General features: G+C 46.7%; 7 protein-coding genes, 1 long non-coding RNA gene and 1 pseudogene across 18 annotated transcripts; 5 read left to right on the top strand and 4 right to left on the bottom strand.

Moving 5' to 3' along the window:
• Window positions 1-19383: 19383 nt before the first annotated feature.
• On the bottom strand, window positions 19384-22182 carry LOC120670711. Its single transcript, XR_005673336.1, has 3 exons — window positions 21977-22182; window positions 20786-20856; window positions 19384-19690 (listed from the first exon to the last, which is right to left on the bottom strand). It is a non-coding gene; the product is annotated as an uncharacterized LOC120670711 (long non-coding RNA).
• Window positions 22183-28379: 6197 nt separating this feature from the next.
• On the bottom strand, window positions 28380-30100 carry LOC120668552 (protein IRX15-LIKE-like). The gene is made up of 2 exons (XM_039948293.1): window positions 29030-30100; window positions 28380-28855 (listed from the first exon to the last, which is right to left on the bottom strand). Exons 1-2 carry the CDS (start codon window positions 29749-29751, stop codon window positions 28579-28581), a joined length of 999 nt encoding a protein of 332 aa, XP_039804227.1. The 5' UTR covers window positions 29752-30100; the 3' UTR covers window positions 28380-28578.
• A 4163-nt stretch (window positions 30101-34263) lies between these two features.
• Window positions 34264-95299, bottom strand: LOC120668549 (U2 small nuclear ribonucleoprotein B''-like). Of its 3 annotated transcripts, none has more exons than XM_039948292.1 (10): window positions 94846-95299; window positions 94640-94702; window positions 94357-94441; window positions 94215-94277; window positions 92084-92159; window positions 91883-91919; window positions 91020-91126; window positions 90873-90942; window positions 89779-89861; window positions 34264-34594 (listed from the first exon to the last, which is right to left on the bottom strand). In XM_039948292.1, the coding sequence occupies exons 1-10, from the start codon at window positions 95137-95139 to the stop codon at window positions 34546-34548; spliced, it is 927 nt and encodes a 308-aa protein (XP_039804226.1). In that variant the 5' UTR covers window positions 95140-95299; the 3' UTR covers window positions 34264-34545. The 3 variants fall into 3 exon arrangements, with proteins under 3 accessions (XP_039804226.1, XP_039804224.1, XP_039804225.1); XM_039948290.1 differs by lacking the exon at window positions 34264-34594 and adding an exon at window positions 34699-35007 and having other exon boundaries at window positions 89677-89861; XM_039948291.1 differs by lacking the exon at window positions 34264-34594 and adding an exon at window positions 88888-89337 and having other exon boundaries at window positions 94846-95297.
• LOC120668548 (ricin B-like lectin R40G2) lies at window positions 37556-39592 on the top strand. 3 transcript variants are annotated; one of them, XM_039948289.1, is made up of 3 exons: window positions 37556-37986; window positions 38081-38825; window positions 39276-39592. In XM_039948289.1, coding segments are annotated over exons 1-3 (1029 nt in total). In that variant the 5' UTR covers window positions 37556-37704; the 3' UTR covers window positions 39278-39592. The 3 variants fall into 3 exon arrangements, with proteins under 3 accessions (XP_039804223.1, XP_039804221.1, XP_039804222.1); XM_039948287.1 differs by having other exon boundaries at window positions 37590-37986; window positions 38081-38878; XM_039948288.1 differs by lacking the exon at window positions 39276-39592 and adding an exon at window positions 38973-39018 and having other exon boundaries at window positions 37590-37986; window positions 38081-38878.
• On the top strand, window positions 84033-84686 carry LOC120668550 (annotated as a pseudogene).
• Window positions 95300-105067: 9768 nt separating the features above from the next.
• On the top strand, window positions 105068-108981 carry LOC120668547 (probable methyltransferase PMT9). The gene is made up of 7 exons (XM_039948286.1): window positions 105068-105356; window positions 105456-105620; window positions 105706-105888; window positions 105989-106583; window positions 107411-107523; window positions 107607-107827; window positions 108468-108981. The coding sequence occupies exons 1-7, from the start codon at window positions 105108-105110 to the stop codon at window positions 108781-108783; spliced, it is 1842 nt and encodes a 613-aa protein (XP_039804220.1). The 5' UTR covers window positions 105068-105107; the 3' UTR covers window positions 108784-108981.
• An 899-nt stretch (window positions 108982-109880) lies between these two features.
• LOC120668545 lies at window positions 109881-113350 on the top strand. 4 transcript variants are annotated; one of them, XM_039948281.1, is made up of 4 exons: window positions 109920-109980; window positions 110090-110986; window positions 111070-112892; window positions 112966-113350. In XM_039948281.1, exons 3-4 carry the CDS (start codon window positions 112016-112018, stop codon window positions 113010-113012), a joined length of 924 nt encoding a protein of 307 aa, XP_039804215.1. In that variant the 5' UTR covers window positions 109920-109980; window positions 110090-110986; window positions 111070-112015; the 3' UTR covers window positions 113013-113350. The 4 variants fall into 3 exon arrangements, with proteins under 4 accessions (XP_039804217.1, XP_039804215.1, XP_039804218.1 ...); XM_039948283.1 differs by lacking the exon at window positions 110090-110986 and having other exon boundaries at window positions 109881-109980; XM_039948282.1 differs by lacking the exon at window positions 109920-109980 and having other exon boundaries at window positions 110010-110986.
• A 1583-nt stretch (window positions 113351-114933) lies between these two features.
• Window positions 114934-119361, top strand: LOC120668544 (protein PECTIC ARABINOGALACTAN SYNTHESIS-RELATED-like). Of its 2 annotated transcripts, none has more exons than XM_039948279.1 (11): window positions 114934-115376; window positions 115469-115519; window positions 115626-115716; window positions 116660-116736; window positions 117024-117112; window positions 117191-117310; window positions 117710-117826; window positions 117927-118070; window positions 118155-118278; window positions 118407-118598; window positions 118792-119361. In XM_039948279.1, the coding sequence occupies exons 1-11, from the start codon at window positions 115071-115073 to the stop codon at window positions 119158-119160; spliced, it is 1680 nt and encodes a 559-aa protein (XP_039804213.1). In that variant the 5' UTR covers window positions 114934-115070; the 3' UTR covers window positions 119161-119361. The 2 variants fall into 2 exon arrangements, with proteins under 2 accessions (XP_039804213.1, XP_039804214.1); XM_039948280.1 differs by having other exon boundaries at window positions 115071-115376; window positions 118798-119260.
• Window positions 119362-131096: 11735 nt separating this feature from the next.
• LOC120670284 (nucleolar protein 58-like) lies at window positions 131097-134956 on the bottom strand. 3 transcript variants are annotated; one of them, XM_039950374.1, is made up of 7 exons: window positions 134811-134956; window positions 133589-133698; window positions 133351-133392; window positions 132454-132618; window positions 132176-132352; window positions 131741-131950; window positions 131097-131649 (listed from the first exon to the last, which is right to left on the bottom strand). In XM_039950374.1, the coding sequence occupies exons 1-7, from the start codon at window positions 134884-134886 to the stop codon at window positions 131374-131376; spliced, it is 1056 nt and encodes a 351-aa protein (XP_039806308.1). In that variant the 5' UTR covers window positions 134887-134956; the 3' UTR covers window positions 131097-131373. The 3 variants fall into 3 exon arrangements, with proteins under 3 accessions (XP_039806308.1, XP_039806309.1, XP_039806310.1); XM_039950376.1 differs by having other exon boundaries at window positions 131482-131649; window positions 131863-131950; XM_039950375.1 differs by lacking the exon at window positions 133351-133392.
• Between the last annotated feature and the right edge of the window lie 125 nt (window positions 134957-135081).

The raw sequence follows: 135081 nt of genomic DNA, 5'->3' as shown, positions 1-135081 counted from the left end.
CATGATCACTCACTCAAGAGCTAACATAGCACTAACACTCCCAAAACTTGTGCTAAGGACTAAGAATTTGATCTTTATGCTCTTGGATGGCTTGGAGGTGTTCTTGGGTGTGAGTGGGATGTCCAGCAACTCCAGTAAACTTCAAATGGCCGGGGAGCTCATATATATAGGCCTCCAAGTCGAACTAGCCGTTTGTAGCCGTTAGCAGCTTTCTGCATAGGCATCGGAACATCCGGTGCATAGTGCATCGGTTCTTCCGGTCACTCTGTGTTCTGAACTAGCCGTTGGCTTCTCTGACACGGCCGCAGCACCTTCAGGGACCATCGGTTGAACCGATGCTTAGGCGTCAGTTCTTCCGGTGACACTTGATCCGCAGACAGCCGTTGCTTCTTGCTGACGTCATTACACTGACGCTTGCTCCGATGGGGCATCGGTTCATCTGGTGCTGAAGGCTTAGTTGCTGTACGCTTGACAACGTCTCTGGAACATGGTACGTTGAATGCACCGATGCATATCTTGAAGCCGTCGGTTCAACCGGTGCTTCACTTCTTTCTTCACTTGATCTCCAGAGGTGTTCAGTCCTGCACCAATGACAGGGCGTCGGATCTTCCGACAACCATCGGATGCACCGATGCTATGGGCATCGGTTCTTCCGGTGCTACTGATTTCAGTAGAACTCGTCCAATTCAGCGTTTTTTAGTTCTTTCTTCGTGTTTTGTTTTGTATGGTCTTTTTACTCCATCCCTGGGATCTAGAAATGTTCACTTAACAAAATCATTAGTCTCGTTGATTGCGTTGTCATACGATCACCAAAATCACTCGAAAATGGCATAAATGGTGCCATGTTCGTTACAATCTCTCCCTTTTTGGTGATTGATGACAACACAATTAAAGCAAGTATAAAATTTGCAAGAATTGACAAATTGAACCACTTACACTTGGTTGGATGCTTACCATCATCCAATGACGGTTTGGCCTCCCCTAAAACCATGATCCCCCTTTGTTCCTCCCCCTATTTGCTACTCTTCTCTCATATGTTGACTTGATCCAGTCGGCATTTTCCCCCTTTGGAATATATTTTCCCTTCTTGGAAACATCTCTCCCCCTTTGTTGGGAACATGCCTTACTTTGATCCACATTCTCCCACTTTGAAATCAAATCACCTAAAAGGTCTTGCACCTAAAAGGTCTTGCAAAACAATATAGCTCAAGAGAAGATTAGTAGCCTAGGGAGTTAGTTTCATGACTTATGATCCAATTGTATGATATCAATGAAGATACCAATTGAAAATTTACTATAATGGATCACAAAATCACGAAACTAGCATGACATGAGCTAAGCTTTCCAAAAGTATGTGCACAAAATGATAATGTGAAAATCAAGTGCACAACTAGATGTTATAACTAGAAAGCTTAGATCATATCATGCACGGAGGTAGCTTTAAAATAATAAGGAATTGACAAAGATACTAATTGAATGAGTTTAGAACCTTGCATACCTCCAGGGGTTACTTTGTTTACCTTGCATGTACCAATTGAAAGTGACTTGCAACCAATTGAAAGTCTTTAAATAAAGAGCACTTGGTACACCAAGGTTAAGCAAATATATGAGCATATAGTCTATGAACTTAGATATGAACATTTAAGTTCAATATAGCATGGCTCAATATGTATGAAAGCACAATTTATCTTATCACTCTTATAGAGTTATTTATTCACATTGATCGTGAGAAATATTCTCTTAGAGTGTTAACTCTACGTGAGACTACAAAAGATAAATTTGGAAACATATTAGTCTCAAAATCAGATAAACTTGGAAACATGTTAGTCTCAAAATCACAAACCATAGAGAGAACTCCCCCTAGATATGTGCATTTAGTGTTTGAATCACCAAGCAAATATATGCACATTGATTTTGACACAATTGGGAAGTTTACCCTATAGCTTGTGTTTATGGTACACATATGAAATACATACCTCATGAGGTCTATATACCATGAAGGGTAACCTTGTGTAGTTTTCTACACACTTATCAAACCATGTAGGTTGCTCATGGGTTAGAATCATGATACAAGCAACCCATCATATATAACACTAGGAGATGCAATATGCAAACATCCTAACAAAAGCAATTGAGCTACATGATGCTTGAATTGAAATCTAGCTACCATTACCTTATGGGAGACTTGGGCAACAAATGTCCAAGTTGTGAGCTTAGCTTGTCCTGACTTGAACCTTCACTTCAATTTGTAAACTAAGCCTCCAAATCCCCCGTAGCCGTTCTTGGCATTAAGTCTCCTTTGGAACCCACACCATTTGAGACCCCTTCAAATTGGTGATGATGTCCTAGGGCACCCAAATGGAGTGGTTCCAACTCATTTCCTTCTTCCCAACCTTGTGAGCAAATGTAAGGATCACCGGGGTGTCCGACCCTAGAGGGGGAGGGGGTGAATAGGGTCGCTAATCGCTTTCTATCTTAGGGCTCAAACTATTTTCATGAGATAAACCTAATACGTCCTATACATGCTAGTTCTGACTAAGGTTTATCTATGATACTCTCTACTTACCCCTAAAAGACCTGCAACCTATAGCCAAACCTAATCAAACTAACTAGGAAAGTAAAGGCACGCAAGATAGAGTAAATGCAGAAACGTAATACGGTAAGTAAAGAGATAAGGGAGAGAATATGCAAACTCCCATGAAGATACCAAGACACACGATTTAATGTGGTTCGGTTAGGACACCAAGTCCCTCCCTACGTCCACGGCCACTTGTCCAACACGAACAACTGTGATGCCAAGTCTCTTCGCTTGATCACCGTCTTGCGTTCGCCACCAAGGCTCCCGGCAAGCAAAGGCTAAGTGACCCCAAGTCACCAAGACAAGGCCACCGCTACCATCTCTCTCAAAGCGTCACCAACGGCACCGTATTCACTATTGGAGCTTTTCACCAAGAGGGGTCTCCTTCCCCGCACAAAGTGTCGTTGCCGCTCCACACCAAGTCGGAGGGTCACACGATGAGTACACAAGATGCTTGCCGCAGCAAGACTTCTCTCAAGGGAGCTCTCACAAGAACTAATCTCTATTACAAGCACTAAGCACTCTCACAAGTGTGCTTAAGTCTATATGATGTACAATGAAGCTCTATGGTGGTTGGAGAGGTTCTTCAAGTGTAGTATGCTTCCTTGGACTCCAGCACTCACAAATGAGGCGTGGGGTAGCATATATATAGCCCAACCCTCCAAACTAGCCGTTGGGAAAAGGCTGACGAAATCCCTTAACGCCGGTTAAACCGACGCTCAGTTTTTGTCATCACCGGTTCAACCGGTGAGTGTATTTTCCCAGCAACTTAGCCGTTACTGCTCTAACGGCTACTTTGATCAATCGACCGACGCTCTCAAAACTAACATCGGTTCAACCGGTGCATGTAATCTTCAATCGATCGACGCTCTCAAAACTAACGTCGGTTCAACCGGTGCATGTAATCTCAGAAACCCCCAAAAATGGAGTCTCTGGACAACTGCACCGACGCTTCAGAAACCAACGTCGGTTCAATCGGTGTACTCTGCTGATTTTGCCTTCTCTGAGTCTGTTGCACCGGTGAGTACAATTTCCCTATCGTCGGTTCAACCGGTGTACTCTACTGATTTTGCCTTCTCTGAGTCTGTTGCACCGGTGAGTACAATTTCCCTATCATCGGTTCAACCGGTGATAGTAAATTGTCTCTGTTTTGATCTTTTCGACTTGGATACCAATTGAAAATGATCGGGTGCTCTAGCCTAAGTGGGGAGGGGGTGAATTAGGTACTATTAAAACCTTAACCTATGACTCCAACTAGTTTGCACAAAACTTAAACTAGATCAAGCTATCTAGATGTGAAACTATGGTTCACCTTAATGTAAAAACCTCATCCCAAAAGAGTTTAGCAACCTATAGCCAATCCTATCAAGAAACTACTCTATGAAAGTAAAGGCACACAAGTTGCAATATGAAATGCAGAAGCTTAAAGAGAGGAATGAGAGGAAGCAAACTCTCGACACGAGGATTTATCCCGTGGTCCGGATTGCCACAAAGACGCCCCAACGTCCACGTTGTTGAAGCACTCACGAAGAGTATCGCTTCCGGCAATCAAGTCTCTTCCATGAACACAATCACGGTCACCTTGATCCCGATCTTCACTAAGGGAGATTACCCACGAAGGAGGGGTCTCCGTCCCCCGCACAATGTCGTCGATGCCGCTCCACACCAAGCCGGAGGGTCGTTGACTTACCGACGAGCCACCAAAGCTCCAAGGATGGCCGGCGCACCAAGATACAAGGATGGTTCACTCTAGAACCACAGCACAAGGATCTAAACCTTGATTGATCACTCACTCAAGAGCTAACCTAGCTCTAACACTCACAAAGTTTGTGCTAAGGACTAAGGATTTGATCTTTATGCTCTTAGATGGCTTGGAGGTGTGAGTGGGTGTGAGTGGGATGTCCAGCAACTCCAGCAAACTTCAAATGGATGGGGGAGCTCATATATATAGGCCTCCAAGTCGAACTAGCCATTTGTAGCCGTTAGCAGTTTTCTGCGTAGGCATCGGAACATCCGGTGCATAGTGCATCGGTTCTTCCGGTCACTCTGCGTTCTGAACTAGCCGTTGGCTTCTCTGATACGGCCGCAGCACCTTCAGGGACCATCGGTTGAACCGATGCTTAGGCGTCAGTTCTTCCGGTGACACTTGATCCGCAAATAGCTGTTGCTCCTTGTTGACGTCATTACACCGACGCTTGCTCCGATGGGGCATCGGTTCATCCGGTGCTGAAGGCTTAGTTGTTGTACGCTTGACAATGTCTCTGGAACATGGTACGTTGAATGCACCGATGCATATTTTGAAGCCGTCGGTTCAACCGGTGCTTCACTTCTTTCTTCACTTGATCTCCAGAGGTGCTCAGTCCTGCACCAATGCCAAGGCATCGGATCTTCCGACAACCATCGGATGCACCGATGCTATGGGCATCGGTTCTTCCGGTGCTACTGATTTCAGTAGAACTCGTCCAATTCAGCGTTTCTTTGAGTTCTTTCTTCGTGTTCTGTTTTGTATGGCCCTTTTACTTCATCTCTGGGATCTAGAAATGTCCACTTAACAAAACCATTAGTCACATTGATTACGTTGTCATACGATCACCAAAATCACTGGAAATAGCATAAATAGTGTCATGTTCGTTACACAAATGCAAGTCCGTTCGACATGTCTGGGATGCAGTGGGTTTATCGGAGGCTAGAGAATCATTGGCTAAATGGGGGTGTGCAGATGAAGGCAATTGTCTTGCTCTGGTTGTGGGGGAATGAAAGGAATGCTGTGCAAGAGGGCGACAAACCAAGAAGCCCTGAAGATCTGGCTTTCGTGATATCACATACTGCAACAAAATTCCTGGATTTGCACACGAAGGAGACGACAGTCACGGCAGGACCGCCATCGGGTTGGCGCAGACCACCGAGGGATGTACTCAAGATAAACTCGGATGGGTCGTTTACAGCGGAAACTGGTACTGGAGGCTGGGGTTTTTTTATAAGGGCCGCGGCAGGGAAGCTGGGCTACCTGAAAGATGCGCTGACAGCTTAAATACAGGCATGTGCTGAAGGGGCTAAGGCGGCTGCAATAAGAGGAATGGGGAGAATTATCTTTGAAACGGACTCTCTGATCCTAAAGCAGGCCATGTCTGACGACTCGTACCTGCTAGCATCGGCTGGTGGTGCAATCGTGGAACTGAAGCAATTTGTGGAGGAAAACTTCCTGTCGTATGAGTTTGTTCATGCTCCTAGATCCTGTAACAAAGCTGCTAATGTTCTGGCAGCTGTAGGGTGCTCATGTCCACTTGTTAGTGTGCTGTCATGGGATAGTACTCCTTCTTGTATCGTGGACGTGGTGACTAGCGATTTAGCTGAGCCTCTCAGTTAATGGAAAACTCTTTTCCATGCAAAAAAAAAAAGATTGTGACATGGGCTAAGGAGGGTTAACAGAAATGTGAGATACAACTGACCGTAGTGTCAAAAGAGAAATTAAAAAAAATAAAATTAAGGTTATATAAGTTAGCAAAATTTGTTCTAGGTTATGAAAAAATTGAGCATATTTTAATATCAAATATGAAATTTTCTCTTTAATGAGAGCGCCCAACTCTTATCGGCGTACCCTGTGCTGAGCCACTGACAATGCCAACAGTAACTCTCCACATCTAATGTTGTGAGTGATGCCCTGCCCTTTCACCGCTCTAATATGGCTGAACCAATGGCGTTAGTAGTGCCTACATACATGTTCTCTGCTTCGGTGGATACTTTTTGTCATTGCTACCTCCCCATACGGCTCCTCATCTTTACACACCCTTTTATAATATTGGCATACCTCCTCTGCATCCTATGGTAGGCAAATTGCATAATGAAGGGTAGGAAATGATAAGTCTTTCCTTAGCGTGATTACTTATTCATTGGTTCGGTTCGGCATGGGAGGTATTGGGACATGTAAATCAGCAAGCCTGCAAGAGGAAGTGGGTGTCTTAGAAAGATGCCTAACTATGGGAGGTATTGGGACATGTAAAGCAGCAAGCCTGCAAGAGGAAGTGGGTGTCTTAGAAAGATATCTAACTGATAGAAGGTATAATTCAGTTTATTAGTGGTATTACTGGTCTAAGGGAAGTATATTGGTGCCGTTTAATAGATGGTCTCATGCATTGACATGTAATGTTAAGACAACTTGACGGACGACCTTTACAATAAGTTGTCTTTTTGTTGTCTCTTATTAATGCTATATTCCTTAATTTGTGGAATGAAAGAGAAAAGTATTGTGAGTTACTTGACAACAATTACTCATACAGTGGTTAGTCGTGCATGCCTAAACAAGCATTACATCGATCAAGTAGAAGCTTCCAAGTAATATGTCTGGCTGGAGAGAATGCTGGTTTTATATTGATAACCACCCTCCATGATAACCACCTACCAATAGATGAAGCTGGCTTCCGGGAGGCAGAGCCTTGCTACGAAGCCCAGACCCTTTGTGATCCTGGATGGCAGAGCCAGCCTACGATAGATCACAACTTATACACTAAATATTTAGAAACTGGGAGACTAACACTTATAAGGGAACTCAAACCTTTATTCATAACTCAATTTAATACAACATGACATGATACTTACACTCTTTATGTGGCTACCCTATCATGACAACACTACACTATATGACAACCTTGCCATCTCCTACTTGAGACCTCTTATGCCATGGTATGCCAAGGGAGGAGGGGGACACCCGCTTCATGGTTCATATGGTGTTGTCATGTGTCCACCTTCTACACTCTTCTACATTTTCAGAGTTCTCTCCATCTTTATACTATCATACAAATATCTTTTCTCTAGAGAATTCTACACTTCACCATGAAGCATGATAAATATTACTCATAGTTGCTCTCCACTCTTCTAGAACTTTCTTACTTTGGCATGATCTTATCCTCATGCATTGCAAAGTTAGTTTCTTGTGATTTCCACAATCTTCTAGAATGTTCCAAGTATCCATTGCATATTTCAACAGGTCTCGACCACAATCTTCTAGAATGTTCCGAGTATGAATTCTAATGTACCAACAAGTTGTAGCAGCCAGTCTGGCCCTAAATATTGAAGAGCATCCTCGCTAGGGAGATCCCAAATATCATGCATCGCTTCTCAAAAGTTGGCAGCCACGGTCACAACTAATAACAGCATGGAATGCATCCCCCATTTCCTGACCACACACATCACAGGTTCCTGACAGTTCAAGTTGACGTTCCATTTTATTCTTCTTTGTAGCCAGCCCTTTATGGATGAGACGCCATGCAAACACTTTCACCTTCTGAGGAACAGGCAGGGACCAAAGCTTTTTTTTTCAAAATGGACGCGAGCCATCTGGTCTGCTGCTTGGCCCGTCAGACCTTGATTAAGCTCCTTCAAGTTGATGTCCAGCCTATATGCAATTCGGACCGTAAAACATCCTGATTCCCAGTCTAACATATGGTATCTCTCAAGCTATGGGTGGGTACTTTGGGTCAAAGGTGGACAAATGTACACCTAATCTTTTTTTGGTGACAAGTATTTAACTTACTAGGCATAATTTAGGTACATCGTGATAGTTAGGTCAAATTGCACATCTTGGTCCCAAAAGTCAGTAAATAACACATTTTCATATAATCCCTTAAATTGTCACACGGTTACCCGTCCCAAGCCGAAATTTCCCTACAAACTTAGCATTGATCGGCATTGTTAGGTATGGTGAGAAGCTCTAGTGTATTATTTTTTTGCGACGCAAAGTACAGACACAGACGATCACAAACGTACACACACTCACCCTTATGAATACATGCAAACCCTACCCCTATTAGCACCTCCGAGAGACTGAGCCAGCAGATTCTCAAAATTGGTGAAGTCACCACTAGTGCCTCCCTATCGATGGGCACGTCACCTACCACTGAAAGAATATCGTCGATTAAATCCTAGAATAAATCCAAGGAAATAAGAACACCAGTGCCAAGTAAAGGACTCAACCCCTGGTGGGCAGGTTCCACCACATGGAACATTAACACCTAAGCTACGCTCAGTTCACAAGCTCTAGTGTATTCGTTCCACCTACTTGACAACCAATCTTAACTTAATGATGTAATGGAAAACCAAATTTCCTAGAAGAATGTAACATTGGTCATCATAGAATTCCTTCACAAATTGAATCTGCCTATCAATTTTCTCTACTTTCACTAGTTGATGTCATGACTACTACGGACCTGCCCCATGTTAAGATCTTCATTCATTGCATCTTCCTCCATGTCAGCAGTGAGCCAGGAGAAATGGCATTTCAAAGGCCCACAATGAGTGCTGACTTGGCAAATAGCGCCACGTTGGGCGCTGACGTGGTCCAAAACCAAGGTGGTTTTGTCTTGTAGGGTAATTTCCACGGTTTCGTTAGTTCGATTGTTTAGGATGTCTGGTTTTATAGATACAGGTTCAAAATCGGAGGAGTTAGGCTTGAAAAATGGACTTTTCCCAATCATGAAATACTCATAGGAGGAAATGTGCTGCAGTGGTGCGTGGAGGTAATTACGACCTGTTTGACGGTGTAGTTTAGGCACCAAAACATACCCCACAGATTCTGTGATGTCAATTCTGATTCCCAGTGAACAAATCCGTAGCTGAAACTGCTCTACTGCGTTCATCCTTCGTAGTGTCATCAACGATCATATGACATCATCATTCCGTAGATTCGAGTATAAAAATTGTTGATATATGAAACTACAACAAACAATTGAGGGAAATATAAACATACAAACAAACAACATTATTATTGTTTCAGTAACTAATGACCACTCATTAGTTGTGTTATTAGCCATCTGCTAATTGTCAATATCAGGCACGTAATAAGTGACACATTGAAGGATAATCCGTCGCTAATAGAGGAGACGTCATAGAGACCCGTAGCATCTCCAATAGTTTCTTATTTTTTTCTCTCCAATTTTTATTGTTTGTCAACTTATCAAATAGATATGGGAAGGCAAAAAAACAGACCATCTCTAAGAGTATTCTATTTTAACTTTCCAAATATAAAAAATTTGTGGCCGACGAGGTGAATTCCGCGCGAAACATTTTTCTGCTCCCGCGATTCTTCGACGACGCCGCCTCACGGTCGCTCCGTGTTGAGCTTGCTGCTCGTCCTTCACGGTGGTGTGCCCTCCATCGTCAGCTTGAGCACTGCGACGGCCCCAAGATGCAGCCGTCCCGAGGGAGAGGTGGCCTTGGCGGTGGGTCGTCGACGAGCTCCTCGCGGCTGTCGTCGTTGTGGTGCAGCTCCCCACAGTGGTTGCTTGGCTTGAAGGCTGCTTCGTGGGAAAAACAGGGAGGCCCAGCCCAAGGATCCACTGTGGGGAGCTGCACCCGCTGCTTGGCTGCTGGCGATTGCTAGAAGGGAGTAGAAGTAGCGGCGCTAGCACTGGTTGCTTGCTCACCGAGTGAACAGGCAAGAGAGGAGGCGGGCTTGGGCTTGGCGTGAGAGAAGAAATCGAGAGGCTGCTGGTGCTCGATTCTTGTGGAGGAAACGGCCCGTGTGGGAGGTATGTGTTATATTGTGATTTAAATTTATTGCACAAGAAAAGATCGACTTTCGACGGAGCGAAGCGATGGCCCGGTAAAGCTTCTCGATTAATCATCCGCTAGTTATGGATTAATTATGAATTAATTAGTCTCATTAGATTCGTTCGATTTACAACTCATTCCTGTAAAAAGTTTTGCAAATAAATTTTCTTAATACTCCAAATTAACAAGATTCCTTTCAAAAAAATTTGGCAAAAAGATCTAAACACAGTCTAAGTAGTAGTACTAGTTGAGCTTGCACGCAAAACTCTGAAATCATGCGGCTGCTCCACTTCGTCGCGTTGTGGCTTTTCCGGTTTTCCCCGGCGCAGTGGGCGGCGCCGCCGCGAAGGTGGCCAAGGCCAGGATCGCCGGCGAGTCCCTCGAGCCCGACAACACGTCGTCGCTGGCATTCAGCGTGGAGGCGCCCGATTCGGCCTCCTCCATCTCCTCCTCCTCATCTTCGCCCTCGTCGTCGAGTGACGACGGTCACCCAGGTTCTTCACGCCCCGGCAGCAGAGTCCTCCCGCCTCGCCGCTCTGCTTCGGCGCGGGCGGCGGCGGCTGCTCCGCGGCTTCCGTGGCGCTCGCGCGCGCCCGTCCACGAAGCATGACGACGCGGGCCGCGGCTAACAAGGGCGACGTGGCGCGGAGGTATCTGCGGAAGATTTCGAGGCGGCTGCGAAATTCAAGGAACCCCAAGGGGTCGCCACCGTCACCCAGCCAATGCGCCGCACCGGAGCGTGTCCTTGGGACACGCTCCGGCGCGGAGCGGCGTGGCGCCGCCTCCGCCCAGCCTCGACGACTGTTTCCACCACAGGCAGGAGGAGATCATCGCAAGCGCCGCCGCGCACCGCTGCCACAAGCGCACGGGCTCGCAGACCCCACCACCGCGGCCGCCCACACCAAGCCGGGGCAGTTCGGTCACCGCGACCGCCGTCGGGGATGGCGAGGAGTCGCCGCATCACGGCCGCGACGCCATTGACAGTAGGTTCCTCTCTCTACCACCCGGCAGCCGGCAAAAACTTATGATGCACGTCAATGTTTAATGCATTCGCTCACAACACGTCTGTGCAGAGTGTCGTGGCGAGTCGGTGACGACGGCTGAAACTGCGGTGTCGTCGTCCCCAAGTGCTGTCGCGGCCGACGAGTTGGAAAAGCGCGGCAGCTTTGACGAGATGGAGTTTCTAAAATTCTTCGATGGGGACGAGGAAACGATCGGCCGTCACTTCATCACTGGATGGGGACGAGGAAACGATCGGCCGTCACTTCATCACTGTACGGATCTGAAGAATCGGCGTTCTTGATCGTGTTCAGGAAGCCGTGTCGAGAATTTTGCGTCGAGAAGAGACAACTGGGAAGGGCACGAAATCGTAGCTACAGTATTGGTCCTTAGTCAGTTTATGTTCTTTTTTTGTTTTTATAATAATTTTGTAACTAGTATATATTACTACTGGAAGTGTCACTAAAGGGACTGACAACTAGCCTGTTCGGCTGGTGGGAATCAGCTGGGCTGATCAGCCCAGCCATCCAGCGGTCCACCAGCAGCCGAACGGGTGTGAGCCCAATAAGTGCGAGTTGAGAGGGAACGGACTCTCTTGGTGCGTACATGTTCTTGACAGAAGGAAAGAACAGCCGTTCGGCTGGTAGTGGTGCGTGGCTGGGCTGATCGAACCAGCCAGCCCAGCCAATTCCTACCAACCGAACAGGCTGAATGTTACAAGTAGTCAAGCTAGGATTAGAGTTTGTTTATCCTATTTGAGTGGTAGTTTATATGTTTGTCATAATGGTTCATAAGAAATTAATTAATCCTAGAGCTGACTCTAATGCTAGCTAATCGGTGCAAACTGTACCGCAAACTGTACCTATGCTTGCTGCTGCTGGATAAAAGAGAGCTCCTGGCATGGTGGCCCACAAAGTCCAACCGCGACGCGTGAGTCACGGTGACCACGGCCGCTGCTCACGGGGTACTCCCCGATCTCCATGGCCGGGCGGCGGTCGCCGCGCCCCCTCCTCCGCCTCCGCCTCTCCGCTTTACCGGCGGGGAAAGCAAAACCCTACGACGTGGCCGCAGTGAGGAAACAGAGCAGCGTTTTCAAATGGGCTTTTACTTGAGCTGGAGGTAGTGGTGCCCGTGCGGCAGTGCCTCCTCTGGAGTTTGGCTCGAACCCACGCGAGCTTGGCTGCTCTGCTGCTTGCCCAACGCGACGAGCGTTGATGCGGCCGTGCCAGCTCGTGGCACGATCCGTACTGCATTGTACTATCTTCGAATCACTTGAGTGGGTCAAATTTTGGAGTTAGGCTCTTCCTCTTCCTATATCCTTGTTCTTTGCATGCCGTTGTTTGTGAGCTCTATGATTTCCTAGATGTGCTAATTGGAACAGCAAATGGATGGGAAAATATTGCTGTTATGTAACAGCACACGAAGAATTATGGTGTTCAGGAGAGGGAACCTGCAAAGGCTCACACCATTGTCACCTAACTCTGACCTTGTTCACTGGTGGCTCCTCTCACGTAAGCAGTTAAGAAAAGGAATTGAGGAAACCTTTTGACTCGCTGGTAATCCTGGTGGCATGGATACTTTGGAAGGAACGTAACCAACGAATCTTCCAAAAGGTCAAACTCTCGGTGAGAGACACAGACCTATCCACTTTGATTATGGACGAGATAAAAGTTTGGGTACAAGCCGGGATAGTGGATTTTCGATTGCTCTTCCCCACTACACCCCAGGGCAATGCTCTAGGAGAAGCCTACCAAATAGGTCGCACAGGGACTTTGGTGTAATCTTTTTTTCATAATTCTCTCTCTCAGTGATCTCTTCTGAGATCACGACTTGTAACAAACTTCTCTCTTTTCCTCTTAATGAAAAACGTGCTCAGACACGGTCACTAAAAAACACACGAAGAATTATTGTCTCATCTTGCTCGTTTCCTTTTGTAAGATTTAGTTTCCTATTATATTCCTCACAAAAAAAAGAAAGAAACCACTATTATTTATAAATTTGATTTGAATTGATTCGATTTGATATCTATATCATTTGATAACTGATTCTTACAGTAATATCCATGTGAACCAGATTTATATTCTGAGATTGTTCAATATTATTTGTTCATCGTGTGGGTTTCATCTCATCTCAAATTGGTGAGATACTTAGATCACATTCTCTGATTCGGCACACACTTCTGCATTGTTCGTCATTCACAAAATGACTGGTTTGACGGAGAAAAAAAAATTATTATGGCTGAAACCAAAATTGTTGCCTGGAGAGCCATGTATTGCCCAGTTACAAAACTGCAATTAATGGAAAGCCAGTGCGTCAAATGAACCACTAAACTACAGCTTCACTTTAGTACTCAGATATATTCTCCATGTGCTTAGACCACAAAGATCTATAACGATTTATCTGGTGTAAATAGTGAACACGACACATGCAGTGGAGATCCAGAAGAAGCAGCGATCTGCAAACCGCATTATAACGTCACGCCTGCAGTGGAGTAAACTGAATGAATGACATTCAGAATTCGGAAAGAAAATGTTTGGTGAACTGAAAGCAGCATTATACCCTGAGGAATCAGATTCTTCGTCTGCTCCAGGAGGCTTTACGTTCCCCGGGGCACTGGGATCCTTCTTGGATGAACTCATCTGCAGTTAGATATAGCAAGCTCAGACTCTTTCTTATCACTTAGGATTTATTGGGCTTAACAAGAGCTTTGTTCCCGACTAGGCATTTCAGCTGAACAAAGGCAACTCGATTAGTCTTTTCAAGTGAAACATAAAGGTGATTAGACACCTTACACTCTACTAGTTGCTTATTAGAAGGGGTTAAGCTAATCAGCAAGACATCTTCCCAATTGCTTATAAAGAAGACTTTATTCTGTAAGAAAGCATTTGGCTACTATTTTGCTACTAATAGCTTTGATCTTCTTTTTGTCTTTTTTTTTGTATCTTGAACATTTGGCTACTATTTGCTTGTTTCATATACATTTTAATATATAACCAGTAGGGGCATACCCCTCCTGTTTCATCAAAAAAAAAAAAAAGCATGCAAAGAAATACACCAACCTTTAGTATCTGGAAACCACCGTTGTTTAGAAATTTGTTTTGAATCGATTTGATTTGATACCTATGTTGAAACTAATTCATACAAGAATAAACCAACATTGCAAGGAAGAAAAGATGTTCCAACATGTTAAAAATCATAGTGACAAATAACTGTATAGTTAAACAATCAATTATCCGGGAAGAGTTTAATGCCGTTAGAAATATGAGCGGAACACTATACCTGAGTATTTTCAGTGGGAAGGCCTGAACTGAAGTCCCTTCTTCCAAAAATTGAATCAGAACCTGCCTGGGCCTGAATGGGCAAATAACATGCTTAGAATCAAATCAGGAAAACTGGTTCTTCCGTTAAAAGAAGCAAAAAAAAATGATGGTGCTAAAAAAAATTATCCCATGATGAGTAAATCGCAGAGGTTAACTAAATGCTGGTTCTATCGCTTGCAGTAGTTCTTTGTCTTTCTAGAGACTGGTGTGCCCTTTTCTGTTTTTGCAAACATTGTAATAATGGCTGTGTATGCCCCTGGTCATAGAGGACGGATTTGGAATCCTTTTTCTAAAAACTAATGCGTATATCATGTTGAATTAAGCAAAGAATTGTTCATGAAATTTCGTTTCTGAATGAACTCATAACACATAAATATATATTCGAGGAACAAAGAAAGACCCAGGTGTGTGTGTGTACACAACTTTATTAGTACATAATGTGACGAAAATCTTGACTGGAAAAGAAACGACACGCATAAGGGCATGTACAATGGTGCAGACAGCTACCGTCTGTAAGTACATTGAACAGCGTACACAGATAGTAAATAGACAGTTTGTACAATCAATCATCTATTTAACCGTCTACAAACTATTTAATAAATATATGTGACCATGATCTAGTCTAAATAAGATCTTTGTATGCATTTTTGTTGCATCTTTGAAACAATTGAGATCAATAAAAAAAGATGAATAGAAAAAAGTTAAAAACTAATAGAAAATAAAAAAAATAAAAAAGACCCCCTACAGCCCTACACCCACGAGCCAATGATGGCCCAACCTTATCTCCCCTCTGCGACCTTTTTTTTCTACAAAATCCAGTGCCCCAATATTTCCCGTTTGCTGTGTCGTCCCATGAACTCTCTCATCCTCTCTCCGTTGAATCTCTTCTTCCTCTCAAGTGGTGGCCAGAGAGAGCACGCAGCAGGCATGCTGGCTAGGGGGTTGCAGGCGTGGTGGCGAGCGCGTGATGCAGAGGGTGCGGCGGTGGCGCAGCGCGGGCAGGCGTGAGCGGTGGCGCAGTGGCCTTCTCCAGCAGGCACCCGCTAGCGGCGGCGCATCGGCCACCTCCGGTGGGCAGGTGAGAGTGGTGGCGCAGACCACCTCCGGCAAGCCGGTGCGAGCGGCGAGATTAGCTCCTTTGACAGATTCTCCCGTGCCAAAACGCTCGCGCGCACAGCACATTGGAGCACACCGGATCCCTCGCCACCGTAGGTGAGTCGAAGCTGCAGCTACAACGGCTTCCTCAGCGTCGATTTGGCCTCTGAGCACGAGCCAACGCTGTCGTCTCGCGAGACGACGGCACAAGCCGTTTTCACATTTAATCATCTTGATAAACGGGATAAACCGTATATAGACGGCTTCTTAATTGCCGTTGTACATACCCCAAGCTTCTTAACCAAATCCACCTTTGTGGATGAACCGAGGCTATAGGTAGCATTGGCTCTAGGCATCAGTAGATCCTTGGCTCTTGGTGGGCAACCAAAGGCGGAGCTCTCCTGTACCTGAAGAGGAGGATCAGGCAGAACCCACCGAACCTAGGGTTGTTAGGAAAGCGTTCGCGATCAAAGTTGCACCACCTAAACCCAAAGCAGAGACGAATCGCCTACCAACGGAACCGTCTTTGCCACCGGGGGCAGCCCCCTCACGAGATGACGCGGCAGGGCTCGGGGGAGCTTGGATCCGAGAAGGCGCAGCGCCATGGCTGGCTCTCCGCGCGATCGACAAGGAGGAGGAGGAGAGATGAGACGACACGGATCCTCACCGGGCCAACCTTTTTAACCCGCGGCGACGGGACACCACGCATGACGCATCCTTGGGGACACGTACGGGTACGGCACGCGAGGCTAGCCAACAGAGTCGTACACACTGTTGGAGAATGGTACATTGGTACAGCACGTTAGTGCCGGTCAAATAGGAGCCGGCACTAACGTGCATGAACCGTACAAAGCGGGCACGTTAGTGCCGGCTAGAAACTCCAGCCGGCACTAACGTGCCATCCCCCAACGGATGGCGATCTCCGTATAAGCGTCGCCCAAGAAGATCCGACGACGAGGAAGTTGATACGTTACTATAGTTATAGTTGATGTGCTTAATAATTTGTAATATCTCATGTACTTTTGAACTCCTAAGTGTTCCATACATGACAAATATATATATATATATATATATATATATATATATATATATATATATATATATATATATATATTAGTGTAATATGTTGTTCTAATAATACTGTGCAATGCAAATAGTACGACTATGTAGTCACATACGATAGAAATACGCATAGCCATACGTATAAAAACGAAAAGAAAAGAAACATAAAGAAGAAAAAACATTTAGTGCCGGCTAGTTATACCAGCCGGCACTAACCTTGCTGTCAGGACTCGGGCGGGGTCGGGCACATTAGTGCCGGCTGGTATTACGAACCGGCACTAACATACGCACGTTAGTGCCGGTCTGAGTAGCCGGCACTAACGTTTGTCACGTTAGTGCCGGCCATTTAGTGCCGGCCACTAAGCCGTCCTGTGACCGGCACTGATGTGCCTTTCTCCAGCAGTGACAGTGACAGGAACCAGGAAGGACTCCGTACTTATGAGCACACATGCCTAAACTTTTTTCTCGATCGCTATATCTGCCATGACTCTGCGAGCCAGCACCTAGCAAGATTTCAGCAAAAAAAAAATGACAGGTCAGTTTCGGATCCGTCGCTTATGTGATGGTCGTCATCTTCCCCGGTGGTTTAGCCGCCACTTCCCATCCTGACACCCAACCAGCAGTCAGCGCGAAGACCGGGTATGGAAGATAGTCTGAGAAGAAGGCAACTGTAGTGTCATGGCACATGGATATGGAAGGAGCCAGAGGCGCCTTCCATGTATACACACGCGCGGCCCGCCGACGACGAGTCCCAATTTGGCAGGCAAGAACGGCATCTCGGAGCGAACGCCGCCGGCGCCGCCGATGCCGCTCGCGATCACTGCATCTATATAAATTTGCCACCACACGGCATGAATAACTAGTTGATCAAGCACGCACGGGAAACCAAAGCTGCTCGTTAAAACCCTAGGCACTAGCTAGCTGCTAGCGTCAGCCAACCCGGCCAGCAATCATGCAGCTGCTCCACTTCGTCGCGGCGTGGCTGTTCCCCGGCGCCGTCTGCGGCGCCGCCGCGAAGGTGGCCAAGGCCACGATCGCCGAGACCCTCGAGCCCGGCAACGCGTCGTCGCTGGCGTTCAGCGTGGAGGCGCCCGATTCGGCCTCCTCCATCTCCTCCTCCTCATCTTCGCCCTCGTCGTCGAGCGACGGTCACCCCAGGTTTTTCTCGCCCCGGCAGCAGAGCCCCCCCGCCTCGCCGTTGTGCTTCGGCGCGGGCGGCGCCGGGAGGCTGCTCCGCCGCTTCCGCGGCGGCGCCCGCGCGCGCTCAAACACGAAGCATGACGACGCGGCCGCGGCAAACGTGGCGCCGGCCGCCAAGGGCGACGTGGCGGGGAGGTACCTGCGGAAGATTTCGAGGCGGCTGAGGAAGGCGAGGAACCCCAAGGGGTCGCCACCGTCACCCTGGTGCGCCGTTGATGACACCGCCCGTGAGAGAGCCGAGTCCGTGGCGCGCGCCATCGCGTACTGCAAGGACACGCTCCGGCGCGGCGGCGGCGCGGCGCCGGCCCGGCCGCCGCCTCCGCCCAGCCTCGACGACTGGCTCCACAACAGGCAGGAGGATATCATTGCATGCGCCGCCGCGCACTGCCACGAGCACACGGACTCGCAGACCCCACCGCCGCGGCCGCCCTCACCAAGCCGGGGCAGTTCGGTCACCGCGACCGCCGTCGGGAACGGCAAGGAGTCACAACGCGTCCGTGCAGAGTGCCGTGGCGAGTCGGTGACGGCGGCTGAAACTGCGGAGTCGTCGTCCCCAAGTGCTGTCGCGGCCGACGAGTTGGAAAAGCGCGGCAGCTTCGACGAGATGGAGTTTCTGAAATTCTTCGACGGGGACGAGGAAACGATCGGCCGTCACTTCATCACTATACGGATCTGAAGAATCGGCGTTCTTGATCGTGTTCAGGAAGCAGTGTCGAGAATTTTGCATCGAGAAGAGACAACTGGGAAGGGCACGAAATCGTAGCTACAGTATTGGTCGCTTAGTCAGTTTATTTTCTTTTTGAAAAGAGACTGCTCTGCTTAGGCCATGTTTAGTTTCCACCCCCATAAACCCCGTAAACGCAAAAAAACATCACATCGGATGTTTCGACACATGCATGGAGTACTAAATGAAGTCTATTTATAAAACTTTTTGTATGGATGGGCTGTAAATCGCGAGACGAATTTAATGAGCCTACTTAATCTATGATTTGCAACAATGATGCTATAGTAATCATCCGCTAATTATGAATTAAACATGGATTAATTAGCATCATTAGATTCGTCTCGCGATTTACAACTCATCTGTGCAAAAAGTTTTGTAAATGGGCTTGTCTATAGACTGCTTGGGTGATTTGGGGGGCATCTACACTCGAGTGAAAAGACAAAGCAAATCACACGAATCAAAACCAAAAAGAAAACTGAGTGAAACAGAAGACTCTGTCACCCGAGTGAGGAAGCCCATCAAATCACTCGAATATAGCAGACAAACAACAACTGAGTGATTCTTGGTATAGATGACACTCAAAAACAAAATTTTGATAAAAAAATAAATAATACAACAAAATAAGAAATATAGCCTACAACAAAATTGCACCAGAATCCACATTTTGAAAATGTGGGTCTGATCCAATAGAAGGCACAAAAAGAGCTAAAATATTTATATTTTACAGAACGGGAACCATGAAAAATTAATAAGTTTGAATAATCATAAAAGAACAAATTTAGAGTTTTAAGAACTTAATATACTTCAACTTAATATACTTTAGAAGTTGAAATATCAAACTTTATAGGAACAAATAAATAGAACATTGAGATAAGATAATTTAGAGTTTTAACAGGTTAATATCCCTTACAAGTTGTATTAAAAAGAATAACAAACCAATATTAAACAAGGAGTAAAACAAAAGACAAAAGAACTTGATCTGATAACCTAGAACTTGCTCCCAAAAGACTGCACAGCAAAAGGCCTAGCTTCTTTCTTCAAGATATAGCAAAAACTTCATATCATCTTCATAACTCTTGGATGCTGGTTCACATCTTCACGAAAAGGCATGTAGCCGACACAGGAAACAAGATCCCTCCTAAAAGCATTCTGCTTAAGTGCAAATAACTGGAAAAAACACAAAACATAATCAATCAGCTAATCACATTGAACTAGAATGAACAGAGCTGAAACAAAAATATTATGGGGCACCCTGAGTTAAACAAAAAAAGAAATAACGAGAAGACAAAATGTACAAAATTTTCTATATGATTACAAAATTTCAAAAATCAGGGGGCACCCAGTGTAATCCCACAGATGTAAATGCAAAGATGTCAGATTACAAAATTCTCAAAAAAAATCTACGGATTACAAAATTTCAAATATTATGAGGCACCTAGTGTAATCCCACATATGCAAATGCAAAGATGTCAAATTACAAAATTCAAACAGAGCTGAAACAAAAATATTATGGGGCACCTTGACTTAAACAAAAAAAAGAAATAACAAGAAGACAAAATGTACAAAATTTTCTATATGATTACAAAATTTCAAAAATTAGGGGGCACCCAGTGTAATCCCACAGATGTAAATGCAAAGATGTCAGATTACAAAATTCTCAAAAAAATTCTATGGATTACAAAATTCCAAAAATTATGGGGCACCTAGTGTAATCCCACAGATGCAAATGCAAAGATGCCAAATTACAAAATTCTCAAATATTTTTTATGTATTACAAAATTTCAGAAATTAAGTGCACACTGTGTAATCCCACAAATGCAAATGCAAACTGTCGGATTATACAAAGTTCTCAAAATATTTCTATGGAATACATAATTTCAGAAATTATGGGGCACATTGTATAATCCCACAAATGCAAATGCAAACTTCCAGATTATACAAATGTCAGATTCTACAAAATTACACCCACTACATGTGTAACTTACAGTATAATATCCACTGTAATTTTATAAGAAAAGCACTGTCAATATAATTAAAAGTGATGGTAACTTACAGTTCATACAAGACACACGTAAACATTCACAGAAAGCTGTCAATACAAATTGCAACTTACAGTTCAGAGAGGGCACACATAAACATCAATACAGGAATCATCCCAAGAGGAATTTAATTTAATAATACAACATGAATACATATACCTAAACATCAAGCTAACTATTAGGAATATAAGAGAACATGCATGGAAAGGCAAAATCACAATACCTTTTCGAGGCCTCCCATACTTCAAATTTTGCCCTGGTTTGGTCACAGCGAACTCCTTTTGCTTGAATCAACTGATGAAATAAATGAATTAGATTAATACAATATGACTAACAAATTGCTTGAACATGAAAAAGGTATTTCAGATAATTCCATAGTTCTCAAAAGTACAAAAGTAAATCAATGCACCGGAACCAATCAAATTTATATGGTTCTCAAAGGTACAAAAGTAAATATATGCAATAGAATCAGTCAAATCAGGAAGCAGAGGTTACTGCATCTAAAATCAAGTCAACCACTACAATTACAATGACCTAACATTGAAATGACAGTGTAATGAACACTGTAAATAAGACTTAGGAACACTATCAGTAACTTAAAAAATATTTTAGTACCGAAGGAAATTGAATTAGTTAGTGACAGAATGCACATTAAAATGAAATAAACAGAAAAACATGGATGCTTTGAATCAGGTACATATAGTAGCTAAAGAAGATTCAGCAAAGCAACCCACTGATATTAGTGCTATGGTCACATATTAATATAGATTAGATTAGCAACAAACAGGAATACCCGATAGGTACATCAAAAGCGGTCTGGGAATTCACCAAATGGAGAGTTGGCCCACATGTCATAGATACAACCAAATAGAACGGCGGCGATAGAGCCTGACGAAACAGTAACGAGAGGCGCGGGCGCCGACGCGAGCAGCAGCACCACCACCACGCCCCCCGGCACCGCTCCCTCCCAAGCGCCACCTCGTCCTCGGCCTCGGTGGCTGGACGCGCGGCCTCCGACGTGGGCCGCCATGCGCGCTCCAGCGGAGAGAGAGAGAGAGAGAGCAGAGAACACATAACACACGCATGCAGCTTAGACGCCAATGAAATCGATTGAGAGAGGGCGAGATGCAGTCTAGCTATTCAGAGGACAACAGCTAGAGCTGGCCGTGGCCGAGCACAATGGAATCCCAATCCCCAAGCGCAGCAACAGTTGGGGAGGAACCCACGCCCACGCCATGCCTGCAGAGAGAGAGAGAGGTCCAATCCAAGGGGAGAGGCCGGATCAGATGCATGCGCCGGCCGCCTGCTAGGATCTCTCCTATCCCGCAGCAACGCCTCAGCAGATCAAATCAACAACAAAAACCACAAACAAGGGAGCAAATCGAAAAGAAATCAGGGAGGAGACGACAACAACCTGAAAATCGCCTCACCTTGCCGAGCTAGGAAGGGAGCGGAGCTCACAAGGGAGAAGAAAACGAAATGGAACTGAAAAGAAGAATGGGGATAGAGCAGCTAGAAATATCAGGCGGCAGACAAAAGGATCAAAAAAAAATTAAGGCCGAAAACATGGGCCCGCAGATCACTGAGATAAATGGCACCAAAACAAACAAAGGGCGCAGATTGGATTAAAATGAGATCGGACCGCACAGCAAATCGAGTGAGCAAAGTCTTCAAATCACCTGAGTGACAGATAGCTTTTCCTTTTGTAAATAGAACTCATTTAGTACTTCAAACTAGCAAGATTCCATCGCAAAAAAATTTCGCAAAACATCTAAACACGGCCTTATATTGAAAGCCATAAGAGGTTCAGTACGCTTAGTCAGTTTATGTTCTCTTTGTTCTTATAACTTTGTAACTATATATTATTACTAGAGAAGTGTCACTGAAGGGACTGACAATGTTACTAGTAGTCAAGCTAGGATTAGAGTTTATATGTTATCTTTTTTGAGGGGGTAGCTAGCTTATATGTTTATCATTGTCATAATGGTTCATATGGAATTAATTAATCCTAGAGCTGACTCTAATGCTAGCTAATCGGTGCAAACTGTATCTATGCTTGCTTGGTACTGGATAAAAGAGAGCAGAACTGGGCTCCTGGCATGTTGGCCCACAAAGTGAGTCACGGTGACCACGGCCGCGACTGTTGCATCATCCTCCGAGCCTGACTACACGTACGTGTACGTCGTCCTCGGCTTTCAGCGCGGGCGGCGCTAATCAGCAGTCGGTCCGGGGCTTCGGGCTCCCCATCGGCGGCCTCTTCCTCTGTTCCTCATCGAGCTCTGGCCAAAGCAAAGCCCTAGCGCGCGCGTCCAAGAACTCGATAGAGGAGGCTGCGCGCGTGCGGCGAGCATGGGCCATGGCACCCAAGGGCGACCGGCGACGTGGTGGGGAGATACCTGCGGAGGATCTCGAGGCGGTTGAGGAAGTCCAGGGCCGCCGAGGAATAGGATCGCCGCCACCACTTCATCACTGTACGAATCTGAACGACAGGGCTCATGTTCGCGAAACGGCGCCTGCATCGATCTCAGCTCTCAAGTTTCAAGAGAACTTTGAATAAAAAATGCACCCGCAGCCACGCCTGAGATAATCGGCTGTGAGAAAAAAAAAAGCAGCAGATCGATAAGATCAGGTGCCGGAGCCGCTCAACGCCCCGGGCCTGACGTTCCACTGATTACTGAAGTTCTGTCTTCTTCTTTGCCTTGCAGGGTATAGGCCATCGCCTAAAGTGACCCTCTTCAATAGCAGAGATGGCTAGGTCAGAGTTCGAATGGAGAATGACCGGTGTCAGATTTACGATTGGGAATCTTACATGTGAAATTTACGCAGCAAAGCCTGAATACCTCATATAAAGTTCTGTGCTGACGATTGACGATGCTGGCCTTGCAACTTTTTTATTTTTGAGAAGAAACTGGGCTTGCAGCTAGAGTTTGGGCTTGGCAATGGCATGTTCTCTTTCTTAGCTGGGCCTGGCATATTCTGTTTATTAAATATTAAACTGAAAAGAACAGATAGTACACTTGATCTTAGCCAAAAAAGAAAAAGGTATGCTTTGGGGAGGAGCCTGGGTCTCCTTATATAGCGAGTCGATGCCTCCGCGCTGCCTGGCTGGTCGAGGTGGGTCTAAAAAGCTGAACGCGCTGCCGCTGCGTGCTCTGCGTCTGCGTGGCTGCGTCGTGCGAGCGCTCTGACAGATGTAATGGGCCGCGGCCCAACGAGTGTTTCCGCCTTCCTCCTTTCCTTTGGCCCAGTTTACCAGAATTGGATAGGGCGTCCAGCCGTCGAGATCCAACATATCGTGTGCTTTTGCCTTTTCAGTTCTTCTGTCTAATTCTATCGTCCGTCCTTGCCAAAGGATTTTATACACATCGCTTTTTCAGGAAAAAAAGAAAGACTTATACTGATTATCATAAAAATTTTACCCGCAAAAAAAACTTTCAAAAAGTTATATCCAGTGATACTAACATAATACAGGAAATATCGATACAGAGAAGGTGAAGATATATACTCTTCCCAAGTACTGACCGAAGTTTTCAAACATCGCACCGTGGGAACTGGGAAGAGCAAAATCTACAAAGAATCACTGGCAATGAGAACGGAACACTTTATCAGCTATGTTGCTAACCTTGAGCAACGCAGTTGGAACGCTGGATAGTGTTAACACCAATTTTGCCTTAGCCCAAAATATAGAAAATACTAATGCCATATCAAGTAAAATATGTTGATAGGCTAGATTTTATCTAAAATCAAAATACATCTGCACCACCTGCCGTAGGCTTTGTAGCTAGCCACTCTCCAGGACCTGAACACATCTGCACCAACCAACCATCAAAGTGGCACCACAAGCAGAAGCTCCTCCTCCGGTCCTCCCATTCCCATCAGTGTAGTAGAGGTCGGCGGCGGCGCCGCACCGAGGGTGCGTGCCTTTGTCGGCGGAGCGACCGCACGGGATGTCCGCGGCCACAGCCCCCCTGAACCGAGCCACGCGGCGCACCCGCACGCAGATTTTTCGGTTGCGCGGTGCGGTCGTTAGGGAAAAATATATCTCTCGTTGTGCTCAGCCAATGCTTTGGTCCTCTTGATACGGGCCAGGGTTCAAGGAATTTTTCTGGGGCCGAAAGAAGCCAGATTGTTTCCTCTTAATAAAAAATGGTGGGATCGGTTCACCCTGGTCGCATTTTTTTGCAAAACTTTGACTAAATTTTTTCTGAAAAAACTTCGACGAAATTCATGCCACTGATGGAACCGCTACTGCTGCTTGCTGACCCCCAATTGATGTCCCTCCTCTCCCATAAATCTAGCGCACTGTCCAACCCAAAGGACATAATCGGTCAACACTTGTTCTTTATTTATTTTTTGTCTCTTGGTCAACAGTTAACACCTTGTTAGCTACTACTGTCTCTACGTGTCTTGCGGCTAATTTAATTTATGTAAGCAACTCATTCCGTTTTAAATGGTAAGTTATTTTAATTTTTTAGAAGAGTTAAACTTTTTAAATATTTAACTAAAATTATAGAAAAAATTATAGCACCAAATAAATATAGTATAAAAATATATTTAATGAAGAATCAAATACTACTAGTATTTGGTATCGTAAATAAATATTAGTGTTTTATTATATAAAATTTTATCAAACTTGAAATATTTTGATTTTTTAAGAAAATTGGAATAACTTATTAATTTGTAACGGAGGGATACCGTTTAGTGTCCGAGCCTGCACTGCTATCGGGCTGCTACCTGCTAGGACCTGGGAGGAATACAAGTTCTTGTACCGTGGCGACGCCTTGTCGGGGGCACGGCTCGACCGCACAGCCACTTCGCTATGTCTCTCTGGCCGCTCGTGCACGAACAGGATGGGCCGTGCGTCCACGGTGGGGAGGGCACCACCCGCCCACTCGAACAGTGTGGTCACATCCTATCAGACTCGGTTACTTTCCTGCTCGTCTCGCGCGAGCACCATGAGCGTCGCTCGTCGGTTCAGCCGTTCAGGCGCGATCGAGGCACCGACGAACAACGCCGCTGTTCTGCTCGTTGACCCAGCGCTGCCGTCATGCCTCTCGTGCAAACCCTAGCTAGCGTACTCCTGCTGCTGTTCTTCGACTCCACGCCTAAACATGGTCGATTAATCAGTCAACACCATGCTGATCTGATTGCTGTCATAATTAAGTGCCATATGCTGCATCATTATTAAGCTACTCATTCCGTCTCTAAATAACTGTCGCTTTCGTTTCTCGAGAAATAATTTTAACCAAATATATATATATAAATATATTAATATTTATTGTATAAATTAAATATCATTAGATAGATATTTGAATCTAGTTTTTTTATAAAATTTATTTAGAGATTTAAATGTTACACATATTTTCTATAAATCTAGTCAAACTTGTGGCACGAAAACCAAAAACAACTTTTATTTAGGGACAGAGGGAGCAATGCTTAAGTCTCGAAGTCTTTACTATTTGGGGGTGCTGGGGACAAAGACTGGCGTCGACGCGTTCATTCCAAGAGCAAAATAGCAGATCCACAAGCAGGGATAGCATTACACAAGTGGATGAGCGCCATCTCGTCAGCAGAGAAGATGACGCCATGGAGACCCCCCAGGTCTCGACCCAAATCACACGGTGAAAGTGAAACTTGGCGACTCCGACTTCAATTTGTCCAGACGATGCGGAAAAGCAGGCGAGGCCGTCCTCAGATTTCGCTGTTCGTTCGACCACGGCACGGAGTGAAGGGGGGCAGTAGTGATGCGCGAGGTAGTAGTTTACTGGCAGGCAGCGGATCGGCGAGCCGTCTTCTTCCACCGCCGTGCCGCGCACGAGCCCGCAGAAACCTTTGCGTCGCGTCTGCCAGCGTCCGTCCGTGCCTCCATGGGAGAGCAGACAGCAGACGGCGAGCCAACAGTCGCCGGCACGGGCGCGCGAGGCTCCACCAGGGTTAACCATACCGACCGGTCCGGTCAAACCGTTGCCCTCCGGTAGCGGTTTACCGGACCGGTTTAACCGGTAATCGGTGGAAACCGGTTGAATTCAAATCCAAATTCAAATGAATTCAAAAGCTCCCGTGCAACCGGTTCCGACCGGTAAACCGGCCGGTTTGACCGGTTTGAATTCAAATCCAAATTCAAAAGCTCCCGTGCAATCGGTTTACCGGTCGGTTTTACCGGTTTGATCGGTTTACCGGCCGGTTTTACCAGTGGGCCTTAATGGGCCGGCCCATTTTTTTTATTTAACTTTAAATCCCCGCAAACTATACTAAATGAACGAATTTTTGAGAAAATTTGATACCATTATATTCATCGCACCTTGAAGTATTTTTAGAAATTTTTTTATGAATTTTTCATTTTTTAAATTTAAATTTAAATTTTGAATTTTGACTGGTTGTGTACCGGCCAAAACCGGAACCGGTCCGGACCTATTTGACCGGTAACCGGTCAAACCGGACCGGTTCCCACCAGTTTGGTGAACCCTGGCTCCACTGGACCACTTCTCCACCGGCCACCGCCCATCCCGCCCCGGCCGTGCCCCAAACACTCTGTTCGGCAGCTCCAGTAACCTCCAGCTCAACAGTATTTTCCTCTCATACTACTCTAGCACCACCTTCCAGCCACCAACCAGTCAACAGTATTTTTCTCTCACACCACTCCAGCCACCGGCTCCAGCTCCAGTGGAGCGAACATAGTGAAAGTCACGGTCCACGAGAGCACGAACGAGACCCGCCGTCCGGCCAGGGAAACAGTGGTGGTGGACAGGGGCTGGCCGTGGACAAGCAGGCAGGCAGCGAGGCCCAGTCAGCCAGAGCCTAGAGGCCCCGCGTCAATCACTCCGTCGCTTCGTTTCTTTCGGCTTGTTTCCCTCTCACATAAATCAGCCGAAATCAACCGAAACTAGTTGAAATCAGCACAACAAACAGGGTCAATAAAGGATCTGCAGAGAACCAAAAATGGCAGCATGTTAATGCCGCCAATTCGAAGCTCACTTCTTTTTTTTGATGAAACGACGCTCACTCCTTGCTTCTTCATTGCAGTTGCGAGCACTGAACATGATTGATGATTACATATGATGCCATCGCTGTGTGTGATGCTGCGAGACAGTGAGGCCCTGTTTAGTTGTTAAAATTTTGGGAAAATTCGATTCATACCACCACAACTCCGTGAAATTGGGTTTCACGTTGAAAATCATGCCACTCAATGGCATCGATTTCAACATGAAATCAAAAATCGTGAAATTGTAGTGGCATGGATCCAACTGACCCTAAAATTTTTCCTAGTACTCGTCACATAGAATCTTCGGACACATATATGGAACATTAAATGCAAATAAAAAAATAACTAATTACACATTTCAACTATAAATGACGAGACGAATCTTTTAAGACTAATTAATTCATGATTAGATATTAATTGTCAAATAACAACGAAAGTGATATAGTACCTAAATCCAAAATTTCGCGAACTAAACACACCCTGAGAGTGATCGCTTCTGGATTGTGATGGTGTGTTCTGTGCAGATTGTACACTTCTCCCTGCTAAGAATTTAACACAGAAATTCAGAACACTCTCAATTCGGGAATGTTCTGTTCCAAGGTGTTCAGGGAGTAATACTAACAGATTGTGATAGTATGTTCTGTGCAGAGTGTACGCTTCTCCCTAAGAATTTAACAGAGAAATTCAGAACACTCTCCATTGCCAAGCAAACACAGCGAATTTCTTTGCACGTGTCGGATTTTGTTTTTCAAGGAAAGAATTTTTCTGGTTCTGGTTGGTAGTTGCGTCGAGGAAACGCGGAAAATCCGTGGCAAGGGAAAGGAAGAGCAGAGAATGAACCAGCACCATGGATTCGTTAAGGACAGAGACACATTCCTCTGCATTTTCTTTTGTCCCACCAATTTTTACAGGCTTCACCTTTCTCTTTTTTTCACTCACATGACAAACAACATCATCATTGACAACCATCATCGAGAGAGGTCAAAAAAAAAAAGTAGAAGAGGAGGTGAGTAAGAGTAATAGGAGTAAAAAAACTAGTGGGCGGCCGCCACGCCGGCGCCGGCGCCGGAGCAGAAGGAATCCCGGCGGACGGCACTTCCGCCGCGCACGACAAAGTGGGCGAGCGACCGCGTGCTGGTCTCGGCGACGCGGTTCTCCTCGCACAGGAACTCCCTGGAGCACGCCCGCTCCACCTCCCGCTCGTAGTCGTGCACCAGCACGTCCGTCGTCGCGCCCTCCCCGGCCCTCGTCCGCGCCAGCACCCCCGCCGTGAATATCGCCGACATCCTCCCCGGCGACGACGCCGTGTACCTGTTACGCCGAGCACGAGCCACATTGGGGAGGGATTTAGCTGGTTGCGTTCAGCTCGAACTAGAAATGGAGCAGATAAAAAATGGATCTTTTTCTTTCTTTCTTTTCGGGGGTATGTGTGGGGAGAAGAGGATAATGGAAGAAGTTGGATTGGATCTTGGATGGGTTACCCACCCGCGCGGGCCGTCGACGAGGATGACGTCCCAGGAGACGTCGTAGAGCTGGTTGGGGAGGTCGTTGATGGCGAGGCGGCAGTCGGAGAAGAGGAGGTTCTGGACGGGGCGGCACTCGGCGGCGCGGGCCGCGCGGGTGGCGTCGAGGAGGACGGGGAACTCGCGGACGGTGGTGGTGTAGGCGACGTCGTAGGCCTCCAGCCCCGGGTGCCGGCCCTCGAGGTGGGAGACGTAGTACTGGTTCTCGTCGAGGAACACGGTGCGCCCGCCGTGGTTGAGCGCCCGCCACAGCGGCGTCTCCCCGCCGAGCCCGAACACCAGCAGGTTGCACGGCGCGCGCCGCTTCAGCACCGCCGCGATGGCGCGCACGTCGGCGCCCGGCATGCTCGCCGTCGAGTTCCCGCCCGCCGACGAGTACTGCACCAGCGCGTCGAACACGTACCCCGGCAGGCCCTCCCCCGTCCCCGCCGCTGCCGCGCCGCCGCCCCTCGCCGGCACCGCGAACGCCGCCGCCGCCCCCCCGGACGCGCCGGCCGCCCCCGGGTCCCGCGCCGCCGACAGCAGCGTGGTCGCCAGCGACACACACGCGAAGCAGGCCAGGAACACGGCGGCGCACACCCGGCGCCGCGCGCCAAGAACCGCCCCGGGCGACCCCGCGCCGCCGGGCGACTTGTTCGACGACGGGTGCACGACAAGCAGCTTCGCCCCGCTCAGCCCCTTCATCTCCTCCCCCGTCCCCCGGCTGCCGAACCCCAAGGCACGAGCTTGGAGCTAGGCAATGGCGAGATGGAGCCGACGTGCAGGTGGGCGTGACGAATTTAATAGGACTGATCTGCTCCTCCTTCCCCCGAGAGAGAGAGAGAGAGAGAGAGAGAGAGAGAGAGAGAGGGAGTGAGTCGGAGTGGAGAGCGAGATGGAGGAGGTTGTGGTGGTGGCTGCGTGGGATGGGGAATGGATGAAGTGTCAGCTCAAGTGGAGCTGTGGAGGAGCTAGATGAAGAAGATGAGTTCGGTCCGGAGTCCGGAGGGTGGTTGAATTGATGGGGGAAAGGAGTTTAATCCCGCCGGGATTTGCGGTGGGTGGTGCTCTTCGTTTTCGGGAGCAGCGCTGGCGTTCGGCATGGAGGATTAGGCAAGGTTCCTGAAGATTAGGGCGTGTTTAGTTTGCGAAATTTTCTGAGTTCGTCCACGGTAGTAATTTCGTTTTTATTTGATAATTATTATTCAATCATTGGCTAATTAGACTTAAAAAATTCATCTCATCATTTACAGTTAAACTGTGTAATTAATTATTTTTTAAACTACATTTAATACTCCATGCATGTGTCTAAAAATTCGATGTGACAAGAAACCTTGAAATTTTTTGAAAACTAAATATGGCCTTAATCGCGTCCAAAATATGTTGAACCCAAATGGGAGTGTTCCCATGAAGATAGCAAACGAGTTGCTTAATCTGAATTAGCATTTGCTGCTGATACAGTAGCCGTAGCCCCAAAAAACAATTATTTGTGGTAAGCAGAATCTGAATTATAGTCTTAAAGTACTCTGTCCGTTACAAAATATTAGATGCTACAGTATTTATGTTGATAGGAGTATCACTGGAGTTCAATCTGTTTTTTTTTCGAAAAAAAAAGAGGTACGAGTTTATGTCATGTAGGAAATTCACGTTGTTAGGCCGTCGAGGCTCCTTTGAACGGACGAAATGTGGAGAGGCATGAAAAGCCATCGCTGTCTGGCGTTCTGCACGAGATCAAGGGAAAACAGCGGCTGTGTTCATTTCCCACAAAATTTCCAAATTTTCCATCACATCTCCATCACATCGAAATATTAAATATAACAAATAACTCATGCATAGAGTACTAAATGTAGGTAAATAAAAAACTAATTGCATAGTTTTGATGTACATTGCGAGACGAATTTTTTGAGCCTAGTTAGGTCATAGTAGGACAATATTTACCACAAACAAACGAAAAGTGCTACAGTGTGCTACAGTGTTCGATGTGCCATTTTCTCCCAAAATTTTGTGGATCTAAACACACCCAGCATGATGAAGGCCCCGTTTGGCACGGCTCACGCCGGCTCCGGCTTCAGCACTGTAGCGCGGAGCCGGGTGAGCCTCCCAAACTTAGCTTAGGCGGCTTCGGTGAACAGTACGCGTGTCAGTGAGAGAAGGGAGGCCAAACGGGGCCGAAATGAAACCTGCCGACCCTCTCACCTTTTCTCCCCTGCAAATGTCAGTTCCAGGTCGAGGAGCACAATCAATTAGTTGGGAAGATATTTTGCAGAAATTAGTTGAACACATGTGAGGGGATGTGCCATCAGTTTCGAATTGAAAACAAAAAACTTCTAGTTTTCAAAAAAAAAACAAAAAACTTCATCCTGAAAACTCAGCATGAGGAGTCATGAACCGATGCGTAAACATTTACAACCTAATACTTTATATAAAGTCAGCCAGAAAGGTCTTGAGATACACTAAAGTTTGGTGCCAGGAAATGTTGTTTTGGCAACTAAAAAGAAAAAGAAATGGACATCTCCATCCATCTGACACGTAGATGGGGAGATGTTATCAGAATACGCTTGAAATGAGTTAGATGGGGAGATGTTATCAGAATACGCTTGAAATTTAAGTCACGGGGCTGACACGTATACGCCAATCTGCTGCCCATCCATCTGACGTCCGGCCATTTCTGGCTGCTGCAATCGCATCGCCGTTTAACTGAAGCCAAAGAGTAAAGAGACCACACTGACGAGCCCATGCAGTGCTGCTGGCTGCTGCTGTCCTGAACCTGAAGCATTTGCCCCCGCTTTTTTCTAATAAGGATCTCGGAACCACTGGGATTAGTCTATTGTGCAACCGAGAATGAAGCAATTGTAAGCTAATCTCAGAGCAGAGGGTGGTGCTCCGACAATTAGCACCAGAGAGATTTGTCTTACTGGCATAGAACGGGGCAGCATTTTGCATAAGCATAGTACAGCACCCAGCGTATCCTATCTCACAGAATCTTTGTACTGTCGTCCCCAAAATTCCTATAGAAAAAACATACTAAACAGAGAGAAATTTGCAAAAATAGGACTGCAAATCCATGAAAACCATGGAGACTGATGGACTGCTTGCTCTGCCAATATCGGTTGCTTTTCCGAGACCCAAGGAGTATAATATAATAGAAAAACTAAGCAACAAAAGCAAGAAACGATCAGTGCATCTGAAGAAAGGTGACAGCAAGCATGCTGTCTTGGTCTCTTAACATTGACGCCCGTAAACTTTAGGTGGCTTCCCAAGAATGTTTGGCATGCGCCAAATCTCCACGCCATGCCGCCGCTCCCCTTGCAATTGCAAGGTGAAAAGGAGAGCTTGCTCATCTGATGCTCCTCCACCAGACAATAAAATATTATGTCGATACATGGCGTCAAAGAGTTCATGGAATCTCCTCGCAAAAAAAAAGAGTTCATGGAATCATCGAAAGCAATGTCTCGCCTTCTTTTCAGATCTGCAGTGCTCCTGGATGCTGTGATTGCTCTTGTTCCCAGGATCAGAATCTTGCTGAAAGGTTTGAGGGTGGTTTTGTTTAATCCTGATAGTATGCCAGCTCAATGCTCTTTTATTGACTTGTTTTATGCAGTTTAGGGTTCAGAGCATGGATAGGAGAAACTAGAAAGCGTACACCATCCAGCTGGGATGCAGGAGGCAAACCTCTGAGAGCCTTACACTTGACCGATGCTTAAGGACTCGAGTTTAAAAAGGAACAAAGTACATTAATGTGCTCTCAGCTAGCATACAACTAGATTCGAACAAGTTAGGCTCCAATGTGTTTGTTTGACGGCCAAATTGGGGGTACAATGTATTTTGGCCTTGTATTCCAAATATAAGAATGTCAGCGGCCTCTGTGAAGTTTCTGGCCTTGTATTCCAAACAGAAATCCTGGACAGCAACAGTAAACAACTTCAGCTGTCAGTTTCTACAAGAACTAGCAAACAGTGTGGCGAATGCAAGAAGACACCATTTCAATGTACCCATAAACCAGTTTCAATTTTCTGACAGAGCACTAGCAGACTGTTGTTGGCCTGTTGCTGCAACCAGCGGAGCTGTTGGGATCTGGCTGCGCTGGTGTTTTCCAACTCTGCATGAAACGTCGTACTGAAACCGGAGATCTAAGCATTGACTCCCGACGTGTCTCCGATGAACATCACCTGGATTAGTGTCACGACTCGTGAAGAACCAAAAGGTATCTGTACATGTCTCTCCACTTAAACAAACGGTACTGGTATTTTGATTCCTTCTTTTCTGAAGGGCAGGATAGCTCTGCAGTTAAGTGGGACAGGACAATCACATTGATAACCCTTCGTGTTGTTCTAAACGTCAAACTCAACCACTCGCTAGAGGTACAGGAAGTTCAGGCAGCCTAGGCCCTAGGGTTAGGGGTTCTGTTGCAACGGCGAAGGGGTCGGTTGGTGACCTGCAGCTAACAACCTGAAATTCGACCGAGAGTTGAGAGATGATCACCTTTGTCCTATCATATCCAATAACAGGCTCTCTGGTATTGGTAAGACAGGCTTGCAGATGCAGAAGATACTAAGGAGCATGGGTAAAATATATTTTCATAGAAACGATATGCATTTATTCATGGATTATTGAAGCAATCACTCACTTTTTTGTGTGTGTTTACAGTGTGCACCTTTTCAGTGACCACGACGTCTCATGTTAATGGAAGGCGTGCACAATCATTGTTCACAACTTCAGAGATAGGGAAACAAAAGCGCTGGGTACAGTTCATCAGAACTATCGCTATTAGATAGTTTTCAAAAAAAAAAAAAAAACTATCGCTATTAGATATAGTACTTTCGTGCAGAAAGTAGGACAACCGGCAAATATTACGAAGAGCGCCAAACCCACCATGTTCTCATTTCTCACATAACCATTCACAGTGCAGTCATTGAGGTTTCTATAATGCCGTGCCATACGCCCATACCCCACCTGGATCAACCATTCAAAGTACATCATCGATTGTGAACAACAAATGCACAGCATTCACAAAAGTAATCGTCACTCTGTTCGTCTGGCTGTGGCTGGTGCTGATTTGTTGTAAAAAAACACTGTTGATAGGCTGGTCGCTAGTGCCGATTTGGTATGAGAGAAAAACACTGCTGGTTGGTTGGCTGACAAGCCATCCAAACAGAGCGATCGACGCTTCTACATTGCTACGCCAGTTCTTATCCTGTCATCCATCAACAAGTACAATAAATAACGTACTGCAAGATTGATTTCTCATAACCATCTTAAGGAGTAAAAGCGTTCTCAATTCATAACAATACTAATAGCTTAAAATCTGCAGAGGACCGGTGACAGGATCTGGGGAGGGAGGGGGGATGTGCACTGACAATACTAAGTGATACAACCAAAACCAATTACATCATGTCATGCATCTAAAACATGGGCAAGGCATTCCCTGCGCGACTATGTCGTCCGGGTCATGAGTGCACAACGTTGATAGTTGTTCAAATCCCTTATCTTTCAGCTGCACTAGGGGCGCTTATCACGCTTACGAAGGCCCATCCGGGATTTGGCATATCTAAAATATGTTAAGGAACTTGATTAAGAAAGTAAAAGAAATATGAATGGAAAGTAGTGAAAATGCATGGTACTCTTAAACAGCTTAGCATGCATCAGCATTAGGCTACAGACAACTAGTTAAAATAATGAGACAATAATTACTCTCACAGTGATTGTTATTGTTAACTTGCAATGGCAAGCTCTCATGAATTGAGGTGCTGAACAAACATGAACTAAACTCAGACTAGAAACCACAGAAAGTTTTCCACATGATCTGGTGATGTGCTGCTAAAGTTCAGGCTTAACAAATATGTAATGCAACCAGCTCTCGTCAAATGGTAATTAATTAAAGCAATCAAATTAACACTATATATAGATTTGCAACCAAATAAACCCTGAAAAAGAATTTGCAGCTAAATATAATAGTAGAAAAGTTTAATTCCTTATTGTAGGATACTCTAAGCGTATTCCCTCGCCAGGTGATGAGTACAGGATAACTCCTTGGAGATGATTTATGCGGTTCTCAATCTGTGCAGCAAAACGATGCCAAGTATTTTTTTAGCATTCTGAAGCATTTCGCAGATGGTGACCCGACCACTCATGCGGCTAGCAGCTGACCTGCAGGAAGATTCTTATCAGGTAAGAGCCTGTATACTCGGATGGAGAGAGAGAGAGAGATGTGCTCGTCAGAATCGAACCACTCACTGTTTTTCAATTATGAGAGGAATGCTTTCACCCCTTTTTTTTTCAGAAATGCACGAGAAATGCCATTTCTGAACCTTTTTTTTTTGCAAAAAGGGGACTATATTAATCAGATGGAACAGTACATCCATGGAATTTTACAGAAAACACCATGGAAATACTGGAAATTACAGCACTCAACCCCCCGCGTCGAGTCCAACCACCGGCTAGCCTCGCCGAAGCCGAAAAAGCTCCACCATCCACCGCCGCGGACGACTCCAAACCTTGGATTTGCTGCATAAGCCAACGCCTGGCACCACCTCCAGCACATATCATAAACGTTGAAAGGAAATCGGCCGTCGGTCCACACCGGGAAGAAGTGGAGAAGGATTCCGCCGCCGCCAACACCATCGACGGCCACCGGAAAATGAAGTTCAGCGTCGCTGCCCACCGCCGCAACGCAAACAAAGCTAGCACCGCGGGGATGCAAAGGATTTCCACCCTTTCGCAAGGTTGGAAGAAGTACCTCATGCTGTCGTCGACCGTAGAGACAGGGAAGCCGCCGTCGTTGAGCGAGGAGAGCACGCCGCCCTCACCGCCACCATGGCGTTGCTCACCGGAGACGAAGCAACAGAGGAAAACCTAGCATATAGTGCCGCCGACGAAATAGGGGAAGAAGAAGCCGAAGAAATCTATCACGAACCGAAACCTGGATGCATCACCTTCACCTTGACCCCCCAATCCACCGCAGCACAGGAGCAAAAGACGCCGCCATGGGGACAGAAGCGCCGTCACCACCACCACCGACGGCCAGAAGCGACGCCGCCCGCACCACCGGCACACCCTAGCACCTAACTACCTAGATCTACTAACCTAGCTAGGACTAATGTACAGCACGTGGGCAGATCCGGCTTCCCCGCCCTCTCCGGTGCCGACGAGGCCGCCGGAGAGGAGGGGGAAGCGGACGGATCGAAACCAGGCCAAGGAGGTCTTCTTCCGCCGCTCTCGGCTGTAGCAGGGAAAGGGGAAAGAAGAAACCGGGCAAAGCTGTGCAGTGCGGCTTTGCCATTTCTGAACCTTGTGCACGAGAAATTCAGTGGCCAGCATGCTGGGTTCCTGCCATGCCTTTATTTCACTGCCCTTTTCAACATGACGAATTACAGCGTTCCAATATCAATTACCTACGTTAACCCTGCTGGCACATAGATCGATGTGGACATATATACATACGGTAGAGATAAAACATAAAAGGGGCAGAAACAAGTGTCATCCAAGATCAAAGTAAAGTAGCATGTTTCTAGTGTAACAGAAAGAGCAGCAGAAAATTACAAAGCACAACAACCCAACTCGCGGGGGCCGGCAGCGGGAATCATTCGTACGGCGTTGGGTTCACGCTTGCATCCGCGGCCACTGGTGGGTGAAACAAATAAAGAACCTTTCTATTTGCTAATCCAAGGATTTTGAAAAGACAAGCACAACATTTCCTTATATTGAAAAGACGCATATTACATAAAGAATTGTCACTGCTTCTTTGAAATGGTATGAAACCACTGGAGCACAAAACTTCAGAATCTTCGGTGGAAAGCTTGCTGACAAAAAAAAACTCCAAAATTTAGAAATGCACTCCTTACACAGAAATGCTTACTTAGCCTGCAAGGAGGCCATTATTGTAGAAGGAACTACTACTAGTAACCAGACAGTGAGAATGTGACTAGAACGGAGGGTATGCTGACCGTGTCATGAACTGTGCTCCATTAACCTGTCACATTTAGAGGCATGGCACTCCATTTGCGTACAGCTATTGCGCCAAGTAGCAAAAGTGCAGAGTCCTACTGGCACTACCTTCAACTGTGTGATTCACTGATCCTTTGCTTTGCTTTGCTTTCCCAAGAGGCGTGGCATGACGACCCTGGCACCCTCCTTTGCATACAACAAAACAAAATTTGTTGAGTACTGCCTGGACTAATGACACAACCATGAGCTGTGCTCCAGTAATCATCCCTCACATTTAGATCAGATGCATGCATGACCCTCCAGCCAGGCCTCCTCAGCAAAGTTCACCAAAACATGGTAAGTTGCCAGCACACTGATTCCCAGGTGTCAAACGGCTAGAATGCAAAACCTGCCAAAAATTTCTTCACCAAACCATGGTAAATACGCTCATCTCAAGGAATCCAACGCGGAGAGTCAGTTGGGCCTTATTTGGTCCCACTCTCCAGCGATTGCTACTAGCTGCCAATTACAGCTGCAGCGTTTTACTACCGCCGGGGATGACTCATTTCCTGGTCATCCAGGCAGCCGTTAGCGTTGGGTTGTGGGAGCCAGGCCCAGCCAGCCGTGCCGCTCGCCGGAGCTATAAAACGCGGCCGCGGGGCAGCGCCTCTCCTCGCACACAACCATTGCATCACCTACCTCTCGAGCTCATCACAGCCGCAGCGCACTCTCAAGATGTCGTGGTTCGGGCACCACCACCACCAGCCGGCTCCCCCGGCGTCGGGCCCCAACCATGTGTTCAAGATCTTCTGCCGCGCCAACGACAACTACTGCCTCGCCGTCCGCGACGGCGCCGTCGTGCTCGCCCCGGCCAACCCCAAGGACATCCACCAGCACTGGTACAAGGACATGCGCTTCAGCACCAGGGTCAAGGACGAGGAGGGCATGCCGGCCTTCGCGCTCGTCAACAAGGCCACCGGGCTCGCCATCAAGCACTCGCTCGGCCAGTCCCACCCGGTATCTAGTAGTAGTGTTTTGTATTTTGTCAGGTCTTGATTGATTGCCATCAGCATCAGGAGACTGATTGCTGCAATGGCGTTGCATGCTGCAGGTGAAGCTGGTTCCCTTCAACCCCGAGGAGGAGGACGCGTCGGTGCTGTGGACGGAGAGCAAGGACGTCGGCAAGGGCTTCCGCTGCATCCGCATGGTGAACAACACCCGCCTCGGCTTCGACGCCTTCCACGGCGACAAGGACCACGGCGGCGTGCACGACGGCACCACCGTCGTGCTCTGGGAGTGGTGCAAGGGCGAGAACCAGAGCTGGAAGATCCTGCCCTGGGGCCCCGAGGCGGACTCCCCCGCGGCGGGGCCCGGCAACGCGTCCGTCGGCGGCGTCCCCGTGCACACCGTGCGCATCTTCTGCAAGGCCGGCGAGGACTACAGCCTCACGGCGCGCAACGGCACCGCGTGCCTGGCGCCCACCAACCCCAGGGACGAGTACCAGCACTGGATCAAGGACATGCGGCACAGCAACCGGGTCAGGGACGAGGAGGGCTACCCGGCCTTCGCGCTCGTCAACAAGGTCACCGGCGAGGCCATCAAGCACTCCACCGGCCAGGGCCACCCGGTGAAGCTGGTGCCCTACAACCCGGACTACCAGGACGAGTCCGTGCTCTGGACGGAGAGCCGCGACGTCGGCAGCGGCTTCCGCTGCGTGCGCATGGTCAACAACATCTACCTCAACTTCGACGCCTTCCACGGCGACAAGGCCCACGGCGGCGTCCACGACGGCACCGAGATCGTGCTCTGGAAGTGGTGCGAGGGCGACAACCAGCGCTGGAAGATCCTCCCCTGGTGTAAGTGCCCATCGGACCTGCACGAATCTGATGAGAACTGTCTTCGCCCAACTGTACTGTACAACCATGCCATTGAAATCAAGTTTACACAAAAAGACAACATCCGCATGGAGTCCTAAATGAAGTCTATCTGCAAAATTTTTTCAGGGATGAGTGTAACTTTCCGAGACGAATCTAATGACGGTAATTAATCGATGATTTGCTACAGTGATGCTACAGTAACCATCATCGAATCACGCGGTCAAAGGCCTCATTAGATTCGTCTCGCGATTTACACGGGGGGTTGTGGAGGTGGTTTTGTAATTAGACTTCATTTGATACTCTAAATTAGTGGTCAAAGCGTGCTACAGTAATTCGATGAAAAAAACCAAACACGGCCATTGATGGCCTGCCTTGCATCTTTTGATGAAATCTGACCGATGTTTTTTCAATCGTTGCTTGCGTTTGCAGAGATGGTGACGGAGGAACCTTCTGGATTGAAAGGAGCTGCTGCTACCTAATAATAAGAGATTTCTGCAGCGTTCGAATAAAACCGTGGATTTCAGAGTGGTATTTGCGTCAGACCGTCAGTCACAGTGTGAGCCTGGTCTTACCATGTGAGGAGGAGCAGGGCCTCTGAACCTGCATTGCGATGTACTCCTTCTGGCTTTCTTTCGATTTCCGGCGCCTGTACTCTGAACTCTGTATCGCATTTGCTTACCTACTTTAATCCTGTTTTACCAACCTTTGCGCCTTTCTTGTAATGAATGAATTGTGAAACTTTTTCATTTCTTTCGAGCAACGGACGCCTGTGCAAGAAACTCTACTTGATCGACGGCACGACGGCAAGAAGAGAAGGCGAAGAAAAATAAATTTACAAACTCAAATTGCACGGCGCAAGAAGGAAGCTAGGCCGGCACCCGACTGGCCGAAACATCCACGCACCTACCGCACGAACGGTAAAAGGAACACAACAAATGAAAAAAAAATAAAAAAACATATCATATGCAAACCAACTTTCGTACAAACCGTGCAAACTTCTAAGTTGATCTAGTGGATGTTGATCCGATGGCCCATATTGAAGTTTGCACGGTTTGCACGAAGAGATTGGTTTACATCTAATATATCCCCAATAAACAATCAACTGAGAAACATCTAGCGATTTTTTTTACTCCCCCCTCAACGAGTTACGCGCATCAGTGTTGGAACATCTCTCGTGGACAGGGATCGGGCCTTTTTTCTCGAAAAATTCTTGCACTTTGGTTGATGAACCCCTAGTTTCATTCTGAATTTTTTTTTGGTTTGCGCAATGAACAAAGCTGGCTGGATGGGATAGGCCATTTTCTTATGATTGAGACAAGTTTTACCACCTCAATTTGTCATTCTGAGTCTTTGTCTCTTAACATTTTTTTAGTACTGTTGGCCTTGTCTGTTTACCTACTGGTCCTTTTCAAAAAAAAAATGTTTACATACTGGAATCAACACCGAGTAGAGGGAGAACTGGACAAACTGGGCCTTGGCTTTCTTTTGAGGTGAAATTTGGGCCTTCGTGTTGGAATCACCAATGCAGCCGAGTTGTTGGCAATCGAATAGAATCCAGTAGAAAATTTGTCATCGAGTCTTTGTGGACTTTAACACTTTTTTTAATACTCTTGTAGCTTTTGTGGACCGTAATGACAATGTATCGCGCCAGCTACATTTTCTAGATCCATTGCCTGAAAGGCAGTTTGCGGGCCGGTGAGATTAGTTTTGGCCCAATAACATTTTCATTGCTCCACACTGCGGTCTTTTATGTTGAATTTTTCATTGCATTTTTTATTAATCGATCCTGCTACTGCATGTGAACGTTGACACACACCACTTCACATTGCATTTTTCTAGTTTTTTTAATTTGTTTTTATTTCTTTTTTCCTTGAGCTACTCTGTATTTATTATTTATTTATTTATTCTGTTTCTCGCTTTTCATTGTAAATCTCATACACAATCAAATATTCCGTGATGTTGACCTATTTGTTAGATTAAATGTTCCATGGTGTTGATCTATTTATTCATGATGTTTAATATTTTGTTCATTGCACATTATTATTTATTCGTTATTTTTATTTTTTATTCTTCTTGTTAAATTATTTATTCCTAGAATTTGAAATTAATTATTTAGTGGTCACTCATGTAGGTAAATCGGGCCTTCATGTTGAGCTGGGGTAAATCGGACCCAATCGAACCAAGTTGTTGGGAATCGAATATAATGAATCCAGTAAAAAATTTCCTGCCCCGTCATCGTCTGCGGTGGGCCTTGGCGTTCTCTTGAGGGGAAAACTGGGCCTTCATGCTGGACCACTATTTGCTCAAGTGCGTTTAGCAGAACTTGGCCTTCCTTGATGCGAAACAACTCAACTACAAAATGTAGACACGAAAGTGGTTATTTGAGCCTCAGTACATCTTAGTTTGTGAGTTCAACTTTACGTGGAAGCGAATATTCTCGTTGTATTTTCAGTGGGAAGTGATGTTCTGTCAGCGATGATTTCGTCAATCTTGAGGATTTGTCGGTTCAGTCTTCGAAGATACTTACAGGGCAAGAGTTTGCATAAGTGTGTTCATACGAGTGAGGGTGTGTGCGTTATGAGTATACGAATTGCACTGTCTAATTAAAAAAAAAATGCAAAATGTACACAACGCAACATTGTTTGGCGCCGATCCAGAAGGTGCGCAACCAGAACAAAGTCGATAACGATTCGTGTTCATCATCATCAACGAAAAATAAATATTCGAATTCGCTGCTTAATTAATTATATTTGGATTTGGGTTCCCTTTCATTTGTTATTAGCCGTTCGTTCTTCTTTCAGCTAGCATTATTACATACGTTTTCATCTTCTGCTTAATTAGGCACAACGCATTGGTTGAGCAATATGTAAACTTACATCGCTGAACCAAAAGGAGGCCACAGGGAGCCTCTCGGCTGCTTCACCTGTCCTATTGCGCCGCGTGACTCTTATCGTGTAAGGAAAAAAATTACCGTGCCGAGGCATCGAGGGTGTCACCATGAAGCTAACTCTGAGCGCTCGCGTGCGCCTTACGCACATGATTGAGTCAGGTGGCCGCCGCTTGCTCGCTACCTATCCAGGGGTGACGTCATTGCCTCTGCACCAAATCGAGAATAGGAGAATCGATCACTTCTCCTCTTCTCGCTGCTCCGGTCGGACGAGCTTCTCCCAATCCCTCGCCTCCTCCGTCCCTCCCCCCACCCCACCCTCCACATGTGGTCTCGCAGAGTGGCTGGGCGCGGCGATGGCTGGTGGGCTGAAGCATCCTCTCATGAGAGAAGACTTAAATGTGATACAATTATCATTTCCAGGAGGCTGATAACACATTTATTACATCAGATGGTATATCACCGTACAACTCTACGCGGTAATGGGCAGTGAAGCGCCACTATCGCGAGGATAACAACTAAAACCCACACAACGACATTAACTACGAAGAGGTCATCAGAGTCTTGTGCCATACGGAGCTTCCTGCGGGTGACCCTATCCACAGGCAATGTTGGGTGCAGGACGGAAACCTCTACTCAATGTCTTCGGGAACGAAGTCTGGATCTTCCTCTGTAAAAATTAAGGATGGGGTGAGTACAAACATACTCAGCAAGTCCAACCACAACCACGGAGGGGGTATAAACATAATATAATGCATAGAGTAAATCAAGGATAAGGGCTAGGGTTTGCACAACCACGGAGGGGGTATAAACAAAATATAATACAACGGTCGAGTGGTTTGCACGATAGTGGAGTTAGGCAAGATGACACACTAACTCGGTCCTTAATTGTGACGGGATGGATATCTCCTAACCTTGCTCAACCACACAGGTACGAGCACACCATTTGGCAATTCACACAGAAGTGCCATCCATCCCGTCTAAACTCGTCTTTCGAAAATTTCACATTTTCCCTTCCCATACACTCACACATTTCCCTTTTACAAAATAAGTTGTACCATGTTTAAGGTCCTAAGCGTTCTAGCAGCGATTAACGTCCAAACAAATCACATTCAGACATTAATCTAGGTGGTCAAGGAATGGTTATAGCAAATCAAGGGGTGGCTATTCAACCATGTTTTCAGCAGTCAAAACATATGCAGTTTTGTAAAATAGGCCAATAGATTGTGTTTATAAAACTGGGACAAAATATGCATCAAAGGATGAGATTTAACTTGCCGTCCTCAAAGCCTTCCGGGAAGTCCTGATCGAGGTACTGTCCTTTGGGTTCGGGGTCGTGGTACTGGTCCTTGTTCACTTGCTTGCAGTACTACTTGTCGATGGGTTCTCCCTCATTCACACCATGATCTACGACGCACACAAACAAGCACACAATCAAGAAAAAGAAATAAAAGTTTTATCGCTGAGCTCGAACCGGAAACAATTAAGATATGGGGATATGAGTAATATTTTCAGGTGATTCTCTAATGGCATGGCCAAAACTGTATTAGGAATGGCGTGGTAAAGTTTCGGGGCAAACGGAGAATGTTTGGCGCATGAAATGATGGGTTAGAGGAGTGGTTAGGGTTAAATAAGGGTCCAGGGACTTGTTTGTAATTAGCGAAAGGACTTGATTTGAATTTTTGGAAATATTCGGGCTATGATGGAAAAGAGTAGGGATTTATTTGTAAATACATTTATATGGTGGAGGGTTTATTTGTGAATAGGAAATTAGGAAGGGTTTCTTTTGTAAAAGAACTAGAGAGTGGAGGGATTCTTAATGAAAAATGGAAAAGGCAGGGGGGTTTGTGCAAAAGCACCTGTCTCCTTCCTCCCCATTCTCGTGAAATAGGGGAGGGGGCGGTGCAACGCCGGCGGTGCCTGGGCCGGCGGCTCAGGGCGCGATGGCGGCCATGGGGTGGGGGAAAAGAGAGAGGGAGGTTCATGGGGTCGATTCTCGGCCGTAGCTCGGGCGGAGGTGGTCCGAGGAAGCTTGGCCACGGCGGCGGGGGACGGCGGGTGTGGTGGTCCCTCTGCGGAGCTCGGCGGCGGCCTGGAGCTGGGGGAAACGGGGAAGGGAGGTGAGGGGATTCTATTGCGCCCCTTACCTTGGGCAGAGGTGGCGTGAGGCGGCCGGGCGACGACGGCCGGCGGAGGCGGGCGGCAATGGTGGTGGCGGCGGCTCTGCGGGCTAAGGAGGAGGGCTAGGGGCGGCGGGTGAGGTTGTGGGGAGGATGAGCTGCGTGGGGAGCCTATTTATAGGCGGAGCAAGGCGGTGGAACGGGCGGAGTGCGGCGGAGGCCGGCGAGCGGCGCGGCGAGCCTTAATGGCGTTCGGTGTCGCGGCACGACGGCGGCGCGATTCGCGGCGGCGACGCGACGGCTCGGTAGAGCAGGGCGCACAGGGGTGGGGAGACGAGCACATGGAGGGGCCCCGAGTGCTGTGCTTGTTGCCGAGCGAGCTCGAGCGGCGAGGCGGCGGCGCTGTGCGAGCAGTGTGCGCGTGTGCGTGGACAGGGCACAGGAACGGCCGGCGGCGAAGGCGGGCACAGGAAGGCGGTGGTGGTGCTGACTAGTGGGCGGCGCGGCGAGCTTCGGGACCGCGTGCGGCGCGCGCGCGACGCGTGGGCAGCGGCCGTGGCGTGCGCGGCGTGTGTGCACTGCCCAGGGGGAGGGTGCTCGGCGCGTCTGGGTGCACGGGCCAGGGGGCGTGCGTGTGCGGCTGGGCGCACTCGGTGCGCCGTGCGTGCGGGAGAGAAGAGAAGCAGGAAGAAGGAGAAGGAAGGAGGAGGGAAAAGAAAAAAAGAAAAAGGGGAAAAGAAAATGAAGAAAAAGAAAAAGGGAGAGAGAGAGAGCACGCCAGCGGGATTCGCGGTCGGCGGTCACGCGCGGGCGACAGGCAGCCAAGCGGCGTGGGATGGGATGGCAGCGAGGAAAAAGAGGGAGGGGTACGGTCGGCGGGAAAAGGTTTTGCAAATCGACGAGTGGTTTAGAGGGTGACTTGTTATGGATTGAAAAACGCGGGCGTTACAAACCTACCCCACTTAAAAGGAATCTCGTCCTTGAGATTCGACTGGCTCCTAAAGAGATGGGGAAACTCCTTCTTCAGAGCATCTTCACGTTCCCATGTAGCTTCTTCTATTCCGTGTCTGCTCCACTGAACTCTGCTAATCCGTACTTCAGAGTTTCTTGTCCTCCTAGTGACAGTGTCCAAAATCTTGATAGGTACCTCCTGGTATCGAAGGTTTGTTTGTAGATCTATTTCTTCTTCTGGCACATGCTCTTTCTTAGGTACCCTCAAACATCTCCTTAGCTGGGATACATGGAACACCGGGTGTATATTTGACATTCCTTCTGGTAGCTCCAGACGGTATGCTACAACTCTGACTTTTTTCAGAACTCGGTACGGTCCAATGTAACGAGGGGCCAACTTTTCTTGTATCTGAAATCTTCGAGTTCCCCAAATAGGTGAAACCTTAAGGTATACGAACTCTCCCGGGTTGAAGCTTATTTCTCGTCTCTTCTTGTCTGCGTAGCTTTTCTGTCGTGACTGGGCGGCCTTCAGCTTTTCTCTAATCTCGGCCACTCTTTCTTCTGCTTCCTTTATGAGTGCGGGCCCAACTAGAGCACGTTCTCCAACTTCTGACCACATCAGGGGAGTTCTGCATTTTCTCCCATAAAGAGCCTCGAATGGGGACATACCCAGGCTTGCTTGATAACCGTTGTTGTATGAAAATTCCGCATAGCGCAAACTCTGCTTCCAATCCTTGCCATAGGTAAGGACACATGCTCTCAGCATATCCTCCATAATCTGATTCACCCTTTCTGTTTGGCCATCCGTTTGTGGGTGATAAGCGGAGCTGAAATCCAATTTGGTGCCCATGGCTTTATCCAAGTTTTTCCAAAACCTAGAGGTAAATTGGGTCCCTCTATCTGAAACAATTCTGCTAGGCACACCATGTAACTTTACTATATTTTCCATACAAAGCTTAGCTAGTTTTTCTTCACCGTAATTGGTCCGCACGGGTATGAAATGAGCCGCTTTAATGAGTCGGTCCACTATTACCCATATGGAGTCATGTCCTTTCTGTGTTCCGGGCAAACCCACTACAAAGTCCATTCCTATCTCATCCCATTTCTAAACCGGGATGGGTAGTGTGGCAGAACCGCCTAAATTATCCCGGCTCAAGTGCGTAAACCATCACCATAAAGGCAACATTAGCTTAAACGCACTTCAAACGGAACAATTTTTGGTCTGTCGGGTAACGTCCCGATACAACCACCGATTCTCGGATCGAACAAGCATACCTCGCACGAAGGCGAGTCCAGAGATATTACAACCACAAATTCTACAACACAGGCAAGTTCAGTAGTGATTACAAAATAGTTCAAACCATTATTACAAAACCAACTTAAGTAAAACAGTTCTACAAAACATAATTATAAGTTCAGAGTCTAAACAGCGGAAGATGAAACACGATTTCTACAACACGTCGCCAAAAGTATACCAAGCTAGCCCAAGCCGGGTATCACTCGTCATAGTCATTGCCGGCCGAAGACGTATCCCATTCTACGGACCAGCCAGGAGGCAAAGCGCAAGGATAGGTCAAGCTAGCGATCTGATCCTCAAAACTCATACCTGAAAAAGGATTTCAACAGCAAGGCTGAGTATTCTAATACTCAGCAAGACTTAACCGACAACGGGTATAAGTAGCCCACCTTAGCTAGACTATGCAAGGCATTTGTAAGGCTCTGGTTTTCCTTTGCTGAAAAGCAATAAAGAGTAGGTCCTTACTTTCAAGTTTTAGCTTCAAGATTCTAGTTGATTAACCATTCTATGTAAGCATCTACTAACCAAACATGGTGGAACTTCTAAGCAAGCATCAAGATTAATAAGAATATTGTTGCTCTTATTACTCTGTGTGGCAAAGAGATCAAGCAGTCTCATTTCATCGTGAGAGGCGGACGATTCTGAATCGAAATTCAACCTTGCAAGGGTAACCTAGCACACACGTCTGGAATACCGTCGGGTCATTCCCAAACAACCGTTAACCTTTCTTTCCGGCTTGTGGATAGTGCCACTCTCCCCGACTACAGGGCTCCAAGGCCGAACCTTGTCCCTAGAAGTCGTAGTGTTGCGCAACATATAATAAAACCTATCCCTACTGAGAGAGTGGGAGGTATATCCACTCCCCGGTCCAATCGGCTACTAGGCTTGCCGCGTACCATATTTACGGCATGTGACTAGTACTTTCAAAAACTTAACCAGCACTACCACACACCGCGACCTTAGCAAGTTCATCAACACAGACGGGGTCTCACATAGGACATAATATCGAACACAACCCCGTCCGTCGTCCTTATATTGATAACAGAAAGTAAACAAGCAATTCCTATAAAGCTCGCGAGTGACAGGTAATCACTCGACTTTTACCGTTCCTATAAGCTTAGCAGATAGTCGAACTCAGGTCTAGTGTTCAGTACATAGGTTCCTAGGATCATGCATCTAGGGTTTTCAATTCAAATCCTAAGAACTGTAAATGCACAAGTAAGTAACAACAGTAAATGATAATAATTTGAAATATAGGTTATGTCCGGGGCTTGCCTTCTCGGTAATTGCTAACTATTTCAGCGCTAGGCTCTTCCGAACTTTGGTTCGGGGCTTCAGTTAGTTCCGCAGTGTTCACTTGAGTTTCGAGATCACCTCCGTCAGATTCCGGGATCAGCTCGTACGTCCCGTCCGATAAGGCAGTCGTGTCTATATGCAATGCAAGAACAACATTAAAAACAAACATGGGTAATCGTTTATAGAGTAGTTAAATAACAAATTTAACTACACAAGGCATTATGATCAACAGCACAAAAGAAGTTAACTAACTTCACAAAATGAGTGGTGGTGATTTTCCTATACAAGTAAGTCATGGTTTGTAAATAAATTAACAAATCAGAGTACAAATAGTACTAAAATCTACCAAAATTACCCTAAACAGAACGTGAACAAAGTAATCTACCCTGTAAAAATCATGCCAAGACATTTAACCATTTAAACACAAAAAATCATTTACTACGATAACATCTAGAACAAGCAAGAATTACACAGGTCAAACTAAAGAAGATCAGAAGCTCAAAATTTAACATGAGATCTACACAGGGATGATCTAGCTACTGTGAATTTTTCATGATTTTATCTACATAGAATTTATTCTGAGAAAATAAACAAAACAGACATCAGTTTAACAAAAATCAATTTTAACTACTGATCTAGCCATGAACTGAAGCTTAAACTTCCTGGACAAACTAAACTACTCAAAAAGAACATGTCAAAATAAAATCATGATTTATTACAAACAGAAACTATTTACCATAAATAAAGTGTACTAAACAAAGATTAAAACAAATAAATAGCTACACAAGAGAACTGACCATGAAATTTTTATAGAAAAGCTAGTGTTACATAAGTAAACTACCACCAAAATTTCATAGCAATATCAGCTTTCAAGCACCAGATAAGAAAAAGATTAAACATCTAGTATTTCTTTATCTAGTGACACAAAACCATTTATACAGCAAAAACTTGCAACTAAAGCCTAACATATTATGGTTCTACTGCATAGAGCTCTTCAAAAGGATTCCAAAACATCAAGATTTGCTATTTTACGAATTTTCTATGAATTGATCTAGAATTTCAAAGTTCACTGAAAATATTACAAAGCAGCCCCTACTGGCACTATTCATCTGAGTCTAGGCCTATGCAAATAACCCCCTGGGTTTTCTTTCCTTTCAACCCGAGGTCCCTGGGCCGGGTCAGAGAGGGGAGGCGGTGGTTGACCGGCCGTTTCCCGGCGAGGGGCTCACCGGCGGCGAGAGGGGAGGGGTGCGTGAGCTTCACGGGTGCAAGGCGCACCTCTGGGTGGCCTAGGGTTGCGCGGAGGGGCTCGGAAGCGGCGGCTCGGCGGAGCAGGGCGGGTCGGCGGCGGAGGCAAGCGACGGCGAGGGTGCTCCGGTGAGGTTCAGGCGAGGGGAAGTGGCCTGGGAGCTGCGCGAGGTCGAGGCGGTGCTAAAGGTGGGGGCTGTAGGGGTAGAGCGGGTCTGGGGTGGCGGCTCCGCGGCGGGGTGAAGCTCGCCGGCGTTCGGGGTGAGCGGCGGCGGCGTTCTGGGGCGTGGGGTTAGGGAACTGGCTAAAAGAGGAGGGGAATAGAGCGCGGGGCTTCTTGTAGTGCTCAGGCGCGCGAAAGATCGAGAGCTGGGCCTCGGGTTTGGGCTCTCCACGGCGGCTTCGCGGTGGCGGCCGCCGGGGAGGTTCTGGGCTCGGCGGGGGCGCGTGGCGAGGGGTGGGGGCTCCAGCGCGAGGCAACAGGAGGGGGAGGAGCTCGCCGGCGACGCGTGGGAGCCAGCGCACGGCGAATTGATGGCCGGGAAAGCCGGGAAGGCGTCGGCGGGCGGCGCTGTCGGTGGCCGGCGGCGAGAAGCAGAGCAGAGAGGGGGAGATGGTCATAAGGGCGATTTTGCAATTTCCAAAAGTTCCAGGGACCTTTCTGTAAACAAGCAATAACTTTTAAACCAAAGCTCAAATGGAAAAGTGCCCAACATGAAAGTTGTTCAACTTTTCAAGATCTACAACTTTTATGTTGTGCAAAAATTGATTTGACCAAAGATTCAAGAGTTAAAATTAAAATCGTTGAAGGATTTTTGAATTCCAGGAATTTTGTCTTTTTCAAAGCAATTTCACTTCAAATGTAGACCTTTAAGCAAAATTGACTACCATGCATTAAATGCACTGAAATTTTGCACAAACACCCTCCACTAAAACTATAATTACACAACCTATTCAACACAACTGCAGAAAGGACCTTGCATAAAATCATAATTACACATATACCCTTTCATAATTACAAAAAGATCCTTTTTAAGCATTTCAAGCACATGATGCAAAGCAAACCTACACCATTACTGTGCGGACACTTATTTAATTACTGTGCAAACACCCGGGGTGTTACAGCCTTCCCCCCTAAAAAGGAATCTCGTCCCGAGATTTACAGGAAGAAAAGGGTGCAAAGAATTGGTACCTGGATTGGTTCTAAGAAAGTCGGGAAAGTTTCTTTGAAGAAAATTTTCAGTTTCCCAAGTAGCTTCTTCTACCGTATGCTGATTCCACTGGATTTTGTACATTTTAACTTTCTCCCTTCTAGTACTTCTTTCTTTTGTGTCAAGAATCTTGATTGGATACTCCGTATAAGATAGATCGGATTCAATTTCGATATCTTGTGGTTCAAGGATTTCAGTAGGTACCCTGGTGCACTTCCGAAGTTGTGAGACATGGAAGACATCATGAACGGCGGCCAACTGAGATGAAAGACGAAGTCGGTAGGCAACGGGTCCACAAGTTTCGATAATTTCAAATGGTCCAATGTATCGGGGTGCTAATTTTCCTTTTAAGCCAAAGCGTTGAACACCTTTAGTAGGAGATACTCGCAAATATACAAAGTCTCCTACCTCGAATTGTAAAGGATCTCTCCTTTTGTCTGCATAACTTTTCTGTCTTGATTGAGCTGCTTTAAGATTAACCTGGATAATTCTGACTTGCTCCTCTGCCTCCGAAACTAAATCTGGCCCAAAAATTTTGCGTTCTCCAGCTTGTGACCAATTCAAAGGAGTTCGACACCTTCGACCGTATAATGCTTCAAATGGTGCCATTTGCAAGCTGGATTGATAGCTGTTATTGTATGAAAACTCTGCCAGTGCTAGGCACTTAACCCAATTCTTGCCGTATTGAATAACACATGCTCTCAACATGTCTTCAAGGATTTGATTGATTCGTTCAGTTTGCCCATCTGTTTGTGGATGATAAGCCGAACTACGAATCAATTTTGTTCCAAGGGATTCCTGCATTTGCTCCCAGAAACGTGCTATAAACTGAGGCCCACGATCAGAAATAATCATCTTTGGAATGCCATGTAAACGAACAATCTGATCGAGATAAATCTCCGCGTACTTCTTGGCAGAATAAGTGGTGTGTACTGGAATAAAATGAGCGGTCTTGGTGAGTCTATCAACGATTACCCAAACAGAATCATGCCTATGAGGAGTAATGGGTAAACCAATGATAAAATCCATACTGATGTCCTCCCATTTCCAGGATGGAATAGATAAAGGTTGGAGAGTACCAGCTATTTTCAAGTGACTAGCTTTAACTCTTTGACAGACATCACACTCAGAAACATATTTAGCGATATCTCTTTTCATTCGAGTCCACCAGAAATTTTGTTTGAGATCATGGTACATCTTGGTACCACCGGGATGAATCGAGAATTTCGAAAGATGTGCTTCATCAAGGATTTGCTTTCTAAGCTGATGATCCTTAGGTACCACCAGTCGGGATTCAAACCATAGAACTCCCCTATGATCCACTCTGAAACATTTATACTTTGCTTCTCCTTGTGATAACTTTTCCTTGATGACCTTGATACCCTCATCATGTAATTGCCCCATGATGATGCTATCATGAAGTGTAGGCTCAAGGGATATATGGTTCAAACTTCCTTGAGATACCATTTCTAGGTTTAACTTCATCATTTCCTGGCATAGAGTTTCATTGAATGGTTCTACAGATAGACAGTGGCATTGTGACTTGCGGCTGAGTGCATCCGCAACCACATTAGTCTTTCCTGGATGATAGTGCACTTCTAGATCATAATCCTTTATCAACTCTAGCCAGCGTCTCTGCCTCATGTTGAGATCAGCTTGAGTAAAGATATATTTGAGGCTCTTATGGTCAGTGTAAATATTATAGTGAGTTCCCATAAGATGATGTCTCCACATCTTAAGAGCGTGAATAACAGCTGCTAATTCCAGATCATGGGTCGGATAATTCTTCTCATGATCCCGGAGAGCTCTTGATGCAAAAGAAATAACCCGGTTGTCCTGCATAAGCACACAACCAAGTCCCATACCCGATGCATCACAATAGACATCAAAAGGTTTAGTACTGTCCGGTGTAGACAATACTGGAGCGGTAGTTAATCTTGCTTTAAGAGTTTGGAAAGCTTCTTCACACTTATCATTCCAAACGAACTTCACTCCCTTCTTTAATAACTCCGTCATAGGCTTGGCTATTCTGGAGAAATCAGTAATAAACCGACGATAATATCCAGCTAAACCAAGAAAACTGCGAATTTGATGAACTGAAATAGGAGATTCCCAATCCATCACTTCTTGTACTTTAGTTGGATCAACAGATATACCATCACTGGAGATAGTGTGACCTAAGAATTTCACACTGTCCAACCAAAATTCACACTTGGAGAATTTGGCATAAAGATGATGATCTCGTAATCGTTGGAGAACGATACGCAAATGTTCAGCATGATCTTCTTCATTCTTGGAGTAGATCAAGATATCGTCAATGAAAACCACGACGAATTTATCCAGCTCCGGCATGAAGACTGAATTCATCAAGTACATAAAATATGCTGGGGCGTTGGTAAGACCAAAAGACATAACCAAATATTCATATAGTCCATATCTGGTAGAGAAAGCAGTCTTTGGAATATCACAAGGCTTGATCTTTATTTGATGGTAGCCAGAACGAAGATCAATCTTAGAGAAAACCTTAGCTCCAGCTAACTGATCAAACAGAATATCAATGCGGGGAAGAGGATACTTGTTTTTAATAGTGACCGCATTGAGTGGTCGATAATCAACACATAGCCTCAAACTATTGTCTTTCTTCTTCACAAACAGGGCTGGACATCCCCAGGGTGAAGAACTGGGACGTATAAAACCTTTGTCAAGAAGGTCTTGGAGTTGGACTTTCAATTCTGCTAATTCATTTGGAGGCATTCGGTACGACCTCTTAGAAATAGGGGCGGTACCGGGTTGAAGTTCGATAACAAACTCGATGTCTCTATCAGGAGGCATTCCAGGTAAATCATCTGGAAATACATCCGCATACTCCCACACAATAGGGATATCTTCAAGTTTAATTCCTTTTGCGGCATAAGCACAAGAGTTAATATACTCTCGTTGGGGTAGATAGAGTATGGTGGCTCCTTGATGTGGTGAATCTATCTCGACAGCCCGGGAAGAGATATCTAATAGCACTTTATGTGTAGTCATCCAATTCACGCCTAGAATAACATCCATGCCTTCTAAATTTAGCAAGATCAAGTCTGTCTTTATCAATTTGCTACCCAGCTTAATTGGCACACATCTAGTGATTTGATTGGAAGCTATCTTCCCACCAGGGGTTGTTATCATAAAAGATCCCTTAGTATGACAAAAATCCAATCCTAATCTTGCTCCAAATTTGGCACTTATAAAACTATGCGTTGCACCAGAATCAAATAATATGACTGCGGGTTTATTGTGGATAGAGAAAGTACCCGTCATTACTGGTGCTCCTGCTGGAAGGTCTGCAAGAGTAGTGAAATTAACTCGCCCTTGCCGGACTTGCACCATTTGCCTCTTGCCCTTGCCCTTGTTGTTGTTGTTGTTGTTGTTGTTGTTGTTGTTCTGATTAGGGTTTTGCCCTGGATTATTCCTTCTGGGTTGTGGACAATTCTTGGCAAAATGAGAAGCACTGCCGCAGTTGAAACATCGATTATTACTATTCCCACTATTGAACTGTGGGGCATTCGGCCTTGGGCTAAACTGCTGCTGTTGCTGTTGCTGAGGCACTGGAGGTCTGAATCCTCCTTGTTGCTGAGGCGGGCTAAAGACAAACCTACCCACTGGGGCATTTCTTTGTGGAGGCCTAGGTGGAGTATTTTGCACCAGGCGATACCTCGGTGGCTGGGCACTCGAGGGTCCCGTTGGTGCCTTCCGCTTTTTCTCAGCACGATGTGCAGCAATACAATCTTCCTGTGTAATGGCCATATTAACCAGCTCATTATAGGTATTGGGCTGAACCAAGTTTAAACGTTCTTTGAGCTTAGTATTGAGGCCACGACGGAAACGATCACGTTTCTTGGCATCAGTATCAGCATGATGACCCGCATATTGGCACAGATGATTGAAGGTCTGTGCATATTGAAGAACAGTGCGGGTTCCCTGATCTAGAGCCAAGAATTCATTCAACTTTCTTTCCATTAGTCCATCCGGAATATGATGTGATCTGAATGCAGTTCTGAATTCCTCCCAAGATATGATATGTTCAGCAGGCTGCATTTCACAATAATTATCCCACCATATACGTGCAGGACCGCGAAGCTGTTGGGCGGCAAAGGGGGCCTTGTTCGCATCAATACATGGTACCGCTAACAAAGCAAACTTGGAATTGATTGTACGAAGCCATGCATCGGCATCCAATGGGTCATCAGCTTTGCTGAAAAGTGGAGGTTGGGTACCAAAGAATTCCTGGTAACCCGCTGGTTGTGCCTCCCTTCCTCCATACTGTTGGCGTGGCTGATTTTGTTGCCCTTGGACTAGCTGGCGAAGCAGCTCTGTTTGCATGGCCATTAACTCGGCCAGATTCGACGGGGGTGGCGGTGGTTGCTGAGATCCACTGCCAGTTTCACAACCAAAGCCATCAGGCGTTCCGCGTGTATGACCAACCATCTGTAATCATGGAAGACATCCATTAGATACATATTTCTCGCTTCCAAAATCAATGGTACATGCAATGATCATACATTTGGATAAAACAACATCAGCAAAAATGTAACTAGATGCGGTGTAGCACAATGTGCACAACACATAAATGTGCAACCCACAAAAATTAAAACTGGTCAGCTGCTAGATAGCTTCATGCTCCATCGTATAAAGACTCAATGCTGAGAGCAAAGGGTAAAGGAAATAATCTATCAATTCGCTCTTCCTTGCTATGTGCTATGTTGCTAAACAACAGAGATCATAGAAGGGGTTGGACTAAAATTTAGTCTCACAGATTCAACATGATAACATTTGATGAACACATATGCCACAAAAATTTGCAACCTCTTGTATTCATCAAAGGGCGTGAAAAATGCACAAATAAAGAGATTTGCTAAGTAGAAGATTATTATTTCCAAACTGGTAGTCGCTACTTATATTACATCCAAAGCAGCCTTGTTCTTACAACCTAACATCGCTTAACCTTACCACATATAATACAACAAGTGGTACTCCTCCCTAAGGCTATTTTACAATAACATCTTCCCTATATACATATGCTACAACAAGAGAACACAACTATCTAGGACAAGTCTAAGACGCCTAGAAGTCGTCGAGGTTGCCCACAGAAGAGGCACTGCCGGAAGAAGAGTCGTCCGGCTGAGGGTTAGGCTCAGCAAGTGCGTGCTCTGAATCTAAGTCAGATACTCCCTCAATCTCCTCTGGGTCCTCCTCTGCTGCTGCAGGCTCAGCTGGGGCATCTAGTTGCTCCTGGAGCATACCAACATGTGCTAAAGCATCAGCCCAATCTGCTTGCAGCTCATTCACCTGTGCCTGAAGAAATCCGATAACTGTGTTGCGCTGCTCTATCTCAGCACCATACTCCATAGCCTGATGCTCAAACTGTGCAATAGCAGTGTCCCTCCCAGCAACGGCATCCTGAAGTCCCCCAATCTGAATATCCTTCAGACGAAGACCTCGCTGAAAACTCTGGGCCAAGTCTATCACCTGGTCCATGTGTCGCTGCTGAAGTATCTGGTAGTGAGACTGGGCATTCATATATCTGACTACTGCCTCGATAGTCTCATCCGCTACATCTCCAATCAAGTGCCCAAAGTGTGTGACCCTGAACAGCCACTCTGCATCGCCAGTACGGACTGCTGGAAACAAACCAATAGGATATGCTGCTACCTCCTCGGGGTGGTGCTCACAAAAAGTGGTGATAGCGTTGAGAGCTGCTTTCTCAAACGCATCCACAAGACGATTCCCAATCACCTCAATCTCAATCGGTGGCCACTCCAAGGTGGGGTGCTGAGGAATGGTCATCTTAACTCTGTTCTTCTTAATTCCATCCTCCGAAAACTGGCGTCCCGTGTACTGGGGTGGATCTGGGTAGTGGAAGATACGAAGTGAATCCCAAAGAATCCTCGGAAAACCCTCCCAGTACAGACAATCGGTATGAGCATTTCCCTCCTCATCCCAAAAGATCTGGGAACAAGTCGCCATCTGAATCAAAAAAGATTCAAATGTGAGTAATGCAATTATCTCAAGACTTCTCAAATAAAGCTTTAAGAAGACTCCGGTAAAACAAATGTGATTCTAATTCACAAGATGATATGATTCCAACTCAAAGAATAATAAACCACAATTGGTACTGGTTCATCATTTGAGATTCTAAGGAATGAAAAGATCCTTATAACAACAAGATGGGGCTTAGGAGGAAGGCATGACTCGAAACCATATTTTTCATCCAAGGAAACCTATGCATTTTACAAGTATGCTTCTAAAATCAGAGTTTCACTCACTCATGGTTTAAGCACACTAACACTTATCTTATAAGGATTCATACTAGAAATTCCTTACAAAGCTTATGTAACAACTTCACAGACTAGGAACCAAAGTAAACATCAACCAATATGCATGCACGTCCTAACCGTCCTCACAAGATAAACAATTGCCAACTATCGTTGGGCTTACGTGGTTAGCACGGTGGCATACATAAATACGGCTCTCCCTATATAACTAGTCGATACATTCTAACCGTTCTTAACTTATCGAATCGTGGTTAGTGTACCTGCAGAAGATTGACAAAACATATATATATCCAATGAACCTTTCATGCCAGCACTCATGAAAGCGTTCCCAAACATTACCGCTCACTATAGAAGTGGCAGCCATACAATTTCCGCCGTATGGCCAACGTTAACATACGCTACTTAGTGGCGTATTCACGAGTCCCTTTACTCCCAATATAGTCGACCGAGATCGGTATATTGGCAGCAGCTCAAGTAAGTCACTGCTTGAGCGCAGCGTTCGGTTCGCATCACCGACGGGAAGGTCAGACTCCCTCAGCTGACTGAGTACACTTTACTCCCAATATAGTCAACTAATAGTCGGTATATTGGAAGCACCTCAAGTAAGCCACTGCTTGAGGGCAGCGTTCGGCTCGCATCACCGACGGGAAGGTCAGACTCCCTCAGCTGACTGAGGATCCTTACCATCTTACCTCACGTAGGTGCGTCGTTACAAGAATTAAGAGTTGCTTGTGAGTATGGTTTGACAAAATGTAAAGTGCTGGAAGTCAGATAACATAAACCATACAAAAAAATAACCACCTAGTAATTCCCATAAATTCCCTAGGACTTTACGTTCTAAACACAACTCTTAACGAATCCAACGTAGTTTTCCGAAATTCTTTATGGTTCCAATTTTATATGGAAAACGATTTTTAAGGTTCCAACACCTCTGGTATATGCTTGTAGCTCTGATACCAGCTGTGGCAGAACCGCCTAAATTATCCCGGCTCAAGTGCGTAAACCATCACCATAAATGCAACATTAGCTTAAACGCACTTCAAACGGAACAATTTTTGGTCTGTCGGGTAACGTCCCGATACAACCACCGATTCTCGGATCGAACAAGCATACCTCGCACGAAGGCGAGTCCAGAGATATTACAACCACAAATTCTACAACACAGGCAAGTTCAGTAGTGATTACAAAATAGTTCAAACCATTATTACAAAACCAACTTAAGTAAAACAGTTCTACAAAACATAATTATAAGTTCAGAGTCTAAACAGCGGAAGATGAAACACGATTTCTACAACACGTCGCCAAAAGTATACCAAGCTAGCCCAAGCCGGGTATCACTCGTCATAGTCATTGCCGGCCGAAGACGTATCCCATTCTACGGACCAGCCAGGAGGCAAAGCGCAAGGATAGGTCAAGCTAGCGATCTGATCCTCAAAACTCATACCTGAAAAAGGATTTCAACAGCAAGGCTGAGTATTCTAATACTCAGCAAGACTTAACCGACAACGGGTATAAGTAGCCCACCTTAGCTAGACTATGCAAGGCATTTGTAAGGCTCTGGTTTTCCTTTGCTGAAAAGCAATAAAGAGTAGGTCCTTACTTTCAAGTTTTAGCTTCAAGATTCTAGTTGATTAACCATTCTATGTAAGCATCTACTAACCAAACATGGTGGAACTTCTAAGCAAGCATCAAGATTAATAAGAATATTGTTGCTCTTATTACTCTGTGTGGCAAAGAGATCAAGCAGTCTCATTTCATCGTGAGAGGCGGACGATTCTGAATCGAAATTCAACCTTGCAAGGGTAACCTAGCACACACGTCTGGAATACCGTCGGGTCATTCCCAAACAACCGTTAACCTTTCTTTCCGGCTTGTGGATAGTGCCACTCTCCCCGACTACAGGGCTCCAAGGCCGAACCTTGTCCCTAGAAGTCGTAGTGTTGCGCAACATATAATAAAACCTATCCCTACTGAGAGAGTGGGAGGTATATCCACTCCCCGGTCCAATCGGCTACTAGGCTTGCCGCGTACCATATTTACGGCATGTGACTAGTACTTTCAAAAACTTAACCAGCACTACCACACACCGCGACCTTAGCAAGTTCATCAACACAGACGGGGTCTCACATAGGACATAATATCGAACACAACCCCGTCCATCGTCCTTATATTGATAACAGAAAGTAAACAAGCAATTCCTATAAAGCTCGCGAGTGACAGGCAATCACTCGACTTTTACCGTTCCTATAAGCTTAGCAGATAGTCGAACTCAGGTCTAGTGTTCAGTACATAGGTTCCTAGGATCATGCATCTAGGGTTTTCAATTCAAATCCTAAGAACTGTAAATGCACAAGTAAGTAACAACAGTAAATGATAATAATTTGAAATATAGGTTATGTCCGGGGCTTGCCTTCTCGGTAATTGCTAACTATTTCAGCGCTAGGCTCTTCCGAACTTTGGTTCGGGGCTTCAGTTAGTTCCGCAGTGTTCACTTGAGTTTCGAGATCACCTCCGTCAGATTCCGGGATCAGCTCGTACGTCCCGTCCGATAAGGCAGTCGTGTCTATATGCAATGCAAGAACAACATTAAAAACAAACATGGGTAATCGTTTATAGAGTAGTTAAATAACAAATTTAACTACACAAGGCATTATGATCAACAGCACAAAAGAAGTTAACTAACTTCACAAAATGAGTGGTGGTGATTTTCCTATACAAGTAAGTCATGGTTTGTAAATAAATTAACAAATCAGAGTACAAATAGTACTAAAATCTACCAAAATTACCCTAAACAGAACGTGAACAAAGTAATCTACCCTGTAAAAATCATGCCAAGACATTTAACCATTTAAACACAAAAAATCATTTACTACGATAACATCTAGAACAAGCAAGAATTACACAGGTCAAACTAAAGAATATCAGAAGCTCAAAATTTAACATGAGATCTACACAGGGATGATCTAGCTACTGTGAATTTTTCATGATTTTATCTACATATAATTTATTCTGAGAAAATAAACAAAACAGACATCAGTTTAACAAAAATCAATTTTAACTACTGATCTAGCCATGAACTGAAGCTTAAACTTCCTGGACAAACTAAACTACTCAAAAAGAACATGTCAAAATAAAATCATGATTTATTACAAACAGAAACTATTTACCATAAATAAAGTGTACTAAACAAAGATTAAAACAAATAAATAGCTACACAAGAGAACTGACCATGAAATTTTTATAGAAAAGCTAGTGTTACATAAGTAAACTACCACCAAAATTTCATAGCAATATCAGCTTTCAAGCACCAGATAAGAAAAAGATTAAACATCTAGTATTTCTTTATCTAGTGACACAAAACCATTTATACAGCAAAAACTTGCAACTAAAGCCTAACATATTATGGTTCTACTGCATAGAGCTCTTCAAAAGGATTCCAAAACATCAAGATTTGCTATTTTACGAATTTTCTATGAATTGATCTAGAATTTCAAAGTTCACTGAAAATATTACAAAGCAGCCCCTACTGGCACTATTCATCTGAGTCTAGGCCTATGCAAATAACCCCCTGGGTTTTCTTTCCTTTCAACCCGAGGTCCCTGGGCCGGGTCAGAGAGGGGAGGCGGTGGTTGACCGGCCGTTTCCCGGCGAGGGGCTCACCGGCGGCGAGAGGGGAGGGGTGCGTGAGCTTCACGGGTGCAAGGCGCACCTCTGGGTGGCCTAGGGTTGCGCGGAGGGGCTCGGAAGCGGCGGCTCGGCGGAGCAGGGCGGGTCGGCGGCGGAGGCAAGCGACGGCGAGGGTGCTCCGGTGAGGTTCAGGCGAGGGGAAGTGGCCTGGGAGCTGCGCGAGGTCGAGGCGGTGCTAAAGGTGGGGGCTGTAGGGGTAGAGCGGGTCTGGGGTGGCGGCTCCGCGGCGGGGTGAAGCTCGCCGGCGTTCGGGGTGAGCGGCGGCGGCGTTCTGGGGCGTGGGGTTAGGGAACTGGCTAAAAGAGGAGGGGAATAGAGCGCGGGGCTTCTTGTAGTGCTCAGGCGCGCGAAAGATCGAGAGCTGGGCCTCGGGTTTGGGCTCTCCACGGCGGCTTCGCGGTGGCGGCCGCCGGGGAGGTTCTGGGCTCGGCGGGGGCGCGTGGCGAGGGGTGGGGGCTCCAGCGCGAGGCAACAGGAGGGGGAGGAGCTCGCCGGCGACGCGTGGGAGCCAGCGCACGGCGAATTGATGGCCGGGAAAGCCGGGAAGGCGTCGGCGGGCGGCGCTGTCGGTGGCCGGCGGCGAGAAGCAGAGCAGAGAGGGGGAGATGGTCATAAGGGCGATTTTGCAATTTCCAAAAGTTCCAGGGACCTTTCTGTAAACAAGCAATAACTTTTAAACCAAAGCTCAAATGGAAAAGTGCCCAACATGAAAGTTGTTCAACTTTTCAAGATCTACAACTTTTATGTTGTGCAAAAATTGATTTGACCAAAGATTCAAGAGTTAAAATTAAAATCGTTGAAGGATTTTTGAATTCCAGGAATTTTGTCTTTTTCAAAGCAATTTCACTTCAAATGTAGACCTTTAAGCAAAATTGACTACCATGCATTAAATGCACTGAAATTTTGCACAAACACCCTCCACTAAAACTATAATTACACAACCTATTCAACACAACTGCAGAAAGGACCTTGCATAAAATCATAATTACACATATACCCTTTCATAATTACAAAAAGATCCTTTTTAAGCATTTCAAGCACATGATGCAAAGCAAACCTACACCATTACTGTGCGGACACTTATTTAATTACTGTGCAAACACCCGGGGTGTTACAGGTAGGGATTGCAACAATCCTGCTGGCTTCTGATGTTCGGTCTTGATCCTTTGACAAGTATCACAATGGGCGACAAACCGTGCAATATCCGTCTTCATTCCTTTCCACCAATATTTTTGTTTTAAATCCAGATACATCTTGGTGGATCCTGGGTGGATGGAGTAGGCCGAGTTATGGGCTTCACCCATGATTATTTGCCGGAAATCTCCTTCTTGGGGCACACAAATCCTATTTTTATACCATAAAGTTCCCTCACTATCCACTCTAAAATCCGGTGTCTTATTTTCTCCAGTCTGCATTTGGATTTCCATCAAGTCCTTGTCTGAACTTTGGGCCTTTCTGATTTTATCCTCTAGAGTGGGTTGAATGCTCATCTTGCGAATGGAACCTCGAGGGACAATGTGCACATTCAATCGTGCCATTTCTTCCTGCAGATGGGCATCCTTGGGTCCATAAGATTTCCGACTTAAGGCATCAGCTACCACATTAGCTTGCCAAGGGTGGTAATGAATTTCTACATTATAATCTTTAACCAGTTCTAACCACCTTCTTTGCCTTAAGTTCAAATCTGGCTGGGTAAAAATATACTTCAAACTCTTATGATCGGTGTAGATCTCACACTTATTTCCGATTAGATAATGTCTCCAAATCTTGAGGGCATGCACTACGGCTGCAAACTCCAGATCATGGGTTGGGTAATTCTGCTCATGAGGCCTGAGCTGTCGGGAAGCATAAACTACTACCTTCCCGACTTGCATGAGTACGCAACCCAATCCTTGTCGGGATGCGTCACAATAAATGACAAAATCCCGATAAATATTTGGTAGGGTCAGTACTGGGGCGGCTGTCAACCTTCTCTTCAATTCCTAGAAACTCCTCTTGCAGGACTCCGTCCAAACAAACTTCTTTTCCTTCTTAAGCAGCTCTATCATGGGCCGGGCTATCTTGGAAAATCCTTCAATGAATCTTCGATAATACCCAGCTAATCCAAGAAAGCTTCTGATTTCACTAACATTGGTCGGTTGCTGCAAGTTGGAGACTGCTTCGACCTTCTCAGGGTCCACTGCCACTCCTTCAGCGGTCAGAATATGACCAAAGAAAGCTACTTTCTCAAGCCATAATTCACACTTGCTGAATTTGGCATATAGCTTATGTACTCTCAGCTTTTCCAATACTACCCGCAGATGTTGCTCGTGTTCCTGGACACTCTTGGAGTAAATAAGTATGTCGTCGATAAAGACTACGACAAACTTATCTAACTCATCCATAAACACCTTGTTTATGAGGTTCATGAAATAAGCAGGTGCATTAGTTAGTCCAAAAGACATCACAGTGAACTCAAACTGCCCGTAACGGGTGACGAAGGCTGTCTTTGGGATGTCGCTTTCTCTAATCTTGACCTGAAAATATCCTGACCTCAGATCAATCTTGGAGAAGTACTTGGCTCCTTTTAGTTGATCGAAAAGGTCATCAATCCTGGGGAGGGGGTACTTATTCTTGATGGTAACTTCGTTCAGTGTCTGGTAAGCTACACACAACCTCATACTCCCATCCTTCTTCTTGACAAACAGGACTGGGGCTCCCCAAGGTGACGAGCTTGGTCTGATGAAGCCAATTCGTTGTAGTTCTTCCAATTGCTTCTTTAATTCTGCCAATTCAGAGGCCGCCATCCTATAGGGTCTCTTGGCTATAGGAGAGGTTCCAGGGACAAGGTCGATGACAAACTCTATATCCCTATCTGGTGGCATTCCAAGAAGTTCTTCAGGGAAAACATCTGGGTATTCGTTTACTACCGGGACTTCTTCCAAGGACTTGGCTTCCATGCTAAACACCATCAGGTCTGGTCCACTTCCCTGGGTATGGCAGGTCACTCATACTCCTTCTGGGTTCGTTAGGTGTACCACCTTGTCAGTACAACCTATGAGACCATTGTGTAGGCTTAACCAGTCCATTTCAAGGATCATGTCTATTCCTTTAGACTTAAGTACTACTAGATCTGCTAGAAATTCTACCCCACTTAAATTGATCATTACCCGTAGACAACCTAGTTGACACTTGATGTCACCTCCAGGCGTCCGGGTTTATAGGGGTGTTTTTAGTAGTACTGTAGGTATATTGTGCTTTTCCACAAAACTTGAGGATATGAACAAGTGTGATGCTCCAAAATCAAATAGTATTGTTGCAAGAGCTGAGCTGATTAGGTACTCACCGAGCACTACGCCCTGAGCTCCTTGAGCCTCCTGCGCATTGATGTGGTTGACGTGGGCTCGTCCAAATGACTGCTGGGGCTGCCTCATCTGCTGACTGTTGTTGTTGGTGTTGTTGTTATTGCGGATGGGCACTCGGTTGGCACCTGATAGAACTGGCCTTGGTCCATTCACTGAGTTGGAGAAGGCTGAGGCTGCCGGCTTGTTGTTGGCATACGGGCAGTTAGCAATGAAATGTCCTGTCTCACGGCAGTTGAAACAGGCCCTAACATTGCTGTTGTTGGTGGTGACTTGGCTTGCATTGCTCTGCTGGGCCTTCATGGTGTTCTAGCTCCTGAACTGTGTGTTAGGGGCCTGTGGGCCTATCACCTGAGACTGGGTCCTATATTGCATTGGGGCCTGAGATCTTGGTACAGTGTAGCTAAAGCTTCTTGGTTTCTGAAAGCGGTCCTGCTGGCGGGTCTTACTTTCCAGAAACTTGCGCTTGTTATCCTTCCTTTCTTCAGCTTTGGCCCTTTCTGTGAGAATGGCCTTGTTCATCAGAGTGTTGAAGTCCGGGTAGATCTGAGGGGTAAGCAAGGTCCGGAGTTCTGGGTTCAATCCCTTCTTGAACATGTCCTGCTTCTTTTCATCATCGTCCACTTCCTCTGGTGCATATCGGGCCAGCTCCATGAACTGGTGGGTGTACTCTTCTACTGACATGCTTCCATGCTGCAGTGCGCGGAACTCATCCGCCTTGCGCTTCATGGTGGCAGAGGGGATATGATAGCAGTGGAACTCCTTCACAAATTCCTTCTACGTGATGGTGGAGGCATCTTCGGCAACGGTGCAGTAATTTTTCCACCAGGCTAAGGCAGTCCCGGTGAGTTGGTGGGCTGCCAGAAGAACTTTGTCTCGATCTTGGCATTCGAACGGCTTGAGCTTGCTCTGGATCACACGCAGCCAATCGTCTGCATCCAAAGGGTTGCTGGATCCGGCAAAGGTGGGTGGCTTGGTCCTCAGAAAAGCTGTCAGCTTGTCATTCATGGTCTGCTCTCGTGGCTGCTTGTTGATGAGGGCATTGGCCAGTGTTTCTAGTATGAGGGTCTGGTTATGTATTATCTGTGCCAAGTCCCCGAGGAGTGGTGGTGGTGGTGGCAGTGGCACTTCTCCCTGATTTTCTCCTCCGTTCTAGCTCACTTCCTGTTCTTCCTGAAGAGGGTTCTGTCCGTTAGGCTGTCCTCCCGCGCCAGCGGCTGCAGGGGTCCGGTTGCGGGAGGCCCTCGTACCGCTTCGGGAAGCCATCTGTAGATTGTGTAGAGTTTTTGTGAGATTGGGATTAGGATTAAGTGATGTTTAAGTTGTTTAATTTGTATTTTTGAAAATGCAGAATCTACCTTCTGCCGAAAAGCACACAGACTGACCACAAGCACACAAACTAGCAAACAACAAGCACACACAACTTTATTACAGCAAGAGGGGTACACACTGGGACAAGGCCAAACGCGTACTACACTTCCGGGTACAGGGTCACACTTAAGGGTACAACTTAAGCTAGAGGGGATGGGGTGGCTTCGGGGCATGCTACTCGCGGGGCGAGCCTTCTTCGGAGTTTGCTTCCAGGGGGACGAGCAGTCCTTGCTCACCGTTCTCTAGGTTTCCATTTTCCCGGGGTTGCGCAGCAGCTTCTCTTTCAACGGCGGCAGTAGACCCTTCAGGGTTCTCGGGTGGGGCCTGTGGGGTTCTCAAGAGTGGTCCCCATTCTATGACGGGCGTCCCAAGTAGGACATGGTCTTCCCCAATTGCCGGGACTGGCATTCCACTTCTGATCCATTCTTGCATACGCCGGTCTCGTGCTTGCTAGAGGCTCTCCTGGGCAACCGCTTCGCTGCTGACCGCGGCTGCGGCTCTTGCTTCGGCTTGGGCTGCACGTATCTGTTGCAATCATACCGCGAGCTCTGCTTGCTCGGCTCGATGGGTCTGCTCCCTCAGGATGCTGGCTTGCTCGTCAAAGAGCTGATCCAAGGAGGCTAGGTAGGTAGCCACTTGGTACAGGGGATCTTCTTCATGGCGGCGCTGTTCTAGGCTTCTCATACGAGCTTCCCAAACTGGGGTTCTGATGGCCGAAGGAAAGAACCTCATTGGTGTGGGGGCTAGGTGTCCTTCAAAAATCTGGCACAGATAACGGAGTGCCTTCCTGACGGCCAAGGAATAGGTGTTTTGGTGCCTAAACCTCGTGGCGGTCACTCGCCATGGCTGGATGTTGGGGTAGCGGTCACTTCTTGCGATGACCAGGATCACCCTGCAGCGGAGGGTACCATGGTGTTCGTACTCTCTGCTGTAGTACCTTGGGCGTTCCGTAACACCAAGGCTTTCTAGGGCGTTGATCAAAATGCTGGGGAAGCCAGTGCAGCTTGGCAATTGCCCTGGGTCTATCCTTCCTCAGCCATCTGAAACAAAGATAGGGTGAACAAGCTTGCACAAATATTTGGGTACAAAGAGAATAGATGGTACTTATTATTACAACATGGTGGGGTACAGATTTCATGGATACGCGATTATTAGGATAGGGATTCTAGCTTGGAGTGATACTCCTATCATGGGGACTCTTCCTCGATCTGGATAGGGCGCTTCTTTGGTGGAAGACACTGCTCCATCACATCATCTTCGGTCTGAGTACCTCTATCCTAATGGGTTTCTTCGGGTTCTTCTTCTATCCACCCTCCTACTCCTCTGTGAGCCTCGTGTTCTTGCCATTGGGCTTGGAGAGTGGCTAGGGAATACTCGGCTCGCACGGCTCTGGTCTGTTGTTCCTCCATTTCTTGGATTGCCTTTTCTGCCCTGTGGATTTGGTGCTACAGTTGTGCCGCCTGTTCGCGGTAGAGTTCATCCAGGCCGGTGAGGTAGATGGATAGGTGGGAGACCATATCTTCTAGGTCTTCTTCTTCTCTCCCTAGTCCTCTCATCTGGGCAATCCATGAGCGTCCTATTTCTCCAGTAGGAGGGAAAAATCTCATAGGAGTCTGCTGAAGATGATGCTTGTAGACCACACGCAGACGTCGAAGGGCTTTTCGGGCGGCCTTTCGGTAGGTGTCTGGGAAGCGAAAGCCAGTAGTGGAGATGAATCAAGGGTCCACGTCAGGGTAGCAGGTGCTCTTTCCCACGAAGATCATCATGTCGCACCGAAGAGTGCTCCTGGAGTCGTACTCCCGGTAGAAGTACTCTGGTGGGTCCACCACTCCGATGCGTTCCAGGCTGAATATCAATAACTTAGGAAGGCCGGGCTCTGCGTGGCAGATTCCGCCACTCCATCCATTGTCATCCATCTAGAATAGGGCAAGAGTCAATGGTGAGTGTATGAGTGGAAAAAGGATTAATGAAGGAAAGTCCTAATGTGGAAAGACTCGAAAAGGGGGTCTCGATCCTAGGGTCACGTCCTACGGCCAACCTACGGCTCTGATACCACATGAAGCGTCCCCTTATGAGAGAAGACTTAAATGTGATACAAATATCAGTCCCAGGAGGCTGATAACACATTTATTACATCAAATGGTACATCACCGTACAACTCTACGCGGTAATGGGCAGTGAAGCGCCACTATCGCGAGGATAACAACTAAAACCCACACAACGACATTAACTACGAAGAGGTCATCAGAGTCTTGCGCCATACGGAGCTTCCTGCGGGTGACCCTATCACAGGCAAGGTTGGGTGCAGGACGGAAACCTCTACTCAACGTCTTCGGGAACGAAGTCTGGATCTTCCTATGTAAAAATTAAGGATGGGGTGAGTACAAACGTACTCATCAAGTCCAACCACAACCACGGAGGGGGGTATAAACAGAATATAATGCACAGAGTAAATCAAGGATAAGGGCTAGGGTTTAATTTGCGGAAAGCTAATCTTTATGCATAGGTTTATTTGAAAGAAAGGGGTTTCAAAAGCCGTTATCTTGCATGGAGTAACACGTAGGGTTGATCCATACATGATCCAAGTTTTAAATTGCTACCAGACTCCTCATCCGTCGTAGCACACGGCACAATTGCTGGACACTTTTCCAAAACTACTCACGCCAACCCATTCGTTCCCAGAAGAAACACTAGTTGTGTGACCAAACCGTAACTCGCCCAGTACCGTGGGCACGACTATTCGAATAGATTTTAACTCTGTAGAGGTGTGCAACTTTATCCACAAGCGGGGTACCACAGCACGATCACCTTAGTGTCGGTGCAAATCCCAACAAAGCCATTACCCACCTTAGCTAGACCTGACTAGCCACCATGGGATTCACCAAGGGGCTATTGACCTATCCCCGAGGTTTAACTGGGGCATCAGTCACACAGAGCTTATCCCTTCTCCTTGGTCACCCATTGCTCTCAGCTCTCCTGATGCCTATCGGTTAACTAGTGGGGTTTATGCTAAGCCGTTGCCCATACAACGGTCGAGTGGTTTGCACGATAGTGGAGTTAGGCAAGAATACACACCAACTCGGTCCTTAATTGTGATGGGATGGATATCTCCCAACCTTACTCAACCACACAGGTACGAGCACACCATTTGGCAATTCACACAGAAGTGTCATCCATCCCATCTAAACTCGTCTTTCGAAAATTTCACATTTTCCCTTCCCATACACACACACATTTTCCTTTTAAAAAACAAGTTGTACCGTGTTTAAGGTCCTAAGCGTTTTAGCAGCGATTAACGTCCAAACAAATCACATTCAGACATTAATCTAGGTGGTCAAGGAATTGTTATAGCAAATCAAGGGGTGGCTATCCAACCATGTTTTCAGCAGTCAAAACATATGTAGTTTTGTAAAACAGGTCAATAGGTTGTGTTTATAAAACTGGTACAAAACATGCATCAAAGGATGAGATTGAACTTGATGTACTCAAAGCCTTCCGGGAAGTCCTGATCGAGGTACTGTCCTTCGGGTTCGGGGTCGCGGTACTGGTCCTCATTCACTTGCTCACAGTACTGCTCATCGACGGGTTCTCTCTCGTTCACACCGTGATCTACGACACACACAAACAAGCACTTAATCAAGAAAAAGAAATAAAAGTTTTATCGCTGAGCTCGAATCAGAAACAATTAATACATGGGGATAGGAGTAATATTTTTGGGTGATTCTCTAATGGCACAGCCAAAACTGTATTAGAAATGGCATGGTAAAGTTTTGGGGCAAACGGAGAATGTTTGGCGCATGAAATGATGGGTTAGATGAGTGGTTAGGGTTAAATAAGGGTCCAGGGACTTGTTTGTAATTAGCGAAAGGACTTGATTTGAATTTTGGGAAATATTCGGGCTATTATGGAAAAGGGTAGGGATTTATTTTTAAATACATTTATATGGTGGAGGGTTTATTTGTGAATAGGAAATTAGGAAGGGTTTCTTTTGTAAAAGAACTAGAGAGTGGAGGGATTCTTAATGAAAAAGAGAAAAGGTAGGGGGTTTGTGCAAAAGTGCCTGTCTCCTTCCTTCCCTTTCTCGTGAAACAGGGGAGGGGGCGGCGCAAAGCCGGCGGCGCCTGGGCCGGCGGCTCGGGGCGCGATGACGGCCATGGGGTGGGGGAAAAGAGAGAGGGAGGTTCATGGGGTCGATTCCCTACCGTAGCTCGGGCGGAGGTGGTCCGGAGAAGCTTGGCCACGGCGGTGGGCGGCGGCGGTCGTGGTGGTGCCTCTGCGGAGCTCGGCGGTGGCCCGGAGCTGGGGGGAAAAGGGGAAGGGAGGTGAGGGGATTCTATTGCGCCACTTACCTTGGGCAGAGGTGGCACGAGGCGGCCGGGCCACGGCGGCCGGCGGAGGCGGGCTGCAATGGTGGCGGCGGCGGCTCTACGGTCTAGGAAGGAGGACTAGGGGCGGCGGGTTAGGTTGTGGGGAGGATGAGCTGCGCGGGTAGCCTATTTATAGGCGGAGCAAGGCGGTGGAACGATCGGGGTGCCGCGGAGGCCGGCGAGCAGCGCGGCGAGCCATAATGGCGCTCGTTGTCGCGGCACGACGGCGGCGCGATTCGCCCCGGGTGAAACGCAGGGCGCGCAGGGGTGGGGAGACGAGCACGTGGAGGGGCCCCGGGTGCTGTGCTTGTCGCCGAGCGGGCTCAAGCGCCAAGGCGGCGGCGCTGTGCGAGCAGTGTGCGCGTGTGTGTGGGCAGGGCACAGGAACGGCCGGCGGCGAAGGCTGGCACAGGAAGGCAGTAGTGGTGCTGACCAACGGGCGGCGCGGTGAGCTTCAGGACCGTGTGGAATGCGTGCGGCGTGCGCGCAGCGCGTGGGTAGGCGGCCGTGGCATGGCGGCGTGCGCAGCTCGCTGCGCCGGGGCGCAGCGAGTGCGTGCATGTGCAGCAGCGGCTCGCGCGGCGCGAGCAGAGGGAGGCAGCGGCGGTACGTGGGCGCGTGCGCGCGCACGGCCCAGGGGGGAGGGTGCTCGGCGCGGCTTGGTGCACGGGCCAGGGGGGCGTGCGTGCGCGGCTGGGCGCGTTCGGCGCGCCGCGCGTGCGGGAGAGAAGAGAAGCAGGAAGAAGGAGAAGGAATGAGGAGGGAAAAGAAAAAAAGAAAAAGGGGAAAAGAAAATGAAGAAAAAGAAAAAGGGAGAGAGAGAGAGAGAGCACGCCGGCAGGATTCGCGGTCGGCGGTCGCGCGCGGGCTACAGGCAGCCGAGCGGCGCGGGATGGGACGACGGCGAGGAAAAAGTTGGAGGGGTACGGTCGGCGGGAAAAGGTTTTGCAAATCGACGAGTGGTTTAGAGGGTGACTTGTTATGGATTGAAAAACGCGAGCGTTACATGGGCGCCGGTCAATCGTCACCTCTATGCACGCCATCAGTGCCGCCACCATCATGGTCCTTGTGGAGGGACTGCTCGGATCGGAGATGGTGCCGCTGCCCTAAGGTTGCACCATCCCTGTCGGCCTCAGCGCCCCCACCTGTGAACGCGGACGCAGTTCCTGGGGAGTCCAGGTGTGCCGCCGCGCGGTTGCCTTGCCGATGGTTCTTTCCCTCAGGTATCTCTCTCCCTCTCTCCCCCCCTGTGATGGCAAAATTCCGATCTGAAGCTGCAGCACCATCCCCGTTTTTTGGGCTCAGGTGATTATTTTACCCCCCCCCCAATTTGCAGGCTATTAGCGAATATTCTACACCTCCGGTTGCCGGGAGGATGAATGTTGTCCCATCTCTCTCTCTCTCTCTCTCTCTCTCTCTCTCTCTCTCTTCTTTCGGGTTCGATTACATTTAGCTAGGCGTATTTAAATTGATTGCCTTAAACGATATATATACTTCATGTTCAATTTGACCGATTTGTATTATCACGTTAGTCATATATTAGCTACATGTGCATCTTGTGATTTACACTTCATCAGGTTTTTCCTCCGTGTTACAAAATATATGTGTGCATTTTGAGTGGAGCCTGAAAATATGCCTAAATATTATCATCGTGGTTGCTTTTTAGCATGTAGCTCGGTTTCTTTTTTAAAAAAAATTGGGGGAGCACTGCTATAGCTCTGTTTCTTTATGAGATGTGTTTTGTTTCTTACACGTTGTGCAGTGCATGTGGGCATGTCAGTGCCTGCAGAAGTGGATTATTTGCTGAGGCTATGTTCCTAGACATGGTCAAATGAAACACACGATTGAACTCTATTTTGATGTTAAAAAGTTGAGTTTGATGTCATTGGAAAGGTCAGAATTCTAAAGGATGCGGCCTTGCTGGGTTCTGTAGTTTGGTAGGGCTAAAATTCCTCATAGATTGATGATTGAAGTGTTATGATTATTGTTTCATGTTAAGCCAATATTGCATATTAGCATTTAATAATTAAATATTGTGAATCTGATACAGACTTGCAAGTTTAACTTTGGTTACATCAATGTGCATGTACGAGGCAAGGAGATGTATAGAACTGGAAGCTGCTTCTTTTTCATATTTGCCATAAAATTTAGCCGGTGCGGTAACATAATTTAGATTTGTCACAGATTGCCTGCTAGATTTGAATGTACGAATTCATTCTGTTTTTCTTTCTTTCCTATGCAGGAACTTATTTTTTATTGCACAGTTTCTTTCCAAAATTCAAGGTTAGTTTTCTCTGTATATACATCTATATTTCTATTCTATCACTTTATGTTTATTGTCCCTTCCTGCAATGACACTGAATGATATTTAAGAATAGATAAAGTTATTATTATACATCTCATGCTCTTGAACATCTCATGCAACTTCCTGTATCTTTTAAGTGTGTTTTATCAAATTGCATTGCTGATTCTACTCTTTTTTCTACATTTGGCCGCCACAAAGAGTAAATGTGATGTGCATACCTGAAGTCCATGCAGTTTTGTGAGATACCAGATATGACCAGTTTTGGTCTAGATGTAACTACTTTTGGCACAGCTGGCCTATCAACATGATAACATTCAGGGTTTAGGATCCACCATATCTTGCTTTAGTCACATGGGAGGTGTATCAAATTTTTTTCTTTTGCCAAATTATATTTTCTTGGAATATCATCTTGAAGATAAATAAGCATTTGCTTCCTCTTATTTATCTCAGCCTGGGCTTGAGTGCTTGGAAAAATGTGGTCATATCTTCAATGTCTTTTCATATGAGAGGTGCTATGTTTACTGTTTATAATGGATTCAATTGAAATGCCCTATGATAAAGATCATGATGCTAGTGCCATAATTGTCACATTCAGTTATTATCATTATTTTTATGCACTTGGCAATGTCATCATTGTGATTTTAAGTGACAAAATGCTTATGGCCTATTGGCAAATGGTTTTATTTCCAGCGGCATCCTCCTGCACTTTTTGCCTTAGACCTTTGAATATAATTGTCGGTGGCAGATAGGAACCTGCATTACAAATATTACCAACCATTTTCTCCCCTGCACCACTCAAATTTCAAATACTTTTCCATAGGACAAAAGATCTTGGTTGCAAAATTGTGTCAGGAAGGTATATGTACATTCCTTATGCTTGATCTTGAGTTTTTTCATTACAAGTTGGTGTTACCACTGTGTTACTATGTGATTGAAGCAGCCTATCGTTCCAAAATATAGAAAACATAGGGGCAAATTTCCCATTGCTGAAACTGGTTTTTCTCCATTATTTAATTTGATGATGGGGGGTTTGACATTACCATTACCATACTACATTAAAATTCATCTACTAATAATTTGATGCTTGCTTATTTGATTCAGTTCCATTACTGTGTATATTACAAGTTTACATGTGCATTGTTGCAGGTTCATCAAACGTAATTCATGATCCGATATATCACTTGGATAAATTTAAATGACTATCATTTTTTCTATTGTGATATATTTCCGGAATGTATTTGTAGTTAGTTTAATTGGTTTTGTTGTTACTACAAAGTGTTATAATTCCTACTTAGGATATCTCACAAAAATCTCACATTTACTGCAGTTTGTTTTCTCTATATGCTGTATTGGCTGCTGATCAGAGGCATAAAAATTATGCTTCGAGATAGTTTGTCACATATACCTTTTTTCTTGCTTCAGACAAGATTACTTGTGTACGGAAAAATGATCATCATTTACAGTATTTTCCCCTTGTTAGATAGAGCCATCTATTAAGTTTGACAAAACTATAAACGTACCTGCTATATATGAACAAAGAACTACCATATATATTTTAAGTAGTACAAATTAGATTTGTCTATTGGTTGTGGCAGTCGACTTACTGCACATGCTATACACACCTTTCCTTGTGGGCACCGCGTTAGCGCGCCAATATTCTAGTATGCAAGATTCTCCGGCTGTCTGCTGCCTCCTCGTGGACGCCATATATAACTTTTCTATCGTGGCCACAGCTAACGCAAAGGATATAGATTCTTGCCGAAACGACTAGACAATGGAATCACTCAAAGCAGCAGCTAGCAATCGGCCGCTAAGCTAGTGCCGCCCGCATGCATGGCATCTATCATCCATCCATCCATCCATCCTTGCTGCTGCCGATGCACGCAGCCTAGCTATCGTCGATCACCTGGCTAGCTTCTACCACCTGGCCTATAAATCCCCCGTCGGGAGTTCTTTCAGAAACCGGATCGCGGGATTCAAATGGTGAGCTCTCCCGCTCATCCCACCTCACCACCACCGCTGTCCGGTGACCCATCGGCGGCCACCACCACACCACCTTCAAAGTCGTGCGGTGACCCACCGGCGACACCTGTGCAGGTCTGTGACCTCGACGAGGAAGCGTTGGATTACAACGACTCCCCGGTCATGGTGACGGTGGAAAGTCCAGGGGTGACCCGGTGACCCGAAGGAGAAGGAATGCCAAGCATTGGATTACAACAATTCCCCGGTCTTGGCGACGGCGGAAAGTCCTGAAGTGACTGGTGACCCGGAGACGGTGTGCCAGCATCAGGGCACGAGGGGCCAGTTTCGTTCTGTCCTTGTCAGAGCAAGTATTATGGCTACGCCGGCAAACAGACGAGAACGAGCGCCGCGAGGGTGGCCCGGCCCGCAAGATTTAATGCTCAGCAATGGAGAGGCTAATAAGCAGCGCGCACAGTGCCTCTCAGTTGGCGGGAGCGGGCGCGTCGCGAGACGCCCTCTTTCTCCTCCACGTCGGACTCAGCCGGTATATAGCCGCCCATAAAACTTGCTCTCAAGCCGACAGCACACCGTGTTTCCTAGAAGGATGCCCTCACCGGAGTCAGGACTTTTAAGCCAAGATTCAATGCAGCAACGGCTGCTGAGTGGGGGGGTGGAGTGTGGAGCGGAGAAGGGGAAAGGGAGACAGGTCTACTGTGTGGGCGCGGCTGCAAACTAGGCCGGCGAGCATTCATGACAGGATAGGGAGGTAGGTGGTGCCCATTAAGGAGGGACTCAGCCCTCAAGCTACCGGAGGGAACCTGCTACAACTTCTCAAGTCCAAGGCAGAGAACCGCTGCTTTAACTGTCTTGCGAGAGATCATCGTATCGCGTCCTGCCGGGATCCACCGAGGTGCATTCTCTGTTCGAGGTCCGGCCACAAGGCGCGACACTGCAAGGCCGGTGCTGCGTGCTCCGGAGGCGTCCTGCAGAAGGGGCAGGTGGTGGACAGCGGTAGGCGGCGTGATTCGGCGGCAATGGAGTTCCAGCCCGGAGATGGTGGTTGCTTGCGCGGGGCGCACGATTGCCATCAGGGAGGCAGAGCGGGACATGACGCTGCACGCTCTGCTAGCGGTGCAGATGGATGCGAGGGTGCCACTCAGCTGTGAGACGGTGCGCCGGGATGCTCTTCACCAGCTCCGCATCCCGGCTTGCGGTCTGCTCGTCACCAAGGTGCGGGAGGCCTCCTTCCTGCTCCGTTTCGAGCGGCCCGAACAACGCAACGCCGCGCTGCGTGGGGGACCTCTCATGGCGGGCCACACCAAGCTGCATGTCATGCCGTGGTCTCGCCAGTACAGGGCTTCCGGTAGCAAGCTCAAATATCGGGTACGTGTTTGCACCGAGGGTGTCCCTGCTCATGCTGCTCAAGTTGAGACAGTAGTTCAGCTCTTCCCATCGTCGTCTTTCATTGGGAAAATTGATACTGAGGTAGAAACTGAGGATGAGAAAGCTTGTCTCTGCATATGGGTTTGGGCTGTCGATCCTGATGCAATTGCTAAGGAAGGGGTGCTACGTATGGAGGAACCGGTTGAATTTAGTGAGGAGGAGCTGTCTGAACTGAGAAATGAGGCTGCGCGTATGCTAGATTACAAGGTCCTTCTACACCTTGATCGTGTGGTTGATTACACCTCATCGCAGAGCAGCCCCTCATGGAAGAGCTATGCAAGTGTTAGCAGTGGCATCCCCGACGAGACTGTAGAAGATGAGTGGCCAGTAAAGCGCAAGTTCTCTTGGCAGCTTGGGGTCAAGGATGGGCAACATGTTCCCTGGCGGATCTCAGTACATGGCCGTTTGGGTGAGCGGCGCAGGGATCGCTCGCCGTCTGATGACGGTAATGGAGGCCGTCGGCAAGTTCCACCCGCTAGTTGGCACGGCATTACCAGATTTAGAGGAAGGGGTGATGGAGCTGGAAGTAGTAGACAGGGAGGCCAGGGTGCGCATCACGCCGGCGGCGGTTTGGCGCCAGCGAGCCGGAGCTGATTGCAATGTTGCAGCGGCAGTCGCCGGAGCTGCAGAGGAAGGTGGTGGTAACCTCACCGGGGCAGTGCAACAGCAAGGGGCCGACCAGCTGGCCAAGGAACCAAAGAAGGCAAGTCCAAGCTGATCAGGGGGAGCCAGAACAGTATTGCCTTTCTGGTGAAAGATGTGATAACGAGGAAGAACAGTGGGACCCAATGATGGATGAAGTCAAAGTTGGAGGCAGCCAGAGCTACACAGGGCAGGTGCAGGCGCTATCTGAGCCACTGCAGGATCTCTGCGCTGCAATTGCTGGGAGCAATGGGGCTGGAAATTTCTTGGAAGCCGACCCGATGCGAGATGAGGCCTCTGGGCAGTTTGACTCGGTGCACGAGGTGGCCGAACAGTGGGCAGCAAACTCTGACAAGAAAGGAAAGGTGCTTTTGAACGGCGAGGAGGAGACGGCGGGAAACAAAACTCCGGCAGATACCGGGCCAGTGTTGGAGCACAAGCATGTGCTGGAGCAGGAGGGCCTTGCGCCCGTGCTGATGCAGGGGGATCCTGGGCCTGAACTGGAGGAAAGGAACTTTGAGCCTATGGTGATTACTGGGCCGATACAATTGGGCCAAACTGAATTTGAGCAAGATGCTGAAGGTGAACTGGGGGGGAATGGACAGATAGTCAGGTGATATTGTGATATTGCGGACTCGCAAGAGAGTTTGAATCATCAGGTGCAGAAAATGGCACTAAGAGACAGTACAAATTTACCTTACACAAAAAAGCTGAGGAGGCCGATCTTGAGTACGTCACCGGCAAAGAAGGCTCTAGAAATCAACCCTGTATCTGCTCAGCAGGACACGAAGAGGCGGAGCAGAAGACTGGCAAACAAGCCCAAATCTGACCTCACGATGGAAGTACAAGCCACTGCCTTGCTTATGAAAAAGTGTGGTGCGACCGAGGGAGGGCAGCACCAGCACACGACAATGGTAGAGGAGTTCACTGAGACATTTGTCGAGCCACTGGTGGATGATACAGTTTCTGGATACAGGGAGATGTTTGGGCTGCAAAATGACGAGGGCGCTGACCCATTCGGCACCATTGCCATCCATGCTGATGATTGAGCGGGAGTTGCCCGCGATGGGGAGGGGGTGTGCGTGCTGTAAACCAATGCGTGGGTGTGCGTGTGTGTGCTATAAACAAATGTGGTCTTGTGTGTGTTGGTGGCGTGTGTTCTTTGTTGACACAACAAGACATCATGGTCTTTATTGTTGGCCGTGGCGTTGTGGAAGGATTTTGTTGTGTGCAGTCTCGTGGAATTTTCTATGTTTCCATAATGAGTGAGCAAAAGTGTTTGTTGTTGAACTGGAATGTTCGAGGCTTGAACAACAGAGCCAGGCGTAAAGTGGTAAAAGATCTAGTCCAAGATACAAGATGCTCTATAGTGGCACTACAAGAAACTAAGCTGGAAGCAATCTGCGATGAGGATATCAGTGAGACACTTGGAGTAAGGTTTACTAAGAATTATGCTTACTTACCTGCACTGGGCACGCGGGGAGGAGCATTGGTGGCAGTGGATGAAGACTTTTACAATATCTGTCAGACAGAGGTCAAGGAACACACAGTCGCGGTGTGTGTGAATTCTACTCAATGTGCAGCTTCATGGTGGAGGTGGATAACAGTGGTTTATGGTCCACAAGGAGATAGGGAGAAGATTGAGTTTCTGAGGGAACTGAGAGATATTAAGCCTGTGGTAGGGGACAACTGGCTACTGATAGGTGATTTCAACCTGATCTTAACAGCCGAGGATAAGAGCAATGATAACCTGAATAGGAGGTTAATGGGGGAATTCAGAAGCACCCTAAATTACCTGGAGTTGGAGTTAAATTTGAGAGGGAGAAAGTACACATGGTCAAATGATGTAACACAAACAAGAATTGACCGAGCTTTTTGCACAGTGGAATGGGATCTAATGTTACCAGCATCTGAATTGCAAGCCTTGTCCTCTATGGTCTCTGTCGGTACCCCAGGACTGGGGTACCCCTCTTGCTGTGTCTAGGCAAAGGCCTTGTAGTTATCCTTGACTACGTCCAAACAGCCGGACCCCTGTGGTCCGGAATTCTGTTCTCTCGGCAACGGTCCCGGACCTGCCTCACGACTGGGGAAGATCCGGGAACGACGCGTGTCCCGGAAGAGGCGGGCAGCCCGAACAGCCGGGGCTCCGGACCTCCCGAAGGTTCCGGACCCCCGCGGAAGTCCCGGACCCCTCATAGGGTCCCGGACCTCTATGGTAACCGGACCCCTCGCTAAGGGAAGAAGTCGACGCCCTACCTCTGGGTGGTCCGGCGCGGACACGTATACAAGGGCGCTTGGTCTCCATACAAAGCCTCACCCACCACTGCATTTATTGCGGTAGGTGGACGTCTGCATTGATATAGCAGAAGCTGAGGCGTTTCATTGACCAGGGGATACTATTGATCGCGTATTACCAAGGCAGTGGAGCCGCTGGCGCCGCCCATACTGCGTCTGCCAGATGGATACGACGGCTCAGCTTCGCCCATTATGACGCTACATAATAGCCTCAGCAGGCCACGCCGCAAGCTACGCTACTCCAACGGGCGCCTAGCTGACGGGACAAGAAAAGACCCCCCTGAGTCAGAGGAGCAGCAGTACGCATATCGGAGGAAAGATTCGCTACCACTGTAGCCACAGTCACGTTGGGCCCACCTGTCGGGGCACCAACGTCCTATGTATCCGCTCCCCCTTGATCTATAAAAGGAGGGGGCGCCGCTAGAAAACCTCAGGCTGAGCAAAGGCCAAGGCCAGCAGAGGATAGGTTCATACACACCACCAAGAACAATACATCTCCCAGTGGACGTAGGGTATTACGCTCCGGCGGCCCGAACCACTCTAAATCGTGTGTTCTTGAGTCCTTGTCTCAGCGTAGATTCAGCCCCATCGCCTAGTACTTCCCCGAGTACTCCCTCACTGGGAATAGGCGGGTGCGCTCCGCCACCCGGCTGTGGGTACCCCTAGAAACCCCACGACATTTTGGCGCCGTCCGTGGGGAGGTCAGGCGCAGGTTGGATCTTCAGGCCTCTGGGCTGTGTTCTTCCTCTGCAACAATGAACATGAAGATGAAGAAAGGCAGGGCCACACTCTCTCCACCTGTCTTGGCACCGGCGCAGCAACGCCCTCGGTGCGGCGGCGCACGACAGCGACGCCTGCTGTGCGTCGCCACTGCGACACCTCGGAGCCGGCGTAGCGGCACACAGCGGAGGCGCCGCTGGGCGCTGCTGCCCCTACGTCGACTCAAGGTTTTCTCTCAAGCAACGGCCACACCTCCTCTGCGGTGGCATGGTGTCGGCTCAAGGCTTCCTCTCAACATGGAGCCTGGAGCCGACGGCCATCCCGGAGGAAGTGGACCGTGTCGTCCTGCCGTCTCCAGCACTGGAGATCCACCTCAGCGTTGCTCGGTGCTGCTGCAGACAGGACCCCGCCTCCTCGCGCGGGGGCCCCTGGCGTTAGCACCAAGGACAAGCCGGCGAACGACCGCACTTCTCCACGCGTCGCACCGGTCCATCTGCTGCGCAAGGGCTCTGGTTTCCATCGGCAACGGCGACGGCAGGGGGAGGGGGCCTCTTCCATTCAAAGCCAAAGAATTTGTCTCATGCCATGTAAGCATGTGACAGCTCTTAGGCAAGGAGGGGTCCCCCGAGCTCCCGAGGTGATGCTGGATGATGCGGTTCAGGCACATCCAGGGCGCCTTCACGCGCTGTATAGCATGCAGCCGTAAGTTACTCCTAAGAAAGGAATGAGAGATTTTCTCCTTTGTAATAGCGTGGCGTCTACGTGTGTGTCCAGAGCGGTCAAGGTCCGACCTTGTAAACCCGACCTCTGGCCCTATCACACAAACAGGCAAAAGCGGTCCGGAGCGGTGGAGGTCCGACCTCGTAATCCCGACCTCCGATGTATACCGTGACAACCACAATAATAAAGGAGATTTTCTTCCTCAGTTTTACCTAGGCTCCACCCTGATTCGCCTTGGTTTAACTATTCTTTCCTCTTGACCGGAGTTTCCCCTATTGCTAACAATCCAAGTTAAGTTGCTGGCTTGTGGTCAGGTGAAGACACCCCTTCTAGCTGGAAGACAGTCCGGACCCCTAAGGACCTGCTCTGGAGAAGTGGTATTTGTATCCTGGGGTAGAGAAGCTCCGCGTGGCTTAGCCTGGTAATGTACCCTAAGTTTACGTACTTCACTACCCTGTTACAAGTACTCTAGTATCCAGGACTGCTGTCTTTAGAGGTCCCGGGCTCTCTTATAGTATAAGGCTTGGTTTCTTTGCACCTTACTGTGAGGTCCGGTAACATGCTTCATCGGATTGTCAGCCACGTCCGGGAAGTGGTGCTTCTCCCTGAGCGACCCGAGGTCTGTGTAGCCGCTTAGTTTGGTTCCGTACCCTAAGCCTACACCCTCGTCGCCCTGAGAAGAGCTCTCTAGTACCTGAGCCTGGCAACAGGTGTACCGGCCTCAGGGGTCCGGGGCACCCGCTCTCTGCATGAGCACACCAACGCAACCGAGCTTGCGTAGAAACACATCACGATAGTGGCCCACCCGCGGGTTCGTACCTCTCCCGAGGTGGGCCCGGGGGCCACTGTCGGTACCCCAGGACTGGGGTACCCCCTCTTGCTGTGTCTAGGCAAAGGCCTTGTAGTTATCCTTGACTACGTCCAAACAGCCGGACCCCTGTGGTCCGGAATTCTGTTCTCTCGGCAACGGTCCCGGACCTGCCTCACGACTGGGGAAGATCCGGGAACGACGCGTGTCCCGGAAGAGGCGGGCAGCCCGAACAGCCGGGGCTCCGGACCTCCCGAAGGTTCCGGACCCCCGCGGAAGTCCCGGACCCCTCATAGGGTCCCGGACCTCTTGTATGGTAACCGGACCCCTCGCTAAGGGAAGAAGTCGACGCCCTACCTCTGGGTGGTCCGGCGCGGACACGTATACAAGGGCGCTTGGTCTCCATACAAAGCCTCACCCACCACTGCATTTATTGCGGTAGGTGGACGTCTGCATTGATATAGCAGAAGCTGAGGCGTTTCATTGACCAGGGGATACTATTGATCGCGTATTACCAAGGCAGTGGAGCCGCTGGCGCCGCCCATACTGCGTCTGCCAGATGGATACGACGGCTCAGTTTCGCCCATTATGACGCTACATAATAGCCTCAGCAGGCCACGCCGCAAGCTACGCTACTCCAACGGACGCCTAGCTGACGGGACAAGAAAAGACCCCCCTGAGTCAGAGGAGCAGCAGTACGCATATCGGAGGAAAGATTCGCTACCACTGTAGCCACAGTCACGTTGGGCCCACCTGTCGGGGCACCAACGTCCTATGTATCCGCTCCCCCTTGATCTATAAAAGGAGGGGGCGCCGCTAGAAAACCTCAGGCTGAGCAAAGGCCAAGGCCAGCAGAGGATAGGTTCATACACACCACCAAGAACAATACATCTCCCAGTGGACGTAGGGTATTATGCTCCGGCGGCCCGAACCACTCTAAATCGTGTGTTATTGAGTCCTTGTCTCAGCGTAGATTCAGCCCCATCGCCTAGTACTTCCCCGAGTACTCCCTCACTGGGAATAGGCGGGTGCGCTCCGCCACCCGGCTGTGGGTACCCCTAGAAACCCCACGACAGTCTCTGACCACAGCCCCCTGTTACTGGTAGGGGCATCTGCAATTCACAAGTACAAAGGCTTCCGTTTTGAATCTTTTTGGCCCAAGATACCAGGTTATAATGAAGTGGTACAGCATGCTTGGGAATAGCAAGTTAATGTGTACAACCCTTTCCTCAGATTACATATTAAGCTGACAAGAACTGCTAAAGCACTGAAGAAATGGGCAAAGAAAAGAATTGGAAATAACAGACTTCTGTTGGCTGCGGCAATACAATTAATTGGCATCTTAGATGTGGTCCAGGAGCATAGACAACTGAGTCAGGCTGAGTTACTCCTAAGAAGAGATCTGAAATTTAGATTCCTGGGAATGACAGCAATTGAAAATATTCGAGCCAAGCAACAATCTAGATTATGCAGCATCAGGACAGCTGAGGCAAACAGCAAACTGTTTTATCTTCAAGTGAATGGTAGGAGGAGGAAGAATTTCATCAGACAATTGCAAGGGGAAGATGGCATTATGCACACACATGAGGAAAAAGCAAAATGTATACTTCAGCACTTCTCCTCCAGGTTTGGCATGCAAGGGCACAGAGAAGTGACAGTGGATTGGGACCAAATTCAGTTACCTAGGCAAGACCTTCAGCACTTGGAAACATAATTCACTGAGGAAGAGTTGAAATCAGTTGTGTAGGAATTGGCTGCTGATAAAGCACCAGGGCCGGATGGCTTCATTGGAGCTTTCTTCAAAGCAAGCTGGGAGACTATCAAAACTGACCTACTACCAGCTGCAATCTATTTCTTTAACAGTCATGATCAACACTTCAACCTGTTGAACAATGCACATATTGTGTTACTGCCAAAAAAAGAAGATGCAAGAACTGTAGGAGATTTTAGACCAATTAGCTTATCACACAGCATTGCCAAATTAATCTCTAAGGTGTTGGCTTCAAGATTATCAACAAAGCTAGATGCTTTGGTGTCTAGGGCTCAAAATGCCTTCATAAAAAAAAGGAGCATACACGATAATTTCCTGTACACACAGAATTTGATCAGGGAATTGCACAGGGCTAGTAAACCAACTCTTTTCTTGAAACTGGATATAGCAAAGGCCTTTGACACTGTAAGATGGGACTATTTGCAAGAGGTGCTGGACCAGTTTGGTTTTGGAAATAGGTGGAGAACTTGGGTGACAACACTCCTCGCAACTTCCTCATCTTCAGTGCTACTGAATGGAGCAAGAGGGAAATGGTTCAAGCATATGACTGGGCTGAGGCAAGGGGACCCTTTATCCCCAATGCTATTTATTCTGGCCATGGAACCATTACAGTTAATGTTACAAAGGGCAACTGATCAGGGGCTTTTGACATCCATCAACAGTAGAAGAGCAAAGCTGAGAATAAGTTTATTTGCAGATGATGCTGCAATCTTCCTTAACCCTGTAAATGAGGAAATAGAGATAGTGAAAAACATCTTGTGTGCTTTTGGCAGTGCTTCAGGGCTTATAACAAATACTGTGAAAAGTGCAGTATACCCAGTGCGTTGTGAGGGACTTGATCTACAGCACATTCTTGTATCTTTCCAGTGCCCGGTGAAAAATTTTCCTTGCACATACTTGGGCCTCCCACTGCATGTTAGGCAGATAAGAAGGGTGGACATTCAGCCCTTAATTGATAAGGTGGGAGCAAGATTATCAGCATGGAAAGGAAAACTTCTCAATAAGGCAGGGAGATTAAGGTTGATCAATGCAGTGTTAACCTCAATACCAACATATTACCTAACAGTGTTCAGATTACAAAAATGGGCAATAAAAAAGATAGACAAACTGAGGAGGAGTTTTCTATGGAAGGGGTCAGTGGATGCTAATGGGGGCCATTGCTTGGTCAAATGGAGTAAGGTCTTGAAACCAAAGAATTTTGGGGGGCTGGGTGTGTTGGATCTGGATCTCTTCAGCAGGGCCCTGAGATTAAGATGGTTATGGTATGAATGGGTTGCTCCAGAAAGGCCATGGGTAGGAACTGAACCACCTGTCAATGCAATTGACAGACAACTTTTTCGTGCAAGCACCATTGTAGTCCTAGGTGATGGGCAAAAGGCTAGCTTCTGGCAGTCTTCCTAGTTGAAGGGGCAGGCACCAATGGATCTCTTTCCTGACCTGTTCAAACTTGCTTGGAGGAAAAACAAAACAGTTAAGGAGGAGGTACACAACCAGAACTGGATCAGAGGTTTATGGAGAATGGAGACAGTAACTGAAATAGCCAACTTCGTGAAATTATGGGACATGGTTCAGGAAATTCAGCTGACAGATGAGCCGGATACAATAACATGGAGGTGGACAAATCATGGAGAGTATACATCCAAGTCAGCGTACAATGCCCAATTCTTAGGATCTTATAGCCAGTTCCATGGCAACAACATTTGGAAGGCTGATTCAGAGGGCAAGCACAAATTCTTTGCGTGGCTTTTGGTACAATCTAAGATACTGACGGCAGATAAACTTATGGCCAGACAGTGGCCTTGCAATCCAATCGGTCCCCTTTGTAATCAGGAACAGGAAACGACTGCTCATCTAGTCTTGCACTGTAACTTTGCTAAACTAGTTTGGGAAAAGATGGAAGAGTGGACACAGGAGTTAGTTCGACCACCAGAAAGTGGAGTGGAGGTTGTTGATTGGTGGCAGAACCGCAGAAGGAGCTGGCACATCTGCCAAAGAAAACAAGGAAGACCAAAGCGGCGATGATGATGTACGGTGCCTGGAACATTTGGAAGGAAAGAAGCAGAAGAGTGTTTGAGCAAACACAGAAGACTCCAGCAGAGGTGTTGCATGAGATCAAGCTTGAAGTGAACACTAAAAGGTTGGCCTGTTCAGGGCCAGAGTTATCCTAGTTATTTATGTATCGTTTGTTTCTTTCAGAGTTTGAGTTCCTTAGTTTTTATGTAATATCAGGCTTGTAAGACACTTTGTTTGCTTCTTCTCCCTTAAATGACACAGTAGTGCTCCTGCTATCTTTCCAAAAAAAAAAAATCCCCCGTCGCCATGGTGCGCATTGCCGTGTGAGGGTCAGAGCTCAGAGGAACCACACACACACAATTAACCACCAGCAGCAGGTAGCATATATATACTAGGCGTCTAGGCTAGTATATATATACTAGGCGTCTAGACTAGGCATATGGACGTGTACGGTGGTGAGCGCTACTATGGCAGTTACGGCGGCGCCGCCGGCCTGGCCACGCCCGGCTACGCGCCGCCGGTTCCGTACGGCATGTCGCAGGTGAACATCGAGGGGCACGGGTGCGGGCGTCCGCTTCCGCCGCAGCCGACGGTGAAGGTGTACTGCCGCGCCAACCCCAACTACGCCATGACGATCCGCAACGGCAAGGTGGTGCTGGCGCCGGCGAACCCCAAGGACGACTACCAGCACTGGATCAAGGACATGCGGTGGAGCACGAGCATCAAGGACGAGGAGGGGTACCCGGCCGGCCTTCGCGCTGGTGAACAAGGCCACCGGGGAGGCCATCAAGCACTCGCTGGGGCAGTCCCACCCGGTGCGCCTGGTGCCCTACAACCCCGACTTCCTGGACGAGTCCGTGCTCTGGACGGAGAGCCGCGACGTCGGCAACGGCTTCCGCTGCATCCGCATGGTCAACAACATCTACCTCAACTTCGACGCCCTCCACGGCGACAAGTGGCACGGCGGCGTCCTCGACGGAACCGAGATCGTGCTCTGGAAGTGGTGCGAGGGAGACAACCAGCGCTGGAAGATCCAGCCATACTACTGATGATGATCCACAAGCTACTTGCAGACTCGATCAGATCATCATCATATCGATCAGCAGCAGCAAGCCCATCCATCGACGTCCGGCCATTTCCGGCTGCTGCAATCGCATGAAGCCGAAGAGAGCACAAGCTGCCACCACACTGACGAGCCCATGCAGCGCTGCTGCTGTCCTAAACCTGAAGCATTTGCCCCCGCTTTTTTCTAATAAGGATCTCTGAACTACTGGGGTTAGTCTATTGTGCAACCGAGAATGAAGCAATTGTAAGCTAATCTCAGACCAGAGGGTATCCTATCCCACCAGAGAGATTTGTCTTACTGGCATAGAACGGGGCAGCATTTTGCATAAGCATAGTACAGCACCCAGCGTATCCTATCCCACAGAATCTTTGTACTGTCGTCCTCAAAATTCCTATAGAAAAAAAAACATACTAAATAGAAAGAAATGTGCAAAAATGGGGCTGCAAATCCATGAAAACCATGGAGACTGATGGACTGCTTGCTCTGCCAACATCGGTTGCTTTTCTGAGACCCAAGGAGTATAATATAATAGAAACACTAAGCATCAAAAGCAAGAAACGATCCGTGCATCTGAAGAAAGGTGGGAGCAAGCATGCTGTCTTGGTCTCTTAACATTGACGCCCATAAACTTTAGGTGGCTTCCCAAGAATGATTGGCATGCGCCAAATCTCCACGCCATGCCGCCGCTCCCCTTGCAATTGCAAGGAGAAAAGGAGAGCTTTGCTCATATGATGCCGCTCCTCCACCAGACTATAAAATATTATGTCGATAAAGAGTTCATGGAATCATCGAAAGCAATATCTTGCATTCCTTTCAGATCTGCAGTGCTCATGGATGCTGTGATTGCTCATGTTCCCAGGATCAGAATCTTGCTGTAAGGTTTGAGGGTGCTTTTTGTTTAATCCTGATAGTATGCCAGCTCAATGCTCTTTTATTGACTTGTTTTATGCAGTTTAGGGTTCAGAGCATGGATAGGAGAAACTAGAAAGCGTACACCATCCAGCTGGGATGCAGGAGGCAAACCTCTGAGAGCCTTACACTTGACCGATGCTTAAGGACTCGAGTTTAAAAAGGAACAAAGTACATTAATGTGCTCTCAGCTAGCATACAACTAGATTCGAACAAGTTAGGCTCCAATGTGTTGGTTTGACGGCCAAATTGGGGGTACAATGTATTTTGGCCTTGTATTCCAAAGAGTAAAATGCACTGGGGTCCGTAAACTAGTTGACATGTTCTATTTAGGTCCATGAACTTCGAAAATACATTTTTAGGTCCACGATCTATTCAAATATATCACTTGAGGTCCAAAATGCCTTTGACCGGCATTGACTGGTTACGTGGCCAGCCACGTCTGATCCTACGTGGTCAGCGCGTGCCAAGGCCGCGCACGGCATGCACGGCGCAGCTCGGCCGGCGCCGAGCGTCGAGGCGGCGAGGGAGGCGAGCGGGGCTGGGATGGCGCGCGCATGGGTCGTGCGGTGGTGCGGTGAGCCTCACCGGTCGGGCACAGGGCGCAGAATGGCGGCGAGGAGGCAGCCCGACGGAGGCCGGCGAGGAGGAGGGCGAATGGCCGCCGGTGTGGGGGTATGGCGAGCCTCACCGGCCGAGCACAGGAGAAGGGGGGAGGACGGAGGTCGGAGCAGCTCGCCGTCGCCGCCGCGGAGCTTGAGGGGCGCGGAGCCGAGGAGAGCTCGGCCGGGGCCCCTGCTCCTCCGATACGCTGCTGTTGGGGGAGGGAGAAGGCGTGGGGAGCAGGGGCGGCCGGCGGAGCGCGCGACGATGGTGGAGGGCTTGAGCTCCGCCGCTCCCTCTCCTCCGTGCGCCGGCGAGGGTTCGAGTTCCGGGCGGCCCGCGCCATGGCTGAGTTCGCCCCAGCACAGGTGGCCACCGATGGAGCGGCGCTGGCGGGTCTTGCGGAGGCGGACGAGCAGGGCCCGACGCCGCCGGCCCATCCCTCCCCACGCCTTCTCCCTCCCCGACGGCAGCGTATTGGAGGAGCAGGGGCCCGGCCGAGCTCTCCTCGGCTCCGCGCCCCTCAAGCTCTGCAGCGGTGACGGCGAGCTGCGCCGGCCTCCGTCCTCATCCCTTCTCCGGCGCGCCCTCCTCCAACCACGCGCGCCACGGGGCCACGCCGCCATCCCCTGCTCCCTCCTCGCTGCTCCTTGCCGCGCTGCCGCGATAACCGCCTCCGCCGCGGCAATTTTCTCCCTCTCCTCGCCATCGAGCTTCGCCACCACCTGCTCCATCTCTGTGCACCACCGGAAGCCGAAGCCGAGCCCAGGTGAGCGCCTAATCAGCGATTTCGCCATCGCCGCCGCTGGCTGAGCTCTGGCTACCCCACGCCTCACTGCCGTCGGCATAGCTCCGACCTCCTTCCTCTCCCATTTTGCACGCACCGTATTCTCCTTGCCATGCCGGTGCTCTTCCTATAGCTAAAGGCGTCACTCCGGCCGTAGGCTCGCCGGAACGCAGCTCATCGTCGACGCGCTCGCCGCCGCGCCGCCATGCGTGCGGCCAGCTCGCTCTGCTTCACGCCGCTGCCGCAAAAACGCTAGATTGGGCTTCGCCCCGTTGCCGTGATGCTCATGCACACCACGCCGGACCTCGCCATCGCCGGGAACGGCGAGGCCGCCACCGCACTGCGCCGCGATAGCTGCCACGCATCGTCAGGGCGGTCGGCGAGCTCCAGCCCCGGCGTGGGCAGCGCGCGGCTCGGCACGGACCCGAGCGGCTCCCAGAGCTCTGGCGGCTTGGGCGGCAGCTTCCTCCCCCTTTTCCCTCTCCCTCGTGCACGGCCGTGGCGTTGCGCCGAGCAGCGGCGGTGACCTGCTGTGCGCAGGGCCATGGCGGCGAGCTGCTGTGGCAGCAGAGCACGCGTGGCGGCCAACGGCCCTGTTGGATCAGACGTGGCTGTTCACGTAACCAGTCAGCGTCGGTCAAAGGTATTTTGGACCTCAAGTGATACACTTGAATAGATCGTGGACCTAAAAATGCATTTTCGAAGTTCATGGATCTAAACAGAACATGTCAACTAGTTTAAGGACCCTCAGTGCATTTTAGTCTATTCCAAATATAAGAATGTCAGCTGCCTCTGTGAAGTTTCTGGCCTTGTATTCCAAACAGAAATCCTGGACAGCAACAGTAACAACTTCAGCTGTCAGTTTCGACAAGAACTAGTATACTGTGGCGAATGCAAGCAGACACCATTAGTTTGAGGACAAAGCAGACACCATTTCAATGTACCAATAAACCAGTTTCAGTTTTCTGACAGAGCACTAACATATTGCTGTTGGCCTGTTGCTGCAATCAGCGGAGGTGTTGGGATCTGGCTGCGCTGGTGTTTTCCAACTCTGCATGAAACGTCGTACTGAAACCGGAGATCTAAGCATTGACTCCTGACGTGTCTCCGATGAACATCACCTGGACTAGTGTCACGACTCCTGAAGAACCAAAAGTATCTGTACATGTTTCTCCACTTAAACAAACGGTACTGGTATTTTGATACCTTCTTTTCTGAAGGGCAGGATAGCTCCGCAGTCAAGTGGGACAGGCCAATCACATTGATAACCCATTGTGTTATTCTAAACTAAACGTCAAACTCAACCACTCGCTAGAGGTACAGGGAGTTCAGGCAGCCTAGGCCCTAGGGTTAGGGGTTCTGTTGCAACGGCGAAGGGGTCGGTTGGTGACCTGCAGCTAACCACCTGAAATTCGACCGAGAGTTGAGAGATGATCACCTTTGTCCTATCATATCCAATAACAGGCTCTCTGGTATTGGTAGGACAGGCTTGCAGATGCAGAAGATACTAAGGAGCATGGGTAAAATATATTTTCACAGAAACGATATGCATTTATTCATGGATTTTTGAAGCAATCACTCGCTATTTTTCTGTGTTTACAGTGTGCACCTTTTCAGTGACCACGACGTCTCATGTTAATGGAAGGCGTGCACAATCATTGTTCACAACTTCAGAGATAGGGAAACAAAAGTGCTGGGTACAGTTCATCAGAACTATCGCTATTAGATATACAGTACTTTCGTGCAGAAAGTAGGACAACCGGCAAATATTACGAAGAGCGCCAAACCCACCATGTTCCCTCATTTTTCACATAACCATTCACAGTGCAGTCATTGACGTTTCTATAATGCCGTGCCATACGCCCATACCCCACCTGGATCAACCATTCAAAGTACATCAGCGATTGTGAACAACAAATGCACACCATTCACAGTACAGTAATCGTCTTATTGACGCTTCTACATTGCTGCGCCAGTTCTTATCCTGTCATCCATCAACAAGTACAATAACTAACGTACTGCAAGATTGATTTCTCATAACCATCTTAAGGAGTAAAAGCGTTCTCAATTCATAACAATACCAATAGCTTAAAATCTGCAGAGGAGCGGTGACAGGATCTGGGGAGGGAGGGGGGATGTGCACTGACAATACTAAGTGATACAATCAAACCCAATTACATCATGTCGTGCATCTAAAACATGGGCAAGACATTCCCTGCGTGATTATGTCGGCCAGGTCAGTGTCAGAACCAGTCATGAGTGCACAACGTTGATAGTTGTTCAAATCCCTTATCTTTCAGCTGCACTAGGGACGCTTATCACGCTTACGAAGGCCCATCCGGGATTTGGCGTATCTAAAATATGTTAAGGAACTTGATTGAAAAAAGTAAAAGAAATATGAATCGAAAGTAGTGAAAATGCATGGTTACTCTTAAAAAGCTTTAGCATGCATCAGCATTAGGCTATAGGCAACTAGTTAAAATAATGAGACAATAATTACTCTCAGAATGATTGTTATTGTTAACTTGCAATGCCAAGCTCTCATGAATTGAGGTGCTGAACAAACATGAACTAAACTCAGACTAGAAACCACAGAAAATTTTCCACATGATCTGGTGATGTGCTGCTAAAGTTCAGGCTTAACAAATATGTAATGCAACCAGCTCTCGTCAAATGTTAATTAATTAAAGCAATCAAATTAACACTATATATAGATTTGCAATCAAATAAACCCTGAAAAAGAATTTGCAGCTAAATATAATAGTAGAAAAGTTAAATTCCTTATTGTAGGATACTCTAAGCGTATTCCCTCGCCAGGTGATGAGTACAGGATAACTCCTTGGAGACGATTTAGGGCTTCAGTTGAGCTGTTCGCATCCTGCAGACATCAAATTAAGTTGGGGATTTACTTGGTAGATGTTCAAACACATAGATAGCAGTAGTAAAAAGTGTGACTATTGAACAAGCAGCATTGCATCACCAATGAACAAAAATGCTAGTTTTTCAGCTACTTAAAGTTGCTACCCACTATTCCATGACATCACATCAGGAAAGCTTTGCATTGATGACTGTGTATATAGTAGGATAACAATACCCAATGGGGCACTGTATCAGCAGCTGCGTTAAAATCAAGTATTCACAGAAAGAACATTAAAGTAAACCTGAAAGCATATAACTAGTTCAAAGGACAAATTAACACAACCTTAATTGACTGAATTCATCTTGTTTCTTCACATACCAAACTGGCATAACTGAAATTTTCTACTATATGATAAGTAGATACATGTTTTCCTTCCATAACCCACTTCACTCATTTATAAAGGCATAGCTGCATTTCCTCAGTTCCAATTCAAAAGATTAAAAAGAGAGAATCTCTGCAGGATTGTATAACCAGGAAGGAATCTAATTAGATACTCTGAACCTTTAAGAAAACTCCTTGGCTCAATTTATAGGGCATTGATGTTTCACAATATCTGCCTAGTGATGAAATAAAGTTTGTTATTCTTGTGCCAGCTCTAACTAAAGCTTCTTGATTTGACATGAACTGAAAGCTCAACCATTATATATCATGAACCCTATATGTACACCATAAACAAAAAGGACAGACAAACCCAGTGCTGGAAGCTCCCACGCAAGGTGGGGCCTATGGAAGGATTATATGAGGCAAGCCTTACCCCTGCAATAATTTGCAGAGAGGCTGCGTCGAAATATGTACACCATAAGCATCGTAACAAAAATAAAACCAATATTAGTTCCATGTAATGGCTGCCTTGTAGGAAATTAAGAATAGGCAGTATGATAGTCCACATCACTGTTTCATAGAAAATAAAAATAAAATGGTAATCAGGGACACAGGAAGAGTAATACTTTTCTTCACTAATCATTATACCTTGAAATCAACAAATGCAACTGGAGCTCCAAGCTTGTTTTGCATCTTCAGCTTCACAAATCCCGCACAACTAATGATGCAGATAAGCTTGTCAAAACAAAGATAAAGGCTTAACCATCTCATGAAGCACTAATATATTGGCAATACCTCGAGAAAACATCTATGAGCTCTTGCTCTGAACAAGCTGGACCAAGGTTCGCAACAAAAAGAGTAGGACATGGAGGATTATTCTGAGGCACAAATGTGGATGGATCCTGCAGGCAAGTGCATGACATAGATATGTAAACCTTGCACCTCTTTCAATAAAGCATCTCATCCAAAAACGAGAAGAAACAGACTAAAAGCTGACAATGTCGACACATTTCAGTTTCTTAAATCCTAAGCTTCGCGATTCTTATTCATAGAGACATGTGATTTATTCAGTATTCCATTGAACAATTTCAATTTTTAATATGGTTCAGTTGGCAAGCCAACATCAAAGGTCTTGTTCCTCATCATCTGGGCATATGATTGAACATGGTTTTGTTCTTCTCATCTGGACATATGATCGAACATATGTTGTATGTGTGGACAACCAATCAAAATACAATTGAAATCATTAAGTTGACAACATAATAAAGGATGCTTAAATTCTAACTGCAGATCTAATTGGCCAGGACAAGGACAATATTATAAATGCAGGAAATGACTTCTTCTACTCTCTCTTTTTCTGAAAAAATGGCATACGTCTTGTGAATGAAATAAATCACAAGTGCTCCCATTTATATAATGAGAGGACTTGGCAAAACATATCAAGTTTTGTAGCAATTGTTTACAGTTAGCATCTTAAATACTTAAAATGGCACAAAATCACCTAAAAAAAACTTGGAAGTAGCTAATTTGGGACTACTGCTGGAGAGTGACCCCCTAAATCCAAAATCTTGTTTCATTGCTTCAAAGTTTAATACCAAAACGACAACGCATGCCCTACATATTTGTATCAAGAGACAAGGTGTGGGACTATAAATTACCTTCCTGACGGAAGTAGTAGAGTCAATTCTTGTGTAACTGCATGATGGAACAGTGTTAATTAGAATAGTAATATTTCTTAAAAGTGGAGCTCCAATACAGTATAGATTGTCTACATCCTATTATCAGCTGGCGGGTAGCTTAAAGCTGATTTCCCCAACAAAATCACATGATAAAACTGTGCTCAAGTATTGTGCCATAACCTTTGTGCAGAAGAATAACCACTCAAGCTGTGTGAAGAATTACCCATTCCAGATATGTAAATATTGCTTCCAGCACCTGATAGGGCGCAAAGTGTGCCAAAGATGTGCAAGGTGAGTGCTTCGCAATAATGTTCAGCAATGTGAGTAAAAGAGGCGCTTCACTGAGGATATGAAGTCACAGATATACACATTTAGTAGGGTATGAACACAAAGTAAATAGTGGAATATATACTGTAGGAACTCAAGATAAACTAGTTTCCCTGATAGTTCAAAATTGACTGTGATGCTGTGAGGGAGTAGAACTGTGTTTGGAACAGCCTATGCATGGTTCGAGTGATTGTGATTGTAGTGGAGCTGAGCTCTAAGCACTACCTCATCATGCATAGACCAACATGGTGTGAAAACACATGTAGGGCGTGTTTGATATGGGCCATTTTGGGTGGCCCGAGCCCCCCAGCTGCAGCGACCCATGTTTGATTCATTTATACTGTTCCTTGGCCTGTCTCCCATGATGCAAAATAGGCTCTCTCTCCTGCATCCCACGAAACGCTCTCCAGGTTCGTTTCTCTGGAGCCAGGCGCGCTCCGTGCTCTGTCGCTGCATCCTGTCACCTTCAATCCCAGCCGCTCACCTCCCCTCCGGCAAGTCCTCTTCCCCCTCCCCGCCGTCCTCCATGGGAGCTGCCGCGCGGCTTTCGCAGGAAGCGGCGCATCGTCGAGGTCGCTCACCTGCTCCTCGTCTTCTACCTCATCCGCGGCCGCAGCGGCGGCCGGCTCCGGCGTGAGCGGCGCCGCTGGGGACTTCTCGACCGGGGCGTCCTCAGCGCGCCATCGTCCCCGCATGGGCGGAGGAGCTCGGAGAGGGCGAGCGCATCGCGACCCTTGCGGCGACGGCCATGGTGGACGGCCGCAGCAGCAACCGGCGTCGGGGCTCGGGCGGAGCGTCGAGGCGTGCCAGCAGCTTGGGCGAGCCACGCAGGCAGTTGCATGCCAAAACGCCGAGCGCAGCGCTGGTGAGCGGCGGCCATCGCCGGCAAAGCAGGTGCGTGCCACTGCTTGCCATCGCCGGCAAAGCTGGTGAGCGGCAGCCATCTCTCTCCCCCTTTATCTCCCGATTTTGCAAGATAACAAGATGATCGGCCTTAAAGAAAGTTGTTAATCTACGAGAGATCTCCATCTTTTCTTAAAGGACCATCATCAAAAGATTACTGGTTTTGAATATTTTGAATTTAGAAGAAGGGCACAATGAAGATCCGATGGCAGCGTTCTCACCATGGCCAACGCCTAGCAGGTGTTTGATAGAATGCCAAAAAAAGAGAAACATGAGGGTAACCTCACCCCATTTCAGATGCAAGGTCATCCTATGCATTTCTACAACAAATCAAACACAATCACATCCAGACCTGGCTCACTAGGAACATATCAATCAAACAACAAGCGTTGCCCTCGGCAACCAGGCCATGGCTGGCCATAGCCAGGCTCGCCGGCCAGGCTCGCCAGAGTGCAGATATCAAACACGCCCGTAGTTTTCTACCTGTTCCGCTAGGCGTCGATTAGCCGGCGATTAGGCGCGACTACGCACTGGGCGAAGCCCGTCGCCTCGCCTATGGGGGTAGTCGCCCATCTAGGCGGGCGGAGGTGGCGACCGGCGCGGAGAAGCAAGGGACAGGGGCGGCGGAGGTGGCGACCGGCGCGGAGGAGGCGGGGACGGGGGCGGCGGAGGTGGCGACCGGCGCGGAGGAGGCTGGGACGGGGGCGGCGACGTCGCGGAGGAGGCTGGGACAGGGACCGCGACCGGCGCGGTCGGGAAATCACCGTACGGTGGAAGGGATAGGGTTGGGATGAGGTCCCTTAGAGATAAGGTTGCTGTACAAATTGGGCTTGGGCTGTTTTATGGGCCTTTTATGTAATATTTGGCCCACATGTGTCCTGTTTTTTCTTTTGTAATAGACTTTTGTAGGTAAAATATGAATAGATATAGAACGCCTTGCAAAACGCCTAGCAACGCCTAGGCGCGATTAATCCCGCCTAGGCGCTAGGCTGAGGGTCAGCGCCTAGAATTCGCCTAGCGCCTAGCGGAACCATGAGTTTTCTTTCATGACATACAATCTCGAAAGCTACTTGAATGATACCTGAATCAGGAAATCCCATTGGTCTCTTAGTTCTTTTCTCAGGAGAATAAGGTGAATCATCATCTGATGACATCAAAAGTGTGTCAGCATCAATGAAGAACCCATAGTAGACCTGGAAAGATGTCCTGGAACTGAAGGCTACCTGATCTCAAGCGCTTTGATCTAGAATTGGATTTTGCAAGATCCACATGTAGAGAACAATTCTTTTCAAGGTCAAATACCATTCCCTGCGGCAAAAAAAAAAGGTCGATAATATTGCCGGTAACTTGATATAAACAAATTGCTTGCTGCCAAGACTTCTGACACGAAAAGAATCACTTTAAAGCATGATGAACAGAAAATGATGTGGGTAATGGTAGTTTAGCTGCAATGAGTGTGACTGGCGGACTGGAATATTGTTCAACAATATCGTGTGGAACTCTTACATTTGTGGCACTCAAGGCAGCTAAGGCAGACGGTTGATCAGCAAATACAGCAAATGCATATGCCTGCAACACAGAAACAGATCGACTAGGTTAAACATAGCTTTCGAAAAAGGAACAGCAAAAAGGAAGATGGAAGACCTACGGCCACGAGTGAAAGCCCTAGCGGTGGAGCATACCGAGGGGTTCGACTAAGGGGAGGGGAGAACCTTGGAGGATTTGCCGGGGCGGAGATGGGAAGAGACGTATCCAGGGAAGTCGCGGAAGAGGTTGTAGACCTCGCGCGGCTTGGCGTCGGCGGGGAGGCCAGCGATGAAGAGGGTGCGGAGCTCGTCCCGCGACGGGAGGGCCTGCTCCGCGCGGTCGTAGTAGGCGCCGTAAGCGGTGGGGGGCGCCGGCGCCGGCGCCGGCGGGTAGGCGTTGCGGTACGCGCCGTACGAGGAGGTCCCCGGCGGCGGAGGCGGCGCCGGCGGATAGGAGTGGTTGAAGTACGAAGCGGCCATGCGGCGTGCGTGCGCGGAGAGCGGGGGGTCCGGCAGGCGGTGGCTGCAGGCTGGCGCGGCGCCGGCGGTGGGTGGAGGAGTGGCCGCGCGATGGTCTAGCCGACGCGATTTGGTGACTTCCGGCCGCGCGGCGGTGCGGGTGCGGCCGACGGAATTACGGGGAGTCGGGGATGGTTTTGGAGTCCGGGTTTGGAAACTTTGGCCTGGAAATATCCAATAATTTGTTCAAATCTGCACTATGTGGGTTTGAATTCGAAACTTCTCTTTTTTCAACACCTGAGAGCTGAGTAACAGAGTAGTCAGGTGGATACATATCTCGTGGTCTTCATAGTCCTTTCAAAAACATGGAATTGTTAGTAAAACTATATAAGGTGAGAATTGTAGATATTAGTCGAACTTTGTTAACACGTTCGCCATTAAATTAAAATGGTAACAACGAACCAATAAATATGATAATAAAATTGTTTACAATTATTAATTTTCTTTTATTTGAAGCAATATTACTATATTAGTGTACCGATCATATGTTTTTATCTTGTGTTCCACATTGACATTAATGCTGCTACACAAAAAAAAATGATTAGGTGCTATTTGTTAAATGTAATGAGAGAGAGACAATAAGTCTATTTTGCAAGACTTTTGTATGGAGAGATGGATATAAGCTTTTACTTGATTGGTGGTATTATATGCATGTTAATGATTTTTGCAATATAATATTGCAACATAGGTGAATATTGGACCAAGTGTAATATAGTCAGTTTAATTAATTGAAATACTAATGGTGTGTTTGGTTGGGCTGCGTCTTTTGGGAAAACTATTGTGGGCTGTAGCTTTTGAAAAATCTGTTGTGGGTTGTAGTCTGGAAGCCCGTTTGGTTGAGCAATTGTGGCTTTGGGTAAAGCTGATTTCACTTACAAGCGGACCCCACATGTCATAGGGGCAAATTACTTTCTTCCTCTCTCACCCAATGAAAGCATCTAGGCCCCTAATTCGAGTTTTAGTAATTAATGACAACGGTTTGTGGATTAACGATTTCATTTGAGATAATGAGCATAGGTTGATTCACGGATGAAAGTGATTTGATTGTGAACGTATGGAGTTTTGGAGATGATGTGCAAAGCTCGGGTTCAAGCCAAAGATATAAAATAGGGCTTTTGCATTTTACCGGACACAAGGTGTTTAGTGGATGAAAAGTGACCGGATTTGTTGGATAGATAGCCGTACTATTAAAAGGGGTCGTGTACTCGTATTTGATGGGTCTTTAGTGCCATTTTGCTCAAAATGTCTAGATGCATGCATGAGGGCTAATGATGTTTTGAAATTTTTTGAAAAAGATCAAATTTGAGAGCTGACTGCACAAGTGCGGATAGTCCGCCCCTGGGGCGCGGACGGTCCGCACCCGTACCAGAGAGCATGTTGGCTCTGGTGGGAATTAACCTTGGCTGGCGGACAGTCCGGCCCAGGTGGGCGGACGGTCCGCCTCTCTAATCAAATTTGTACTAGAGACTTGTGTCGTCTCTGTTAGAAAAGAAAGTTGAACGGCGGACGGTCCGCCCCTGTGGCGCGGACGGTCCGCCGGTCATTTTGAGTTTTGTTCCAGAGACGTTGCATCTCTGGTTGGGCTTAATAGTTGTACGGCGGACGGTCCGCCTCTGGGGCGCAGACGGTCCGCCAGCTAATTTCATTTTGTACCAGAGACGATGTTTGTCTCTGGTGGTTCAGAACATTGAACCGCGGACGGTCCGCCACTGGGCACGGACGGTCCGCCAGGGCTCCAACAGCTAGTTCTGACACACAATGAATGCACTCTGACTTACTGTTTTATAACGGCGGACAGTCCGGTTTTTGAACAGCGGACGGTCCGCGATTTCGCAGAAAAGAGTGTAACGGCTAGTTTTTGAGGGGATGGCTATATATACCCAATGTCCGGCCATTGGGTGATTCACTTGGCCATTTGGACTACATTCTTTACACTATAGAGCTAAGCCACCCCTCTCTCACACGCACGTGCTTAGAGATTGCATATTTGAGAGTGTGAGAGCATCCTAGTGCATTGCATCAAAAGTTTGAGCTTTGTGGCACTAGGAAAACTTCAAGCAAGCGTCGTCGACTTGTTACTCTTGGGAGTTGCCGCTCCCTAGACGGCTTGAAGAAGAGGATTTCGTGGAGCACCTCCAAGGAGATTGTTGAGGAGCCCCAATTTCGGTTGTGAGAGGTCTTGTGCTCACCTCACCGGAGTGGTGAAGAGCAACTCTAGTGGAATCGAGGTGTGGAGCGGTTCCTTGATTCAAGCCGGCTCAAGATCAAGAGAGTTCTTGATAGAGGAGCGGTTGATGTAACATCCCTAAAATTCACTAACCAATTTCACTCGCTAAAAATCATTTTCAAAACCTGTTGCAAAAACTTATCTTTTGAGCTCAAACTCCTTTGTCATCTAATTTTCACCATGCATCTAATCTACCTCCAATTATCTTTCCCGTGCATCTAATCTCCATAAACCCTTTGCTCTCTTTTCCCCCTCACGTTCTTGTGCTTGCACATGCAAGCTGCACACGCACAGGCCATCCACAGCATGCTGATCACCTTGTTTCAGCAGCTGCCGCAGCGTGCAAGCCATCCAAGCCAGGCCCCCTCTTGTCGTGCCCATCTCGCCATGCTCGAGCAGCTCTCTGCCACGTCCACGCCTCTGCAGCTCGCCTGCCCGACCCGTCCCTTCACCTGTGTTCTCACGCATGGCACGTGTAGCTCCCCATGCACTCCACGCGCACCCGAGATGCTTGCCGCGCCGCTCGGCCCCTGCACGACCCGTCGCGTCGTCTTGTGCTCGCCTTGCCGCTCGCGCCGCCGCTCCGTGACGCCACGCCAACGCCGAGCGCCATTAATGGCCGCCGGGATGCTCGCCGGCCGGCCGGCCACCGCGCCCCCCTCCACCGCCTTTCAGCGCCTATAAAAAGCCGCCCCAACCTGCCGTCCTCGCCATCCTGAGCTCGCCAAAGCCATCTTGCTCGCCTTCTTCCTCGCTCCTCTGTTTTCCCCAAGAACAGAGTCACGAACGCTGCCGTCGATCTCCCCAACCAAGCCATCTTAGCTCGATTCCTCCTACGGTGAGCACCCCCACACCCTCCTCGACCCTCCCCAAGCCGCGACCTTCTTCTTCCCTGCCGGAGCAGAGCTCCCCATGGGCTCCCATGGCCGCAGCCATGGCTGCTCGGGGCGGACCCCTTTCCACACCCTCTCCCATGTCCGGAGTCCCCGGAACGGAATCCCCTTGCTCTCCTCTCTCTTCCTATGCCCTCGGCTCCGAGAACGGAGGTCGGGAATGCCATTCCGACGAAGCTCCGGCGAGTGCCCACGGTGGCACCGCCTGATCGAGGATGTCGTCGTTCTGACTCCTGTCCCCGTGACTAGGGATGAAAACCGTAACCAAAAATCTCGTTTACCGGGGCTCGTTTTCGAGGTTTTACTGCTGTTTCAAAGAAAACGGAAACGATAACGGTAACCGAAGAAACGGAAACGATAACGGTAAAAAAATACGGAAACTATAATGAAAACGATTTTATCTCTTTCCGATCGTTTCCGCGTTTTATCGTATTTCCCCGGTAATTTCCGCCGGTATTTTACCGGGAAACCTTCCTGTCCGACAGGTACTCCCATTCTCCCAATCTCCCATCGAGCTCCCAAGGCCCAGCTCGGCTCATCTCCACTCCAGTCAAATAAATACTCTAACCATCCGTCACCCCATCCCAGAAGGCAAGGCTAGAACCCTAGTCGACCACAATCGGCGACTCCTCGATCCTCGTCTCCTCGTCTCCTCGAGACCTCGACGCTTCAACTTCGCCGCCAGCCCGCCGCCTACCTTGGCCTTGGCCAAGCGCCTCGTCTACCACCAGCCTGCCTCGTCTACGCCTTGATATGTCATATGTGCATGTGTGTGTAGCAGCAGCAGCAACACTGCACTAGCACTACTATGTCACTTTTGAACCCTGTCGTGTGTTTTGTTTAATGGCTAAGGTTGAACTTGACCTGCTGTAGTGCTATAATATTCTATTGCTTATGTTGACGTGTCGCTATGTTGAGGTGATAAACTGATAATATTTTCCGTATGATCTTGCCTTATTGAAACTATGTATGGTCATGTCTAACCGTTTTTTAACCTATAAATTATCGATTTTCGACCGATATCGAGCTATTCTCGATCGGATAGTTTCGTTTCCGAAGTTCCCGTATTATCGGCACCGTATTCGTTTCCGTCAATACTGTTATCGATATCGTTTCCGAGAAAAAATGTGAAACTGAAAACAATTGAGGCTTCTTCCGATCGTTTCCGACCGTTTTCATCCCTACCCGTGACCCTCTCCAGCCCTGCCTCGTTTAGTTCAGCCATCCCACATAAATAAACTGAACCCATCAGCCCAAGTGCAAGTCCGCAAAGCCCAAAACACCACCAGGCCAACAACATTCCTGTACAGCTCAAAGCCGTGAAGCTCCCTTGCATTTTGTTAATCTATTTTCGGAATTAAATAAACACCCAATATTACAACTACAATATCTCACACATATAAACTCCAATTCCATTGATTCTTTTCCCTAAATTCCTATAAAATCATATACTACCCACTCATCCTATTTTCGTCTCTCCTTGAACCCCGGTTTAGCCCTTAAACACCTCCTTAATCTATCATTTCATGCGCCAAAAATCCTCTAATTGCCTCCAAATTCGACCACGCCATTTCTAATATATTTTTAGCCATGCCATTAGAAAATCATCCAAAAATATTATTCCGGTCTCCACATCTTAATTTTCTCTAATTCGAGCTCGACGATAAAACCTTTATTTCTTTTTATTTATTGTGTGTTTGTTTGTGTGCACTGTAGATACTGGTGTGAACGAGGGAGAACCCGTCGAAGAGTTCACCGAGCAGTACCGCGAGTCGGAGCCTGAGGAACCGTACCGCGAGCAGGAACTCCCGGAAGGCTTTGAAGACGGCAAGTTCAATCTCATCCTTTGATGCATATTTTGTCCCAGTTTTATAAACACAACCTATTGGTATGTTTTATAAAACTGCATATGTTTTGACTGCTGAAAACATGGTTTGATAGCTACCCCTTGATTTATTATAACCATTCCTTGACCACCTAGATTAATGTCTGAATATGATTTATTCTATTTGGATATTAATCACTGCTAGAACGCTTAGGACCTCAAACACGGTACCACTTGTTTTATAAAAAGAAAATGTGTGAGTGTGTGGGAAGGGAAAATATGGAAATTTTCGAAAAGATGAGTTTAGACGGGATGGATGTCACTTCTGTGTGAATTACCGAATGGTGTGCTTGTACCTGTGTGGTTGAGAAATGTTGGGAGATATCTATCTTGTCATAATTAAGGACCGAGTTGGTGTGTCATCTTGCCTAACTCCACTATCGTGCAAACCACTCGACCGTTGTATAGGCAACGGCTTTGCATAAGCCCCACTAGTTAGTTTGATAGCCATCAGGAGAGCTGAGAGCAACGGGTGACTAAGGAGAAGGGATAAGCTCTGTGTGACTGATGCCCCGGTTAAACCTCGGTGATAGGTCGATGACCCCTTGGTGGATCCCGTGGTGGCTAGTCAGGTCTAGCTAAAGTGGGTAATGGCTTTGTTGGGATCTGCACTGACACTAAGGTGATCGTGCTATGATACCCCGCTTGTGGGTAAAGTTGCACACCTCTGCAGAGTGTAAAATCTATTCGAATAGCCGTGCCCACAGTACTGGGCGAGTTACGGTTTGGTCACACAACTAGTGTTTCTTCTAGGAATGGATGGGTTGGCGTGAGTTGTTTTGGAAAAGTGTCCGACAGTTGTGCCGTGTGCTACGGCGGATGAGGAGTCCGGTAGCAATCTAAAACTTGGATCCTGTGTGGATCAACCCTACGTGTTACTCAGTGCAAGATAATGGCTTTTGAAAACCCCCTTCGTTCAAATAAACCCATGCATAAAAATTAGCTTTCCGCAAATTAAACCCTAGCCTTATCCTTGGTTTACCCTGTGCATTATATTCTGTTTATACCCCCTCCGTGGGTGTGGTTGGATTTACTGAGTACGTTTGTACTCACCCCATTCTTAATTTTGACAGAGGAAGATCCAGACTTCGTTCCCGAAGACGTTGAGTAGAGGTTCCGTCCTGTACCCAATCTTGCCTGTGGATAGGGTCACCCGCAGGAAGTTCCGTATGGCGCAAGACTCTGATGACCCCCTCTTCGTAGTTAATATTGTTGTGTGGGTGTTAGTTGTTATCCTCGCGATAGTGGCGCTTCACTGCTCACTTCCGCGTAGAGTTGTACGGTGATGTACCATCTGATGTAATAAAAGTGTTATCAGCCTCCTAGGACTGATATTGTATCACTTTTAAGTCTTCTCTTATGAGGGGGCGCTTTAGTTGACTCTTGGAATCCACCTCAACGTGGATTAGGGGTGACCGGCAAGTCATCGACACCACATGATAAAATCTTGTGTCAATCCCGGTTCCATCTCTTGCTTATTTTGTTTAGTTCATTTACTTTGAGCTATTTACTTTCCTAGAGATTGTATTTGATCTTGTCACTCTAGGTTGCAAACCCAAACTAGAGGTAGTAGTAGTAAGACATAGGGCTCTCTTGTTTTACTAATTAAATTTCTCTAGTAGTTGTGGTTTTAGATTTTAAACCGCCTATTCACACCCCTCTAGTCGGTGTTCTTAATCCCACACACATCTTCTTCTTCCTCTCAACAATCTTCTTCCTCTCTCTCACCTATCTCTCTCTCACCAATGAAGCCCCCTCCCGCGTGCCGGCGCCTCCCCTCTACTCCACCTGTGCGCAGGCGGCGGTGGAGCTCGCTCTCTCGCCAGCGACTCCCCCTATCTTCCTTCGAGGACGCAATGTGGCGGAGAGGCCGGGTGCTTGCGGCGGTAAGGCGAGCGGGCGGCGGCGGTGGCGCGAGGTCGCGGCTGCGGCGGGGCGAGCTGGAGGCGGTGGTGGGGCAAGGTCGCGGCGGCGTTGGGCGAGCTCGCAGTGGAGAGGTGCGACAAAAAATAGAAATATGACCGGTATCTCATAATCAGTGGCATGTGAGTAATTTTTTGACTCAAAAGCCAATAAAAACAGGGGTGAGACGTGCTTTTGATTTGTACGGCAATGAAAGCTGCTTTTGGGCAAAAGCACATCCGGCTTTTGGGAGGCAAAAGTCAAAGTCAAAAGACCAATCAAAAGCATCCTGAGACTCTCACAAGAGACACCTCCTCAAGATAGTGCTTGAAAGGTTAAGACAAATCACTTTAAAAAATGGCTCTTACATCATTACATATTAAGGACTTTTCTAGTGGCTAACCCATAATCCTACATGGCAGCCTCACGAATCAATGCAACCACTGCAAGTAACGAATCATAGAGGTGAGAGAATGAACCGTTTTTGGGAGTGGACTCCTGGTTATTAAAGAAAAAAGCTGTTCCATTAGAGCAAATACAACAGTGCAAACAACTGCTGTTTTTTTATCACAAACAGATAGCTCAACAGACAGTTTGTACAATGAACTGTCTATAGGGTGATTAATTATTCCTTTGACACACAAACTCATGGTGATATAGAGTATAATTGACCTTTGTAACCATTTTGTTGCATAGATGAGAGAATGCACAATACATTCAAATAATTCGTATGAATCTTATATATATAACATATTAAATCATAATATATATATAAATATTAATTCGCATGGCTTTTTTAAGCAAATTTTAAGCCACCTACAACACATTAAATCATAAAAGGCATATAAATTAATAGAAAACATAGCAAACTTATTTTTCTCATATTCTACACAAAGAAAAAAAAGATGAAAACGTGATTTTTATAATTTTATTATTTTCTGTAATTTACTAGACATTTCTCATTTTTCAAGTAGTAAGTAAGAAAAACATTTAAAAAAGTAGAAAATAAACAATTCTCGAGAGTAAAGGTTACAATTTTAAAATGTAAATATAAAAAGGAGTCTAACAAACTTTGTTTCACATTATGTTGGATCAATAAATAATTTAATATGCATTTAAATATCCAATCACAAATAAATCTATAGATAAAAACACAGGACAATAGCATAGGTATTCATATTTTATAAATGTGAAGCATCACAGGACAGATCCAACAAAATAAGTTTGAAATCATTTGGACCTATATTTATTTTATTATAGATTTCACAAAACCATGAACACACAAGTATTACTAAGTATCCCTTGCTTGCTAGTTGGCCTCATTTGCTTCGCGCTAGGATTTTAGCGTGCTAATAAATAGTGATATTTTGACTGCTAATTATGGTGTCAAACAAAGCCAGTTTACAAAACTAACTCCAGACCATCGCGCTAGTGACCCTGAAGAATCTAATAAGACTTTTGACCGCACGATTAGAGGGTGGTCACTGTAGCTAATCATCGATTAATTACTGTCATTAGATTCGTCGCGAAAAATTACACTCATCCCTAAAAAGATTTTATAAATAGACTTCATTTAGTACTTCATGCATGCGAGATTTTTTTTCGGAAAACATGGGCGCTATCTTTGTAGAATGCCAAACAAGACCAGTGTTCCTCTATTCATAAACGACACCGTGGGGAGTAGCACCGAAGGAGATTTTGGGGAAGAGGATGGTGCGAACCTGAGGTGGCAAACGAAATCCTCCGGCGCGCAACGGATCCTGGTCTCCGGCGCCTCCCGGCAGCGTTTCCTCTAACAGGCGGCGAGTCGTTGCTCTGACCTGGGATGGGAGGGATGGCAATGGGTACCCGAAATTTGATTACCCAAGAGGTTTTATTCGATAAGAAGACGGGTATGGAATAAGTTTTCTACTCGTGGGTATGTTAATGGGCAAAATTCATTACCCATCGGATATGGTGGGTACGGGTACGGATGCATACTACCCAGGTCCGTATCTAAGCACGTGCGGGCCGTGCGACCGCACAGGGCCCCCGAATTTGAAGGGCCCCCAAAATATTAGATATAATTAGATATAGTCATGTAAATACTTTAATTTAGTTAATTATTAATCCTATTTGTAGCAAAATATGGCCCAAATTGCTCCTAAAAGATAAATCATTGTAGACGTATCACTTATCACTTCCTTTTATATGGGTGCTACTCGGGGTCAGGTGTGTGATCTCGAGTGGACATATCACAGCACCACAACCTCTCCAGGATTCCATATTTTGAACCTAAAATCGGCCTAATAAACCAGGCCCCTCATTGCTTTGTTGCTAAAACAAATTTTTTTTGGAAAATTTTTTTGTTGCTCAAACAATAACAATTGTTCAAATTCGAGGGCCCTGTGCGAAATAATGGGCTGGGCCCTAGTGGCCTAGTGTAGGATCGCGAATACCAAGCGATAGCAGCCGGCAAGCGCGATAAGCGCGATGTGCTGTGTCAAAGCACAAATGTTAGAAGTCACACGTGTGATTGGCAGTTAAATCATCACAAAAGGTCTAATAACTATTTTTTTGTTCCGGAATAATTTCTTTTATTGCTGGAACAATTGTTATTGTTTGAGCAACAAAATTTTTTTCCAAAAAAAGTTTGTTTTAGCAACAAAGCAATGAGGGGCCTGGTTTATTAGGCCGATTTTAGGTTCAAAATATGGAATTCTGGAGAGGTTGTGGTGCTGTGATAGGTCCACTCGAGATCACACACCTGACCCCGAGTAGCACCCATATAAAAGGAATTGATAAGTGATACGTCTACAATGATTTATCTTTTAGGAGCAATTTGAGCCATATTTTGCTACAAATAGGATTAATAATTAACTAAATTAAAGTATTTACATGACTATATCTAATGTATATCTAATATTTTGGGCTCTTCAAATTCGGGGGCCTGTGCGGTCGCACGGCCCGCACGTGCTTAGATACGGGCCTGCGCCCGGCCAGTAAAGAGAGAGACGCCGCGGGGGCGTGGAGCGGGAGGGCGATGACGCCGCCGCCGCATGGCCGGGGAGGCGGGCACGGGGGCGGCGGCGCGCTGGGCCGGCGCGCGTACGCGTCCCTCCTCGCGGCGGCCGTCGTGGCGCTCGCGCTCCTCTGCCTCTTCTACGGCGCCGCCTTCGCCCCCTCCATCCGCAGCGCCCACTCTCGGCTCCCCGTCCGCCGCCTCGGGTTCCGGGCCCGGGCGGCGGGAGCGCTCCCGGTCCCGGCCGGCCTCGCCCTCTCCTCCATCCCGGTGCGCGGCGCGGCCGCTCGGCTCACACCCCATCCCGCGTGCTGCTCTCCGCTTCGATCGTAAATGGAGTCGTGATGGCCGGCCTCTGGTTTCGTGCAGGTGTGCGACGCGAGGCACTCGGAGCTGATCCCGTGCCTGGACCGGGCTCTCCACTACCGGCTCCGGCTCCGGCTCAACCTCTCCCTCATGGAGCACTACGAGCGCCACTGCCCGCCCGCGCCGCGCCGCCTCAACTGCCTCGTCCCACCGCCCGACGGCTATCAGGTGAGAGAGACCATCGTGTATTGCACCACCAATGCGCCATGTCTGTTGTGCCCATGCTGATGTCATGTGCGCGATTCTTAATTAGGTGCCCATCAGGTGGCCGAGGAGCAGGGACGAGGTGTGGAAGGCCAACATACCCCACCCCCACCTTGCTGCTGAGAAGTCAGACCAGCGGTGGATGATCGTCAATGGTGATAAGATCAACTTTCCTGGTGGGGGCACTCACTTCCACACTGGCGCTGATAAGTATATTGTGCACCTTGCGCAGGTTTGAGATTTTCCTGCAGCTAATCTACTGCACATTGTGGCTATCTTAGGCTAATGGATCATATTTCTACTTTTTTTTTCTTGTTTTCGTATGGTGGTAGATGCTGAATTTCCCAAATGGCAAGCTCAACAATCGAGGGAATGTTAGGAATGTGCTTGATGTCGGCTGTGGTGTTGCCAGCTTCGGGGCTTACCTTCTTTCGCACGATGTGCTTGCAATGTCTCTTGCTCCCAATGATGTGCATGAAAACCAAATTCAGTTTGCCCTTGAGAGAGGAATCCCAGCAACCCTTGGCGTGCTGGGAACAAGGAGGCTGCCATACCCAAGCCGCTCGTTCGAGATGGCACATTGCTCTCGTTGTCGGATCGACTGGCTGCAGAGGAATGGAATCTTGCTGCTGGAAGTTGATAGGGTGTTAAGGCCTGGGGGATATTTTGTGTATTCGTCACCGGAGGCCTATGCTCTGGATCCCCACAACAGGAAGATATGGACACAGATGAGCGGTCTTGCTCGAAGGATGTGTTGGCGGGTCGCATCTAAGAAGAATCAGACGGTGATATGGGCCAAGCCATTGACCAACGGATGCTATATGAGGAGAGAGCCTGGAACACTTCCTCCCATGTGTGAACGCGATGATGATCCAGATGCGGCTTGGAATGTACCCATGAAAGCATGCCTAACTCCATACTCTAAGAGTAAGCACAGTTCCTTGATTTTCCTTGAGATCACCAAATGCCTTGATTTTTCCCCTTGTGTCATTTAATTAAAGAGAAGAGAGTCTAATGTACAAAGAGAGACCAAAGAGGTTACATTAGCGCTGATGCTAGGTTAGTCGACCACAACCATTCCTCCTTCCAGACCATCAGACTAACAGTCTGGGACAAGTAACCGAGTGCCTTAACCTTTAGTGCTGCCTCCTGTGGAGTTTGAATTTTATGTAGATTTTATTTATGCGAAGAAAATACATGGTGCCAGAAACGCTGGGCTACCCATTCATGCACCAATAGGCTCTGACAGTCCCCCTTTGTTGTGTCATTGCAGATCTCAAAGATTACTCCCTCTTTAAGTTGCCAGCGGTGCTTCTAACTCTTTTACTATTTCTATACAGATATCATTGGTTTTATTTTTACTCTTTTTAAGAAAATATCACAGAATTTATTATTAGGAAAGTCAGAACACATACTTACCTGGTGAGCATTAGTAAATTATGCGTTAAATGATCTACCTTGATTTTTTTTCAAATATTTTACTGTTAACTGAATGACTTGTTGTGTCATTTGCTAGAATAATTGTACGTCTTCCATGCTAAACCAACATATGTAGTCTAAGAGTTATAGCACTATATTGAGATGAGTTCAGATATGCAAGTTGTATTCGCCTTGCATATTTTCCTTAGAAAACTGTAAATTCAGTAATTGTTCTATACTCCTATACTAAATAACTCAGGTATCAATCTTGTGTTGCCTCCCTAGTGGTTTAGCACATTGACATTCTGATCTGGCATGTTCTTTTGCCTAACCAGGAGCTAACAAGGTTAAAGGGAGTGAATTGCTTCCCTGGCCACTAAGGCTCACAGCACCACCACCTCGCCTTGAAGAGCTTGGGATCAGTTCAAACAATTTTTCTGAAGACAATGTGGGTAACCGCATGATTTTGCAATATAAACATGCCCATCTTTCTGACAGCAAATCTTTTTGACATTGAAATATTGCTTGCAGGAGATTTGGCATTCTAGAGTAACTCAGTACTGGAAGCACATGAAATCTGAGATACAAAAGAATTCCTTTAGAAATGTTATGGATATGAGCGCCAACCTTGGTGGATTTGCAGCATCTCTGAGGAATAAGGATGTCTGGGTAATGAATGTAGTTCCTTTCACCGAATCTGGAAAACTGAAGGTTATATATGATCGCGGTTTAATGGGGACTATCCACAATTGGTAAGAGCTTTTTTCTACTCCTGATCCATTTATTTAATTGTTTCAAGGTCAAATTTGCATGCTTGGAATTGTTAGAACCTTTTTTTTAGTTTGTCCTCTACCTTTAATTAACTAGAAAGGACAAATGTTCAATTTGCTTTTTAGCAATTGTCCATATAAGTTTGTTGTCATGCATAGAAGATGTCATTGGTTTCTAAGATGTAATTACATGTAATTCTGTGGAACTCAGCTGTGCAACTACTAGATGGTGGCAGACTGGCCCCACTCCGCTTGTATGGGATAGATGACTGGCAGTTATAGACACGGTTTCAGAAATTCAGATAGTCCTGTTGTCATATTTTGGAAAATGGTGTAGATGGTAATAAGTCGACTCATTGTGATTGGGAAAGCTGGGCAGGAATTTTTTCCATAAGAATTTTTTCTAAATTGCTACTATTATTACACAAAACTGAAAAACCTGAGCCTATCTCCACATCTGATCAGGTACTCAATTCCATTGTTTCTCTCCATTTGTAAGCACTTGTATAGTTTTAACTTATCAATGACAAGTGTTTTGTGCATTACTCTGTGTATATCCATATTCAGATGCTTCATACATCTGCTTCTGAATTTCTTTATTCATGGCTCTTTTTAACTGAAGGTGTGAATCATTCTCGACATACCCGCGCACCTATGACCTCCTTCACGCCTGGCTCCTTCTCTCTGAGATTGAGAAGCAGGGGTGTAGCCTGGAGGATCTGCTGATTGAGATGGACCGCATCCTTAGGCCTCATGGGTATGCCATCATCAGAGACAAAGCTGCTGTCTTAAACTACATCAAGAAGCTTTTATCAGCGCTAAGGTGGGATGACTGGACATTTGAGGTGAAACCTAAGAAAGATGCACTCTCGTCAGATGATGAAAGAGTCTTGATCGTCAGGAAAAAGCTGTGGAATCAGACGTTGCAAGATTTGTAGCTGGTAGTCGCTCTCGTTTTGATCCTAGCTGTAGCTAACTGAGTACCGTGATTATCCTAACCGTCAAGTGTAATATAGTTCTGGGCTTTTTTGGTTTGCCCGTTGTTTGTGTTGTGGAATGTTAATAGTACAGTATCATGAATCTTCAGGAGCAGACTTCAATATTTCATAATACATATTAGTATATTACATAGGATATTTGAGTTGCCTTGAGTGCACCGCTCCTCTTGTGAATCAGTCGGAGGCTCAAGTACTCAACTATCACTCTCGGATTTGCAGTGACCCAGTGTGAACTGTCTTTGTGCTTGCTTAGATTGTAATCATACCATGCTACAGGAGAAGTTGCTAGCACCGGTACCATACCGACACCTGGTATGTGTTGTTTTATTACATGTTTGCAAAATAAAACAAAGCGATCAATTGTTTGCAAAATAAACGAAAACCGATAAATTGTTTGCAAAGTATATATTTAGAAATAAAAATCTGCCTAAGATCAGTCTATTTTGGAAGGATTTCAAAAGTAGAGCCTAATTTTTAAATTTTAAGGGACCATTCCCTGTGAAAGTTGAAGTCGTCCTGAAGACCTGAACTGTGAACAACCGGAAAGCTGGTAACAAACCTGTTCCGGGTGGCGCAGGCCGCGCAGCCAGGCCAATGAACCCGGGGGTATTTAACTATTTGCCATTCTTACGATTGTCACTCCTTCAGAAACCATCCTTATATTGGCTCCTACGTTTTTGCCACTCCTTCTCCCACGACGCTAACATTTTGCCAAAAATGCGGACGTGGCAGGACACGCAAGCTGGCCAGCGTGGAGGGGTCATGCGAAATGACCAGGCTGCCCCTCCCTTAGCCTTCTCCTTGCCACGAGTCCCGACCCCCTCCCAGATCCCTCTCCATTCACGCCGCCCCTGCGTTGACCCTCCTCCCGCCGCAACCCTAGCTGTTGCTCGCCCCCCCCCCCCCCCCCCCCCGCCTAAGAGGTGACGGATGGCCGGCGCTGAGCCTATCTGCTGAGGGAGAATTGCTGTGGAAGGTAAGTTCTGGTGACTCAGTCTCCCTCCTCCATTTGCCACTTGGAGTAGGTGTACATCTCGACGGGATTTGGGGTAGATTTTGATTTTGCTCTAACTGAATGGTAGGTTGGAGATGTTGTTAGGAGCTAGCAAGGATGGAGCCTAGTCAGTGTCCTCCTTGGTAAGTTGGTTCAACATCCCTAACTGTTTTTGCTACTGTGTGGTGTAGATCTCGATGTCCTGGGGACATTTCTAACTACACCTTTTCTTTATTTTCATGATTGTGTCAGGATTGATCCTGGCAATGCTTTTAGACTAGTTGTTAAGAGTGAAAAGTTTAAGGCAAATCTGGAATATGGTCTGTTAGACATGGGTGAGATGTGGCATGAGTGGTGGGTTGATTTGAACAGTGGGTACAATCTAGAGAAATTTATGAATGATATGGCCAGCAAGATAATCTGGGGTCCCAGCCAAGCTATTGCTGTGTGGTCTGTGGATACAGACAGTGCTGCTGAATGGAGGATTAGGAAAGATGAGCATTTTGATAAGATGATTCAGTCCAGGTTGGTTCAGAGAGTGGCAAATCTTGTGGTGGAAGTAGTTGAAAAGCCAGAATACCAGCAGATTAACAGTAGTAATAGGTCAGTAGGTACTTCAGGTGTCACTAGTGCAGTAGATGTGCCTCAATATGGTGAAGGTGCTGGTGACACATTCACATCCCAAGAGGAGTTTCAGGAGGCAGAATATGTAGTGGATTGGAGTACATTGAAAGTCATTCCTGAGGCAGACCAAGATGGTGAAGCTACTGCTATAGTTGATGAGGACATAGTGTTTGAGGCTATGGGCTTCAAAGCAGCAAATGAGAGAGCACAAGAAGCTGCTGAGAGGGCCATTCCAGTCATCCCTCCTGAAGTGCAGAATGATATGGATGAGGCAGGCATTAATGTTGATGACACTGAGCCCACAAGCCAGTATTGGATTGGGACAGGGACAACCCAAATATGATGGTTGGGACAGTTTATCCTACTATGACTGATTTCAGAATGGCAGTTAGGCAGCATGCAATAGTTCATGAGTTTGAACTTGGGACAGAAAAATCTGACAAGACCAGGTTCAGGGGTTTCGGCAAAGCCACTGGTTGTCCTTGGAAAATTAGAGCTAGGACCCAAGATGATGGTTCTGTCAGGGTATATTTGCTTTCTATCTTATGCATTTGCAGAATGTTTCTCTTTAGTTGAATGCAATATCTGATGTCTTGTTTCACTTGCAGGTTCAAATAAATTCAGTTACCCACAAGTGTGCCTCTAGGAGCAGAGTGATTGGTACAATGTCAAATCAAGCTTGGGTTGCTGAGAGGGCCATTCCATTGCTTAAGAGGAAGTCTGGTATGGGAGCTAGTGATGTCAAGGAGGCACTGGAGAATAAGTACAACATACATATCAATTACCAGACAGTGTGGTATGGTAGGCAGAGGGCAGCCGACAAATTGTTTGGTAAGTGGGATGATTCATTTGATTGGCTTTACAAGTTTAAGGCAGAGGTTGAAATGAGATCACTTAGTAGTGTAGTTGAGATTGGCATAGTCCAAATTGGTGACACAGTACATTTTTCCAGATTCTTTTGTGCCTTTAGAGGTAGTATAGAAGGATTTTTAGGTGGTTGCAGGCCATACCTTAGTATAGATTCCACTGCACTTAATGGGCAATGGAATGGTCACATGCCTGTAGCTCTAGCATTAGATGGGCACAACTGGATGTTCCCTGTAGCATTTGGTTTTTTTGACTCAGAGACAAAGGATAATTGGATATGGTTCATAGAGCAATTGAGAAAGTCTATATGGATAATGCCAAGGCTGACCATATGTACAGATGCATGCAAGGGTTTAGAAAGTGCTGTTAAGTAGGTATTTTCCTGGGCTGAACAGAGAGTGTTTCAGGCATTTGATGGAGAATTTGGAGAAGCAATACACAGGAGACATATATGCTGCAAACATGTGGCCTGCAGCTAGGGATTATGCTCCAGGGAAGTACAAATACTTTATGGATAAGGTGTTTGCAGCTAGCCCTGATTTGGAGAATTGGCTGAAGCAGCACCACAATCTTTTGTGGGCTAGGTCAAAGTTCTCTACAGACATAAAATGTGACTACATAAACAACAACTTAGCTGAGTGCTAGAATTCCTGGATAAAAGAATTCAAAGATCTACCACTGCACTGTATGGTTCATGCTATAAGAGAGAAAGGTGTGATCATGTTTGAGAAAAGGAGGAGGATTTCCAGAGCTCTGCATGGGGTCATCCTTCCAGCAGTCATACATCAGTTGAATGCTGCCTCCAAAGGGATAGGTCACTTGAAAGTCACCAAGGGACTGCCAGATCAAGCTGAGGTGACTGAGATATACAAAGATGAGGAAGTGAGAAGACATGTTGTTTACCTCAATGAACAAAACTGCACCTGTAGAGAATGGCAAGTCATAGGTAAACCATGCCCTCATGCCTTGGCTGTGCTCACAACTGAAAGACAGCCTGATTATGAGAAGTATGTGGATATGGCCTATTCTGTGCAAAGGCTTAGACAAGCATATGATCTTGGGTGGCCAAATATCACAGACATGAGTCAATGGCCAGAATACCCAAAGGATTTCAAGCTATTTCCTCCAGTGGGCAAGAAAAGAGGAGTGGGAAGGCAGAGGAAAAATAGAATTCCCTCATGTCTGGAGAGGACAGGCAAAGTTAAAAGACAAGTGAAATGTATTGGCTGTGGAGAAAAAGGACATAGGCAAGACAACTGGAGGCGTGGCCTAACTGGCACCAAAAAAAAAGAAAGAGAACCAAAAAGAATGCTGCAAAGCCTGGGAGGAAGAAGAAGTCAGCAGCCAAGAAGAAGTCCAAAACAGTCAGTGATGATGAAGTGCAGTTTGTTGGAGCCAGCCCAAGGACTCCCGGAACTAGAGCAGCAGCAGCAAGAGAAGCAGCTGAAGCAGCAAGACAAGCAGCTCAGCCAAAAGCTTGTGAAGCAGCTCAGCCAGAACCAAGTGAAGCAGCTCAGCCAGAAGCAAGTGAAGCACCACCAGCTACAAGTACATCAACTAAGAGGTAACCACTTATTCTTCTGATTACTTGCAAATTAAGTCAAGAAACTAAACTGAGTTCTCTTTTTTTTGTTCAGGAAACTTGCATTGGAGGTTGAGACTCCACCAGCAGACCTGCAGATAGATGCAGTACATGTGCCAGAGCCTTTGGAGGTTCAGCCTCCACCAGCAAAGAAGATGACTCCAAGGAAGAAGCAGCTGGCCACCAAGATTAAGAAGACACCCCCAAGAAGTGCAAGAAGCCATGAAGAAGACCTGCAGTGTTGATCTGCCCACCCCTATTTTGTCAAGACCATGCTCACTTTATTTTGTCATGATGTAATGGCCAGTTGTATGGGTTTTGAACAATTGCCCACCTTTTAGTCTGTGAGCACTGTGATGTATGGTTTGAACAATTGTCAGGGCCTCGAACATTTGCCCATGTTTTAATATGTCAGACATGTGATGTATGGTTTGATCCTACTGCCCACCTTTTGTACTGTGTAGTAGTATGGTGTGAACAATATTCCCAGATTTGAACAATGTAATGTGTTTCATGAAATTTCGTATGAACTTTATTGCCACAACATCAGTTCAAGGTTCAGATACTACTACATTCATCTTGGTTCAACATAAACAGCAACCAAAATACAGTTCCTCGGTCATCATCCACACCACCAGTTACATGGTCACCTAGCATTCATCTAAGAGCTACCAATTACATCGACTTCATCACATAACCAACAAACAAACCACCTAAACCAACAACAAGAACCAGCAACACCCGCACAGCACTGGCCAGCTTATCCATCCTTGCAGCAAGCTCTTGCGTCACCATCACTCCTCCAGGATTACCAGCTTGCCCAACTGCCATGCTCTCAACTTCATCGTCAGCCTCCACCTCGTTCTCGACATCACGAATCTGCACGATCTTCTGTTCCACCAAATCATCCAGATATTGCCTTTGAAACCTATAGTAATGGCACTTATTTGCCACCTGTTCAAACAAAAACAGTAGAACCGACCATTCAAACCCTAACTCCTAATGAATCTAATGATACATGATAATAGAAGAAATAAGAAACTCACTGCGGGATTGTCCCTTGGGCACTTGAAGTACACCCTACCAATGTTCTCGTTTTCCTTCTTGGAACGACACTCAAACACCCTTGCCATTTGGCACACCGGGCACTTCACCAACGGTAACCCCGTCTCCATTCCGACAGGGAAGGACCTCATCCTTGTCCTGCTTCGGCTGGATACGGACGACTCGGCCATCCGTCACCTCCAAGAGGGGGGGGGCGACCAGCAGCTAGGGTTGCGGTGGGAGGAGGGTCAACGCGGGGGCGGCTTGAATGGAGAGGGATTTGGGAGGGGGTCGGGACATGTGGCGAGGAGTAGGCTAAGGGAGGGGCAGCCTGGTCATTTCGCATGACCCCTCCACGCTGGCCAGCTTGGGTGTCCTGCCACGTCTGTATTTTTGGCAAAATGTTAGCGTTGTGGGAGAAGGATTAGCAAAAACGTAGGAGCAATATAAGGATGATCTGTGAAGGAGCGATACCTGTACAGGGTTAACCGAACCGTCGGTAACCGGTCCGGTTCCGGTTTGGGCCGGTACCAAACTGGTCCAAATTCAAAATTTAAATTTGAATTCAAAAAATGAAAAATTCCCAAAAAATTCCTAAAAATACTTCAAGGTGCAACGAATCTAATGGTGTCAAATTTTCTCAAAAATTCGTTCGTTTAACATACTTTTCGGGCATTTAAAGTTAAAACAAAAAAGAAAAAGAAAAAATGAGACGGCCCATTAAGGCCCACTTGGTAAACCAGTCAAACCGGCCGGTAAACCGGTCAAACCGGCCGGTATACCGGTTACAAATGCGATTTTAAATTTGGATTTGAATTCAAACCGGTCAAACCGGCCGGTAAACCAGTTAAACCGGTCGGTATACCGGTACGAACCGGTTGAACTAAGTTTTTTGAATTTAAATTTGAATTTGATCGGTTTCTACCGGTAAGAATGACAAATACTTAAATACCGCATGAACGCGACCTCGCCTGACTTCACTCGGGAGATCCGAACAGTTGGCTGCCGTCGCCTCCGCAACCGCGATACTCCCCTCTCGCCGCCGCGGACGAAGCGGGGAGAAAAAGAGGCGGCACCCCCGCGCCGACGCCGCGCGGCGGGGGTGGCGGCCGCGCCATGGCCGAGCTGCGGTACGCCACGGCCGCGGCGGCGGCGACCCGCGCCTCCAGCTCACCGTCCAAGCGCGACGCCGACGCCGCGTCCGCGTCCTCGCCCTTGGTCGCCTCACCACGCGTCGGCGGCGGCAAGGACGCCCCCCGCCCCCACCAGAGGTGGTCCCTCCCGCCCCCCGTCCGCTCCCTCCTCGCGCTCGAGGACCCCAGGTCGCCCGCCGCCTCCACCTCCTACCGGATCCTGGTCGCCGCAATCGCCTGTTTCACCCTCGCCGCGCTCTTCTCCGCCACGTCTGTCTGGTCACGCCTCGTGAGTTCTCGATTCCTTGATTGCGGCATCTCAATTACGTTCATGGAGATCTCTTGCTTGCTACTTACGCTCGTGTCGGTGCTGGACCCTAGAACGCGCCGTACCTGTGCCGCAAGGAGGGGATTCGGCTCCACTGCCCTCGGGTAATGAGGTGTTCATTTAAGAAATGCATTCGGGAGAACCTAATTGTGCATGCGATGTGATTGAGACCTGAATCGTTATCTTGTTTGGCTTGGTGTTGCGCTGCAGGTGAGTGAGCGGGACTCTCTGTGGGAGAATCCTCATGCAGCAGCCACTTCCTGGAAGCCGTTTGCTGAGCGTCGTAGTGATGAGATCTCAGGCAAGTACAGAATCTGATTGTTCTAGTGAAAAAGTAGATGGTAATTGGTTGATTGCTTTAGTTGCATCCTAGTTTCCTGTAACGATCACTTTAATTGGCTATTCGTAACTTGGACCGTGAGCCATGTACTCCCTCCGTTCTTTTTTATATGACACTGTTGACTTTTTTCTTCAACTTTGACCAACATTATTTAATTAATCAGTTAGTTAAATGAAGTGAAATGAGTACCTTTACGTCTATTATCAAGAGTCTCTTGAATCTAACTTGAAGATTTGGCTATTTGCATAAATATTTGTAGAAAAGACGAATAGTCAAACAAAGAAAAAAAGTCAATGGTGTCATATATTTAAGAACGGAGGGAGTAGTTTTTCATTGGATGATGCACCACTTCTTCATGTGCCATTACACTAGTTGGAGTGGATGAGTAATGACAGCAGAATTAAAATAGAACAATCATCCCAAGAAAAAAAGTTGCATAGCTTGGTGCCATGCTTTTCCCCTGTTGGAGCCTTATGTACAGGCAAAATGCTTTGGTGATATCTGAGAGAGATGATATTGCCACGCACGTATCTAAGTGCCTGCACAGACGTTAACCTCTCCAATGCAATTTGGAGGTTAAATAGGCTTAAATACCTTGTTAGCACACCTTAAGCACCTAGAGAAAACTTAAGCACTCTATCCATCTTATAAGCACCCAGTGCATATGATGTGGCTGAAAAAAACTTGTTTAGTTGCCTAAGAACAATGTGTAACTACCTCCATTGTACATGCCCATAGGCTATAGGGGAAGTGTTCTAACTTTGCAAGACATGAGTTTTCAAACTGTGTTGGTTCCTCATTTTTGTTTCTTATCAATTTGTAACTTAAGAGCAAATGACAAACATCCACTTCAAATCATGGTTGGATCCTGACAACTTCCAGTTTGATCTCCTCTATTTTGCAGATCTCGTGCCAGAGAATGAAACCTCTGGGTTTATATTTATTCATGCTGAGGGTGGATTAAACCAGCAACGTATAGCTGTACGTATGTGCCCTTTTCACAATTTATGCCCTTTAAGTAGATGGCATGTGACACATGAGTTATTCCACAGTCTTGGACTTAAAAGGAAAATGTTGATGTAACTGACCTATTCTACTTTGTATTTTTTTATATGATGTTTGGTGCTTAATACTAGAATGTTGGAAGATTGCCATTTTGTTGCCAGCAAATTTTGTTAGCTTCTTATGTAGTGATTCATTTTCTAATAAAATCTGCGTATTTTCTTAGCACAATGCTTAGCTTGTTTGTAATATTTGGTCGTTTACAGATATGTAATGCTGTTGCAATTGCTAAGATAATGAACGCCACACTTATTCTGCCAGTGCTGAAGCAGGATCAAATATGGAAAGATCAAACGTAAGTGATGAACTATGATGTTCTTTTAAACAACTAAAGGTCACACTTTATGTTGAGATTTTTTTTCTCTTTGTGCAGGAAATTCGAAGACATCTTTGATGTAGATCATTTTATAAACTATTTGAAGGATGATGTACGCATTGTGCGAGATATTCCTGACTGGTTCACAGAAAAGGATGAGCTGTTCACCAGTATAAAGTTAGTTGCTTCAGTTTCAGCTATCCCTTGTGCTAAAAATTACACACAGGATTGATACTAGTATTCACAATATTACTTTTTGTTATCTCAATATAAGCACTACTATTGTCAGTGAGAGGATGATTACATCTTGATCACATGAACCTGAAAAAAAAAAGAGGCTTTGTTGTTGTTGTTGATCACATGAACTGGTGAATTTGAATGACAACCTGACTGGATACTCCTGCTGCTTGCTTTGTATAGCCGCACTTTGCAACCTAGTTGCCTAGTCATATACACTTGCATTGTTCATTTTTTGTTTTGCAAGAGTTATTATCCTTGTACATCCTTGATGCAGCTGCAGGTTGTGTTTTTCCATTCTTGCCTATTAAAGTTTTGTATGTTTTTTTTTTGTAACAGGCGCACTGTGAAAAATATCCCGAAGTATGCTTCAGCACAATTTTACATTGACAATGTGCTTCCAAGGATCAGAGAAAAAAAGATAATGTCCATCAAGCCGTTCGTTGATAGGTTAGGGTAAGTTTCACTGCATCAATATTATGACAATATAAAACATTTTGGTTACCCTTTTGATGCATCTGTAGATGTGGTAATTATGTTAAGCATGCCATTTCAGGTATGATAATGTTCCAATGGAGATTAACCGGCTCAGGTGCCGAGTTAATTATCATGCTTTGAAGTTTCTACCTCACATTGAAGAAATGGCTGACAAGCTAGCAACAAGGATGAGGAACCGAACAGGCAATTTAAATCCGTACATGTAAGCTTGGTTTGCTGTCTTGTATTTATGTTGCTTGCAGTTGACAAATTGATATTTTATATTCAATTGCACTTGCTCCCAAAGGGCTCTTCATCTGCGATTTGAGAAAGGAATGGTGGGGCTTTCTTTTTGTGATTTTGCTGGAACTAGAGAGGAGAAAGCTATGATGGCTACTTATAGACAGCAGCAATGGCCAAGGCGGTACAAGGTGACATGAATCTTCAGTTTTCTGAATACCAGACAATGACATATCCTTAAAAAGATTAAGGGTGGAGACTGGAGAGTGCACTATTTGAATATAGTCAATATACTCTATTCACTTGTACTTGCTTGCAGAATGGATCTCACCTATGGCCATTAGCACTAGAGAAGAGAAAAGAAGGCCGCTGCCCACTCGAACCTGGGGAAATAGGAATTATTTTGCGTGCAATGGGGTATACGAAGGAAACTCAGATATATGTTGCATCAGGGCAGGTATATGGTGGAAACACTCGAATGGCACCCCTGAGGAATATGTTCCCCAATCTGGTAAGTGCCTCTGAAGTTTACGCATGCCTTTTTCACCCTCTCTTTGATATTTAAAATATAGACAAACACAGAATGCAAAACCTGTTCAAAGGAATATGTTATTATTACCATTGTAGATTTATGGAATTTATAGAAGCTGCCTGAGAACAACCGATCGTGCTGCTCAAGAAGCAACTGACCAATCCTTTGGCAACTGCAGGTTAGCAAAGAAGATCTTGCGAGCAAGGAGGAGATGGAGCCTTTCAAGAAGCATGTAACCAGTCTTGCTGCACTGGACTTCCTGGTATGCCTGAAGTCAGACGTATTTGTCATGACCCATGGTGGCAATTTTGCTAAGCTGATTATCGGCTACCGCCGCTACATGGGGCGCCACCGTCTCAAGTCTATCAAGCCAGACAAGGGGCTCATGTCCAAGTTCTTTGGCGACCCTTACATGCCATGGGCCACTTTCGTGGAGGATGTGATGATCACCCATCAGACACGAACCGGTCTCCCTGAGCCCACCTTCCCACACTATGACCTCTGGGAGAATCCCCTCACCCCTTGCATGTGTAGAGCTTAAATTATAGACCACGAGTGATTGTTCATAGTTATTCTTTGTCCATATTGCAAATTTTGTATAACTTTATTTTCCACCATTTGTACTGTATATTAAACCCCAACTGATGCCGAATCCTCGTCTTTCTTTCCACAAGAAACTGTACGATGCATAAATGCGTAGCCGAATTGAGTTCTTTTATGATCAAACGCAAGGATTTTATTAGTGACAACTAAACTCATGCCATCGGCATATTTGTGTTTGTAGATCACCCATGTGAAGAGCATGATTTCCTTCCACAGATGTGAAGGTTCATAACATTTCAAAGGCAGAATAATACATCTGCGTGTACATGTATTATGTAGCATCCCTACGATCCTAATGCTTTTCTGATGGTTTTGACTATTCACGCCTGCAAATATGGTGTCAGCCGGAGCAGAAGAAGCAACACCTGCCGCCGCCGCCATGGTGCCTGCCGTTGTGCAGGATTCGCTCCAGCCGCGGGCAACTAAGCAGCAACCTCATCGCCTCATCGGTCTTACAACTGGCAATGCAGAAACGTTTGCCCTAAGCAATCATGCGATCGATCAACACTTGAACAGATACAGACAATTTTATTTTTAATTTTTTTAATAATATTTTAATTTTAACCCGTATCAGGATTTATTTGCACCACGTAGCCCGTTTGGTCGTGCCAATGCTCCTGGCGCGACAGGTAGCCTTTGTCGCGCCAGTGCATGTGGCGCGATAGGGCTGCCACGCTGGCTGCCCGCCCCGGCGGTGCGCCAGGGGGGCGCCGACGTGGCCAAGCCTGTCGCGCCACATGCACTGGCACGACAAGGCTGTCGCGCCAGCCCGCATGGCGCGACAAGGCCAATGTCCTGGCCCGCGCCAGCCCTTCTCCCCCACCCTCCCTTTTCTTCACACTCTACTCCCCCAACCTCCAACAGCCGCCGCCGGCCGCCGACCCCCCTTGGATCCCCTCAAAATCCGTCGTGAAGTGTGGAAAAGTGGGGGGAAACATTCCCCGAAGGTATTGTCCCTATTTTCTCTTCATTTTACCATGTAGAATATGAGTTATGGGTAATTCTTGGTTATTAGGGTTTGTGTTTTGATTTGAGAAATGGTCATATAACTAGCGTACTCATGATTAAAGATTTCGATGACACGTAGATGGTACTCTGCTCGCGATTTGGACGTGAGATAGTACGTGCATGCATCGATTAATATGGAATTGTAGTGTTGAGTAGGTGGAAGGATATTATGAAACAAATTCATGGATAATAGGCACAATGAATTTTTTTTGTGTAGTTGCTTTCTTAGAAGGTGGAGTAATTAATTTATTTCTTTCACGGTCGTATGTTAAAAAAATATTTAGAGTTTGACCATGGAGTAATTAATAGGCACCATGGATGATGTTGCAATTTTCGATAGTTGTTCATCATTGAAGGATTTGGTAGACCGAGTATTGATTTGAGAAATGGTCTTGTAGTTGACATTGTACTCTTGATTAGAGGTCTAGATGATACATATATGACTAGTGAAATTTGATTTTTTGGTGGTCCAATAATGACACCGTCTACAGGTTGATGGCGGAACGCAAACATAAGGTTGAGATTGTTTATCATACAGTAAGATGCGAGGATGCCCCAGTTCCTCCAGTACTACCTGTCCCAAATTGTGAATGCGGTATTTCGGCAGAGGTGAAGCAATCTAGGTGGCCGACTACAGCTGCTCGAGCCTACTATATGTGTTCAATTAAGTGCGAAATGGACACTTTGAGTGCTGGAAGAGATACATATTACTGGACAAAGCCGTGTATGTTCTTTCAATGGATTGATGGACTAGAGAAGTTTGACCCTAGGATCCGACTTTTCTCGCATGATAAGGATGAGACAAAGCCACTCAATGAGTTCAAGAGGTGGGTGCCTCCTCCACCTAATCCTCCTCCAATGACCAATGAAGAAAAGCAAGCGGCAGCGTGCATCCGCGTGGAGAACCCTCCCCTTTGCTACTGTGGACATCCTTCCAAGCTGCAACATCCCAACCTTGAGCTCCCTAAAAAAATCACTCCATTCTTCCGTTGCAGGCTAACCACTCATGTAAGATTCGCTAGCAATGGTTTTGAATTAGTTTAGCATGACCTAATATTTAACCGAGTATCTTTGTATTGCATATTCCTTTTTTCATGCAGGATGGATGGCCTTTATGTGACTTCCAGGAGTACATCTGCGACCCCAAGACTCACTGGTACTACACTGAAGAGCAAATTAAAGAATTTGAGAGTGGTAAGGAGAAATGGCCATGTGAGCGGGCTCCAAGACCTCGTTGCAAATGTGGCATTTTGGCTCGAAGGGGTGTCATTCCAATGGAGTTGGGCTACGGTTGGTATTGTGGCAACTCTTTCGGTCTCTTTTGGGTAAATGGCTTTTTTCCCTTCTATGCTTGTTTAAATTTTTTTGTTGTCATCCAGTTGGCCAATACATTTCATGTTGTGTAGGAGGGAAGAACCTGTGACTGGGAGACCTTTCCTGGAAGGGAGGATCTTAGGATTAAGTTGGGTCATTCGGTCGAACCATATAGGACGAGAAGGACCCTTGAAAAAAAGGACAAGATAAGGCATGAGTACGCAGTTCCTCTTCCTGACAAAAGGATACTTTTTAGTCCAGTTGCCGTTGATGTAGTTGCCAAATATGGAAATTCGGGCAAACTTGGTCTTGAGTGTCGAGAGGAACTCATCACTTTTTGGAGGAAGAATAGAAGCAGGTACTCGGAAGAAAAGATAAGTGCAGCTGTACGTCGTGCATGTGATTTTACGAAGGTTCCCCAATGGAACGTGGGAACACCACTTTCAGTGGAAAGAGGCCCTAAGAAGGGGTGTTGACCTTGATGTGGTAAGGTTGAAAGCAAAGGAAGCCAAAATTGCAAAAGAGGCACAATTGGAGGCAATAAAAGCACTTGTGGTTGACTTGGCCGGAGCGGAAGTACGTGTGAGGGCTTCTCAGATTGAGGCAATGAAGGCAGTGGTCCAAGACTTGCCCATCGACACACATGTAGTCGATAACCCAGGGAATAGTGCAGTGCAGAACAAAGGGAAGAGTGATTCTGACCATGACCATGTTCCTGATGATGGAGATGATGACGAGTGGTGGGCAATGAATGCAGCAGAAGTAGAGGTCATAGTGTCCCAAATTGAGGCAAGAAAGGGGAAAGCTGTAGTCCAAGATGATGGAAGTGATGATGATGATGATGATGATTGGGGAGAGCTTTTGATTGAAGGTGACTCTGATTAGGTAGTTTTATTTGTGGATGTATGGACTCTATGTATGATTGGACTATATGTGTGACAGACTTTTTTTTATTGCTGGACAATTTATGTGCTTTACCTATTCATGTGGTTGTCGTATATGTATGAGACTTTATTTCTAGTTTCGAACATTGTATGGTTATGAAATTTGGAATTTATTTAGTTTGTATCGTGTGCAATATAATGATGGGTCATCTCCATTGTTTGAACTAAAATTTTAGGGTGGAAAATGAGATGTTAGATGGATCCGTACATATCAAGTGACATAACGTACACATGTTACATGGACGGATAATTCCCCATTGAAATGAAAAGTACTAGACACCTAAAACATGGATATAGAAATACAGGATGGATAATTTGATATTACATTTGCAAGTAGAGATGCATAAGTTGTTGTGGCATGAAGCATGCCCAAGTAGAGATGGGCACATGAATCCATGTCCACTAACCATAATAGTTCCGCCGTCCCGTAACTGTCGGTGGCATGAAGCGTCTCATCAAGTTCTTGGCATGCTCCTGGCGCAGCTCTTCTTCCAATTGTGTGATGCGCTCGGCCATCGTCGACTTCTCTTGATTCTCAATCAGAAGTTGGTTGATTTGATCATGCTTCATATTGATCTCTATATCCTTTTGCTGGTTCAGTACGTGCAGGTGACGTATGTATTTTTGAACATGAACTTCCATAGCACCATCAATCCAGTAAGTGAACCCACAATCTGAAGTCTACGTTAAATAGATATGAGTTAGACGCTTATCTGTTTACAGAAATGTGCGACCATGCAATGAAACATAGATGTCAAATATATCAAACCTCATAGTAAGGGCAACAGAAGAACCATCATCCTGCATCACCAAACAACTCGTAGACCTGTACAACAGTGTCGTTTCCATGATGACAATGTGGCCAGAATTGTACTGGAAGGGAATTGTGCCCATCGTAGAATGATCTGGTTCTAACTTCTAAGTTTGGGTGTGGAGGAGGCGGATCAATGGGGCCTTGCATCCACGACATGGTTTCTCTCAGTTTCTAGTTTGATGGCTCGCTACACTACTCAACGGTAATGACATGCTTGGGCTCCCTATATACTACCCAGGACTTGGTCCAGTGCAATCAATTTGCTTCACGCGTCAAGTTATATGAAAAGGCTAGCTGTAGCTGCGCATGAAACACAAACAGTTCATTACAAGTATATAGTCCATTACAAGTAAAGTAGTCCATTACAAGCATCTTGTCCATCACAACCTAAAGTAGTCCATGACAAGCACAAATAGTTCATGACAAACACAAACAGTTCATGACAAGCACAAATAGTTCATGACAAGCACAAATAGGTTATAGGTTACATTTTCACAATAGATCTAGGAACAAAGTGTCGGTGCTTCTTCATCTACGGCGTCGTCCCTGCTCGGGAGGGCTGAAACGGTCATTGGGGCGGCGTTGCCTTCCAGGAGCAGTCGGGAGCAAGTTCGCGCTACCAACATCGGTGTGGTCACGAGAACGCCTTTGTCGGCGACGCGGAGGGGAAGCGGCCCCATAGTCTGGAGATGCATCTTGAGGTGCCTGCACCAAAATATATAATATGGAGGCATCTTGAAGAACAAGAATGTGTGGAACATCACGTTTTCTTTATAATGAAACACTATCACCTCTAAGTTAAAATATTTCAATTATACATGCTTACCTGGCTCGATTCACCCTGAGTCTGCGTTCCTGGGGAGCATCAAACATCTGAGACATCCTGAGTACCTGAAAGGTTAGGTCTTCATCTTCTGAGTTGTCTTGGTGGTCAGACTCTTCACTGGTTTCTGGGGACTGGATAGCTTTCCCCCTAGACAAGGCACGTGATGCCGTCCTCGAAGTGGACCACGAACGACTTCTGGAACCGGAGGGCAAAGGAGTTCTAGCGGTCATATCACCGTAGTGAATCGGTGTACGTGTGCTTGAGGTGGGGCCACATGCACTAGAAGCTCCCGCACCAGGGCCTGTGGACCGAAGTCCTCGTCAGGACGAGCCATGCAATTAAGCTTCGCGGCCATCCACCTACAACTCCTGCATACCCTCTGTGTTCAGGCATAAAATGTTAGGCAATACCCGTAACAAAGCATTACAAAGATAGTGACAATATGATTAAAAAAATATGGTTACCTCGACAAATGCCCTAAAGTGGCCCCCTCCATTATCTCCTTCGCTTGCATGGGCCATTGCCACGCCTGCCTCGTTAGCGAGACGGCCGAGTTGTTGTGCCTAATACGATTGAGTTAGTCCTAACATAATTGAAATTGTGAATTTATTTCTAATGACACAATATTCAAATATCGTTGTGTACCATGTAGTTCTGCAAAGGGCCCCTCTCGGGCTGCACTCCACCGCGAGTGATGTCATCGTACTCGTCGACGATGTCATCATCATCGTCCGTGTACGCATGGTCTTCTATAGGCTCAGTTGATTGTGGCGGCTTGATTGAAACTCTGGTGACTGAATGGAACCAACGAAGGTATTCCTTGTAATGGTTGTGCCTGTGTGCTGGTCCACTTTCCGGATCCATCCTTTGCCTCTGTTCCCACTACGCTAGAGGCACTACGTGTTTGACATGCCAATCATTATTAGTGTAGCGTTTCTTCCTGTCAATTCTGACATATGAGCGGTATGTTAGTGACATCATATTCGCCAGGACAAATAAAATTTGAATTAAATACAACGTACTGATGCAATGCCTGGGATGTCGAAATAGCCTCCGAAGGGAAGTCTTGCAATCTTGAGAACTGCCTCTTAACACGGTGCGGTAAGTGGAGCTCAACTATAAAGTAGAAAATCAAAGGCACACACGTCCTCCACAGTTTTGAATCTCTTCTGCAAATGTCACTAAGCTGCAATTCCTCCAGCTCGTCTCGATCGTACGGTGTCCAGAATACCTATGTAACACGCAAGCATTAGATCTTGTGAGGACAGAAACATTTATTTAAAAAACCCAGATGCAGATTACTACCTGATTTTGTGTGAGGCAGTCTAGGTCGTCCATGTAATGCATGTAGCGGCGCAAAGGATCCCCTCTGATAGCTCCAATGTTCTTCCAGCAGTAACCAATGGTGGGCCTCGAGTCAGGATCATGGTGCGGCCACGGCTGCAAAAGGAGGAAAAATAGGGTAAAGAAAAACATGTAATGTGCACTATACTCAAAATTTAATTGTTAGCCAAGTATTACCTCTAGATCTCCACGGTATGGCCGGCCAACTGGAAACCGCTCCAAAATCCAGATTTGCAGGAGGTATGCACAACCTCCGAGATTCGAGTCATTGCCAACACGCCGACATGTGTCACAAAGCTGCCGATAAAGCCAAGCTAGTGCTGCCGACCCCCAGCTGTACTGAACGATGTTCTCCCACTGATGTCCCAGTATTGGAAGCACCATCCATGAGATAGTGTTCCCGAAACCATCAGGAAACAAAAAGCCCCCAAATAGGTGCCACAACCACACGCGAGCATACCACTCAACAGCCTCCTGAGGTGCTCCCTAAGGACAATGGTTGAAATTCTGCTTCAACCAAGCCGAGCTAACCCCTGAGGTCTTCCTGTCCTTCACTCCCTCAGGTGGTTCTGGTGGTCGAATCCCAATGTGTGCCTCCACCATATCCCTCCAACCATCAGTCTGAATCATGCCGATCACTGCATTTCCCTCTAAAGATAGCCCGAGAATCATCGCCACATCTTGCAAAGTGATGCTGACCTCCCCGCAAGGTAAATGGAATGAATGTGTCTCTGGCCTCCATCGGTCCACAAAAACGGTCAGCAGAGGTGCATCCATAACTGGGAGCCCCGCACAGACAACACGCGCCAGAGGAAGCATCCCGGCCCGGCGAAGGTACGGCCCGTACCGCTCATCCCACAGAAGTGGGGAGTGGGTACGTGCGCGGAGGGGCTGCAGCGCCTGATATCATAGCAAATGAGTCGTTAGAGGGCAGGAAAAAAATATATAAATTGAAGTACCTGGGGTGCGCCATCCTGCAGTGATGAATCAAAACTTGACCTCTATGGTAAGTAAAGCAATAAATATAGACGGTCAATCAATATTATTGCAACAACGAGTGTAGAGTAACAATGACCTCTATTGAAACTTGTATTGCTAATTATTATTTATACTAAGCACAAACAACTGTACATCTGCCCGTGTGCTATGACTTATCCTCTTTCTCGGGTTAGGTTGGGCCGTTCTTTTTCTTCTTACACTTGCACTGAGAACAAAATCTATGGCACTTGGAGCAACGGTTCTGGCTCCTGTCCTCATCGAAATCACCGGTGCCATAGTCTGCACTAACCCGACCTTGCGACTCGTCCATGTCACCCTTGAGCCTTTTCTTCCTCCTCCTTCCTTTTTTAGGTTTCAATAGTGACGCATCCGGCACGTACTCTAGCCCCTTGTACTCGGGCCATTAGAAAGGATCAAGGTAAGGCTCAAAGCTGGAGACCCATATGTTGATTGTGTTCGACCGAGCGTACTACGAACTCAAATATGTGGGGCTTTTGAAACAAAGTCTTCGGGCTCTACATGCCATTATTAGGTGTGAGCATGGAAAGTGTAACAGCTGTGGTGTCATGCAAGTGCACTCGCCAGATCTGAGGTCCACTTTGTAATGGCGTCCTCCATGACTCTCTCCTCCTATATTTGTACCACCTACACCTCTAACACCATAAATCATTCTTTCAGGGACGTAAGGCGCTGCAAGTTGGTTCACCGATCTGTCCTCAGCATCCTTAAGGTGTTCCTTCGCTATTAGTCCCCAATGCTCACCCTTATCCAGCAAACTCCGGCCTTTACCCCATCTATCGACGAAGTACTCATTCAACTTCTCGAAGGAGTACTCTACAATGCCTGCAACAGGTCTTGACCGAATACCCCTGAATGTATTATTTAATGACTCAGCGTTGTTTGTGGTCATTATACCGTACCGCTTTCCCTCTTCATCATAAGTAAGAGCACATTTATCCTTGTCCACCATCTCGCCTTTTAGCCACTTCTTGGCCGTCTCATTCATTTCCTTCCCCAAATCTGCAAGTTTTCTTCAAAAGCTTTCTCCGTGAGCACTGAACAAAGCAACTTTAGTTTTCCAATTAGTTCCTTCTATTTCTGACACCTCCACATGTTTGCTGCAAAGTGTCGCATGCACCACCTGTGCACAAGAGGGGGAAATCCATCCATCTGCTCTTTAGCACAGTTTAGGAGCCCATGGTGCCGGTCAGATATCATACAAACTTGTCTGGAGGGACCCAACACATACCGCCACACGCGCTTCATGTACCAAGACCCGCTGTCGTTGTTTTCTCCTTCGGTCAAAGCAAATGCTAACGGAACTAGTTGCCTCTCAGGATTCACGGCAACTGTCATCATTAGTGTCCCCTTGTATTTACCCGTCAAGAATGTGGCATCCACGAGATCACAGGTCGGCAATGCTGGAATGATTCAGCACACTGGAGAAAGCACCAGAACACCCTTTGTAAAACATGCTTGTACACTCCGTTGTGAGAAAGCATCATGTTTCCCGTGTGTATGAACCACCTAATCCTTGGATTGTAGAGGGACATCCCCGTCAAGACTCTGGGCACCCTTGCATATGACTCTAGCCAATCTCCCTACAACAGAGCTATAGCATGCTGTTTTGCACGCCATGCTTTCGAGTACTTCACCCGGTAAGAACACATGCCGAAAATTGACTCCATAAACGAAGAAACTGATGTGTTGCTGTCCTTCCGAACAATACCAAGAATGCGATGTGCTAGGTAACGTGTCGTGCACTGTGCGTGAACTTGCTTCGGTCTCGAGGATGCACATGTGTGAGGCTGTCTTACTCTGGTGATTTTCCACTGACCAGTGCCCCTAACAATTCGTGACCATACACCCCATAGGCACTCCTGCTTGCATAGCACATCGTACCGTACTCTCTTGTCCAAATGAACCACATTAAATGGACGATGATAACGCACTGCATAATCAATTAAGAAAAATTGCAACTCTGGAACTTCATGCCCTTGCGAATCTCTGGACTGTCACTATCAATTACAGATTAGCTTTCAAAAATATATGAGTCACAAATGGCTCTATGGATCCTGCTAAGATCCTTAGAATTTGAAACTGCCGGGACTTCAACGTGGGCTAGCTTCATCATGCGCAACTCTTCAGCGGTATAACTAAATCGTGCATCAGCATTATTAACAGCCCGACCCATTGTCCCATCCCTACACTCCTTATCACCACTTATTTCCTCATCACTAGCGTTGGATCCATCAGCATCATCATTTTCCTGCTCTACTTGGGGCACACTTGCATTACCCTCCGGTTCTTCTTCCCCAGTGTCTTCATCATCGTCGTCGTCATCACTACTATCGTATTCGCTCTCCTCTGAACCTAAAGAAACAGCATCATCGTCTCCAGCACCCCTGTCATCGTCCTCCTTGAAGGTTCTGTTGTCGAAATGATCGGAAGCGACGGCCATATCATAATCCGCAACAAATTCACTAGCACAAGTGAGATTTGAGGCATCTTCTACTACGGTTGACTCTTGAGTTATATTCTCCATAAGAAATGGAACTACATCTACTCTCCCAACTGGTTCTGTGATCTAGATCTACGGGTTATTTCAACAACCACCTCCCAACAAACCACATTTGCACGCGCTACTATATCCTTGTACTTCCTCCAATGCATCTCCGATTCCAATGTCAACATAACATAATGTGCTCTAGCTTTACCATAATCAAATCTGCCCCTCAGAGTTATTTCATCAATGCCACAAGAATGCTTTGAAACAACTCGGTCTACCAAATCATTGAATGATGGAGAACTATCGAAAAGTTCAACATCCTCTATCATATTCTCAAACTCTCCATTCTCCTTAACCATACCCCCGTGAAAGAACCGAACTAATTCGTCCATTGTCTATACCTTGATCACGTATACAAAGAAATCACATACATAAACAATTCCACATTGCCTATTACTCATAAAGCGAACCCTCATTACAATAAATGTTAAACGATCCATGCAACTACTTGGGGTACAAAACAAAATATTGCTAGCTGATAAAAAAATTTGGGGTAAAAAAAGCTCAAATATCCCAAAATTTCATAAGATAATATTTCAAATTGTTAACATGAAAATTAGGCATCAATGAAAATAAACATAAGCCCATTTTTGCTCATCTACGCTCTAATCTTTGCAGTTGCTCATTGATGAACTCACATTTTCCACTACTCGATGCTAACAAATGTTAAACGATCCATGCAACTACTTCCTCACGCCAAAATCGCGAGCAGAGTACCATCTAAACCTCCAAACATGACTACACTAGCAACTACAACACTATTTCTCACATCAAGATCCTAACCCTAATCAACAAAAAACACTAATAACTACTAATGTACAAGGTAAAACGAAGAGCAAATGGGAGGAATACCTTCGCGAGAGGGTGGGGATCGATTTCCCCTACTCCCCCCCAAATCGCCGGATTTGGGGGGATCTGGGCGGCGGCGGCGCTGGCGACGCGCCTGGGCGGCGGCCTGGTCGGGAGGGTGGAGGAAGAGTGGGGAGGGTGGGGAGGAAGGGGGCCTGCGCGGGCCCAGGTATTTGCCCTTGTCGCGCCGGCTATGGCGCACCGCTCCATCGAGTGCCAGCGTGTCACCGTTGTCGCGCCACATGCACTGGCGCGACAGAGGCCAACTGTCGTGCCAATTGCAGTGGCGCGACCAAACGGGCTATGGCGTGAAAATAAAAAGACAACCGAGTTAAAATTAAAATATTATTAAAAAAATTTAAAAATAAAAAAATTCACAAAACTGAAGCTTTTTTTTTGGGGCTTCACAAAACTGAAGCTGAGACAACAGATAGAGCACTTGCCAAGCTCTCGTAGAACTGGTAGATGGTAGAACAGCTCGCTGACGTTCTGCGCCGTCTCGGTGAAGAAGAGGCCGTTTGCTTCCGCGTAGTCCATGGCTTCCTGAAGGAATGAGGATGGCAGAACAGATGCCGCACCATGAGCGTCGAGAACTCAGGAGTCGTACCTGTCGTTGTAGGGAATACTATATCACAGCTCATATTAACGTCCGATATCTGTCAGTATAACTGTATAAGTAGAAAATCACAAATCATACAGTTGTGCGTACCTGCAGTAGTGTCCCAACCTGCCTCCTTTCTTCCAAATCAACCTTGTTCCCCCCACTAACGCCATCACAGGATCTGGATTATTCCCTTCTTTTGATCAGCATGTGAAATTAGCAAAATTACACTGCAAATGCCAACGATGGCTTACGATTTTAGTGTTTTAATTTCCTCCAGCACTGCCGGTTGAGCATGAATATTGAAACAACCTTTTAAATCTAATTCCGAATAAATTCCGATGTACATCCAAACAAGGAAATCATATTTGAATCAGAAGATTCTAGTCAATTCAATTTCGCTTGGAATTTGAATTAGAATCTAATCTAATTTCAAGAATCAAAATTTAATTCCTATGATCCAAACAGACCCTTATTGAATTGGATTTATAGCTTATTAAAATAAAATCGGACCCAAAAGCTAGAGAAAACAAACCCAAACCCGAACGTGGTAGCAACCTCCTGAAATATAAGAAATAAAAACATTGCAGAAATGCCGAACACTCATTACTCATGGCATGCTAGCCGGGGCTAAGGCAAAACCATATGCAAATATCTTAATCAACTACATATTCGCAGTAGACAGAAAGGAGCATAAGCAGTGAAAATCACATCATAAGATTGACTTCAAGTCATGTCCAAGACGCATGAACAGAACAAACGCATCTGTCTAAGCAGTAAGCACTACTGCATCAAATGTGGCGCTCATACCATTTCCTGCTTAACTTCCTGGACAGCAGGCTCGGAGATAGATCCTGCTCTCCCCAGTGGCATAGGTGGATTCTCAGGCATTCCCACATGTCGACCTTCTTGTTTTCTCAACCTTCAAGGACGGAAGGGTCAGTGCGTGATCTCCTCTCCCCGGTGGCACTGAATTCTCAGGCGTGGCCGCATCTCCATCTTCATGGACCAAAATGTTCAATAGTCTTATTGCATCATCCTTGACTTCACGGGCCCACACAATTTCATTGTAGACTGCCGCGCCGGTACGCTTCAGTAGCTTACCATCATACAGACGTGCGTCAGCTTTCAACCTAAGTAGCTCGTCCTTCGATAACATCTGAAAGAAACACGTTTGGCCTATTACTAAATGGCTAGATTACATCAAACAGTGAGAAACTGAGAACAAATTCATAAGATTTGTGGTTTGCCGATTCAGGATCATCATATACAATGTCAGTTTCAGGATCATATAAAACCTTGAGAGCTGTTGCAATTTTCATTAAGCTCCAACCCTGACACGCAATACCTGATACCTCCATAATGCACTCACCAGCACTAAGAAAGAATTCAGAATGCTTCGTCTCACATAAATCACAGTCATACAGGACACATGCTGTATCAATAATACGCTCATTAACCTGTATACAAGGAGAGTTGCTTCATCAATAACAGAAAAATAAAAACTATGTACAGAAATACTGTATCAAAAAGTTTGGTCAGCAGCAATTAAGGCCTCAAGCCACAAACTATCATAAAGCATAACAGAGAGAGAGAGAGAGAGAGAGAGAGAGAGAGAGAGAGAGAGCAATAGTCAAGCAGAAAGCATTTAGTGCCATCCATACGGCAAAGCACAGTGCTCTCACCATCTCTGGTTTAACATTGAAACCATGACGATTCAGCACAGTCTTCAATCCATAACTCATCTGAAGGCGCTCTTCCATAGGCAGCTCAGATTCTTCCTGAGGCACTAGACTCTTCATGAGATGTTTTATGCCCCACATCACCTCCATCACAGCATCATTAAAAAGGCAGGATATTTTCTGCAAAATACCGCAGCAAAATTGCTTCTCAAAATTATGCTAAAAAAATTGCTTCTCAAAATTGTTCAAAGATATAAGCAAAGAAGGTAGACTGTACTAACCAACTTCTGTTCAATGACTGATTTATGCTCCTGCTTTCCAACAGCTAATTTTTGACCTGGGAGATGCCATTTCTTGATCATCTGGGCAAGCTCACTGTTAATACCAGTGTGGTTAAATGCATTGGACTTGTCCTTGAAAGTCTTGAATTCCTTCAGCCAGATAACCTGATATAACAAATAAACAAGTTAAGGGTAAAATACAACTATCAAGTGGGCATAAATTCTGTAGGTGCATCAAGGTATATTCTTGTTTTTAAGTCTTTGTTTACCCGACTCTTGCAGTGTAATTAAGAATAAGTATTCGTTCCTAAAATAATGCAATGCTTTTTTTTAATGGACCATAGTAGCACTTTCTGATGGTAGTAGTATCATGTCTGGGGCGAAGCCACACCTAGCTAGCAGTTACTAGTTAAAAACTGGTGCATTAGGTTTCACTCTGTGCCAATCAATTGCCTGCATCGTGAACTTTCAGGAAAATAGCTTTCGGGCATGAGTGCAACAGCATCACACTAGACACTACATGCTTTGCAAACAGAGTTATGGAAAAGAGTTTGAACAAACAAGATATAATGAACAGTTAAAACTGGCTAGCAGTTACTACTAGTTAAAAACTGTATTAGGTTTCACTCTGTGGCGATCAACTGCCGGCATAGGGAACTTTCAGGAAAATAGTTTTCAGGCATGAGTGCAACAGCATCATACTAGATACTACATGCTCTGAAAAAAGAATTATGGGAAAGAGTTTGAATAAATAAGAATTAATGAACAGTGAGCCTATCCATATGCCTCCCATCAAGCAATAGAATACAAAATAGAAAATGGTAATAATGATTATGCAAGATCACTGCTCGGTTATATTGGCAACAAGCAATAAGAAGGAAAGAAAGGGGCACTGACGCGGTATGTCATATAATCTTTGACATAGTTTGCCCAGATGTTCTGAAGGAGACAAAGAAAATACAAAAAATTTAGGTCGATGACAATGCTTCAACAATCAAGTTACATTTTTTTTCGCGACCGTGCCTGAGCACGTTTTTCATTAAGAGGGAGAAGAAAAGGTACAAACAAGCACGGCTGCAGAAGGGAGCCGGCCTGACGAATCAAGTTACATCAGATGGAAGAATAAAACAAGTACCTCCTCTGCTTTTGGTAGAAACAATTGGACACCATCAATGTTGAATATGGCAAAGCCAGAGGGTGTCTCAAACAGCAGTAAGACCAAACCCATGTTCCCCAACTCATCAACTGCAAAACATTAGTCAATCAAACTTGGGTTTAGTATGATTACCAAGGGGAAAAAACTTCTACAACAATTGCCAATTCCTACAATGGCTACAAAACCAGCCTCATTTGGAAAGCACATGCAGAGAACAAATGCTAAGCCTTTGCTTGGATTCTTATCCGGAACAAAATTCTTATGGCTGATAGCCTAGCGCTAAGAGATTGGCCTCACCAAAGTTCCTGCACCCTCTGCAGCGGTCAGATGGAAACTGGATCCCACCTTTGCCTCAATTGCCCCTTTGCTAATGCTGCGAGGAACCAGGTCCTCACCTGGGAGCATTTCGACAGCCAATGGCTAATGCACCACAAGTATTAATTCCATAACGATTGGTGGAACAAGCGCTAAAACTGTTCCAAAGGATCAAAGACGAATCTTCAATGGGTGGTCATCTACACAATGTGGAACATTTGTAAAGAGAGGAATTGCCATAGTTTCCATGGCCCAACAAGTTGAGGAAAGGGCAAAAGATTGTTTCAAGCAATGGATACTGGTGCTGCGCACGAATTAGGTTTTGCCGTTCCTTTCCCACCCTGTGTGATGCATCCACGCTCAACTGCTAGGCAGCATCTGGGGCTGTGTGTTTGAGATTGTCGTTGCTTAACTTTTGTACATAACTAAACTCACTTTTTTTTCTCTTAACTGGAAAGCAGAGCTGCCACTGCCATTTGCGCTAAAGAAAAAACAACAACCGCCGATTCATATAGCAAACATGAATTCAACCACCCGGGGAGGAAAAACTTCTACAGCAATAGGCGATTCAGATATCAAAAGTGAAGTCAGCTGCAGATCGGAGGTCCCCTCCGGCCAACCCAGGTTAACCCCTCACCTACCCCACCCCACCGCCCCGCCCCAACCCCAACCCCAACCCCAACCCCCTGGTCTCTCCGGGGACTGGGGGAACAAACCCAAGTCGGTTCCATCAGCGCGGAAGATTACGACACATCCCTCCCTTCGTCCCGCGGTAAAGGTGTAAGACTCCGCTCTAGGGTTCCCTTCGTCGTTCTAGGTACTCGATTATTTCCTCCCGGCGTGGTTGGGATTGAGAGAAGGATGGCGACGGCGGGGAGAGGCTCACCAATAGTACAAATCTGCGTCTTCGGAACGGCTGGTGTGGAAGAACGCCCTCGTCGCTTCCTGCCTTTTCGCGCCATCGCTGTCGAGGTCGAGAATTCGAGATCGCAGATCTGGATTTGAGATAGGGCAAACAAGCGGGAAATTTAAATTTTTGTTATGGTTACCGGTGGTGCTCGTCCAGTTGCCACCGTTACATCAGCTCTAACAGATTTGCCATCACTACAGTTCAGGTGCTCTATTTTTGTCACTTTTGCACTTGTGGCATACTACGA

This window comes from Panicum virgatum, chromosome 4N (genome assembly GCF_016808335.1).
Source record: "Panicum virgatum strain AP13 chromosome 4N, P.virgatum_v5, whole genome shotgun sequence".
NCBI lineage: Eukaryota > Viridiplantae > Streptophyta > Magnoliopsida > Poales > Poaceae > Panicum > Panicum virgatum.
The sequence above is the reverse complement of the archived record's forward strand: the minus strand, read 5'-3'. Positions and strand labels throughout refer to the sequence as shown.

Bases quoted from the DNA above. Each gene is read 5' to 3' on its own strand.
- LOC120668552 (XM_039948293.1), bottom strand. From the start codon at position 29,751: ATGAAGGGGCTGAGCGGGGCGAAGCTGCTTGTCGTGCACCCGTCGTCG. The intron at 28,856-29,029 runs GTGGGTAACCCA...TCGGCGTAACAG, and splicing joins CTCGTCGACGGCCCGCGCGG to GTACACGGCGTCGTCGCCGG.
- LOC120668548 (XM_039948287.1), top strand. From the start codon at position 37,705: ATGTCGTGGTTCGGGCACCACCACCACCAGCCGGCTCCCCCGGCGTCG. The intron at 37,987-38,080 runs GTATCTAGTAGT...TGCATGCTGCAG, and splicing joins CGCTCGGCCAGTCCCACCCG to GTGAAGCTGGTTCCCTTCAA.
- LOC120668549 (XM_039948290.1), bottom strand. From the start codon at position 95,139: ATGGCCGCTTCGTACTTCAACCACTCCTATCCGCCGGCGCCGCCTCCG. The intron at 94,703-94,845 runs GTTCTCCCCTCC...TCTGTGTTGCAG, and splicing joins GCCCCGGCAAATCCTCCAAG to GCATATGCATTTGCTGTATT. The intron at 91,920-92,083 runs GTTATGGCACAA...TCCATCATGCAG, and splicing joins GGTTATTCTTCTGCACAAAG to TTACACAAGAATTGACTCTA.
- LOC120668547 (XM_039948286.1), top strand. From the start codon at position 105,108: ATGACGCCGCCGCCGCATGGCCGGGGAGGCGGGCACGGGGGCGGCGGC. The intron at 105,357-105,455 runs GTGCGCGGCGCG...GGTTTCGTGCAG, and splicing joins TCGCCCTCTCCTCCATCCCG to GTGTGCGACGCGAGGCACTC. The intron at 107,828-108,467 runs GTAAGAGCTTTT...TTTTAACTGAAG, and splicing joins ATGGGGACTATCCACAATTG to GTGTGAATCATTCTCGACAT.
- LOC120668545 (XM_039948283.1), top strand. From the start codon at position 112,016: ATGGTTCATGCTATAAGAGAGAAAGGTGTGATCATGTTTGAGAAAAGG. The intron at 112,893-112,965 runs GTAACCACTTAT...TTTTTTGTTCAG, and splicing joins ACAAGTACATCAACTAAGAG to GAAACTTGCATTGGAGGTTG.
- LOC120668544 (XM_039948279.1), top strand. From the start codon at position 115,071: ATGGCCGAGCTGCGGTACGCCACGGCCGCGGCGGCGGCGACCCGCGCC. The intron at 115,520-115,625 runs GTAATGAGGTGT...GTTGCGCTGCAG, and splicing joins TTCGGCTCCACTGCCCTCGG to GTGAGTGAGCGGGACTCTCT. The intron at 116,737-117,023 runs GTACGTATGTGC...GGTCGTTTACAG, and splicing joins TAAACCAGCAACGTATAGCT to ATATGTAATGCTGTTGCAAT.
- LOC120670284 (XM_039950374.1), bottom strand. From the start codon at position 134,886: ATGGCGCGAAAAGGCAGGAAGCGACGAGGGCGTTCTTCCACACCAGCC. The intron at 132,353-132,453 runs GTTAGTACAGTC...GGTATTTTGCAG, and splicing joins CAGTCATTGAACAGAAGTTG to AAAATATCCTGCCTTTTTAA. The intron at 131,650-131,740 runs GCAAACCACAAA...TGTTTCTTTCAG, and splicing joins TATATGATGATCCTGAATCG to ATGTTATCGAAGGACGAGCT.